Source organism: Mustela nivalis (assembly GCF_964662115.1).
Source record: "Mustela nivalis genome assembly, chromosome: 3".
Classification (NCBI taxonomy): Eukaryota; Metazoa; Chordata; class Mammalia; order Carnivora; family Mustelidae; genus Mustela; species Mustela nivalis.
In genome coordinates, this window is record NC_139022.1 from 144,603,163 (window position 1) to 144,747,341 (window position 144,179).

General features: G+C 38.1%; 2 protein-coding genes and 1 pseudogene across 4 annotated transcripts; 1 reads left to right on the top strand and 2 right to left on the bottom strand.

The window, feature by feature from the left end:
• Positions 1 to 1,740: 1,740 nt before the first annotated feature.
• Positions 1,741 to 29,612, bottom strand: LOC309860794 (uncharacterized protein; the record flags this gene model as incomplete). Its single annotated transcript, XM_082723252.1, has 3 exons — positions 1,741 to 2,003; positions 7,216 to 7,303; positions 29,440 to 29,612. 3 exons carry the CDS (start codon positions 29,610 to 29,612, stop codon positions 1,848 to 1,850), a joined length of 417 nt encoding a protein of 138 aa, XP_082579378.1. The 3' UTR covers positions 1,741 to 1,847.
• LOC309861939 (rhomboid domain-containing protein 3 pseudogene) lies at positions 17,869 to 18,570 on the bottom strand (annotated as a pseudogene). Its single transcript has one exon. The product of its transcript is annotated as a rhomboid domain-containing protein 3 pseudogene (transcript).
• EMB (embigin) lies at positions 29,604 to 76,209 on the top strand. 2 transcript variants are annotated; one of them, XM_082723246.1, is made up of 11 exons: positions 29,604 to 29,948; positions 41,345 to 41,434; positions 43,271 to 43,360; positions 45,043 to 45,132; positions 58,608 to 58,791; positions 59,024 to 59,112; positions 67,266 to 67,393; positions 69,686 to 69,965; positions 70,730 to 70,763; positions 74,944 to 74,998; positions 75,812 to 76,209. In XM_082723246.1, exons 1-11 carry the CDS (start codon positions 29,828 to 29,830, stop codon positions 75,827 to 75,829), a joined length of 1,179 nt encoding a protein of 392 aa, XP_082579372.1. In that variant the 5' UTR covers positions 29,604 to 29,827; the 3' UTR covers positions 75,830 to 76,209. The 2 variants fall into 2 exon arrangements, with proteins under 2 accessions (XP_082579372.1, XP_082579373.1); XM_082723247.1 differs by lacking the exon at positions 41,345 to 41,434 and having other exon boundaries at positions 29,688 to 29,948.
• The last annotated feature ends 67,970 nt before the right edge of the window (positions 76,210 to 144,179 follow it).

A 144,179-nucleotide genomic window follows, 5' to 3' on the forward strand; every position in this document is an offset into this window, starting at 1 on the left:
AGGCGTCATGAGTTCAAGCCCCACCTTGGGCAAATAACTGAGATAACTTAAAAAGAATAATAAACCTTGAATATAATATAGATTTACACACAGCTATATTAGCTTATACTGATTATACCTGTAGAGTTTGGAACTGAGAGCATGTTGATATGAACTGGCACCAAGGCATTGATTTCTAACACTGATGCTATTTATTGCCCCAGAATAGTTATTTATGAACCAGGTTTATAATTATTCCTGAAAAGTCATTGTTGGCCACTTCTAGAGTGAGTCTCCTAGCTTTCTTCTGAAGCGAGCAGTCAGGCTCTCCCTTTATTCTGCTCTAATCTTTCTCAGTCTATGGGTACAATTATGATCTTACATCTTACATTTCTGACATCAGAAGGACATGCCTTCATCATTTCACTAACTTAGAAATTAAGGTAATAAAACTTTTTTTATGGTAAGCATTTTTCCACTCCAAGCTCAGAGAAAGAAGTTTTAGGGAGCATGAAATAAATGTTATCAGTCAAACTGAACAGACTTGTTAAGCCAGGAGTTTCTTTCCTTCTCTTATATTTATGGTCTTATCCTGATCAAGGACAAAATAATGCATAGACAAATTAAGCAGTTCAAGATCATTTTTGGAATATTTGATCCACTTACTAAATCAGTAACTTACAGCTCTTCAATTCTCCTTTCTAACTCCATTTCTTGGTTTATAAACAAAAATATAAGGTCTTTCAGGTAACTCAATTAATTTCTTACAGTTTAATATATCCCTTTTTATGATATGTCTAGTTGCTAAAACTGTATGGTCCAAGGTGATATTTTAAAATTCAATATAAAGAGCTATGTTGTAAAAACACCAAAGTTCTGTTCTTAAAAATGCCAGTTGGGGGGACAAAGGATATATGAGAAATCTCTATACCTCCTTCTCAGTTAACCCCACACTGCCCTAAAAGTTTTTTTTTTTTAAAGAAAAAGAAGAATGCCAGTTAGGCTTTTGCTACTTCTTATATTCTGATACTGGGAGAAAGGGGAAATGTGGAGATGTTGGTCAGTGGGTTCAAACTTCCAGTTATAGGATGAGTAAGATCTTGGGACCTAATGTCTAGCTCAATGACGACAGTAGTAAGACTGTACTGTATACCTGAAAGTTACTAAGAGAGTAGATCTTAAATGTTCTCACCACACATACAAAAATAGTAATTGTGCGAGATGATAAAGATAACTAACTCTAGTATGGTAATCATTTCACAATATATATGTATATCAAATCACCACATATATACATCTTAAACTTTCACCTAGTTATCTGTCCAATTATATTTCAGTAAAGCAGGTGTGAGGGGAGGAGTGATCTGCTTTATCTCTAAATTCACATTGACAGTAGGGATATTGGAAAGGAGGTTGTGTTAAAAGGAAGAAAGTGACGGATTTTTCAAGGCAACAAATAGCTTCAAGTAAGTATTTTTATCATCCTCTGATTAAATATTTCGATAGCTTATGGATGCTGCCATTCTATATTTGGAGCATTGTTATTTTTGGAGGTAGATGTTTCCTTTTCAGGCAGCAGGGAAAGTAATACCTTTAATGTAAAAATGTACAGGGCATCAAGTGGGTGGGATCTCACAGGTAAGATCAGGTAACGAAGAGGCCTTGTTTCTAGAGAAAGGGATTGCTTTTGGAGAGCTTGCTTAGAAAGATGACTATAAATAGTCATTGAAAAGAAAATTCTTTTTGAAAAGAAGTCCCAAATTATTTCTTATCAAATTCATTTTAAAAATTGGTTTACAAATTGCATGCAATCATACATATATAAGACTGCACTTAAAAGAACTTTGGCTTAGGGACGCCTGGGTGGCTCAGTTGGTTATACATCTCAGTTGGTTATACATCAGGTCATGATTCCGGAGTCTGAGACTGATGTCCGCATCCAGCTCCTTCCTTAGTGGGAAGTCTTCTTCTCTCTCCGCTGGCTGCTCCCCCTGCTTGTACTTGCTTGCGTTCTCTCTCTCTCTCTAACAAATAAATAAAATATTTTTTAAAATTGGGCTTAATAAGACTAGGGCAACAAAGTGGGTTTACATATGCAAGAACAAGAATTTCCTTTAAAATCAAACAAAGAAGTCATATTTGAAATTACCACTAGAGGGCACTAAATGGGGAAAGGGAAAATAATAAGAGTGGATTTCTAGAATCAGAATTTTCAAGCTTTTGGAACCTCTGAAAACAACTATGATAATAATAAGTGTTGATATTTATCCAGTGCCTGCTATGTGCAGCCCAAATTTAAAGACTTCCATCTTGTAAATGGGGAAATAGGTTAAATGATTTGTTCAAGGTCATACAGTAAGTGAAAGGTAGCACTGGATTTAATCCGGGCAATATGACCTCAAAGTCTTTACATGGAATCACAACCTCTTTCCATGGATGACAGTCTCTTTCATTTGAATGTATTCTATTAAAAAGAAAATTGTGTACAATCATCCTCTGAACTGTGAAAGAAAGCAAGATAAATCTTCTAACTTGCTTTTGCTGTGTTACCTGACAAACTAGGAATTTTGTGGGTGTTCTTATACACACATGTTGGAAAACAAAAGTCTAAAAATGTGTTTTATTAATGCTGCAAAACGCCAACACTTTGAAGTTTTCTTAGTCATCTAAACAAACAAACAGGACCTGGATGGTATCATTATTAACAGTATAAAGGGGAGGTTGAGCCCACAATGAAAGAGAAGTTGCATTAGTTCAACAGAAGATCAGAGGTCCCAGCTCATCCTTCAGTCACATTTGTGCCACGAGGAGGAGGGGTGTAAATTAAAATAGAATAGGTAAATCTTGATTGTTAAGACAGAGGATCTCTAAAAATAAAAAAGGACACAAGCTCTCTGCACTCCCTCCCGTTTCTAAACTCACTGGCTGAGCATAAGTTAGGATCTGAATTTAACCACCTGCCTCGACACATATAACTATTTAAGATAGCTGATACTCTAATATCAGCGCACAGGGAAAAATCAGGAGACTGTCATCTCAGTGCTATCAAAGAAAGGCAGTAAACTGAATCCCAAAGTTAGCAGGATTAATGGACCAGACAGAATAAGGGACTAAAATAATCATGGTTAATATTTTCAAGGAGATGCTATCTTATTTTCAGTCAAAATTCAATCAGACATTTTTGGAAGAATTTAGTGATTGTTATTCAGAAACATATACAGAACAATAAAGACTCATGAATATTTTAGGCATTTTTATTTTTAGGAAAGAAAAGAATGAAAGTACATCTGGCTAGGTATGACATAGTACAAAGCCATGTTAATAATAATAATAATTGTGATAGTTATCACAAATAGATTATAGAGCATAATGGAGAGCTCAGGAATATATATATATGCATACACAGTTATAAACTCATATATAAATGTATTGTATGATATGGCTGAACTATAAGTGAGTGCAGAAAAGTTGGATTGTTTGACAGATAGCACTGGGAAAGTGGTATAAATCCAAAAAATTACACTGGGCCCATAACTTATACCGTAAATAAGATTCTCCAGAAACAGTAAACATGATAATAAAAAGCAAAATTACAGAAAGAAAAAAATTCAGGAGAATATACGTGTTACCTTGGAGTAATGGAAAATCATATTGATTAAAACTTTAGGAGGACAAACCACAAAGGAAAGAAAAAAAGAGAGAGACAAAGAGAGAGAGAGAGGGAAAGAGAGAGAGAGAAACAGAGAATAAAGATTTAATTACATTAAATTAAATAGTTCCTTTAATGAAAAAAACTTGTCAAAGCTAATAAATAGTTGATAAGCTGGGAGAAGATATTTGCGATGTGTAAAATAAACAAGGGGTTGGCATCTAGAATATGCAAGGAATTCCTAAAAATCAAGATGGAAAAGATAGGAAATCCAGTTTTAAAAAAGAGGCAAGGAAGAATAATACACAATTTTTATCCAGAGAAAACTGCGTGGCTAAGAACTCTGGGGAGAGTTGCTCAGTTTCCCTTCTAAGCAATGACAGGCAAATGAAATTAACCATGAGATAGGACTTTACTCCCATTAGTTTGGCAACATGTTGAGAGCAGGACAGCCCCAAGTATTGGTAAAGCAGTGGGACAGGGGGTATAAATGTGTAACCACTGCAGAGCAAGATGACTTTATAGAGTAGAATTACTGTGTACAACTTGTATGTCAATTGTATGTTAATAAAAAAAAAGTTAACAAATCAACAAACCCTAAAACCATGTATAATTTATGCCCTAGTGATTTCACACCTGGGTGTTTCCCAGAGAACCTTCTATACAGATCCAAAAGGTGACATATGTAAAGTCATGTGTCCATTACTGCATTGTTTTGGAAGCAAGAAATAAATTAAACCTCGCTGTTCTTACCAAGAGGATGATGAAAAACGTGGTACAGCAGACTAGGAATGCTAGTGTCGCAGATAGAAGCATTGAGCTAGATGAGTTTGAAGAACATGGAGAGATTTTTAAAATTAAGATTGACTGAAAAAAGTAAAAAACAACCAGACTGAGAGAATAACAATTGTTTAGTTAAATTCAAGACATCTGTGCTCCCAAAAGACAATTTGCAGAGTATAAGTATCCGTTGTTTTGTGGTGCTTTGCAGATACTGAAATTGAAGGTTTGTGAAAACCTTGTGTCAAGCAAGTGTATCGAACAGATCCAACAGCATATGCTCACTTCATGTCTCTGTGTCACATTTTGGTGATTCTCATAATATTTCACTTTTTCATTATTATAATAAAAATTTTGAAAAAGAAATTGAAAAATTTGTTATGGTGATCCATGATTACTGATTATGACTCCCTGAAAACTCAGATGATAGTTAGCTTTTTTTTTTTTTTTTTTTTTTTTTTTAGCAAGAGTATTTTTAAATTAAGGTATATACATTTTTTAAGACAGAATGCTACTGCACAGTTAATAGATACACTTAATAGATACAGGCTAGTGTAAACATAATTTTATTTACCTTGAGAAAGCCAAAAAAAAAAAAAATTATTTACCTGCCTTATCATGGTAGTCTGCAAAGGAACCTGTGATATGTCCCCGATGTGCCTGCATAGAGAGGAAAGACTGTTTTCCCCCTCCCCCTCTTAGTTTCATTGACTGGGGCCCTAAACATTAGACTAACAAAAGACAGACTAGGGGCACCTGGGTGGCTCAGCGGGTTAAGCCTCTCTGCCTTTGGCTCAGGTCGTGGTCTCAGGGTCCTGAGATCGAGCCCTGCATCGGGCTCTCTGCTCAGCAAGGAGCTTCCTCCTCTCTCTCTGCCTGCTTCTCTGCCTACTTGTGATCTCTGCCTGTCAAATAAATAAATAAAATCTTTAAAAAAAAAAAAAAAAAGACTAACAAGAAGAAAGTAGACAGAGGTTTAGTAACCTGTGCACTGCGCATAATTACAGGAACTCCCAAGATGAGCGACTTGAAAGAGGTGGTTAGAAGTTGAATTACATCACCTCTTAACAAAAAAGCCAGTACATTGTTGAAGAAGCAACAAGACAGAAGAAAAGGACCATGAGTTTCTGAGGCACCAAATGCGGGAAGGCTAATTTTGGGGGAAACTAACAGTAAGTAAGACCTGGTTATGGCAAGATTTGTGATGAAGATTCCTCTGGTTCTTTCTTCAGGCTAATAAGGCTTTGGAGTTGTCCTCTGTGATTAACATCTTTTCTTCCTGGTAGAGAGGGCGAAGGGACACCTTTATAAATTGATGTCCAGTTTTTAGGCAAAGAGAGGGAAAGTGGAGAACTTTTCTTACATCTGCTTCTTCTCAACTTACCTTCAGCTCAAATAATCCTTATGTTAAAGTGGCATATTTAGGAGTGGCATGTTCTGCTACCCTTCAAGAGATTATGTACGTATTTAGGAACAGATATCCCGCAAAGTGTCTAGGCAGTGAGGTGGGAAATATGGTGGAGGCAGGACCCAGGGATAAAAGGTATAAGTAAATACAAATCCAGAGAAGGTCTTGTGTGTAGTGTATGTTTCAGAGTAAAATTTACTCAATTTCTGACAACTTAAGTTATAAAGATAATAAGAAAAACACAACAGTTTGAAAAGAGGGATATGGAAAGTTCTAGAAGGAGAACTTTGTTTTTTTTTTAATCCATAAATATTTTAATATGTAAGAGAACTTTTCTTTAATGTGCATTAAATTCACACTTATATGAATGTTCATAAATATATAGAATATTAATAATTTACTTTGGAAATTACTGTTGAGGAAATACTTTGAAGAGGAGTTTTGGTCACGTGTTTTCATTAAAAAATTTATGTTTGAGGTACTGGGCAGAAGAACCCTTGGATTTTGAGCCAAGAGCAAGGTAGTTTGTATGGCTATGGAAAGCCAGAGAGCATGGTAGACATTCAGTGGAGATGTCCTTTCTACAGTGCAATTTCTAAGTCAATATACTAACATCTGAATTACAAAATTAACAACATAAAACTGTAGGGGCCCAAGGTAGACTGTCCCCAAATGTGTCACAACAACATATTGATTATTTTGAAAACAAACTACTTGGGAAATAGCCAGTGCAAGGACATTCAGGCCCTCCTCTGCCCCTCAGAAATCAGGAAATGAATCTCTCATATGAAAGGCACCCTTCATGTATTAAGCAGAAAATGACCTCTTTATCACCAAAGGTAGGGAATTAAGAGCAGAGAAAGCTGTAGAAGCAAACTTTGTTATTTTTTACTAAGCTACTACCTCAGTCCAAATTCCACTTGGAATTTCTTACTAGGGAGAACTCCCACACTGTTTCCTTTATTCTGTCAAGTCCTCCCAAATTCATAGTCTCTTTGTCTAAAATGTTTAAAAACTGCCTGCCTTGGTTATTTCTTTGGGTGTCAGTTTCGTCATGGTACCTCTGTGTATACATAGTAAAACTTTTTCTCCTGCTAACCTGTCTCAGGTCAATTTAATTACTAAACCAGTGGAAAGAATGTTGAAGGGCAAAAGGAATGTTCCCCCTACCCTACAAAACCAAAAGTAGGAAAAAAAAAAAAAAAAAAAAAAAAAAAGGAAAGGGACTAATTCATAAAACAATGCAAAACATTTTGAAATCCTTGAGTTTTAAAGAAAAAGGATTGGTATTCTTATTGCGTCTATAGGTCCCTGTGAAGGACACAGGCTTCCTGTGATGGAAACATTGGTGAATAGATATACATGCATATAGATAGATAGATAGATGCCAGTTACCTACACGTAAAACCATAAACATCCCCAAGTGATCACCATTCTGTCTCCTCGGTGTTTTTATCTGTGAGGTAGAATTGGTAACTTCCAAGTCACTGAAAGTAAATGAAAAACGAAATCACATTTTCGTCTCTTATTGCATGTGGAACTAACAGACCTTCTTACCAGAGAAAATGGAAACCTTATTTACCTTCCACCTAGTTTTATAATTCAGTAGGCACATTCGAGCTGCCCATGGAAGTATACAATATTTTTAGTCATTGCGCTATTTTTATGATTTTACTACACTGTAGTTTCTCCAAGATCTGAGATTTCATGACTCTTAGGGAGATTGCTTATGTTTTTAAACTTTCCTGTTATCTGATTTGTACAACCTTGAAAGAACGTATGCTTATGAAGAGATGGTGTGTTTACTCTGCTGTGATAAAATGGAATTATGTAATATGTGCATAGTCTATTTCACAGTTAGCTAGTTCTATTTTATTTGTTAGAAAACTGTCCCAGTTGTCCGTTAATTAATTGGCTAATCCAAGAAACATTTTTTATCACTTCATACATATTCAAATACATACTGAGCATTGGAAATTGAAAGCACACACACACACAATTTCCTGCCTTTGTAGAGCTTGCGGTCTAAAGGGATTTTTAGCTTTTTAATGGAAGCAAAAGTCTACCTTTCTGTGACATCTTAATTGCTGATTCTCTATAGCATTACCAAAAAAGATTTATTACCTCTTCAACATGAGAGGTCCTTAAAAATCTTAAGAATCAGGGTGCCGGGGTGGCTTGCTTGGTTAAGCTTTCAGCTCAGGTACTGATCCCAGAGCCCTAGGATTGAGTCCCACATGCAGCTCCTCATTCAGCAGGGAATCTGCGTCTCTCTCTGATACCTCCCCACTCATGTTCTCTCTCTCACTCTCTGTCCCTCAAATAAATAAATAAATAAATAAATAAATAAACAAACACTTTAAGAATCATCAGAACCTTCCTTATGTAGATATTATGAGTAAATCTTCAGATCACATTTCATTTTCTCCAAGACCCTCTTAAAATGGAATGCTCAGAACTGAACGTCCGCCAAATACAGTAAAACGGATGATAGGTGTTCTTTTTTTTTTTTTTAAGATTTTATTTATTTATTTGACAGAGAGAGATCACAGTAGACAGAGAGGCAGGCAGAGAGGCAGGCAGAGAGAGAGAGAGGGAAGCAGGTTCCTGCTGAGCAGAGAGCCCGATGTGGGGCTTGAGCCTAGGACCCTGAGATCATGACCTGAGCTGAAGGCAGCGGCTTAACTCACTGAGCCACCCAGGTGCCCCGATAGGTGTTCTTTTACAACAGCCTGGTATGTCAACAGTTTGTCATTACTGTTTTGGCTATGCGGAACTACGTTTTCCATTCTCTTTTTCTATGCTAGGGTGGACCACAGCAGAGACACTTAGGAGACTGGAAAGGCCGAGGGGAAGTAACCCCTCTATCATAGCTCACGCACATTGTTTCCAATCTGCTAAATCCCCTTCTTGGGGTGAAGGAGCATCGGGATCTGCAACTGTTCTGGTTTGCCCTGGATCCAAGTTCAACTCCTTTTACTCCAGAGTGAGGTGCATTTGTTAACTCTGGGACGGAGGACCCTGGAGATTTTGCAGGACACCCTTGTCAACAATATCCAAGGCAAAAACTGGAGTGTGGTTTCAGCCTGTCCTCTCTGGGTTCCGGCTTGGGCTTATGGGTTCCAACTGTGCCTTGGTCTCCTCCACTTTACATCCATCTTCCCTTCCTGACTGCCTGCCTCGTGCACTCCATGCTTCAGCGTTAGAAGCAGCCACAATCACCTTGCTGGAGGTGCGTAACTGGCTCCCACGGCTGCCCGATTCTCTGTAGCAAATGATATATATTTGCCTCCTAGGGAGTCTGCTTTTCTAGCTGAATGGCTACAATTGCTATACAAATAAGTTGTTATTATTTTCTTTTCAAAATTGTTTGTTTGTTTACTTATTTATTTATAGAGATTGGGGAGGGGCAGAGGGAGAGAGAGAATCTTCAAGCAGACTCCCCACGGAGTGTGCTGCTTAATGCAGGGCTCGAGCTCACAACCCTGAGATCATGACCTGAGCCAAAACCAAGAGTTGGATGCTTAACCAACAGAGCCACCTAGGCACCCCAAAGTTTTTATTATATTCAAATTTAATTTTGAAATAATTCACACACAGACACATGCACGCACTGACATACGATGTATGAAGTAAGATGTTACCAATCCACTTGACGCTGGTGCCCTTTTGCTCCCAAAGATGCTGTATTTGCATTGCTCCACATGCCCCCTCTCTTTCAGGTAAACCCTAATCTGAATTTTATGCTTATCATTCCTTTGCTTTTCTTAACATCCTAATGTATACGTTATTTACTTTTGTACATTTTTGAACTTTAAATAAACGGTATCATATTAGATAACCATATGACCATGATGACGTATAAAAATTATTTTCTTAAAGCTGTGTATCTTTTGTTAAAAAGTATTATCTAGGTAGGTGTCTTCCATCCCATACTGTATGTTTCCCTTGTTCGATTTGATTACATTGATTTTAGACCATCAATGTAGACTGTTGACATTCGTTTGGATCTTGGTTTAGCTCTCTAGCGTATTAGATCTCTCACCTGCTGTGTTGCTTTCCCTCAAGTCCTCAAGGGAATATTTCCTATGTTTCCATTCAAATGATAAAAGTATTAAGAGCAGGGGCACCTGGGTGGCTCAGTGTGTTAAACCTCTGACTTCAGCTTAGGTCATGATCCCAGAGTCCTGGGATCAAGCCCCGCATCAGGCTCTCAGCTCAGCAGGGAGCCTGCTTCCCCCTCTCTCTCTGCCTGCCTCTCTACATACTTGTGATCTCTGTCAAACAAATAAATAAAATCTTTAAAAAAATATATTAAGAGGAGAGGTTCAAAAACAGATTGCAGACGCACATTACTATTAGTTTCACCTTAGTACGGCCTTCTAGTTATATGTTGCTTGCTGTATTAGCAAAGTGTTCTTTTTTTTTTTTAAGATTTTATTTATCCACTGGACAGACAGTAGTAGTAGACACAAGTAGGCAGAGAGGCAGGCAGAGAGAGAGGAAGGGAAGCAGACTCCCCACTGAGCAGAGACCCGACACGGGGCTCGATCCCAGGACCCCAGGATCATGACCTGAGCTACTTTAACCCACTGAGCCATCCAGGCACCCCTTAGCAAAGTGTTCTTAGCATCATTCTTATCATAGTCGCTGTAATTGTTTATTTACTTATCATTCTCAACAGCTAAACAGTAATATCTTTGATGAAGGGACAAAGCCTAATTCCATTTGTATTTTCTGTGCAAATCACAATTCTTGGTACTAAATAGTCTCTCGGTAATTAAATTATCTGCTGAATGAACCAGTTTCATTTAGAAGGATAAATAGGAATTCAAGAAATGAATAAGGTCAGAAAGGATGTTTTAGGCAATGGAAGCAATTAAGGGAGGGGTAAATTGAACAAAGTTAGGGACAAACTTGGTACCGTTAAATTTCCTTTGGGAATTCATATTACAGAAACATAAATAGGCAGATAAGCCAATGATCTGACTGGGCCTTCAGCTGAAGCATCTCCAAGAGTTTCAATAACATATTACAGGAAAATGAAAGTGAGGACCACTGAATCTTGAAAGAAATGTCTTTATTTAAAAAAGAATAAAATGGGGGCTGCCTCTTCTGGTCTTACATTTGGTTTTGAATAGTTTCGTATAACTTTTAAATGAGTTGGATAAACTGTCATTTTTTTCACTTGAGAAAGAAACTCAGAGCTATTTGATTATTTGCTTTTATTCACTTAAGCAAGGATTTTTTTTGACACTGATTTCTTCTTTTTTATTATTTCTTTGTTTCTCTCTTCTATCTGGCACCAATGGATTTTTTCCCTCTAATATGCCTAAGGGAAGGAAAGGAAGAGAGGAAGGAAAGAAGGTGTGTGTGTGGGGGAGGGGGGGAAAGGGAGAGAGGGATGGGCAGAAGGAAAAGATGTATAGGTTTTCCTCCCAAAGATTCTGATTCGGTGGACTGAACTGGATGGTACTAAAAAACTGAATTTGGAGACATTTCCAGAATTAATGGTGATGTGCAACTAGGTTTGAGAGCCATCATCTAAGGGATGAGGTCATTGTTGACAAACAAATGAACACATAACCACAAAAAACAATCTATGAGTCTAGTGTAAGCCAGTGATCTACTATTAGGATATTAGTGATGCCTACCGTTGGAACTGCATCAGCAAATGTCTGTTCTCGTTCTGTCTCTGGATCACATTTTACTGCTCTTCCCTTGCTTCACCTGTAAATCAAACATCAGTAAATTTTTTGAGTTGACCCATGTCCATTTCCCCGAACAGATGTTGACATCTTGATTTCAGAGTTCCTCAATGGTGTTATTTGAAATTAGAACAATTTTGAGGCAGTAAGACCTTCCAAATTATATTTCTATTGATTACATTTCTCTTCTATATTAATTAGATTATAGGCTTACAAATTCAATGGCATATATGAAAGAAGTATATTAACAAGGGTTGCTTGTAAGAAAAAATGAATTGTGGAGACTGGAAAATTATGGGTAGTAATAGCAGAAAGAATTTCTCCAAGGTTGGGGAGGAACCCTGAAAATTGGAAGCTTGTGTCCATGAAGTTTATTCTCACAAAAATCACCTGGACTGTCTCAAAGCATTCCATCACAAAAGTTTAAAGATAGAAAAAGCCTAAGAAAAATAACTACATAAAATCTGAAGTCATAAAAAATTTCAAAGTCAATGCTGACTTGAATCCAATCTGGAAGTATTAGAGTAGAACACGGTATACCTAGAGTCTTGATTCTTAAATCAAACTAACCATAGTTGGTGACACTTAAAATTGTACCTTCCTGCACTGGCTATATTTTGAGACACCTTTATTTTCAGTTGTTTAAAAATATTTTCCAGTAAATCTTTCTACCAATCAACCACTGCTTCATTAACATGCAGATTTCAAACTATAGTGCATTTTTTTGGCTTTTTTTTTTTTTTTTTTTTTTTTTTTTGTAAATAGTTTGGTTTGAGATGAGAGGGATTGAAATAAGCTCAGGTTCTACCTTAGACTGGGAAAATTAGAGTTAAATGGAACAGCCATTTTACAGGATTATGTTGCTATTTTAACAACACTAGTCAGTTCACAGCCTAAAAAGTTCTGTTAACTTTTAAGTTCTATATATAGCTTCATATTTTAAAGAGTAATACACCTTACATTTTGCTTTGAATGAAGAATTTGTACTTTCAGTAAAATATTTCTGACTTTTCCAATCACACTCTTGGGGATACTTAAACTGAAAATCTTGTCATATATATGAGTTTGAAATAATATATATATGAATATATATGTTATATACATACCTATATAAGTGTGTATATATCTTTAGATATCTACTTTTCGTTATATAGATGTGTGTGTGTGTGTGTGTGTGTGTGTGTGTGTGTGTGTGAGAGAGAGAGAGAGAGAGAGAGATTTAAAATGAAGCTATGTTAAGAGCATGTCATGTCCTTCCATTACAAGAGGGCACTACTGTTTTGCTAACTAAGAATCTCTGAATATTTTCCAGCAAGCAAAAAAGGCAAAATATTTTAAAAGTGTTTTATATGATTAATTATAACTCAGACCAATAGAAGATGTTATATAGAAAACAAGAAGTAATACTAAAAGCTGTGTTCCAATAGCATGAAATCACTGTAAAATAGTATAATGTTGATGAAATTCAAATTTTAGAAAAACATTTGGCTCTTGGTGTCAAGGACATAGTAGCCGTGAGCGCAGAGATGCTAACCAGGCTAGTACTCCTTTCTGGAAATGTGTACATAGTTAGTGGAAGAGCTGAAATCATGGAGGAAACCAAATTCCACCTAGGACATTCTTTAGTAATAAACTCCCCGAGGGTTTATCTTATCTTCCACTCCTCTCTTCCTTTGTGTGTAGATGCTACCCTCTCTTCCTTTTTACAAACTTGAGTGGATTACAGAGAAGTGAAACTGAAGGGCAGGTGTCTAGAATTTCAGTTCCTTGAGGAGCAGTATCTGATCTCACATACTCCACTTCAAAGACAAACGCTTTGTTGAAATAGGAAACAGGTAGGGTCACTAGTGGGCATAATCAGTTATTTGAAAGCACTCCAAAAACTTCCAAAGATTATCGCTTTTAAAGTGGGCTGGGGCTGGGGTGCCTGGCTGGCTCAACTGGTGAAGCATGCAACTCTGGATCTTGGGGTTTTGTGTTCGAGCCCCGTGTTGGGTATATATATTCATAGAGCAATTCCTGATAATGTTTATAAGTAAAGTGTTTTCTTAACTTTAAATATGTTATCTTTATAGTTTCTAAAGTTTTATTATGTTATATAATCTTTAGTGAAAACAAAATATTTTGTAAAGAAATGACAGTATTTTTTATAGATAGTACGCATAATAATTGTAAACTGAAGATAAATTTTTGCCCTACCAGCCTAGAGGAATTTAGTCTTTCACAATGCATTCATTTTCAGTTTGGAGGAAAAGTTGAATAAATACATGAGAGAGAGAGAGAGAGAGTGTGTGTGTGTGTGTGTGTGTGTGCATGCGCAAGTGTGGGTATGCACAATTGCATATGTATATGTGTGCATGTGCCCGCAAAGTTCTACATGTGTATCCAAAATATCTGTGTTTTTTTAGTACTCACTTTCACATATGTGGCATGAATCATTCATCAGTATATTTAACTCAATTTATGAGTAACTCTTAAGGGTAACTTAATATGTTTCTTTAATATCTCTTGACTCAGGTATTCAGGAAAACAAATACTGAGATATAATATGTATTTATTATATGTACATTGTAATCTCTTAAATTTGGTAGATTACTATCAAATAATCTCCATTAATAAATGCTAGATGAAAGAATGCATCACCTTTGGAATCAATACATGTAAACTATCTGTCCTTATTGGCACTTACACTGAAAATGACATAAAGGAAGAAAGGGTAACCCTTAGGTCTTTTCCCTTTCATTTCTTCTTTGCTCATCAGTAAGTTGAAGGTAGGGTGTTGGTGGAATGTGCATGTGCCAAGAAGCAAAATAAAAACAGCAGAATTACTTTTATGTCACATTTTCACTCACTTTGTAAGAACCAAAAACATGTAGGTATGAACTATGGCATATGAATTGTGTAATTTCAGTGACTCTGCATGTGAATTATACATTCTTATATTTGCATCTAATCTGGTATTGAACAATATAAAGCTGAATGGTAAAATTCTTTCTAGTACTTAACTTTTTTTTTTTCTACTTAGAACATTACAGAACAAATAAAAATGGTAGGAGAAGTCCAGAGCGAGACCACAGAAGAAAGGTAAAAAGCTTTATAGTTTAGTACTTAGAATGTAACTTCTTCCTGCTTTTTTTTTTTTTAAGATTTTATTTATTTATTTGACAGAGAGAGATCACAAGTAGGCAGAGAGAGGAAGCAGGCTCCCTGCTGAGCAGAGAGCCCGATGCGGGGCTCGATCCCAGGACCCTGAGATCATGACCTGAGCCGAAGGCAGCGGCTTAACCCACTGAGCCACCCAGGTGCCCCACTTCTTCCTGCTTTTTGAACAGGGACTTCACACTTCCATTCTGCACTGGGTCCTGCAAATTACGGAGCTATCTCTGCCGCTGGAGAGGATAGCACCATGGCATAGAGATCAGCAACACTGTCTTCCAGGTGTTGCAGCCAGTATTTTGGCCATCCTACCTGATTCCACGATGGTGGCAAAACTTTCCAGATCCTCTTTGCCAGCCTGCTGGGGCACATTCGCTCAGACTCACGCCCTTGCCCTGGCCTGCCCTGTTTCTTTGCTTCAACGACAAAGGGACCAGCACTTCTAAAATATTTTTTCAAAGCATCCCAAGACAACAGAGCTCTTCTCTTTTGGCTAAGAAGCCTGGCTGGGCTACAAACAGATGGAGAATGTAATTTGTCCCCTCAAAGGTCTGGAAGATGCTGAGACTCTGAAGAGCTTGTTGTACACTTGGGTTCTCCAAGGGTGCCCTGATCTGAATGAGCTTGCTTTTCAGGCTGCGACTGTGCCATTGACTTTGCTGATGGCTCCATCTGTCCTTTTTATTTCTGATCCTTGCAGAAATTCATTGCAGAAGCTATGAACTGAGATCTTTGTTATTTGGGTACTCACAAAGAAAGCTGAGAAAGTGCAATGAACTCTTTCTTACCCAGATCTTTAAGACTAATCTTAATCCACTTATATATTGCCCCAAATGTATCCCATGCCACTTTATTTTAAAGTGGAGTCCTCATCATTTGTACTGATGATTTTATACTCTGTTCATGTCTTCTGCCCATTTCTTGATTGGATTATTTATTCTGTGGGTGTTGAGTTTGATAAGCTCTTTATAGATTTTAGATATTAACTCTTTATCTGATATGTCACTTGCAAATATTTTCTCCCAGTCTGTCCGTTGTCTTTTGGCTTTGTCGACTGCTTCCTTGGCTGTGCAAAAGCCTTTTATCTTGATGAAGTCCCAATAGTACATTTTTGCCTTTGTTTCCCTTGTCTTTGTAGACATGTCTAGCAAGAAATTGCTATGGCCAAGGTCACAGAGGTTGCTGCCTGTGTTCTCTAGGATTTTGATTGATTCCTGTCTCATATTTAGGTCTTTTATCTATTTTGAGTCTATTTTCGTGTATCATGTAAGGAAATGGTCCTGGTTCATTGTTCTGCATGTGGCTGTCCAATTTTCCCAACATATTGGTGTTCTTTTAATATTAGGGATATTAACTCTTTATAGATGACACACTGTACATATTTTCTCCTAATCTGTATTTTGTTTTTTATCTTGTGGTGTCTTTCATCATGTATAAATTTTCTTCAAATTTTTATGTAGTCAAAAATATCAGTCTTTTTCTGTATTTCTAATGTCCTTTTCTATCACTAAGATAATCTGTGTATCCTATAGCTTTTACACAATTTTATAGTTTTATCTTTAGAACTCTCATGAATTTGGAATTTATCAGTTCATATGATGTGTGTGATAAGAACCTAAATATATCTATCAAAGTGGATAACACATTAGCCTCTAATTTATTGGATATCTTTCTATTCCTCACTATTCTGAAACATTGTGTATATTCTCACGTACAGGAGTGTCTCCTTTTGTCTCTCTATTCTTCACTGAATTGTTTCTCTTTTCCTCCACTAATATCATACTTATTTTCCAAATATGGCTCTCCAGTTTTCCTTGAGCTATTTTTACTGTTTTGTTTTGCCAAAATTTACCAGAATCTGGTTTATTCTATTGTTTCAAATTAAGTACCATGATTATTACATGAAAATGTGGGGCCAAATGTGATAAAACAAGCACTTAAATAAGAGAAATAAATATCGAAAGGGAGAAACAAAAAAAAGTCACCATTAGTTACAATTTGTGTGATTTTCTACATAGAAAATCCTGGAAAGTCAATTAAAAAACTATTAAAAGGAACAAAATAATTTAGTAAGGTGACTATTTAGAAGATAATATATATGATAATACTTGTTCTGGGTGGGGGGGGGAAGCAAACTGGTATTTATTCTAGGCAGTGCCAGGGTGGGGTGCGGGGTGGATGGGGGGCTCTCCTATATCACACTGTGACTCTCTGCAGACAGAACGGGGGCTTGGGTAGACTACCTAGTATGCCCCAATAATGGGTCCATGATTAAAGGAGCAAGACTGATACAAAGCAAAGGTCAAGCAAAGCTTTATTTCACGCCAAGCTTCAAGAATCTAACCAAACGTTGGGGGCCACACCTCTTACAAGAGAGGGCAACCCTTCTCTGTTTCACAGACTAGCTTTTAAGGGCAAAAGCCATGCAGTCGGGCCTGGCCATGCCCAGGTGGCCAATGAGATTGTAACACACACAGGAAACTCCATAGTGATGCTAAGGGACCAACTGAGTTACAATTTACCCTAGTAGACATTTGACCCAGCCTATTACAGCTTGATTAGGAGTGGCGCCAAAAGGGTTCCAAAGGGTGGGGGCTCCCTTACTCCTTGGTAGCTAGGGAGACCGTATGCAACCCCCTACTGATCGGATGTCTCCACCTGGCCTGACCCACCCTTATGTCTGGGCTTTTGTTACCTGGGACTTGTTTCCAAGTAAATCCCCTAGAGGAAGGGGAGCAGGGATAGTTTCTAAATAGGTCCTTACACTACCCACTCACAGGCCAAGGCTGTGGTCACCTGAGGGTCTGCCTGTGCTGCAGAGGACCAGGGCCCTTGGGGGTGGGCAGACAACCCCTCCCCTGAGTCACCAGGACTTCAGTGCCCACCTTGCCCCCCACGCCCCCAGCCAGCAGTGACTCACGGCACCCTCCATGCGGCCCGTGGCTGTCGATGCCACCACTGCCAGCTCTGTGGGGAACCCATGTGCTCCAGCTGCTGCAGCCACAGAGGAGACTGGACTTAGGCAGCCATCATGGGCTCTGAGGACACTGTGCGGGCCCCTCACGAGTGAGGCCTGGATCCCCTCCTGCAGCATCTCTTCCTCTCGGGCTGCCCACAGTGGAGTCCCTGAGGAGAAGCTGGGCTAAGCCCAGGCTGGGCTCCCCTCTCCGTAGCCCTACCCAGATCTGCTACCCAGGCCCCAGGCCTGGCAGGAGCTGGGCTGAGCCTTCACTTTGGGATGGGAGGCCATGTAAGGAAGTCCAGGGGCAAGAGACCTCACTCCAATTGGATGGGGACCAGGTGGGCAGCTCAGGCAGGCCATGTGGGGTGGGAAGGCATCGGAGTGGCCTGTGCCCTGCCAGGGCCCTGCACAAGAGGCCCTCCTGCAGCGCTCATGGCTTCAGCTGGGAGAGTTCCAGGCACTGCAAGGTCCCAGCTGCATAAGCCAGGCCCCACATAGGCTGCAGAACAGCTACAGGAAGGGTGGTTCAGAGCTGAGCAGCGGTGCAAGGCCAGCAGCAGCCATAGCAGCAGCCACAGGGATAGGAACCCCTGGGGAGGTCGAAGGGGTAACTTTGCTCAGCCAGCATGGCCAGCTGGACAGGCATGGAGGTGTAGCCAACAGCAGCACTGGACACCCCGAGACCTGTCAGCAACACACCTATTAGCCCAGCAGCCAAGGGGAGCAGGGCAGGGGCATGCAGGAGCTGCCATGTGCCCAGGTTGCCCTCTTGGCACTGACATGGCGTGGGCAGGAGCAGCGGACGCGGGAGCAGGCCAGGATGGGCCATGTAGCCCCGGGTGTGCGTCAGCAGCCAGGGAGCCTGCCAGGGGCCTAGCAACAGCTCTGGGGCCAGGGTGAGGCTGGAGCCAGACCCCACCAGCCTCATGTTGCTCAACAGCGGCAGCATAAAGGAGGAGACAAGAGGCCATGCTGGGGACAGTAAGACTGCATGGAAGGGGGGATGCTCTGGCACGCACAGAGTGGCTGAAGGTGTCAAGGGTGGTCTTGGGGTTCTGTGCTTGCTTACTGAGAAAGCTGGAGGACAGAATGAGAACACAAGGACGGGGAATGATAGAGAGTGGGGAGCCCACTTTTTTTTTTTTAAATTTATAGAAATAACAAAATACAGGCATTTATTTTAAAATACATTTTTTAAAGATTTTATTTATTTATTTACTTGACACAGGGGGAGAGAGAGACAGTGATATCATAAGTAGGCAGAGAGGCAGGCAGAGGGTAAGGGGGAAGCAGGCTCCCTGCAGAGGAGAGAGCCCAATGTGGGGTTCAATGCCAGGACCCCAAGATCACGACCTGAGCTGAAGGCAGAGGCTTAACCCACTGAACTGCCCAGGAACCCCCTATTTTAAAATAGTTTTAACAAAAACAAAAACAAAATGTTATGAATTATATACTCATGAATATATTTTAATGATTTATTTATTCATTTGAGAGAGACAGAGATAGTGTGAGCTGGGGGAGGGGCAGAGGGAGAGGGAGCGCATCCTCAAACAGAATCCCCACTGAGCATGGCACCTGGAGCTCGGGGCTCCATCCCAGGATCATGACCAGAGCTAAAATCAAAAGTTGGTCGTTTGACCGAGCCACCCACGTACCCCTTTGTGAGTAGATTTACCTAAAATCATGTAAAACTTACAAGAAGGAAAATTTAAAATTTCTCAAGACTCAATAAAATGGTGATAACAAAACAGAGAGGACTCAGCATTACAAAGATGTCAATCCTCCCCAAATTAATCTATAAATTGATGCAATTTCTATTTAAATTTTACTTTTAAAGGTAATTGATCAGGAGCGATTGAGTCAAAAGAATCTGTTAAGTACAAAAACATTTGGTAAACTAGAAATAAAACAACCTTCCTTTGTATAATTATGTGTGTCTACCAAAAATTATATGTTCAGGAGTATACGACCAGCCCAAGGGTCCCCAAAAACATTTAAGATAATCTTCAAGTGGGGGTGCCTGGCTAGCTCAGTCAGTGGAGTGTGTGACTCTTAATCTTGTGTTGTAGGTTGGAGCCTCATGTTGGGTGTAAAAATTGCTTAAAAATAAAATCTTAAAAAAAAACACTTCTCAAAGGAAGTTGAAAGTCAGGAAAGTCCCATGTTATATGTTCGGAGTGATTAAAATAAACTTTTCATTCCCACAATCTTGAACAAGAATAAACAGGTAAAGATCACCCGACACCCAAGGAAAAGATTTCATATAGAAAGAGCAACCAACAAAAATTATATTTAATAAAAGAATACTGTAGGATTTCTAATTAACATAAAGTATTAATCATACTTTCCTCACTACTCTTCAGTGTTTTGATGAGTCTGAGATATTTTTTGTAATTGTTTCTCATCCTAGGATCTTCCTTCCTGTTCCCATATTTCCCCCTTTAATTAGACTTACTCTCTTGATTTTGAGGAGGACTTTCTTCAGTAGCTTGCTGAAAACAAGTATGGATGGGAGATAAATTTTTTGAGATAGTTCATACTTTAACATGTTTTTATTTTGTACTCACATTTAGTTGACATTTCAACAGGGCCTATAACTCTAGGTTGGAAACATTTCTCTGCAGAATTTTGGAGGTGTTTCTCTTCTATTAAGAATATCAAAACTGGGGCGCCTGGGTGGCTCAGTGGGTTAAGCCGCTGCCTTCGGCTCAGGTCATGATCTCAGGGTCCTGGGATCGAGTTCCGCATCAGGCTCTCTGCTCAGCAGGGAGCCTGCTTCCCTCTCTCTCTCTGCCTGCCTCTCCATCTACTTGTGATTTCTCTCTGTCAAATAAATAAATAAAATCTTTAAAAAAAAAAAAGAATATCAAAACTACTCTTTTTTTTTTTTTTTTTACCATATCCCCTTCTAGTGAACCAGTATGATTTCTCCTTATCCACAGTGTTCTGAAATTTCACAGTAATGTCCTTGATATGAGTCTATTTTCATTCAACTGGGAATTTGGTGGAAACATTCAGCCTGCATTTCCTTCAGATTTAGTTAATTTTTGAATTATTTCATTATTGATTTCCTCAATTTTCTTTGTTCTATCTTTCTATTATTTGGATATTGGGCCTCCTGGACTAATTATACAATATTACCTTTTTTCTCTTCCTACAGCCATCTCTCTGTCCTTCTGTTTTATTTTCTGTGAGGTTTTCCTCAACTTTATTTTCCCAAACCTTTTCATTTCTTTCATCATGTTTTAAAATCTAATTTCCCCCCAAAATGTTCTTTCTCATAATAGCTTGTTCCTTTTTTCATAGATGGAATATCATTTATTAATCTGAGGATTTTTATGATAATTTTCTACTGAAATTTCTTGTCTGTATATAATTTTTACTAATAAGTTAAGTTTCTTCTGTTTTGGTTTCTGTTTCCATATTAAATCTTTTCCTTGGGTGTTTGGTGATCTTTTTTATCTATTCTTGTTCAAGACTGTAGGGATTAAAAGTTTTATTTTAATCATTCAGAACAAATATATGGGACTCTTCTGACTTTGAGATTCATTTGAAGATCATATTAAATACTTTGGGGACCCTTAGGCTGGTCACATACACCTGAAAGTCTTCTTTTAATCTCCTATCTGGAGAGTAAAGGTAATAGTCAATTAGTAAAAGATACAGGCTTCCAGTTATGGATTGAATAAGTCATGGAAATGAAAGTTACAGCATAAGGAATATAGTCAATGTGTTATATAATCGTCTTATGGTGACTGATGGTAGCTCTCTTGTTGTAAATATAACATAATACATAGAGTTGTGAAATCAACATGTTGCACGCCTAAAACTAATGTAACATTGTGTGTCAGGTATAGTTAAATTTAAAAAAAAAAGGAAAGAGAAAAAAAGGTTTTTAGCATCTAGCATTCAGTGTGTTTGAGGACACTGATTTTCCTATTTTCAGTGAAGTACCCATGCAACAGCTCTACAGAGACAGAACAAACTTGTACAGTCACACTGAGTCCTATCCTAATCAGGGCTGGATACATGGTTTAATTCTCTATGGAGTCATCGTAACATTAGTAATTTTTGAACAACGGGTATGCATTTTAGTTTTGCTCTGAACCCCACAAATTAGGTGTCCAGTCCTGAGTACTCACACCTTCAAGTCTGCAGATCCAAGTCTAAAGACCCTTAGATTCCTCTCTTCCATTTTCTCTGAGGGTAGGAAAAGAGCCTTTGCCCAACAACATACAATTCAGGTGGGGGTTCAGGGATCTGTTTCTAAATTAAACTTCACACAATTCTCCTTATTCTAACACTGCTTTTTACCCTTCCTTCCCCTCCCTCCAAAAGTAACTGTGCCTAAATCTAGCTTTGCATGGGCACCAAGGTCACAGTGTGTTGGAAGCTGATATTTCTCCACCATTTCTGAATGTCTTGGCTACAAAATCTATCAAAGTGGCTCCTCTTTATGCACAGTGGGATAGGGTCCTTCCCCTGAATGTTAAACTTGCATTGTATGTCCAGTAGAATACTCTGGTGTTAGCCTGAATCTTCATGGTATTGTGGGATATAAGGGGAGGTATTGGCCAACTTCTGCCTTTCTTTCTGGTGATCACATCCATTATATGTTTTGCCAATAAAATCTGTTCCTTACAGACTTGGTAGCGTTTATTCCAAGCTCCAGTGCACAAGGCACAGCTCCAAATTGGATGCCTTTTGCACAAAATTACCTCAAGAAAAAAAAGTACCACTATTGTGCAATCTATAACAATAGTGGTAATAACAACAAAATCATTACAACAAACATCCACATATTTTGTTTTATAGTTTGCAATAGTGCCAAAACATTTTTTCTTTACAACATTGGCAGTTATGTACTATTTCCTTGTTTTATAGGAAAGGAAACCGAACTTTGGAGTGGTGACTATTTCTAAATTCATAAAAAGATGAAATGGTAGTGCTGTGACTCAAAACCACTGCCTTCAAATAAATATTCTTTTAACCAGTATAAATCAACAAGCCTGTCTCATCCACACACAGAGGTTTTTCTTTTTCATATACTATCTCCATTTTTATGAATTTTCCTTTTTAAAAAAATATTTTATTTATTTATTTGACAGAGACAGAGATCACAAGAAGGCAGAGAGGCAGGCACAGAGAGAGAGAGGGGGAAGCAGGCTCCCCACAGAGCAGAGAGCTGGATGCAGGGCTCAATCCCAAGACCCTGAGATCATGACCTGAGCCGAATGCAGAGGCTTAACCCACTGAGCCACCCAGGCACCCATTTTAGCTAAATTTTCTACACTGAGAAGAACTAAATCTTCTGCCTTTCCCTTTTGGTCAAAAGTTTCTTAACAAACAAAAACCTATATTTATTAACTCTCCTGAGCAACCATTAATCTTCCAGAATGCATATAAAGCTACTTTGTATCAGAAGCCAAACCCAGAGTTACTGCTTATCTATTTCACCCATCTTCAAAAAGACATTTATAGAACACCTAACATGCTGCTGATCCTAAAATAGAGTACGCCTTCTCGGCAACAGTTTAAGAAAAAACATGATCACCACAAATGGCCAAATACCTAGTCATAGAGATGAATTAGTTTTATCTAACTTAATTTTAATTTTTTAAAAAAATAACAAAACAATTAAAAGGTTATGGGAAATAATATGCTAGTTCTATTCTGAGATAAAACTCCATACATTAAGTCAAATATTCGGATATAAATTGAAACTTTAGTCATTTATAATGAAAAATGTTCTCTCTCACCACCTGCCCCCCCAACATTGGAAATGTTGAGGTAAAATTTTAGGGATCAGTGTTTTGACATCTTGATTTTGCCTTCTATAAATTCCTTCAACTCCAAAATGTGAACATGAGCTGCAGCTCTTAAGATACAGTCCAGCATGAAATCTTTACTTTCATCAGGCAAATATTCAGATAATTGGACATATACAGATTATTTAATATCCCTTCTTATTCACATGTTTGGTTAGCCACTCCTCCCCATAATCTTAACTAAACATCATCACTTCTCTGACATAACTTGAAATATGAGAAATAGTCAGCAAAATTAAACGAATAATAAATGAAGTATTTATTTATTTATTTAATTTTTCAAAGATTTTATTTATTTATTTGACAGACAGAGATCTCAAGTAGGCAGAGAGGCAGGCAGAGAGAGAGAGAGGAGGAGGAAGCAGGCTCCCTGCTGAGCACAGAACTTGACGTGGGGCTCTATCCTAGGACCCTGGGATCATGACCTGAGCTGAAGGCAGAGGCTTTAACCCACTGAGCCACCCAGGCGCCCATGAACAGTTTATTTAAATGACTGGTTAGTTTATTGCCAAAAATCAAACATGACATAAAATTCTAAAATAAAAGATGGCTGAAGATGACAGGAAGATAAGTCATAATTATTACCATAAATTTACATAGTAAATTTACATTTTTAAAGATTAGCATTTATATTAACATGAATTGCAAACATAAAAAAGAGAACGCAAAAAAGAATGGAAGAAAACTTAGGATGACTTTATTTTTTTCTTTAAACAATGAAGGCTTTTCTAGGTATGACAAAAACATGGACCATTTTTTAAAAATACTGGTTAGTTTGACTACATAACAAATAATTTTTGGTGATAAAGTCACAAGACAAAAAGCATACTAGGAAAAGTTATTACCAAAAATTAAGTAGATAGTGACAAATTATGGAAGTAGGTTTGGATTCTCCTGAGGCCTCTTTCCTTGGCCTGCACATGGCTGCCATCAGTTTATGTCCTCACACAACCTTTTTTTGTGTGTGTATGTGTGTCCTGACTATGGTGTCTTTCCTTTTTTTTTTTTTTTTTTTAGCATAAGGTCCATGCCCAGGGTGGATTCCAACATGGGGTTTAAACTCATGACCTTGAGATCAAAACCTGAGCTGAGTTCAAGTGTTGGATACTTAACCAACTGAAAGGCCCAGGTGCCCTCTTTTTCTTATAAGGGTGCAATACTGGATTAGGTCCATTAGATCCCATGCCTACCCATATGACTTCATTTAATCTTAATTACCTCTTTACGGGTTTATCTCCAAACACAGTTACAATCTAAGCTACTGAGGGTTAGAGCTTCAATATATGAATTGGGTGGGTACGGGGGATATAATTCAGTCCATTACACCTTTGATCTGGCAATGGGATCCTTCTCCCTCTCTACCGACTTACTTCTGGTGCCAAGTGACCATACAGAGTGTATCGGGATCTGGTCTCTGATTCTTCACCTTTAAGTTGGGATGCCCAGAGAGCCGATTCAGTCATAGGGCTGGTTGGGTTACACAGCAAAAGTTCTGTAATGCTTTTTAAGCCACTTCTGATTGGGCGACCAGCAATAACTTACTGCTTATACCAAAGGGACTACAAAATGCAAAACTATATTATAATAATCCCTATGAAATATGTTCTTAACTAAACTTCCTCTTAGCAGGATCCCCAAAACATTCAGAGGATGCCATCTGACATGTGGGAAAGTCAATTGCAAGAGCAGCTGGAGTAGAAATACATGGTCATATTATTTAATATTATTTTTATTATTTAATAAATATTATTTGATAATTATTTTTAATATTTGATATTGTTATTAATAAATATTATTATTTAATATTATTTAATAAATATTTAATAATTCCAGTTAAAGTGTTTACTTTAGCACATTTTACAAAAACGTATGTGAAATGAATATACTACTAGTTCCCATCCCAGAACCTTGGACCAGACATCTGTCCAAGTCAGGGATCCAGCGTCCCCTTCTAATGAGACAGGCTTCTTTCTGGGTTGAATGGGGTGTCCGCATTCGAAGTGAGTACCTCATGTATTAAGTTGGGGAGCGTCTGCTTTTGTTTCAAAGAACAAGTATGAAGCAATGTTGCCTGTCCTAGTGCGGAGGACTGGAGTGGATATTCAGGGCATCTTGTCCTATTTTGAAAACATTTCTATATTTGGGGAGATTTTCATGTTAGGAATCCTGCCTTCTCCCATTGAGGTCAGAGCTCAAACACTCAGCCTGTCTTGAAGCTAGCATGCACTCTGGCCTTGGGCACTCCTAGGGGAGGGAGACTGATTCCAAGAGGAGCAGAGGAGCGCAGCAGCACTCCCATTTGGCTGGTGAAGGTAGCAGTGGGCATTGCATGGGCCAGTTGCTGCCCTGCAGTGGCCTCAGGGGTAGAAGCAGTAGGGTATGGAGTCCCCAGCATCTCCTGTTTGATGGCGGACACATCCATGGTATCGATATTTGGTGAGTCTACTGCATGTATCCCGGTGCTTCTGGAAGTTTATCCTCGAGTCTGTTTTTTTCAACAATCCCAAGTAGTACCTAATAAACTTTAAGTGCTTATTTTTCTGCTGAAACTAGCCAGACTGGATTTTGTTGTTTGCAACAACATTTGGACATGATATTTTCACATCTTAAAAAAGCTCACCCCAACTTACAATAAAACAAATAGAAGTTAAACTGTAAATTCATGCTGTTTGTCAACTGTCAGATTGACAAAGATAGACATTTTGACTTGTTGGCATTGATATAGTGAAACACGTCCTTTCACCTATTACTGTTTGATGTAATGTTTTCTTCAATAATAATTTAAAAAAATTAAATATTGCCTTCCATAAGAGGTAACCCACATCCACATTCCCCTTCTCATTTTCACACCTTTCTAGTACCCTGTCACACATTTTTTCACTCAACAACAGCTTATATCCTAAAAGAAAATAAAAATAAGAATTTTTTAGCATTATTCCACAAACACAAGTTTTAGGGGGGAAAAAAAGAAAAAATGTATTTCTTAACTGATTCTCTAATAAGTAAAAAAGAGAGCACACAAGGAGTACTATTTATTTTAAGATAGTGCAGGTAATACAAAGACTTGTGGAACTATTTTGAAGTACTGAAAAGAGTTGCAATGGAATTGGGAAAGAAGATATAATTATATAATGAGCTGAATACTAATAAAATATTTAAATGTAACTTGAAGCCAATAATGAAGATCAAGTCACAAGACTATAAATTATTAGTTGTCAGATTAACTGTAGGGACAGTATGCGTTCAGAGGACAGTGTTTGGATCATTTAGTGTGGTGACACAAGTTACCCTAAAATTTAGTGGTTTAAAACAACAGTGTTATCTCCCAATTGTGTGGGCCAGGAGTTTAGGCAGGGCTCAGCTGGGCATTTCTCCTTCAAAAAGTATCAAGAAGTATCAACTGGGATGACTGTGTGGTACTCAGCTGGGGGCTGGCCTTGCCTGAGGCTCTGAGACACACAGATCTAGCACCTTGCTGCCCTTTGGCCTCTCCAGGTATCATCTCATTGTTGTCTCTGTGTGGTTTGGGCTTCTCACAGCATGTTGCTCTCAACTCAGTCATACTTCTTTCCTGGCAGCTGTCTTGTAAGAACAGGGAGGAAGTAAGTGGATGCTCTTGTGGCTTGGTTCAGGAAACTCTCACAATGTTACTGTTGCAATATTCGATAGGTCAGGGAGGTCAGGGAGACCACCCAGCTTGAAGAAAGGAACCACAGGACCCTTTTACCCCCTCATGATGAGGATAGTGTCAATGTATTTGTGGCCATATTTAACTCATCATGCAAAGAACGGTTGATTTGGATTAGAAAGGTCAGAAAAAGCCATACAAGGAAGGTATCATATAAGCTGGTTTTAAAGAATAAAGAACATTTGAAAAAAATGAAGTGAAGTTGGGATAAGAATAAAAACATTAACTCTCTAAAAATAAAGCAGTTAACAATGGGGAAAAGATGTCCAAAATGCTTAGCAAACCAAGCATTATATTTCTTTCTCAATTTATTTTGCGGTAACAACAAAAGTGACTGTAGAATTAGTCTTAGCTTGGGCAAGTCACTTTTCCCTAATTCATGAACACATTGGTTCAACTGAGAAGATGGTCTTTCTTTGAAGGAGATCAACTCATTTGAAGTAAAGTGAATTTGAGCTAATCAGACCAACTGGGGAAGGTCAGTCAATGTTCAGCTTGTTTGGAGAAGAGCTCACCGTTAAAACTCCAAAGGTCTAGACAAATGATTGTAGTCAATCCTGAGACAGGATGCAGGACAGAAAGACAGGGGTGTGATTTAGCAACCATCAGGCAATGTGAGTGTAGCAAGTCTGGTCAAGGTCCTAAAAGAGTCATGATGGAAAATGTTAGTCCTACAGGGTTTCTTATAAGGCTTTGTTCAGAAAGGGTTAATCATCATAACCATAATTTGCTCACTGAGAAGAGGTTTTCCTGAGATTTGTAGTTCATAGATTAATAGTTCTGTAGGTGTGTGTGTGCACGCATGTGCATACTTCTTGCAGTATGTGCAACCTCTTCTGAACCCAGTGCCTGACATTTGGCAGATATTTAATATTAATTAGGTATTACTATGCTTAATGGACTTTATTACTCAGATTCTATTAACACCAATTTAAATAATCTATATGCCTCTCAAATTTTCCCTGTATAATATTAAACTGGAAACAGGCATATTTTAGTGATACCTACCAATTAAAAATGAACCATTCCTCTGTGAAGCAAGCATAGCTCTTGTTTAGCACTTCAGTTTTCAAAGTTTGTGTCTGACATAATCTTTCAATCTTTTTTTTTTCTTTTTAAGATTTTATTTATTTAAAAAAGAGGGGAAGAGCAAGAGGACAAGCGGGGGTGGGAGGGGAGAGAGGGAGAGGGAGAAGTGGACTCCCTTGCTAAGCAGAGAACCTGATGCAGGGCTCTATCCCAGGACCGCCTGATCACGATCTGAGCAGAAGGCAGCTGCTTAACAAGATGAGCCACTCTGGCGTCCCTCAATCTATTTTTTTTTTTTTTTGACACTGATATGTAATGAATATATGAATGTCAAACCTGGCATTCTAAAACAAAGTAAGAGGGAAGAAGACTTATGAGAACGGCTTAAAAAAAAAATCTTTTAATGTTTTTTTAACAACCTGGAGAATCATCAGATCTTAACTGTTCTTTTACGTTTAGAATGTAGATTTCTCCTCCCCTCTCTGATAGTTTTTAGTTTTATTTGGTCGGGAGCATAGAAAATTCCAAGCTACAGCCTTGCTACAGCCTTGCTGAGTAGGAGATAGCTTTTTTTTTTTTTTTTTTAAGACTATTCATTTGACAGAGATCACAAGTAGGCAGAGAGGCAGGCAGAGAGGGAGAGAGAGAGAGGAAGGGAAGCAGACTCCCCGCTGAGCAGGGAGCCCCATGCGGGACTCCCCAGGACCCGAGATCATGACCTGAGCCCAAGGCAGAGGCTTAACCCACGGAGCCACCCAGGAGCCCCTAGGAGACAGCATTATCTTAAACAATGCTCCAGTCTGACGAAGGTCAACAGGCTTGCGCTGTTTACACAGTATCTACTTTCGGTAGTTTTTGTTTCTTGACCTCTAGGTGGCTCCTTAAAAGCTGTTAGGCTAAGCAAACAATAGGAAAAGAAAAACAGACACTGTGGGGCCTTGGGACTCCGAAACCTTAATCTAGGGAGAACCGGCTAAGTCTTCAGAGACTGGTGGGGAAGGTGTGAGCGTTTGGTAGGGAGAGAGAGAAAGACTCGTCCAGGAGGCAGGGCAGCTGGATAGCGCCTTCCACCTGCGCAAGCATTAATCTTCTTAATAACCCAGGGATGTCCGGGGCGGGGGGGGGGCGTGCGGGGGGAGCAGAAAAGTGTTGTCCCTCCTCTCATCTGTCCCATCAAAGTAAATAAGTGCACCTCGCCTCAGACGAAGTAACTGTAAAGGATACTCTGTAGATTGTATATGTACTTACACACCCATTAGGAGTTGCAAGCTGTCCTGCAGGAGACGAGCTAGACATCACCTGCCGCGTCCTCAGCAAGCTCCCGCGCAGACCTGCGGGAGCCGGGAGGGAGGAGGCGGGAGAGGATGCGGCGCGGAGGTGGCTCCGGCACATCCGGACACGCCCGCTGCGGCCGCCGAGCTGCATAATTGATGGGGGACGGGGCGCAGTCCGGGGTCGGCTTCGGACGCAGTGAGAGCGTCTCAGGGGAGGAGGGCTGGGCGGCCGGGCCCCTCCCACTCTGCCTTTTGTCGCGTGTCCCGCCCCCGGGACCGGCAGCAGGCACCGGGCGACCGGCGAGTGTGCGCAAACTTTGGCCACCGACGGCGGTGCGCGAGGACCGCGGCTGACCTGCCGGCGCCATGCGCGCCCTGCCCGGCCTGCGGGGGCTCCGGGGGCCGCCGCCCGCGCTGCGGCTGCCGCTGCTCCTCCTGTGCCTCCTCGCCGGCGAGCGCCGGAGCTGGGCGGACGGCAACACTACAGGTGCGAAGGCTGCGGGGCCGGGGTGCGGGAAAGGGTGCGCAGGAAGGGACGCGCGAGGCCGCGCGCGCCGGTGAGGCTGAGGGTTTGGCCGAGGCGCCGGGGCAGGGGTGGTGGGGAGCGGCGCGGGGATGCTGGCGACCGCGGGTGGCGAGCGGCGGCCGCCTCCTCCCGTGGGCCGGGCTTGGGTTGTCTAAGCCGGACGAGGAGACTGCAGCGGACGGGGCGCCTCCGCGCCAGGGACGGAGTCTGGAAAAAAGAGCGCCCCGCGAGTCGGGGGCGTTCGTAGTAGGGCAGTGTCTGGGTGTTCCCGGGACGAGGGCGGCTGGGTGTGCGGGTGCGGGCGGGAGCAAGGTAGCGCCTGGGTTTCTGCAGAAGCGGCAGGACTTCTAAAAGCCACGTTCCCCGAGGCCACCTCCCTTCGCTGGAATCGGTAGTAGATTTAAATATCACCTCCCTGCCTGGCAGGTGGGTTGGCTTTGAGGATGTGCAAAACATTACGAAAACCAACACCAAGTTTGCCATTTTAGTTTCACCTGTTTATAATGGCTTCTTGTGTTGAAAGTATTTCATCCAACCTACCTTCTAATGCAGGTTTGTGTGTGTGTGTGTGTGTGTGTGTGTGTGTAACATTTTCAACGTGTTAGCAGCTAATTAGGAGAGTCGACTGCCAATCAGGTTAGCAAAGAGTGCGTATCGGCAACTACAACTAAGATACTCTACACGAGATTTTCTAACTTTCATAGGAATTCACTTTTATGGATTTACAGCATGTAGACTTTTTGTAAAATAAAGATGGTAAGATAATCAAGGATAAGATTATTCAATTTTTACAACTGTCCTAGTTGTAAAAGGCCTAGTTGTTAACAACTTGTTAAAACATTTTGGGTTGCTTCAGTTCCTAAACTTCCTTGACACCCTTTCTAGGGGACATACCTCTAGGTATGTCCTAGGAAGGAAGGGGGAAAGAAGGGGACATACCTCTTTTTCATTCATGGGACTTACAAAAGAATGGTCAAGGACTTTTCCGCTTGGAGCTATTCCTAGATTCGCTCCTCTTTCACTTAAGACTGTTGCCCTTTCTGAGGACCATTGCATTCTGGGTCAGTTCTAGAACTGGGGTTCTCCACGTAGCTCTATGTTGGAATTAACTGGGAGCTTTAACAACTGATAGCTGGATCCTGCCCTCAAAGTTTTTGAATCAGTTGGCCTGGGATTTAGCCTGGACATGAGGTATTTTGAAGGTTCTCTTGTGATTTTAATCACGTGATCCTAAGCAGGTTAAATACCATGCTATAAAGTTATAATGGCCTAGAGTGTGCACTATTGGGTGAATACTTATACTGTTGGTAGGTTCAAACTGACATTCAGAGCAGACTTCTAAAGGCAAAAAAGTAGGAAACAAATGGAAGTGGAATAAATTAACAAAGTTGTAAATAAATGGGATGATGTATGTAGGTATGGTGAGTGTGTGTGTATAGTTTCAGTGTGACCTTTTAGCTCCACTTGAGTTAAAATTGTAGAATGATATGCCGTATGAAAGGTATTAAGTTAGCCTCTATTGTAAGGCAGAATTAAAAATTGTAGAGAAGAAAAAAAAAGAGAAAGAAATAAATAAAATAAAAAAAGTTGTGAAGCAACCTTATCTCATTTTATAGACTCTCTTTGGATCTCTGTGAGATTCTGTTTCCTCTTTGCTAATGGCTGTTATGAAGTTTACTGGGTATTTTTTATCTGCGTGCATTGAACTAACTTAGAAATAGGTTTTCTGTAAACCTAAGACTTGGGGTCAAAATTTAATAATAAAAATGGTCATAATTAGTCATATTTACTATATAACAACTATGTGCCAGGCATTGCACAGTGCAGTGTATAACCCTATGAATTAGTTTTTATTGTCCCTGACTTTCGGATGAGGACACTGGAATTTAGGGAGATTAAATGATTGCCCAAGTGTATATAACTATTTAAGTAGTAGAGCAGGAAACTTAGCCTTGTTCATTCTGACTCCCAACACCTGTTTTCTTTCTTTCTTTAGTTTTTTATGTTTTTAGGTAAGCTCTGAACGCAATACGGGGCTTGAACTCATGACCCTGAGATAAAGGGTTGTTTGCTCTGCTGACTGAGACAGCCAGGCACCTCCTCCAATGCCTGTTTTCTTAAACACAATACTCAGTTGTCTCTGTGAGATAACTGGGTATGTCTATGAAAGTTTGGAACCACTGACAGGGAATGGTGTATGGATCTAAATGCTTGACTGGAGCCGAAGGACATGCTAACATACTTGGAGTTCTAGAATAAAGTTTGGCACAGGGACTCACGTTAATTCTTTTTAAGCTGTTTCAAATAAATAAGAAAGGTAAAGTAGCTTTATAAAAGCAAATATTAGATAAAATTGGCTATTTAATCATCTTTATTATTACTTTTAAGTAGAAAATTGAGGGAAGGGGTCATTTATCTTTTGAAAAATGTGTCTGCAGGGGAGTCATTTGAAACGATCGTATGTAGCTTCTGGAGGGCATTGCTTATATACTCTCTTGATCAACCACCTTCCTTTCTAGAGACACTCCCCAACCCACATAAATACGTACACAGCAACTGCCTAGCAATAAATATTTTGAGAACAAATGTTATTCAAGCACCTACATGCTCTTGACATTGTGTTAGTCTGTGTCTAATAGAAATCTTCAGCAGTGTTTTAGCAGTTTCAAGTGATTTAAATTGTTTAAAGGAACAGATTAACTATAACCATATCTTACCTTATCTTTAATGGAGTTGTATCTGATGCATCAAAATTGCGACCTTAAATTATCATCACATTTAAAATTATATAAACATTTGTTAAGAATTAGTTCAACTGCCTTTTCTTCTTCCTGTTCTTTTTTTTCTGACCTTTTGTCCCCATCTCTGTCTCTTTTTTATGGGAATGGGTTCTATACGCATTAGGCTGGGGAATGCTAGGCGGCAACCTCCCTTGCTGGAGGAAGCCAGAGGGTCCCAGGTTAGGGAATTAGAGGCTGAGCCAAGTCTGGAGGGCATCCAGGTAGGGGCGTGGCTCCATGTACAGTCCTAGAGCCTGAGCACAGGGAGGTGGGTCCTTCTGCAGAGAGAGGTCCTAGATGGGCCTCAGAGCTGAGCAGAGTGCCAGGGGTTTCTGCGCAGAAGCAACCTGACATTGTGGTGTCTGATCCTGATCCTGGGGTGTAGGTTAAGCATGCAGAGGGCAAGTAGTGGAGGATGTAGGAGCTGAGTGGTGTGGAAGACATTTCTTTGGAGTTAAGAATGGCAGTGGCAATGAGAGATTAGTTGCATACAGGGAGACTGAGCAAGTAAGTAAAGCTAGTGAGGGTAATAGGATCTGGGTTTTTCTCTAGAGAAGAAGGAAATAAAGAAAGGGGGAAAACCAGAGTGAAGCTTGTGGTGTTGGATTGCATCTGACGGCATTGGCATAAATTCATGACTTCAGATCTGTCATGCTCTATCTTTCATTTCTGTATCTATATAACAGATACATAGACATAAATGTGTATATGTGTAAATATATGTATAATGCATATATATCACATATCTTTATATATATATGTGTATGTGTGAATATACAGGTAGGTATTACTCTGCCCACTGAAGTGGAGAAATGATTTCGCAATAGTAGTGAGTCACATCTTGATCTACATACCATTCTTTACTAGTGGAATGAGGACTTCTTGGAGAAATGGCTGATTTTATGAATAGGGAGGAGAAAGGATAAGACAAGCCCAGAACCTCTTGTGCCAGAGAGCAGTAAAGTGCTCAAAGAATGATGGGTCATGTCAGAAGGATATAAGAGCCAGAGGGCTCCCACTGGACAGATGTGGGACAAATTGAGCATCAACATAAATAATAAGATTAATGGACTTGTATCCATTAGTAGCCACTGAATAATGCCCACTGAATAATACAGATATTATACCGATATAAATTAATTAAATGAATCAATTGAAAGTTCGATGAGGCACAAGATACTACATAGTTTTAAAGTAAGTTCCCACAAAATGCATAAAGTAGTATTCATGAAAAGAGAAAAAGAAAAGGAAAAAGAGAAAAAGAAAAAAAAATTCGTCTTTATTGTGGAGCAGCCTGGCAGACACTGCTGTAAACAAATGATCAAAGTAAAAGCCATCAGCAAAGAGAGGAAGAGAAATGGGCCATCTGATAGGATGCAATGAGAGAGCACAGCATCCCCTCTGTGATGTATTTGCCAAAGGTCGACTCCAAATCTAGTTACATTACAACATAACCATACTGGAGCTCTACTGGTTGTAAGAGTCAAGAATGGCTAAAGCTGAGAGAGAGTGACGGAGAATAGAGGGGACACAGCAGCTGAGAGCAGCATGTAGTTCTGAACTACAACCTTTGGCTGAAGAATACATCTACGGGACTTTTGATGAAACCTCGATGAGGTGCGGGATGAGATGGTAATGCATCAGTGTCAATTTCCCAACTCTGATGGCCATGTGGGGATGAACTGGAGTGGGGGTAGGTCCTTTCTGGGAATGCACAGTCTTGTTCTAGAGGGGGATGAGTCATCAGGTCAGCAGCAGGTTCTCAGGTGGTTGGGGGAAGAATTCCTTATTCTGTATTCAAGCTTTTTGTCTGAGATCTTTTGAAAAGAAGCAAAAAGAATTTCACCTCTTTCTGAGAAAGCTTTCCTTAGCATAGACATTAGGCCATAATGAGAGTTGAGAAACTGTCATCAGTTTATGTATTTAAGTACCATTTTCCAAAGGAGCAGTTGTCCTCAAACAGATTTTAAATGTGGAGGCTGTTTGTCCTGGACTGTCCTCTTTTTTTTTTTTTTTTTAAGATTTTATTTGTCAGAGAGAGCAAGCGAGAGCGAGCACAGGCACACAGAGTGGAAGGCAGAGTCAGACGGAGAAGCAGGCTCCCTGCGGAGCAAGGAGCCCGATATGGGACTCGATCCCAGGACGCTGGGATCATGACCTGAGCCGAAGGCAGCTGCTTAACCAACTGAGCCACCCAGGCGTCCCAGGACTGTCCTCTTTTGAAATTGCTTTCGTATCATTGGTCTCCATGTTTCATAATATAATGTGAATTGTAGAAATAAACAACTGAGACACACAATGACGTAGAAGGAAAAAAACCTGGGTGGCTCAGTCAGTGGAGCCTATGACACTTGATCTCGAGGTTGTGAGTTCACAACCCATGTTGGGTGTAGAGATTACTTAAAATAAAATCTTGAAAAGAAAAGAAAGAAAAAAACTTCAAAACGTTTTATTAAAAATAAAGCCCCCTCCTCCTAATAAAACATAGTCACTCTTCACACATAATAAACTATCTCAAATAATATGTAGAAATAATGTGTAGAAATAATGGATGTTATCTTTGAAACTGGTGTTATTCTTTTAATCGAAAATAAAATTTTTCTGTAAGTTTTAAAGTTGTGATTATATCATTACTAATGTATCTCTACTCCCAAGATAGAATCATTTTTATAGCCTTATAATGACATAGATCTGAGATCCTGAAAGGGAATTTAGATATCTCATTTGATTGATCTTGAAGCCCAAAGTGCTTTCAGGATGTAGCCAAGAGTCTGGAGATAGCTAATAGCTTCAACAGATTTCCTGGTTTGCATTTTAAAACTCCATGTAGCACTTAGTGCCTCTCCATAAAAGGTCCTCAAAATAGGCTTCTGGCAAGAATGGGGTAGGCCAAAAAGGGTGGTAAGAAATGTTCTTGCTTTAAAATATCTACGCGTAAAATACATCAAAAGGACCTCAGGGCCAAAGGGCCATTTGAAGATTATTAAAAAACATCCCTTTGAAGAATCAGAGTTGAGGATATTCCTGCTGTGAAATCAGGGTTTCTCAGCCTTGGCATTATTGACTTTGGGACTGGATAATTCTCTGTTGTGGGGCATTGTCATTGCAGAGTGCTTAGCAGCAGCTCTGGCCTCTCCTATGTAGTGGGTGAGTTGTGTCTCCAAAAAAGTCGTGTTCAAGTCCTGACTGTTTGTACCCACGAAACATCATTTGAGAGTAACGTCTTTGCAGATGTAATCAAGTTAGCATGAGGTCATACTAGATTAGGGTAAACCTTTAACCCAATGACTGTGGTCTTTATGAAAGAAACCAGAGGGAGATTTGGATAGGGAGACAGACATACTCAGAGGGAAGATGGCTGTGAGATGGAGCCAGAGATGGGAGTGAGGCTGGTAAGAGTCAAGGAATGCCAAAGATTGCTGGCCACTCCCAAAAGGTAGGAAGAGGCAGGGAGGTTTTCTTCTTTTAGAGCCTCCAGAAGGGGCAAAGCCCTGCACCTTGATTTCAGGCTTCCAGTCTCCAGAACTATGAGAGAATAAACTTCTGGTGTTTTAAGCTGCTTTGTTTGTGGCAACTTTTTCTGGCAGCCCTAGGAAACTACTGTAACCTATTAGATACAAGTAGTAACCTCCTCCAAGTTGTGGCATCCACATGTCTCCAGACATTGCTACATGTCCCTCGGAGGGCAAAAGTCAGCTCCAGTTGAGAACCACTGAACAGAATCTAGGTCTTATCAAAGAAAAATCTAGTGGGTGAAACATTGGAAAAACCCACAGTCGTTAGAAAGAACAGGAGTGCTAGTCAGACTTCTGGTGTTTTATTTCTTAAGAGTTTTATTTGGTCCAAAATTCACTGTTAACATATTTTAATGACTGTTTAGAGGTAGTCTGAAACAAGAGTTCTTAACGCTGCCTTTTGGCATGGCTTTTATTGCAATAATCTGTTTTCAAAGGAAAGATCAATTTGTTTATTTTCAATATGACCAAGGTTTAAAACCAGTTTTACAAGGCTTTGGAAAAGTGCACACTGTTCTTGCTTTTAGGCTTTTTAATTGTTCTTCAATTGTTGTTAGTCTAAAAATGGCCCTTTTTTTTTTTTTTTTTAAAGAGGGAGAGAGTGTGTGTGTGAATGTGTGCAAGTGGAGTGGGGGAGGGGCTGAGGGAGAAGGAGAATGTGAAGCAGCCTCAATGCCCAGCGCAGAGCCCAGTGCAGGGCTCGCTCTCACAGCCCTGAGATCATAACCTGAGCTGGAATCAAGAGATGCTTAACCGACTGAGCCACCCAGGCGTCCCTAAAAATGGCTGTTTTGCCCAGTGGTTCTTATTCTATGTAGAAAAAATATGGGCTTCCTGTTTGTTTTTTTAACTGTCCCTGATTTAGAAGTCTGACTTATAAATGTCCCCATCAGGAATTTATTTTCTTGACAAATGTCTTCTTGACAAACTGTGGATTATCGTGTCTGGGAATCAATATAGCCTTATTCTCCTCTTCTCTTCTTTCTACTATTGCCATTACAGACGGGATAGGAATACTGTATTCCTAGCTTCCAGAAGTAGAACTCTAAAAGCACTATTTATTAGAAATGTTGGTAATTAGATATTTTAATGCTACAGTTTAGCCATATCATGGCTTAAATGGCCTTTACAATTTGGCATGGGATCTTGGAGTTATATATAGCACCGCTTGCATGAGGAAATACATTCTGAATTTCAAAATTTTATTTTATAAATAGTATGTATTATCCATTCCTAGGTTATAGTGTTTTTAAAATTGGGCTATACATTTATAATACAGTGTATAAGAATGCTAAAATTAAGATTTATTAAAAATATTGTTAATTATGCATATTGATAGCAATCAGTACATTATATGGAGGAGAGCGAGAAAGAGAGAGGATATTTATCCTAATAATAGTTTTTACTTACACCTTTCTGTACATGAAGTCTAGACCCATCCAGGATCATAAAATATAATAAAGTTGTTTGGGGGGGAATTTAGAGAAAACGTTTATTTATTTATTTATTTATTTATTTTTTAAAGACTATGTTTATTTATTTGACAGAGAGAGATAGCGAGAGAGGGAACACAAGCAGGGAGTGTTCGAGAGGGAGAGACAGACTTCCCACCGAGCAGGGACCCCAATGTGGGACTCAATCCCAGAACCCTGGAATCATGGCCCGAGCCTAAGGCAGATGCTCAACCAACTGAACCACCCAGGCGCCCCAAAAATGCTTATTCTTAAACAGAGGTGTGATGGAAATTTTCTGATCTAGAGGAAAGCAAATGTGAAAACCCAGTGCAGTGTTCTAGTGTTACTTATCCTTTTTTTTCTTCCCAAATTACTTCCATTAAAATGGAGCTCAGAATTAAATATGTAAAAATGTTACCTTAATATTGTAAGTAGAAATTATAATATGTTTATCTCTTAAAAATATTAATAGCATATACTATAAGCCCATCTAGCAATGTCTATTTTAAAATGTAATATGTGACAGATATTTAAGTAGAGACCATTTTGCTATTTTACAGAAACTAACAATAGGTGAAAATTAGGTCTTTACTCAGCTCTTTGATGCAACACTGGCATGCCCCTTGCCCCTGCAGAGGGAGAAAAATCTTTAATCTTTAGAAAAACTATTAGATGTTACTTCTTAGTTTGGCATTTTTGCCACTAACTGTAAAAGAAGGCCGGGTGGAAAGTTTTCCGCCATGATTAAGAGAGGGGTGAACGTGACAACTTGAGGAATGTATGCTGTGATCTTGGTGCCATCACGCAATGTTAGACTCTTCTGATCCTCCCTCTTTTTTCCATGAAACGAAACCCCGAGAAACAAGTCAGAGGCAGGACTTGGATTAGGATCCAAATTCCTGCCTCTCCATTTTGTGTTTCTTTTTGTGACTCAGCCTAATCCTTTAGGGGAAGTATTCAAACCACATCTGCCTGACTTTCCTGCCAATTTCCTTTAAACACCAATCTCTGCCTCCTGCCAGTTGTCCTCCTACGGAAAGCAATAAAGTTTACGTTCCCACTTCTTTGATTTGAAAAAAAAAATCTTGGCTAAGCAAAGAACTTCTCACTTTACTATTCCAGCACCTTCTGTGGAAGGCCCTGCTTTTTCCACTCTAGACGTTTGTGTACATTGTCTTTTGAGGGACTTTCCTTGAGGGGAAAAAAAAAAACCCCACAAGAATTACACATATTCTTTTGCACTTCAGGCTTGTTCAGTGGAATCTGAAGCCTGATCAAGAAAAATGCTTTAGAGGGGACACGAAGTTAGGGTACAGGTGGTGGCTGGTGTATGGATGTCTGTATTTTTAATCTACGGACAGGCAGTGGGAAGTGGTCGTAACAGCTCGTATCTTCTGGAGCTACCCAAACTTCTCTATTCTTGAAGCATGGCTTTTTGTCCCCCTCCCATTCCATCAGCTCCTGTGAGCTTAGATTTTGCCCAAGCCACATCTAGACCTCTCTTCTCTTGTGCCAATACAGGTAGGCTCTCCCATCCAGGCCCGATACTGAGAAGTGGCAAAATAACCCCAGCCTCTGAGCTTATCTCTGTGGCATCATCTCCACCTCTGTTCTACCTCCAGAGTCTCTCAAAGATGTAAATCAGACTTCATCTTCCGCTGCTCCCTGGCCAAGTTGGAAAACACATGGGCTAGTAGTTATAATCATACTATGAATGGGTGGCACTCTGAAATTTTAATGACTCTCAATTACAAATTGGGGGCCTAAATCGCTGTTATTATCATCCGTGTGGTCCTGTACGGACCGAGTTTGCTCAGCTTCCTACTCCTTACCAGCATCAAGCACGGATCAAGTACTCCTTATATTCACTTCCTAAATAAAATAGGAAGGATAAAACACATTTTTTCAGCTTATGTCACTTTCTTATTGCTACTGATAGTGTGACTAATACTACTAATAATATGAATAAATAATATTAGACTATCTCAAAGGATTATGGTCCTGTTTTAGGGGTAAAGAGTGTGATGAGAAACCTCACAATTACATTCAGCTCTGGAGTAGGCTAGGCCAAGAAAGGAGACTCCCTAGCAAGGAAGCAAAGATATCAAAGCTTATGTTTTGCACGTTTCACTGAACAGATGATCTAGAACAGCTCATTCCTTCCCAACCGCACCCTCCTGGCTTCCTATCTGTAAGTCAATAGCATCTACTTTCATCATCCTGAGATATTTCCTCTTAAATACAACCTCTAAGTGAGCTATGCCCTAAGAATGGAAAAACAATTTTTTTCATCAGAAAAAGAATGCTGATAGGAGCCTTTTGGGCTGTGTGTGCATGTGTGTGTGTGAGAGAGAGAGAGAGAGACAGAGAGACAGAGACAGAGATGTGGAGACAGAAAGAATACGAATGAATGAATATTAAATGTGAGTGAAAGAAATGTTTTCTATTCTTGATAACCCAGTCAGACACTCAGGACATATTTTCTTGGACAATCACTGTCAGGGGGTGGTATGATTAACATATTAAATTTGTTAAAAGGATGACTTTATGAGAAAGTGCCCTCCACCTTCCAAAGCTCCTTTAGAAGTGATCCAGCCTTTGGAACACAGCTTACTGGAGAGTGAGGTTCTGCTAGGTAGATTTGTTTATTAGGCAATGTTGTCAAACCTGTGCATAAGCTGAGGCAACAAAGGTGATCACCAGCTTTGATAATATTTTTCATACACATAAGAAAAGAACTGGAATCTAATCTTGCACTAGGAGTAAGTTTCTGCTCAGAGTATTAGGAAAGTGAAATTAAAAAAAAAAAGGCTCAGGTTTAATTTAAACTGAATGAGAAGTTTTAAGAATGCAGCCAAGACTACAGTCATAAGTCTTTTTCCCTTTCCTGACTTATTTGATGGAATTGGGGTCGTTTTTGTGGGAGATAAGTTCTGATGCCCCACAAAGAACAGTAGCCACGGTACCAAAATAAATAAATAAATAAATAAATAAATAAATAAAAAGGAAGTTTTGAGGAGAGTGGAAGGGAGGGAAGGGAGGAAATGGAAACTTTTTTTTTTTTTCAGTAAAGATTTTGAAAAGGGGAGAGAAGTGGCAGAGGAGAACCCAAAGTCAGTTTGGGAGAGCTGATCTGTAACTGTAGCTGGGAAACCAAACAACAGAAACTCTCGCTGTGTATCCATTTTCTCTTCTCTGTCCTCATTTTATGCCCTTTATTATGGTCTCTCTGTCTTTCTTTGTTCACTCACCTTCTTGCTGCCTCTTTGTGTCTGTCTTTTTCCGGCAGTCTTGTCTCATTCTTCAGTATCTTCATGTATGTCTCATAAAGAAACTACAAATGGTTTTTTTTTAAAACTACTTGATGTAAATCAGTAGGGATTTTTCAGTAAAGAAAAGAGCATAGAAAAATTTGGAAATCTGGTCACATTTGATAGCCCAATATATTTCTGAATATCTGCGAATGGATGAGCTCTAGTTCCTTGGAGCTTCCTGAAAACGTTATTTTTCACGAAGAGTATACAATATAGAATATTGGCTGTTACAAAATAGCTTGCAGTCATTTCATCTTGATAATAATATGCGATCGCATTTTCTTTTTCTTACAGCTTCACCTCTTACAAGTCTACCCATCCCGGAAGTAATGATGGCAAAATACTCTAACCTTTCCTTGAAGAGTCATAACATCTCGCTGACTGGTAAATGTATTGCCTTTCAAATAATACAGTGCCACACTCTGGTTTCTCTTCAGATCGCATAAATCTTTCGCCTTTTACAAATAATACAGTGCCCCCCAAAGTTTTTATTTTTAAGTAAGCCATTGCATTTTGCCTCATCAATTATTAATCCTTGCTTACGGTCTGGTGGGAGACACACACCAGTACCTCATACAATGAGAACACAGTATGTGGGAGTCTACCACAATGAGGGCAGGGTACTCTGTGTGCTGGGAGGGGGCGGCTGGTCAGAGTGGGAAGCCCGAGAAGGACTCTCTAGAAGAGGGACACGAGGGAAGAAGGGAGGGTTCATTTTGATTGGCAGATACTCTTAAGTTTTCATCTGTTCTTGCGGTGCCTCCATTCAGATCTCTCTGCATTGAAGAGGGAATTTGTGTGTCCCCCGGAAGAGCTGTAGGCAGGGAAATTAAAAATACTGTCGAGTGAGTCAATGACAGTGCCAGGGAGAAGTAAGGAAGGCATTCTGCACTGAAACTCAGCTTGGCTTTCTTTTTCACAGTTTTAGATTCCAGTAGTTCAAAAGGAATCATAGATTTCTTTTTTAAAGAAGTAAGAGTAATTGTCTATTTTAGGAACAATGTTACAGGTGTAATTAGAATTTAAATATTGTAAATGCTTTTACAGAGTCAGGAACATGTTTTCTCTAGTTATCTGTTCAGTCTTTAACTGTCCTTTAGTCTTTTTTTTTTTTTTTCAAGATTTTATTTATTTATTTGACAGTGATCACAAGTAGGCAGAGAGGTAGGCAGAGAGAGAGAGGGGGAAGCAGGCTCCCCCCTAAAGCAGAGAGCCTGATGCGGGGCTCGATTCCAGGACGCTGAGATAATAACCTGAGCTGAAGGCAGAGGCTTAACCCACTGAGCCACCCAGGTGCCTTGTCCTTTACTCTTAAGAACTGTTTCTCTCTTTCTCATATGAAAGAAAGCTATGCTTCCCTCATCTCCCATCTGATACCAAAGGAATGTTTGTGCTGCCCTTTTTGGGTAGAAATTTTTTTTTTTTATCTTGTACAACTCCTGTTTGTTCTCAGTCTCTATTTCAATATTTGGAGTTTATTCTAGATTGTAAAAAGTAATTACAGAGGGCACCTGGATGGCTCAGTGGGTTAAAGCCTCTGCCTTCGGCTCAGGTCATGATCCCAGGGTCCTGGGATCGAGCCCCACATCCGGCTCTCTGCTCAGCAGAGATCCTGCTTCCTCCTCACTCTGCCTGCTTCTCTGCTTACTTGTGACCTCTGTCAAATAAATAAATAAAATCTTAAAAAAAAAAAAAAGTAATTAAAGGGCACCTGGGTTGCTCATCTGCCTTCAGCTCAGGTCGTGATCCTGGGGTCCTGAGATCAAGCCCCACGTAGGGCTCCCTACTTAGCAGGGAGTCTGCATCCCACTCTCCCTCTGCTCCTCCCTTTTGCTAATGCTCTCTCTGTCCAAGAAATAAAACCTTTTTTAAAAAAGCACTTACAGGGGCACATGGGTTAAAGCCTCTGCCTCTGGCTCAGGGTCCTGGGATAGAGCCCCACATCAGCCTCTTGGCTCAGCAGGGAGCCTGCTTTTCCCCCCACACAACCCCCCCACCCCCGCCGCCTGCCTCTCTGCTTACTTGTGATCTCTGTCTGTCAAATAAATAAATAAAATCTTTAAAAAAGAAAAAAAAAAACACTTACAACACTTCTATGTTATTTTTAAAATTAATTTTATTTTTCATTAATCATGTACAATCTAGCATTTTAGCTGTTACAAACTAGCTTATAGTCATTTCATCTTGATAATAATATGTGATCGCATTTTCTTCTTACAGCTTCACCTCTTACAAGTCTACCCATCCCAGAAGTAATGATGACAAAATACTCTAACCTTTCCTTGGAAAGTCATAACTTCTCGCTGACTGGTAAATGTGTTGCCTTTCAAATAATACAGTGCCCCCCAAAGTTTTTATTTTTAAGTAAGCCATTGCATTTTGCCTCATCAATTATTAATCCTTGCTTACGGTCTGGTGGGAGACACACACCAGTACCTCATACAATGAGAACACAGTATGTGGGAGTCTACCACAATGAGGGCAGGGTACTCTGTGTGCTGGGAGGGGGCGGCTGGTCGGAGTGGGAAGCCCGAGAAGGACTCTCTAGAAGAGGGACACGAGGGAAGAAGGGAGGGTTCATTTTGATTGGCAGATACTCTTAAGTTTTCATCTGTTCTTGCAGTGCCTCCATTCAGATCTCTCTGCATTGAAGAGGGAATTTGTGTGTCCCCCGGAAGAGCTGTAGGCAGGGAAATTAAAAATACTGTCGAGTGAGTCAATGACAGTGCCAGGGAGAAGTAAGGAAGGCATTCTGCACTGAAACTCAGCTTGGCTTTCTTTTTCACAGTTTTAGATTCCAGTCGTTCAAAAGGAATCACAGATTTTTTTTTTTTAAAGAAGTAAGAGTAATTGTCTATTTTAGGAACAATGTTGCAGGTGTAATTAGAATTTAAATATTGTAAATGCTTTTACAGAGTCAGGAACATGTTTTCTCTAGTTATCTGTTCAGTCTTTAACTGTCCTTTAGTCTTAAGAACTGTTTCTCTCTTCTCATATGAATGAAAGCTATGTTTCCCTCATCTCCTATCTGATACCAAAAGAATGTTTGCATTGCTTTTTTGGGGTAGACAACTTTTTTTAAATTTTTTTATTTTTTATGAACATATATTTTTATCCCCAGGGGTACAGGTCTGTGAATCACCAGGTTTACACACTTCACAGCACTCACCAAAGCACATACCCTCCCCAATGTCCATAACCCCACCCCCCTTCTCCCAACCCCCCTCCCCCCAGCAACCCTCAGTTTGTTTTGTGAGATTAAGAGTCACTTATGGTTTGTCTCCCTCCCAATCCCATCTTGTTTCATTGATTCTTCTCCTACCCACTTAAGCCCCCATGTTGCATCACCACTTCCTCATATCAGGGAGATCATATGATAGTTGTCTTTTTTTATTACTTTGTACAACTCCTGTTTGTTCTCAGTCTCTATTCCAATATTTGGAGTTTATTCTAGATTGTAAAAAGTACTTACAGGGCACCTGGGTGGCTCATCTGCCTTCAGCTCAGGTCGTGATCCTGGGGTCCTGGGATCAAGCCCCACGTAGGGCTCCCTAATTAGCAGAGTCTGCATCCCCCTCTCCCTCTGACTTCCCTTTGGTCATGCTCTCTCTGTTAAATAAATAAAACGTTTTTTAAAAAAGCACTTACAGGGGTGCCTGGGTGGCTCAGTGGGTTAAAGCCTCTGCCTCTGGCTCAGGTCGTGATCTCAGGGTCCTGGGATCAAGTCCCGCATCAGGCTTTCTGCTCCACAGGGAGCCTGCTTCCCTCTTTCTCTCTCTGCCTGCCTGTCTACTGTGATCTCTCTCTGTCAAATAAATAAATAAAGTTTTTAACAACAACAACAACAAAAGCACTGACAATCTTATGTTATTTTTAAAATTAATTTTATTTTTCATTAATCATGTACAATATAACATTTTAGCTGTTACAAACTAGCTTATAGTCATTTCATCTTGATAATAATATGTGATCCCATTTTCTTCTTCTTACAGCTTCACCTCTTACAAGTCTACCCATCCCAGAAGTAATGATGACAAAATACTCCAACCTTTTCTTGGAAAGTCATAACATCTCACTGACTGGTAAATGTGTTGCCTTTCAAATAATTTTTGAAACCCTGTTTTCATGTTCTAGTTATTGGTTTCCTCTGTCAGATGAAGTTTTGCTTTAAGAGAGATCCATATGAGAACACAAGTTTGCAAATCCTTTGAGTATCCAGGTTATGTTGGCAGCAGCACACCCCTTCCCTACCCAGTAAGGACCCTGCAGAAAAAGGGTTAGGGTTCAAGAAGAGAGGAAAAAATGGACATTTTAGTTGATGTGGGGTTGGTTATTTACCTAACCTGTTTGGAAGGTTAAACTCCTGACTACTCTTTTATTGTAATACTATCATTAAAACCAGTATTCTTGCTGCTATGAAGAGACCAGTAGTCCATAGTTGTCAAGAGACCAGTGGTTCGTAGTTGTCTGTTACCAATTAGTTACCTTCTGCCTTAGCTTGATCAAACCTTAGATAAGCTTCCTCCCTGGCCCCTGAACTTTAGTTTGCCCCAAGTCTGAGCAGCACTAATGCTTGACTACAGTGTGATCATGCTTCCTGCATCCCCCACTAGTTTGTCCCATTTCCTCTCAAAAGTTCCTGCTAGTCTGCTTACCCCTCCCTAGAAAAGAAAGTCATTTTCTGTTTGACTTTGAGATGCTTGCAGATGGATCCAAAGTTTGGTGCATCTTCCGTATTGCAATAGACTTTTTGAATAAAATCTCTGTTTACATAGATCTGGATTTGTTTTTATTTGACAAAAGAAAAGATTTGACATTCGTTTTGAAAGACTGGATTTCCAACCTGTGGCCTATATGGTTGCATTTTCCTGTAGGTTATTGTTCTGGTTGCCTTTGCATCAAAAAATTTGGTCTTAGGAACAGCCTTCCTGAATTATAGAAGTTAAATCTGAAGATATGTTATGCTTACTAGGAACCATAGGCTTTCTTCCTACTGCTATCTCTAGGATTTTTAACCTCCCTGATGAATGGAATGTTTTCATGTGGTCATACTTATGTTTACTTGAATTGCACATTTTTTTTTAATTTTATTTTTTCAGTGTTCCAAGATTCATTGTTTATGCACCACACCCAGTGCTCCATGCAATATGTGCCTTCCTTAATACCCACCACCCGGCTCACCCAACCTCCAACCCCCCTGCATATATTTCTGTGTTGTCCTTACTCTTTTCTCTTTCCCTCAGGCCCGTTTAGAAACTAGATGAAATGTTTCTCGTAGAGAGATTCAAATATAATACATTAGTTGCACATTGGACCAGCATGACATTGGCCCAGCTCTTAGCAGCTTACTTACCAAAGATGCTAGAGGGGCACCTGGGTGGCTCAGTTGGTTAGGCAGCTGCTTTTGGCTCAGGTCATGATCTCAGGGTCCTGGGATGGAGCCCCACATCAGGTTCTCTGCTCAGCAGGGAGCCTGCTTTACCCTCTCCCACTGCCTGCCTTTCCCTTTGCTTGTGCTCTCTTAATCTCTGTCAAATAAATAAATAAAATCTTCAATAAAACAACAACAAAGATGCTAGAGACTGGGGGAACACAAGGTCCTGTGCCGGGGAAAGTGGAAATATGACCTTTGATTCATGGAATCCTGGTTGTTTACTTATTTTGTGTTTTTAAAATGTTGTTAGTTATTTACTTAACAGACACACGGGACTGACTTCATACAATGTTTATATTTCTAAATGTAACTTAATTTAGCCCTCATAATAACCCTGTGCAGTAGGTACTACTACTGTTTGCAATTTGCAAATGAAGAAAAGGCGGCACAAAAAACTTAATTGAACTGACCAAGGCCCAGGTGATAAGTCAGAGCTTGGTTCTGAATCCAGGCGGTGTGGCGCCACGATATTCATTATATATGCTGTCTTTCTTAATGCCCAATTAGTCATTTCCTTCAACAGCATTATTAAAACAATTATTTCTATTTTAAGGGAACTTACATTATTTTTGAAACCGTGTAAAAACTTTCGGAAACAATGAAAAACAAAAGTGTTTTAATTGCCTTATTTTTAAATATGTGCAAATCGTATTTGCAGAGATAATGAATATATTGGTGATAGTATAATTGACGAGTAAGAATAAAAGGTTTCTTTTTTTTTTTTGCTTTTGTTTTTGCTTTTCCTTTCTGATATCTCTGGGTTTTAAAGCTTCTTTTTTGATAATGGACTTTTTTTTTTTTTTTTTTTTACATCACTGAACTAAGTTTCCCATTGTCAGCATTTGAAATTCATTGTTTGCATTACAGCAATTAGAACATTTCTTTATTGTTACTTTTATTTTTCTTTCTTTGCCTCTGCATATTACAGTGATTGGTATCTCAATCAGTGTGTTATAGTTTAACCAAAGAGGTTAAAATCAAAACACCACTGACTTGACCACTTGACTATCCTGGTAATGTTGGGGTAGGTTCTCCCAATAACATATTTCATTTACCAGGCTGAAATGTGAGCAGCTGGCCTGATGAGGTCTTGGTGAGACAAGGAGTTAGACAAAGCAGTCACTCAGGGAAGAGATACTCAGATTAGGGTATCGAGTGAAATTTGGGAGGACTAGTTAAAGTCAGGAAAGGTAGCCATGTTCCCTACAGCCTGCCAGGCAAGAGGTCAGTGTTAAGACCTTTCAGACTCCAAGGCCAGGTACCTGTTCCATTACATTGAGAAGAGGGTGTTCGGGAAGAGAGAACAAGAAGTGGGTTTTTTTGTTTTTTGTTTTCTTTGTTTTTTAGCTGAAAAAGAAAAAGAATAGTGAGTCCCTTATATTTCGCTGCTCAGACACTTTGTGGCAGAGAAGACCCTAGAATGACTTCAAGGAGGTTCAAATGTGTATGATGTTTCTCAGTCATCACACCTGTTGTAAAGACGGCTGAGGTACATGCCTGTGAACCGAAGTCCTGTTAGTCTTCCTTGTGTTTGTCGACAGGGCATTTGAGTTCTAAGAGTCACAGATCTAAGAATGAGGGCTTGGATCTAGGCAAGGAGAGGAGCAGGCACTGAAAATCCCCAGAAAGCCGATCTTTGCAGAAAACTGGAACTGAAGACCCACAGAAGGCTATAAACGTGATGAAAAATATTTGACCTGGGAGGTGGGGAGGGGTGGGGAACCAGAGTGGATCTGCACAAGGCCACGCATGCACGATAAGTGGGCTTCCTGGTTTTAGCTTTGTTCTGAATCAAAAACAAAGACTTCCCTGAGTACTCAAAGTCAAAGGCCTGCCCTCAGTGGCATTGAGAATGCAAATTTACGTTCCCTGCGTGACACACGAGCCTTGCAAGCTGAGAAATAACACAAACATGACCCTGGTTCTGCCGGAAAGCAAATGGAAGAAAACATTTATGGCAGGACACTTTGCCTGCTCTGGCTATGGATCTGGGCTGAGGACTTGCTCACAGATAAAAATGCACTGAAGTGGACCCCAAGACTGAGAGTCAACTAAAGAACAGTAGGATTAGATTGTCCAGAATTTAAGATGACAGAAATAGTAGGTAGAGTTATAAAAGAAGAAATATTGTAAAACAGGGGAAAACAATATTGTTATCAAAAAAAAAAAAAAAAGAAAGAAAGAAAGAAAGAAAGATAAAGCATGTTTGAAAAATAGCCAAATAGAATTTCAAGGGATAAAATCTCAGCTTGTCAGAGGATGTCAAAGCCCTTTTGACACCCTCTGCTTCTGTCTTAGCTGAGCTCTTTCCAGGGGTAACCTCTGTTCCATGTATGTACGTATGTGTGTATTCAAAGAAACTGTAGAGTCCTATGGGACATGGTGTTGTACTCTTTAATATTAGTGATTTAAATCCATATGTACTGTCCTGAATTTTTGTTGTTGATCAGTGTTAGTTCTTGAGATCTAGCCATTTTGCATGGACATACCTTATTTCTTTTACTTGTATGCACAGTATATAAACATACCAGTTTTCTTAAACATTTTCCTCTAAATGGACCCTAGTTTGCTTAAATTGTTTTCAGTTGTAAACCATTCAATAATGAACACTTCTTTCTACATCTCTCTCTCTCTGGGCATGACTGTGTGTGTTCCTTTGGGATAAATGCTACAGAGTAGAATTGCTGAATTAGGAATTGTGTGCATTTTAATTTTAATACATACTTACAAATTGCCCTCCAAAGTAGCAGTTTACCTTTTCCCTCACTCCCATATTTGACTGTAATCCTCCTTAGTTCCTGACTAGCACCACTCGATATTATTAAATTCTTTCATCTTTGCCAGCAGGAGTGCTAAAAGCTGTTTTAATTTGCGTTTTGGAGTTGGACATACTTATGTATATGTGGTGTGTTTATGTTAATACCCTGTATCTATTTTCCTGTTGGGTTTATATACTTTTTAATTGGTGCGAGACAGCTATACACTTTAAATTCTAATTTGCACTTTTTATTGAAATTGCAAATATTGTCTCCCAGTTGTCTTTAAACATTTACAAGGTGTTTTTTATTGTGAAGAAGTTTCATTGTTTTTGTTTTCTTCTATCATTTTTATGGAAGTATTTTCATAGGAGTTTTTTACCCTTCAGTTTTTAATCCTTTTGAAATATAGATTTATGTACTGTGTGTACATTAAATTATTATTTTTATATAGATAGCCAAGGTCTCAACATCCTGTACTGAATAGTTCTTTTTCCTAGGCTTTGAAATATCATCTTAATCATATTCCAAATTCCTTTGTGCTATTCTGTTCCTTTATTGTTTCAATATTTTTCAAACATTTTAGAGAGTTGGGCAAAGTAAGAAGTAAATTTACCTTGTAACCTGATTTACCACCCATGCACACACATGGGCAAACACACACATGATACAAAGTATGCATTAAGCAACACGCACACCTCACAGGTGTGTTGCACTGATAAGTTTCTCTTCTCTTTCAATCCATTAAAAAACAAATTTGGTGATTAACTTGACTTCCTGACCATTAAGTTTCCAACTTGCAATCCAGAAAATTCTACCTATTTATTCCATTAATTTCTTGGTATTTTCCAGCATCATTAACACATTAATCTTTTTTTGAAACATTATGATACATCTTTATATCTTTGTTCTTTTTTTTTTTTAACATAGGTTTTCCAATGTCCGACATTTTCACTCTTTCATGTAGATTTTTTTTTGGAATCAGGTTCCACAGCAAATACTTACTGGATTTTGGCTGATTGTTCACTAAATTTATAGAATAATTTGGAGAATTAATGATTTTATTATATTGTATTACTACCTATAATTTAGATCTCATTTGACTTAAGATTTCTGTTACAGTTTTTTTTTTTCTTTTTAAAAAGTATTAAAAATGGGGCGCCGGGGTGGCTCAGTGGGTTAAGCCCTCTGCCTTCAGCTCAGGTCATGATTCCAGGGTCCTGGGATTGAGCCCCACATCGGGTTCTCTGCTCAGCAGGGAGCCTGCTTCCTTCTCTCTCTCTGCCTGCCTCTCTGCCTACTTGTGATCTCTGTCTGTCAAATAAATAAATAAAATCTTAAAAAAAAATAAAAAGTATTAAAAATAATAATTATATATACTTAAGGTGTACAACATGATAGTTTTATATATAAATATATATAGTGAAATGTTGCTACAGTCAACTAATTAACCTGTCATCTTACAAAGTAATTTTTTTCTATGATGAGTTTACCTGAAATCTGTTATCTTAGCATATTTCTAGTGTTCAATACAACATTATTTTTTTAAGACTTTATTTATTTATTTGAAAGACAGAGAGAGAGAGAGAGAGACAGAGCGAGAGAACATGAGAGGGGAGGTGAGAGTGAGAAGCAGACTCCCCATGGAGCTGGGAGTCTGATGTGGGACTCAGTCCCAGGACTCAGGGATCATGATGTAACCATCCCTTTACTCTCTGTTTCAGTAAGTTCAACTTTTTTCTTCTTTTTTTAGAGTCTACCTATAAATGAAAAAAAAATAATATTTGTCTTTCCCTGTCTGGCTTATTTCACTTAGCATAATGTCTTCCAGATTCATCCTTGTTACTATAAAAGGCAGACTTTCCTTCTTTCTCATGTCTGAGTAAGTCCATCTTCTTTACCCATCCTTCCTTCTGCAGGCACTTGGGTTGTTTCCACATCTTGGCTCATGAACAGTGCTGCAGTGTTCATGGCAGTACAAATATCTCTTTGGGATCCCGATTTTCTTTCCTTTAGGTATATACCCAGAAATAGGATTGCTGGGTCATATGGCAGTTCTACTTTTTAGTTTTTTGAGGAAGCCCCAGACTGCTTTCCATTATGGCTGTACCAATTTACGATCCCACCAACACTGTATACGAGTTCTCTTTTCTCATATATCATTTGTTGATCATTTGTATCTCTTCTTTAGAAAAATGTTTATTCAGGTCCTTTGCCCATTTTTAAATTGAGTTATTTGTTTTCTGGCTTTTGAGTTAGTAGTGTTGCTTATATATTTGGGATATTAGCCCCTTATCAGATTAGGTTGGCAAATATTTTCCTCCATTCTGTAAGTTGTCTCTTTACTGTGTCTTTGCTCTGTTGATTACCTATTGTGCAGAAATTTTAGTTTGATTAATTCTACACATTTATTTTTGCTTTTGTTGCTTATGCTTTTGGGCTCATAGCCATGAAATCATTGCCCAGACCAATGTCAAGAAGCTTTTCCCCTATGTTTTCTGTTTCCCTAGTTTTATGATTAGGATGGAAACCGAATTCTAGAGTATGTCAAAGACTTAAAGGAGGAAAGACAGCAAGAAACCTTGACGTCGTCTGGTTAAGATATTGTTGCTAATACTGTACTTTTGATATTAGTGCTCAGGGTAAAGACACATAGTAGATATTTAGTACAATCATGAATGGTTGGGTGAGTGAAAGTCATGTAGCAGGTGTTCAGAAAATAAGTGTTGAATGAAAGGGTAAATGAAGAAATGATGTTTTATCATTGCTAGACATTTGCCATTGCTGTTGTGATTAATTTCTCGATTCTGCCTGGATCCTTAGGTCATTCCCTCTAACTTTAAAGTCCTAGGTGGGGGGATAGGATTAGTCAAATGGCATTGCCCTTAGCATCAGAGAGTTAGAAGGAATATTTTTGGCTTACACAATAACTGAGCAAAGCCTTTGCTTCTTATTAAAACTTACACAGAAGGGAAGGGTGTTCAGATTCTGGTTATCCAAAAATATAATAGTCTACTACCACAGTGCTGGATTAACTCTCTCTAGCTGATGTGAAAAGTTGGTGTAATACTGTCCTATCCCTTATGTTGTAGAAAAATGTATTTGACTGATAGATTATTACTCAGGGTAATCCCCTCAAATTAAATACCACATTGTTGAAAACAAGAAGTAATGTGTCTTTTCTAAAATTCAGTGGAGCCATGTCCCTTTGGAATTTCTCTTTGAAATATTTTTAAATCAGTTTAGAAAGTAGAAATAACCATTATACCTGATACTAATGGAAAGGGAGGAAAACGGTGACCAACAGGAACTTTGATAATGAAATTCAGCCAGCATCTTTTCTTGGCTAATTTGAGAATATTTTCCATAATATTGTAGAGACTTTGAATTATGTTTGGTAAACCTGGATTCACTTGTGTAGAAGCCATCCACATTTTCTAGTATTCCTCTTTCTTTTGATGCTGCTTGCATAAAATTCCCAAAAGCTTGAGAATAAGCTGTGCTTATATAACGCCAGACACATAGTTCTTAGGTCTTGAGGGATTCCCAAGGGAGGACTTGGGGAGTGTGTGTGTGTATCTGTGTGTTTGTATACAGACACACATAGACATACAGACCCGTATGCTCTTTGATCCTCAAGTTAGGCTTTCCTCCTTTGAGGTATCCTGTGCATATTGGCGATTTTCCTTCCTAAGCTATGAATTTGGGAGCGCAGGTATTTTAGACTATCACATCAGTACTGCACTGATGAGGGAGCATGTACATAACTTGATAGATTCAGAGAAAAAAAAATGATCATGAATGAAATTTAATTCAGGAGGAGTTGAAGATTTTAAGAATCAAGGAGCAATTTTCTTTTGTTATTGTACATGTTTTGAATATGAAGTTTAAGAGACTGTATTTTATTCTTATTCAGAGGAGTTATTTTATAAACTTACCATATGGTCAGGAGCATCATATAAATGGAGCCAACAACGTGTTAAAAATAGGATCGTTTCACTTTTATATAGGGGTGTTGGCCTCATGTTAGAGTGGCCATCCACATTATTTCTGTAAGGGTTCTTCGTGTTCCATCTATATTTTAGGATGTAACATGGGACCTCATTGACTTCTACAGTAAAATAAAGGAGAGCTCCGTATTTCCTCTCTGTCTTAGCCAGAATTGTCCCATTTTACCAGTTTTTTATGTTGTGGTGCATTTCACTCTTATAAATAAAAGTTTTTGCTTCTCAAGCGTGTTTGGAAACACTGTCCTATGCAAGAAATTTTAACTTGCTTTTTTTCACTTTTCTCTTTTTTTTAATAAAGGAACAAAATAGACTTTTATATCAAGTGATAAGATTCTTAAATGGGCCCATTAAAGTCTAACTGTTATCATTTCTTTGAAGATTTGTGAAGACACAAATTGCTTAAGTGTCCATATACTTTAAAATTTTTAATTATGAAAATAAGAGACAAATATAAATTATTGTATGACTTTAAGGGTAGTCTTTTAAAATATAGCTCAGAAACCAGACAAATAGGTGTAGTCTCAGAAATGCCGATATCGTGGATGTTTTTGCAATACTCTAAAATAGCAGAAATGCATTGCCGTTGTGGTTTCCATTGAGTTCAATGGAAATATTAGTTTGTTGGCTGATTGCAAAATATTTTAAAGTTAGAGGTGAAACTTTTTACATATTTTTGATTTTCTGATAGGAAAGCAAGCTACAGAAGCCTCTGAGAAGTGTTCCAAGAAACAGGGAGGTAATAATTAGGACTTGGAGCCTGGCAAGAGTTACGGAGAGGCTACCGTGCGGTTTTAATAGAATTATTTAGTTGAAAGTGTGAATTTTTTTAAAGATTTTATTTCTTTATGTGACAGAGAGAGAGATCACAAGTAGGCAGAGAGGCAGGCAAAGAGAGAGGGGGAAGCAGGCTTCCTATTGAGCAGAGGGCCTGATGGGGAGCTCAATCCCGGGACCCTGAGATCATGACCTGAGCCGAAGGCAAAGGCTTAACCTCCTGAGCGACCCAGACACCCCAAAAGTATAAATGTTTGAAATATGTTGATCTTACCATTTGTCTATTATCACTTTGCTGTATTGCTGCATTATAAGTTATTTCATCTTCTATTATTTTCTTTCATTTAAAATCTCAATTCAGGGGCGCCTGTGTGGCTCAGTGGTTAAGCCGCTGCCTTCGGCTCAGGTCATGATCCCAGGACCCTGGGATCGAGCCCCGCATCGGGCTCTCTGCTCAGCAGGGAGCCTGCTTAAAAAAATAAAAAACAAAACAAAAAAATAAATAAATAAAATCTCAATTCAGTGGTGTCTAGGTAGCTTGGTGGGTTAGGTATATGACTCTTGATTTCAGCTCAGGTCATGATCCCGGGGTCATGAGATCGAGCCCCACCTCAGGCTTCATGCTCAGTCCAGAGTCTACTTGTCACTTTCTCTTTGCTCCTCCCCCTACTCTGGGTGTGCAGGTTCTTGCATGTGCTCTCTCTCTCAAATAAATAAATAAATAAATAAATAAATAAATAAATAATAAACTCTTTTAAAAAGGTAAAATCTCAGTTCCGTAGTTTGAAAGTGATGAGGAAGTGAATTCTATTGTCATGAGAATTTCATATATTTGAGAGTCGGTACACGTAGTTGGTTATGAGACTCTGGACTCAGTCCTATCCAAATTTGTATTCACATCTGTCATTATCAGGATGCATGATCTAGGGAAAGATAGTTAACCTTATCTAGTTAACCCTGAGTTAAGCCTCAGTTCCTCCTCTGTGGAGTTGGAGTGATAGTAAAGATACTCATCTCATAGAAAGGCTGTAAAGATTAAATGATAGGAGCAATACAGAACTTCAGGCAATACATGATAGCTTTTGTTACATTCCCCAGTATTGAGGAGGAAGAAAATGGAGAAACAGCTAAGTGGGAAATTAGTTGGCAGTTACTGTATCACTAAAATTTTCCTTATAACTCATTTAATCCTTTCTGTGGTCTCACGAAATAGGGCTTGTGCCATTTTACAAATGAGGAAACTGAGATGTCCACCATAAAGATGCTCACTGTTGCCCTGTGAGTCACCTCTGGCAAGGAACCTGACATGGGGCCCCCTCCCTTATGACATGGAGGTCATCATTCATATTTTAACTTCCTGATATTTTAGGAGGCTCCAAGGAGCTGTACCACTGAAAAGAGCGTGGTGTCCTGGAGTCCCCTTCTGGAACAGAAATACCTCTGTACTGACTTGTGCTAGGAGTGATAAGGCTGCCGTGTCTTCTTGCCAGTCCTCCAGTAAGAAAGATGGTCTGTATTCAACCCCATAAGGTGCCCAAGAAATAATGCAAGAGTCAAAATAGCCTTCTCTGGTGCTCTGGCCTCCAGAACCTCTGGGATCGCTGTGGCCTACTGCAAGGCCTGGGTCTCCGCAATTCTGAGCAGGGTGGCTTTGCCGGCATAAACCCAGGCTGGGCAGAAGCCAGCAGTAACGAGTGACACTCAGCATAGACTTGGGGAAAAGACTCAAGAAATCTTCAGAAGCTTTGTCCTTGAGCATCAACTTAGCAGAGTTTAGCAGGATGTGAAAGAATTTTCTGTAGACTTTGGTAGATGGTCTGTGTCCCACAAGGAAGGAAAAGAGGTAGTCGGGTTAAACATTTTTAACATATGGTAAAGCACTTTCTGGAACTTGGTAAGATACCAGAATATGCTATATTGGGGTGAAGACAGAGAGTGTATGGAGAACTCCTTCATGAAATTGATGAATGAAGTAAATTTCTTTGACAGAGAGACGGGACTAGGTTTTCAGGGGACCCCAGAGCTTAAGCTGAAGGAGGAAAATTTACAGAAAACAGAAGCTTAGGACCAAATAGGACAAATCTTTTTTTTTTTTTTAAAGGTTTTACTTATTTATTTGAAAGAGAGAGAATGAGGGAAAGGGATCTTGAGAGGGGAGAGGTCCTCAGGAGAAGCAGACTCCCTGCTGAGCAGGGAGCCCGATGCGGGATTTGATTCTGGGACTCCAGGATCATGACCTGAGCGGAAGGCAGTTGCTCAACCAATTGAGGCACCCAGGCGCCCCGAATATGATGGATCTTGAGATATTTTCTCCTGTTACTAGCATCTCCTATAAATTCTGGTATGCAGTAGATGCTCAGCAAATGCACCAAAAGATGCAGTTTGACCCACTCAGTTTTTTCTCTGTATAACTGAATCTTGTTAGGATCTGTCTATACCTAGGGCTTTTGTTTTGTTTTGTTTTTTGTTTTACCTTTCTTTTTGCCATAAAATTCAGCTCAGCACTTCTGCAATTCCCGAGCTGTTATTTCAGGCATATGCTCACAAAGCACTTCACACTAGCTGAACTTCACTGTTTGCAAACTTTGCACCTGGTCATTGCTTAAGGAAGCATTTTTATAAAGTTTTCAGTGTAATTAAAAGTGACGTTATGCTATTTGGGTTCTGTTTGTTTTTTCTTTTGTTTTTTTCTCTCTCTACATTTTGGCCCTGCATTCTGCTTTTACTGACACCACGTTACTGGGCAGGAAATTGAGAAATGTGTTTATATACTGCAGGGCCCTCTCCCAAACACAACGCCCCATTTCTCTTTAAGAGTAACCACCACCGTTCTGGTTTTCATAGAGTCATGTTCTTGCTTTTTAAAAAATTGTTTCATCACACAAGAGTACCTCCCTAATATTATAGTTAAATTTTTTTTTTATTTTTAAAGATTTTATTTATTTATTTGACAGAGAGAGAGAGAGCACAAGTAGGCAGAGAGGCAGGCAGAGAGAGAGGGGGAAGCAGGCTCCTGCTGAGCAGAGAGTCTGATTCGGGGCTCCATCCCAGGACTCTGAGATCATGACCCGAGCCAAAGGCAGAGGATTTAACCCACTAAGCCACCCAGGTGCCCCTATTATAGTTTAGTTTTACTTTGTTGTTGTTTTTTTTTTTAAAGGCGTGTTTCTAAGGTATGTTTTCATTTTTGGGTTTCTTTCTTTCCCTTTTCTAATTTATCTGTTGAAAACACCAGATTGTTTGTCTTGTCGAGTTTTCTCACACTCTATATTTGGTCGATCACTTTCATGGGGTGCTGTTCAAGATGTTTTTCCATCCTCCATATTTCCTGGAAACTGGTAGTTGAATCTAGAGACTTAGGACCCTGTCCCCTTTACTCCTCGCCCCCCACCTTGGACAAAAGGACTGCCTAGGTAGTGGGGTGTCCTCCTTGGGAGACACACAGTTCCGTGACTGAGAGGGTTGCTGCAGCTGATGGAAAATGCCGAGATTCATGATTCACCAGGAGTTACAGCATCATTCTGTCAGATTTCTAGAGTTTCTTCACTTACTGGCTAGAACTGTATAAAAAGAAAGTTTTCCTCTTCTATTATCTGGTTGCCTTTAGTGGCACATTTAGTATAGGAAGAGCAGTGTACCTTTTTGTTATTTTCCCTTTACTTACTATTGCTCAAAAAAAAAAAAGTTGGCTCTAATGTATCCACCATAAGTGGGATATAGATATCTACATATATTTATATATAGCTAGTGACCTCATGGTTTGTTTGTTTGTTTTTTTTAAGATTTTATTTATTTATTTGACAGAGATCACAAGTAGGCAGAGAGAGAGAGAGAGAGAGAGAGGAAGAGGAAGAGGAAGCAGGCTCCCTGCTGAGCAGAGAGCCCAATGTGGGGCTCAATCCCAGGACCCTGAGATCATGACCCGACTCGAAGGCAGAGGCTTAACCCACTGAGCCACCCAGGTGCCCCTGACCTCGTGGCTTTGTACCGGAATTGCAAATTCAGTGAAAATGCAGAAGTACAGGTTGAGTATTTTAATTCTGCCATTCATCTGTATGTTTGTCCAGTCCCCACAAGAGTTTAAGGACTAAGAAGACTAGAATGACAGAATTAGTATAACACACAAACCCATATTTTACACAGAACGTTCTTGTAATAATTACGAATAGCACGATTACTTAAAGGAGCCAAAACAGTTACTCCATTCTTTCTCTCCCTTAGGTTTTGTTTGTTTTTACAGTTGGGGTGTTTCTCTGGTTCGAGGGTAGGGACCTCCTTGATACCGTGCTCTTCCCCCATATCCTCATCAGCTGCAAATTTTAAGGAGATTAAGATTATAGCCTTAGGCTTTTGTTATTTTGGAAATGTAACAAACACTTTCTTCCTCTGTGACTATGAAAGAGAATAATAAAGGGAACCAAATCTGTGTCGACAGAAGAATAATTCTTCAAAGGAATATTACATTCAGAAACTGGTGATAGAGCATTATTATGGATGACTTAAAACTGCTTTGTCTATATTGGTTGTCCCCTAAATGTAACTTTTACAACATCTTTTGTCTGGTTTTCTTTTGTGGCTAACAGAACATTCCAGTGTGCCAGTGGAAAAAAATATCACTTTAGAACGACCTTCTGCTGTAGAACTCACATGTCAATTCACAACTTCTGGGGATGTGAATTCAGTAAATGTGACTTGGAAAAAAGGGGATGAACAACTTAAGAATTACCATGTCAGTGCCACAGGAGGCATCCTGTATACCCAGTACAAGTGAGTACGTAACATTTTAACCTGCCTGGCTCAAGGAAATTCATCAACTTCTAAACATTTTTGATGACTGGGCAGTTTTGCCTTTGCTGTCTCCTGAAGGTTATGCTAATAGTCTAATTTGCATATTTACGTCATTGTTTCTATTTTAGAATTTTGATTAAATGCTGAGTCTTTTTCATTTTTATCAAGAAGTGTTTTGAGAACTAAGCCTATATTAATGAATTCTCTTTAGGTTTCCCATCATTAATAGCGAGCAACTGGGAAGCTATTCTTGTTTCTTTGAAGAGGAAAAGGAACGAAGGGGCACATTTAATTTCAGAGGTTAGTACTAATAATTTATAGAGTAATAACTTCAGCATTATATTTTTAGAATTCTAAACCCCCCAATTTTTGAATTACCATTACAATACTAAACATAATGGGCTGAGGGAGAATCATATACTTTCCACTGAATCTTAAGTGGTGACCTTAAAAATGGAGTGTCCCAGTCTCTCTAAGTGGTAGCATTTGCATTCCCAATCCATTCCCTAGCTTAAAGTGAGACTTTAGTGTGAAAGATGGGGCTGCCAGGTTCCTTGTAACAATCTCTCGAATTTCTTTGCTTATTCATTTGTTTAGCCCACTAAACTCAGAGCTTTTATATACTGTCTCTTTAGGTGTCTGAGTTACTGTACCCCTAGACTGTGAGAATGTGCTTTGGTGTTCTATACCATTGGGTCTGGGACTTGGGGGTTTTAGGGAGCCATAAAATTTAAAAATAATACGGAGATGCACAAAGGTTGCCTGTTTTTGGTCTCTTCCAATGAGGACAAAACCCAGAATGCGATCCATAGCTCCTCCCTGTGGAACGAGAAAAAGTAAAATCAGAATATTTTACTCTTCCTCTCATTAGACCAGAACTGTAAAGGTCTCAGTCTCATAATAAAGACTAGTCACTGAGTTGGGCACTTATCTTCATAAAAAACCCCTCTTCTTGATAGATTAGTGAACCACAGTGTCGAGGCTGGTATCTGGGAAATGTGGTCTATTGCCACATTAACTATTCTGGGCTTTGCCTCACATTATGTGTATTTCCCAAGGTACATGAGAAATTGTTCTCTACTTTTCTGGAAAATTGTGAGGTCTGGCTAGCTGCCCTGACAAAATACGGGTATTGTCTCCAAGGCCCTATCAAGAGCAGAATAGCCTGCTTCAACAGGATCATGATTTAAGGTGGTTCGCTCCTATATGGCTCCCTGCCTTCCCTCGGTTCTCACAGACTCATTTCCTTTACTTGGCTCTGTCAATGTTCCTCCTTGGCAAATATAATAAATCCTTGTGTTTATGCAATTTGGTCTCTGCAAAGGCAGAAACTATTCCCATCCTTTGATCATTTTGATCATGTGCATCCTCTCTTAACCTCCTTTCTTCGCGTAATTTAATTTCGTGGAGGACAGATGCACCATACGTTTCCTAACCTTCTTCTCTTCCTTCCCTGGTCTTTTTCTTTCCTTCATTCCCTCCCACTCCTCCCCCCTCCTCCCTTCTTTCTTTCCTTCTTAATGAGCTAAAAAGATATTAAACACCTGCACAAATACATAATCCTCTATTAAGCATTTTATTGAGTGTCCTTTCAATAGGTAAAGAAGTTCTGTAGGTTTTGAGGGAATCTTCATCAAATCTTGAGGCTTAAAGTGATTCCAGAGATTCAGTTTTTAAAAATTGTCTTTTTCAGTTGGTTAAGCCTCTGCCTTTGGCTCAAGTCGTGATCCCAGGGTCCTGGGCTGGAGCCCTGAGTCCAGCTCTCTGCCCAGCGGGGAGCCTGCTTCTCCCTCTCTCTCCCTCCCTCTGTGTCAAATAAATAAAATCTCTAAAAAAAAAAAAAAAGGAAAATTGTTTTTTCCTGCCATCTAAATAGGACTGTTTTCTAGAAATAGGTACTAATTACATCTGTTCACAATTTAAATATTGAATATACTATGTGTTTTTCCTATTTGCTCTCTTATAATAAATTACTTAAATTATTATTTGGCACTGATCGGTCCTGCCTCTAATGTGAAGATTAACAGAAACATTTTACTTTTCAATATGCCAATACATTTCATGCCATGTGGACTTGGAGAAAGCCTCTTGACTCCATATCTATTTTGAGATGACCAGGCGGATTCTGGCTGGCGTCAGGAGCACCAGCACAAAGCTTGGGTTTGAAATCAAATGCTTGAGGATTGCAAATAGCCACTGAATATTTACTGGTTTTTTTTTTTTTTCCTTTTTATAGTTTTTTTAAAAAGTACTTTAGTTCAGTTTGTTTGTTTGTTTGTTTGTTTGACAGAGATCACAAGTAGGCAGAGAGGCAGGCAGAGAGAGAGGAGGAAGCAGACTCCCTACTGAGCAAAGAACCCGATGTGGGGGCTCGATCCCAGGACCCTGAGATCATGACCTGAGCCGAAGACAGAGGCTTTAACCCACTCTGCCACCCAGGCACCCCTGTTTATTACTTTTTAATCCCCACTTAACATTTGTATAACTTTTAAGTATGCATTATGTCTCAAAGACATTTATAAAATTAATAAGTTGGACCTTTCTAGATCTTTCAGAAAATCATAATTTTCTGTAACTCATCTAAATTGAATATTGCTTGGAGAAATAATTTCATTTGATTACAACTTAAAGGCATCTGCAGAAGAGTTCCTATTATAGTTATTATTTAATTAGATCTGTAAGGCTTATAGGATGGCATCTATTTTTATAAATATCCTATTATATCTCCATATGGCTTGCTTATGGGTTTTCCTAAAAAAAAGGCTTAGTTTTCCTTAGCAATCCTACAACTGAGTGTGGTAGAAAGCCTTTTTTATCCTCTATTTTAAGTTCAGCCAAGAATAACCCATTTTGCTATTGACTATATGAGTCAACTAGTGCATGAGCCTGAGTCCGTGGAATAATTCATCAGCAGAGCCCCTGCGTGTGCCTTTTTGGGAGCTGGTTGATTTATTACTAGAGATTGTAAAAGGGCCTCAGCATCACTGATTAGTACAATGCAAAAAAACCTGCTGACTTTGTGGGTTTGTCTGTTGATGTTGGGTCCCAGAGAGAGAGCGAAAGTCACACTGGAAACTGGCAGGTACTAAAATGTTGGTGATTACTTTTCATTCAAGAAAGATGAGTGGTGGGCCCCGTGTTTCTCAGTAGCTGGTCAACTCTTCTGACATGGTTGCTGAAAACTTCTATAACATTCATCAGTGTTAAAATCTCCTAGTAGAAAGATGCACAAATTTAGCTGGTGAAGGATGAGATTTTGATGGTATCAAGTTCTGTGAAATCTTTCTTGGCCTGGCTGTCTGTCTCCGTATCCAAGGAGGAGTATGGAATAGTACTATGTAGAATCGGTCGGAACTTCAGTTTTAAACCCCAGTGTTGATGTCTAGTTAGCTGTCTTTGACTATGTGGAAGAATCTTTTCCTAATTTGGTGATTCCTAAATGTCCTTGAGCCAAAAATGACCCAGGCTGATTTTTTTCCTAGTTCATGATATAAATCTCTAAGTTTACAACTCCATAGGGCTTTTACTATCACCAGGCAGATCCTGGGCCCCATCCGGACACTAGTGTGAATCAACAATTCAGCATCTTCAAACTTGGATTCTACCAATCCCAAGACTCTCAGGGGTCCTGCCTTATCCAAAGTTTCAAAAAGTCAACAGCACACATTAAAATACTGTATCGTTGTCCTTCTTTGCATAAATATTTCCAAACATTAAGTAGCAGCCCAGAACCAACTGTGACCTCTGGAAAAGTTCCAACAAACTAGAGTTTCCTGACCTTGGTGCATTTTATAGTTTAGATCCACAGTGCTATTATCAGCCGTATAAAGTGCAGCAGAGCAGTAGTTAATGTCCACCTTTTCACATGGAACTCAAGAAGTGTGGTTCTGCTTCAGCTGAGGTTTGGAAGGAACCTTGTGGCTTCAGAAAAGAATCCTTACTTTAGCCAAGCTTGAATCTCTGCTTAATGTGCATGTTTTCAGTGGAGTCCTCCCCTGAAGTAGGGTTGACCTTTCCGGGAGCTTCTGTGTTCTCATACTTCATTTACAATAAAGCCACACCAGGTGTTGCGCATATTGGAATGAAGTATGGCTACAGTGTGGTCTTGAACTGATAGACTCACAGTGTTCTGTCAGGAGGTCCTCGAAATAACTTCCTTCTCACTCTGTCCGATCATTCCTTTTCTCAACAAAATCTCAAGTAAAGAAACACACACCAAAAAAAGGACACTAAGGCGAAGTCACATTTTATTATTAACCAGCCTTGGCCACATATGTTGCTGAAATTCTTGGAAGGCTTTGCCATACAGAAGGCTTCTTTCTCCTCAGTGAGGTTGTACTAACCTTAAGCCAAAGCAGAGCCATGGGTTTCTTCACAGCCCAAGGTCAGTTAGGTCTTTACTCCACTGAACGCGAGGATAACACCCTCCTGAGCCGGGAAAAATATGCTGAACACGAGGCTGAGTTATTTATACCCCAGATTTCTATCCCTAGAAAACAGGGCCCAATCAGCGCCTGGGACCATGACTAATCCAGGATAATCCTCCTCTCTAAGACTGGAAAACCTTGAGGGCTGAATGAGAGGAGAGAATTTCTGGTGAGGTCACTGGGGACTTCATTCCACAGGCTGCTGCTCAGCCTCCCCTCCCCCCACCTCTAGTGTCTAGTGAGGAAAGAGGATCTATCGTACGAAAAAAACAGAATGGGGAGCCCCTGGGGGGCTTAGTCAGTTAAGTGTTTGCCTTCAGCTCAGATCATGATCTTGGGGTCCTTGAATTGAGTCCCGCATCTAGCTCCTTGCTCAGCGGGGAGCCTCTTTCTCCCTCTCCCTTTGCCTGCCACGCCCCTTGCTTGAGCTCTCTCTCTTTCTGTCAAATAAATATATAAAAATATATAATATTATAGTGATAAATAATATATAATATAATATAAAAATATATAATATTAATATAATAATGTAAATAAATGAAAAAAATTAAAAAAAAAGAAAAGGAAACAGAATGAAATGTACTATGGTTCAGCATAATTTAGGCCTACAACGTTCTGATGCTGAAATTTATTGTCTTGTTCCTCAAGAACTTAAAATGTAGTTACGTTAATATCAAGACAGATGGTCATCCTATTCTCTTGGATCCTAGAGTTGCTTCCAGTTTTCCTATATTGGTTATTTGCCTGCAGTAGACTGCTGTCTGGGTTCCCGGATGAGCCCAGAGGCCAGTAGTCACAGGCTAAAGAAACTGAACAAAAGTAGTTAGTTAATAGGGAGAACACGTACATGAGAGACACCATCTTTATTGTTATTTTAAAAATGCATGTGGATAGCAATTATTTTCTTATTTTAAAATTTCACTCATAGATTATGTCAAAGTACCAGTTGCTTTATTCTCCTTTTTCTTGTTAAAACCAGTATGTGGGGGTGCCTGGGTGGCTCAGTGGATTAAGCCGCTGCCTTCAGCTCAGGTCATGATCTTAGGGTCCTGGGATCGAGCCCCGCATCTGCTTCAGCATCCCTGCTGAGCAGAGAGCCTGCTTCCCCCTGCCTGACTTTCTGCCTACTTGTGATCTCTCTGTCAAAAAAAAAAAAAAAAAAAAAAACAAACCAAAACCAAAACCAAAAAACCAGTATGTGGTGAGCGGGCCCTTTTTATTCTTAGATTTTTATGTAATATGTAAAGTTATCATTCCACATGTTTCTTCTGCTCTATTTACATTAGTCTGAAAGCAAGATTTTCTTTTTAACTTTTTAACCATAAATTAATTTCTTGTTATGGTAAGGAGAAATAATGAGGTGCCCTGATTTAAATTGTTTTTAATTTATGCTGAAATTGTAATCCTTACACAAAAATCTTACTCAGCTGCTTTCACCAAGTACATGAAGGTGTGTTTCAAGCAGTAGAATTTGTTTCACAGCCTCACAAAATTCTTTAATTGATGTTATTAAAGGATCTCAAAGCTCCTCTGTTTTTTCATTCTTTGGGGCCTTGTCTCCTGTAAATTCATCCCCTTGAATTTTTCATCATTTTACTCTTTTGGTCTCCTTTCTCACATGGGCTGGGTGGTCTGTAAAGGATTCAGTGTGGAGCCTTTCCCACGTTTGGGGGGTTTTTATGTGTTTCTACAGTTCTGAGATGTATTCAGATGAATTTCCAGTTCTCTTTTTTTTTATTCTAAATCTTTTTTCCTCTCTGTTCCACATGACCAGCTGACCTAGAAATCATTCTCGCACATGATAATGATCTATCCTAGTAAGCTGGCTCATGACCACTAGGTAATAAGGCTGTGGGCATTACAAATTTCAAGGGAGGTCAGTTAAGAAAAGCTGTACCAGTACATGATCAAAACTTTGTGGTGTTTACTTTGCACCAAACACTTTATTTATTATGATCTCATACTTAATCCTTTACAACAACATGGTAGGATGGGTTATGACCTACTGAAGTCCTCAACGTTAGTAACACTGAAACTGTAATTTGAGTATATGTACTTCCTGGACCCAAATCAATTCTTGGTCATATCATGGCCACATTATGCTAACTTCCTTCCAACACTTAATGACCTGACACTTGAAATGGACACATATTAACCACATATTAACTAAATATCCCTCAGCCTGTTGGTGACCGATCAGAATGTGGGACACTGGTGGCCTCAGTCAAAAAGAATGCTCAGATTATCTTCTGGCTGAGATGTCTTAGATAAAGACAGTCACATGTATTCATTCTCTCCTCTCTCAGGAGTACCCTAGTGATAGCTGACTAGGTTTATGAAGTATTAGTTGGTGATTATAAATTTTGATTGGCAGTTCACAGCTTTAGTTGATTTAAAATTGTAGACCATTGAGTTCCATGGAAACATGTTTCCTTGGTTATGTAAAGTGTGAGAATCGATTTATAGATTGCTCTTTTATCTTTCGTATGAATTACTTGAATCACTAATGCTGACATGGGTGACATACCTTCCTCTTATTTGTGTCTCTTTTTATTAGCACTGCCTCATTCAATACCCAGCTGGTCAGCAGCCTTGATGAAGGAGAGGGTGATATGTGAAGTTGTATTTAGGCACACTTTATTTATTTTTAAAAGATTTTATTTATTTATTTGAGAGAGAGAGAGCATGCGTGCACAAGTAGGGGGTGTGGAGGGGCAGAGGAAGAGGGAGAAGCAGACTCCTCGCTGAGCAGGGAACCCAACCCTGGAGATCATGACCTGAGCTGAAGACAGATGCTGAATAGACTGTGGCTTCCCATTAGGCACATTTTAAACAATAAGGATAAAAGGAGACTGCCCACACCAATCATTGTAACCTTAATCACCTGAGGACAGAACTCATAAAGAAATCCTATTCTCCAACCTCTGTTAACACTTCCATGGTAGTTACACAAGTCAGGATTTCTTTTCTCATGATTACCAACTAATTCCCCTTTCCTCATCTTTATGATTCATCCAGCAAACGCCAATTATCTTTGGGTAGTACAAAGCCAAGATCACTTAGAAAATGTATTCAATCTAGAAACCTAACTTTAGTACTTCAAACCAATCTTTGTATTTCTACCCTGGCCAATCCCAAAACAAAATATAAATACAGGATAGCAAGGGAATATCAAGCAATATTTATAAAATTTGTCAATAGAGCATTAAAAATTCATACATGACTTTATACTTTCTCTCTGTTGCCAAATAAAAAAAGGAAAAACAAAACATAAAACCAAAAACTTGCTAAAATGAATAAAAGAAAGAAAGTAAAAATAACCTTCATTGGTCAGCCTACACCTCCAGTATAAGTGCACATTCAATAATATATCCTTTGAGGTCAGTGAGAAGAAACTGATTCCACGATGGAGTTTGGGTGGAATGCTTTCATTGCTTTGCTTATGTTCTGATGTTTTAATTTTCTTTACCAAGTTATTCATATCCTTATAACTTAATTTTTCTAAATTCAGTGGTCATTTTTATTCTGTTACTAATGGCACCTACCTCAAACTTTCTTAGGAAATTTATCATCCAAAACAAATAAACAAAAACAGGAGAAAAAGAGTCATAGAGACAACAAACCTGTGGTTGCCAGGGGGTGTGGTCTGGTGGGGGAAATGACAAAATGGGTAAAGGGCATTGGAGGTAGGGGACTCCAGTTACGGCATGGATAAGTCTGGGGATGAAAGCTACAGCATAGGGAATAAGGTCTATGATATTATAATAGTGTTTCATGGTGATAGATAGTAGGTACCTGTGTGGTGAGCTTAACATGTAGACCGCTATGTTGTACACCTGGAACTAATGCAATACTCTGTGCCAACTATACTCCCAATTAAAAAAATAGTTTCACATTATATGAAATTAAAATGATATAAGGAAAATCATGCTGATGAGAACATGGAAGGGGAATTTGTCTTCAACTTTAATACATGTCCCTATTCAAACTCTTACATTAACGTATATTTCTCTAAATGTTTCTTAGTCCCTGAAGTTCAAAGAAAAAACAAACCATTGATCACTTACGTGGGGGATTCCGTTGTCTTGGTGTGTAAATGCCAGCACTGTGCTCCTTTAAATTGGACCTGGTACAGTGGTAACAGGAGTGTACAGGTAAGCTCATATTTCTGTGATTTGAAGAAATAAATTTTATTTATAATTTTACATTTTAAATTTTATTTCATAAATAATATTAACAGACTCAGAATTCCTAGGACTATTTGTACTTCCGTTATCTTATTATTTAGTATGTCTTCATGAAGCAAGAACCGTGGAGTTGTCCTACCTTTCATGTTTTTAGCGTCTTACGTTACACATCAGAAGAGACTCTTAATGTGTTATTAACCAGTACTTTGTTTTTTAGATTTAGCAACTTACTTAAATTTTTTGAAAGGAAGTTATCATTCATTTTTAGTTGATGAGTTTACAAAATAACCCTAACAAAAACATCCTTTTTTCTTATCATTCCATGAAAGTATCTAGAAAAAAACAAAAGGTAGGTTTATTTTCCAACTTCTGACTCTGGAAACATTTGTGAAAGAATTTAATACAGTGATGACATTTGAGAAAAGAATAAAAATTTGGTAACTTAAACCTAGGTCTTGGGTTCTTTCAGTAAGTGTCATTGGCCTCTTTTGGCCTTCCAGAATCCAAAGGGAGGCCAAATACTTTACACTCCCACTAAAGAATTAATGGCTACTCAAAGAGCTAAGAATAATAAGAAATAATAAGAAGAAATAATAAGAAGAAATAATAAGAAAATCATGAGTATTCAGAAAATCATTCCTCACTTTCTTTCTTCCTCCCAAAGAGCTTCTAATAGCAGGGAAATTAAGGACATTGTCCTTCACGGGACACCTGTCTATTGCTCTGGTACTAATGAGCATTGAAATTAAAGTCCTGCAATGGCAAGCTATAATCCTAGGAGGGACAGACAGTATGAGACTGTGTAGATCTTACAAGGAAATAGTAGGTTCCTTAGGCAAAATTGATAATGCCATATCCCGTTGAAGGGACCAGAGGAAGAGACTTAAAAGGGGGAGTGACTGATCCTGTGGTAACGCTTGTTTGAGTGTTCAAAGAAATCTCCAAATCACTTAGGAACAGACCTAAATCATTAATATTTCTGCTTCATTTCTTATTGATGATTAGGAAAGGCAATCATTTTAAGTCGATAAATATTAACAAACATATATGTGAATTTATTATGATAAATATCATTTGTAGTGGCTTGAAATAAGCCCAATTTATTTCTTTATATGTGATACTGTGCAAAAAAAAAAAAAACCTAAATCTAATTGTATTAAACTCTTATAATGTGGTCTGTGTTTCTCTCCATTTGCTGTCATAATTTGCTCTCCATTTGGCCCTAAGCATGGGTCATATTGAGATGTGAGGAAAGTGTAGGGCTGTGAGAACAGGTTACAATGTCAAGTCAAGTGTTTTTTTCAAAATGGAGACTAACCATTTGGAGGTGATGCCTCCGAATCACCTGGGGTGCCTGTGAAACACGCATGGCTTTGAGGTATCAACTCCGAGTTAGAGAGGGTACACTTGAACAAGCATCTCAGACAGTGGCTGGGCACAGGGAGCCAGGTCGTTTTAATTTGTCGGCAGGGAAGGCAAATAATAAACTCACAGACTGTCCTTCATCCGAAAACTTCCAAGAATATTTGTACGCATATCAGCCTTTATTGAGCAGTGCTGCTGAGTGACAGCACAGTGAAGGCATCAAATAGCCTGAGAATAAGTTTTAATTTAAACGGATTAAATAACTCAGCTCCCAAAAGCTTAGTATGCCTCTGAAGAGGCTGGGGAAAATCCAGTGAATCTCAGGAGTCAGCTTACCTGAGAAAGAAAGAAACTCAGATACGAGAAGACAGGTGTGCAAAAGACCACAGATCCAGGCTCACAGTGGATTTCTACCATTCCCGCTCCACCAGCCTCACAGGCCTGCAGATTTCATTCTCATTTCCAGTCTGAGGAACTCCCCGTGCCAGGACGAGCCAGTGATCTTCCTTTGTAGGAATGAACACATCTAATAGCTTCATTCATTCATTAATTCAGGAGTTGATTTGATGTGTGCCTGCTCTTGTGAAGGAGGAAGTAGTTTGAACAGCTAGTCGGGATTAGATCGAGAAACCCAGAGGGCTGGGATTTTTCTGTATCTTTGATTTGAATATTTACCTGCGATGCTCTACACTATAGTTTCAAACAAGGAGTACTTAGCACTGAAAATATTCCTTCCCTTTGCTACCTTTAGGAGATGAAGCTCTTGGACTCTGTTACGTAAACTTCTCATAAACTTTACTATGCCTTACAGCTTTTGCTCAGAACTCGATCATTTAGGACGTGTGTCTTTTATGCAATATGATAGGAATGCATTTTGATGTTTTCTTGTATTAGGTTCCTCTTGATGTTCACATGAATGATAAATATGCGATCAATGGAACAAACGCGAATGAAACAAGGCTTAAGATAATGCAGCTTTCAGAAGACGATAAAGGATCTTATTGGTGCCATGCAATGTTCCAGTTGGGCGAGAGCCAAGAAAGTGTTGAACTGGTTGTGATAAGTTATTTGGTGCCCCTCAAACCATTTCTTGGAATAGTTGTTGAAGTTATTCTTTTAGTGGCTATTATTCTGTTTTGTGAAATGCACACCCAAAAGAAAAAGATGCATACAGGTAAGATTTTCTTTTTTAGATAATGTTCTTATGTTTAGATTTAATATATTATAATGGCTTTAGAGTTTGAGGGAAATATCTAACTTCTGTTATTTGGAGTGGTATTCATTTAACATTAATGGTGACAGTACTGTGAGCTTATATTGACGGTCTTTGTTTCAACTTCTTAAGAAATTTTAGTATGAAAATATACTTTTTCTCCTTTTGCTTTGGTGTTACTGGTACCTAAACACCAAATAGGTGATACATGCTTTGGTATTAGGATATTAGAAGATTCCCTGATAGCTTAACGTAAAAGATCTCAAAGACAAACAGTCTTTTCCTTAGATAACTCACTTAAAGATATTTTATCAAACATTCTGGAGTTCTCATAAGAGACACATTGTCTGGTCAGTTCTGTTTTTGTAGCATGTGCTTGATAGACTGCAGGTTGAGAAACCAATACTCCCCTAAGAAAATTTATCTTACATTCTGCATTCTTTTCTGATTTTGTACGAGATTTTTAGTAACAAAGAAATACAGGTCAATCAGTCTGATTTTGAAAATTGCAGGCACTAGACTATGCTCGATCAAAATTGCAGGTAAGGTCTGGAGAGCAGGGAAGGAGAACGTGATGGACGTGCGGCATCTCACGTTGTATGTCTCTCTCATTCCAAAGAGGGAAACCACACATTGCATTCTTAACATGGGGAAAGTTGAATTCAACATACATGCTCCATAAGAATAATGAACCAATCTTAATGAATTCCTATTTTGTTATACAGATGATGGGAAAGAATTTGAACAAGTTGAACAGTTGTAAGTATAACTTTTACAGATTAATTTTCACTTGAGTAAAATACAGATAAATATGGAATTGAATAAAAAGTTTGTGGTTAGACTAGGTATTTACTCCAAAGATACAGAGGCAATGATTGGAAGGGGCATCTGCCCTCCAGTGTTTATAGCAGCAATAGCCAAACTACCTCTGTCCATTGACAGAGGAATGGATGAAGAAGATGTGGTATATATAGTCAATGGAACATTACTCAGCCATCAGAGAGGGTGACATCTTACCATTTACATCACCATGGATTGAACTGGAGGGTATTATGCTGGGTGAAATAAGTCAATCAGAGAAAGACAATTATCATATGGTTTCATTCATATGTGGAATATAAGGACTAGCGCAGAGGATCATAGGGAAAAGGAGGGAAAACTGAATGGAAAGAAATCAGAAACGGAGACAAACCACAAAAGACTCTTTTTTTTTTTTTTAAGAGTTTATTTATTTATTCATGAGAGACAGAGAGAGAGGCAGAGGGAGAAGCAGGCTCCCCATTGAGCAGGGAGCCTCATTTAAGGACTCAGTCCCTGGACCCCAGGATTGTGACCTGAGCCGAAGGCAGATGCTTAACCATCTGAGCCACCCAGGCACCCCACCATGAGAGACTCTTAACTATAGGATACAAACCGAGGGTTGCCAGAACGGGAGAGGGGTGGGAGGAGGGGTAACTGGGGGATGGGCATTAAGGAGGGCATGTGATGTGATGAGCACGGGGTGTTCTATGGAACTGATGAGTTCTTGAAGTCTATATCTAAAACAAATGATGTCCTATATGTTGGCCAGCTGAATTTATTTATTTATTTTAAGATTTTGCATATTTATTTGAGAAAGAGAAGACAGAGAGAGAGAATCAAGGGGTGGCGAGAGAACCAAGGTGGTGACCAAGGTGGTGACCCTAGGATCATGACCTGAGCCCGAAGGCAGACGCTTAACTGACTGGAGCTACCCAGGCGCCCTGGCTAATTAAATTTAAATTAAAAAAAAAAAAGTTTGCTATTAGGACAAAACCACAAGAGTATATTATGTGTGTGTTATTTTTTGTATACCTCCATGTTGAGGAGAGGCATGTGGAGTTTGCCTGTCTACATTAGGATCCCCCCTCTACCATTCATTCACTTTTTACGTCTCTGTGCTTCAATTTTGCCTTCAACAAAATGACTTTAATTATAGTATTTGTTTTATAAGGCTTTTGGATTAAATGATATTCTGTATGTAAAAATGCTTAGCATAGGCTTTGATGCACAGGTGTGTTCAATAACCATAAGGAAGTATTATTTGTATAAGTCAGTAATTCTTAACCCTGGCTATATTTTTGGTCACTTAGGATGTTCCTTAAAAATACAGTTACTCAGAATTTATTGGATCTCCTGGATCAGAACCTCTGGGATTGGTGCCTGGACATCTGGATTTCTTTAAAATGTCTGTCCCTGATTCTAAGTCTCTCTCATATGGACAATCACTAGTCTAGAATTTTTTTGGTCACTGTTTTTGAAAGAACACATATTGGTCCCAGGTTCACTTAACAGCCACTTTGTTCAGAGTGGAACATGAGGAGGGCTGAGAAGAAAATTATCTGGGACATAATTCAGTTTGGTGAAGGTGGGAGTGACTAGTTCCTCTCGGCAGAGGATTGAGCGTGGAATCCAGTGATGGAGCTGCGTGAGACTGGGATTCAAGTCTGAGTAACGTAGCCGAGGGCTGGACCAAGAAAAGGAGATCAGGATAAAGCAGCTAGAAGAAACGTAGGAAACGGAAAGTCCGAGCCAATATAACCAACACAGAATGGCACCTACCTGGAGTTTATCTTCAAACGGCCAGCACAGGTTCTGAGTGTGGTCTCTAGCCATGGGCAAAGAGCAGGAGTGGGGTGGCCAGCTGTGATTTAGAGATTTGTAGACATTAGTCACATAGTTATTTTTATTCAGTTCACATATGGCAGGTAAAATAAATCAACAAAATATGAGCTTCAACAGTAAGGTCATCTCTCAGGAGTTCTGTAACCTCGGATAGGAGAAACAAACAATGTTGTCTTGGCATCAACTCTTAGAGTTGGAAGGAAGCTGCACCTCTTTCTGGTGAACTTGGACATTCAGTTTATGGTGCTTTGAATGTTTCATCTTTTTGATTCCCAGGTACTGATTCCCATTCTTAAACTTGGAGTCATGTAAAAAATAAGACAGTCATTCAGATATTTCAAACAGTTACAGCCTTGCTCAAATGCTGTTTTTCCAGCTCAGCTATCCCAATGTTTCTGGCCACTCATTTCCTTGCAGTCACATCTGGAGGCTGCTCCTGTCTCGGTGGATTCTGGTTTGTCTAAGACACATCCTGAAAGGGTAGCACCAGAACACTATGGAGTAGACTTACCAAATCTTAACTTAATTTTCATTTATGTAGCTTATCCTAATTTAAAAATATTTTTAAAGTATTTTTTTCTAGAATTCCTTAGGAGGAACGCCAAACTGATTCAATCTACAGTAGAAATGATTTACTTTCTTTTCTTTTATTGATAATTGGGATAGTGTACATAATATTCTCTACCCTGTATTGTTCCATAGACAGCACTGGCAGTGTTAAAGTTTTTAGTTTATTTCTTATTTCAATATCTTTAGACTTATTACAAGTATCAAGGGCACATGAACTCATATGCAACAACCTTTTTACCAGTGTTCTTTTAGAATTTTTAGTTAGCAATGCACTTTTTTTTCTTTAAAGTAATCCCTATACCCAACATGGGGTTCTAAAATTTTTAGTTAGGAGATAAATTTTTCTTGATAGAATATATAATATATATTAATATATATAATATAGTATAGTGTAATATAATAATATATAGTATATAATGTGATAGTATTATTAGTATGCTTTCTATTTTATACTATATTAATAGTATAAAGGGACACCTGGGTGGCTCAGTTGGTTAAGCATCTGCCTTCGACTCAGGTCATGATCCCAGGGTCCTGGGACCAAGTCCAATATCCAGCTCCCTGCTCAGCAGGAAGTCTGCTTCTCCCTCTCCCTCTCATGCTCCCCCTGCTTATGCTCTCTCTCTTTCTCTCTGACAAATAAATAAATAAATCTTTTAAAAATTATATAAAATAATAGAATATAATATAGTATAATAATACTATATATAAATATAAATATATATATATATATATTTATCATTACATTTTCTATATAATGCATATATGTTTAGATGTCAGGAAGAGTCATAGAGTTCCCTGATGAAAATAAATCTTAAAAGCAGTGCTAAATGTGTAACATCAAAACAACCTGTAACTTCAGATATTTCAATGAGGAGCTCATTCATTTATTTGATCCACTCATATATTTAATCCATATAATCTCACCCGCTGGCCTCTCCCCCAAATTTGAATTAGGTGGTTGAATTTACTTTCTGATGGTGATAGCTTAATGAGCTCAGGCCTGCCCGTAAAACCTAGAAGGGTATTCTGGGGCGCCTGGGTGGCTCAGTGGGTTAAAGCCGCTGCCTTCAGCTCAGGTCATGATCCCAGGGTCCTGGGATCGAGCCCCGCATCGGGCTCTCTGCTCAGCGGGGTGCCTGCTTCCTCCTCTCTCTCTGCCTACTTGTGATCTCTGTCTGTCAAGTAAATAAATAAAATCTTTAAAAAAAAAAACAAAAACCTAGAAGGGTATTCATTATGCACTCTTGTTACCCAGTTTAGTCATTTTTGTCTTAAGAATCTGAAGGTCACATTTGTAATCTTGCCCTGATGTGCACTGTATAGACAACCACATTTAACCTCTAATTCATTGTAATAAACATGTCAGATCACAGCACCAGTATCTCACATGCTGACAGAACTTCTGCTTGGCTGTTATCTTGCCGGCCTCAAAACCCCTCACAAGTTATGGCCATATACCTAAGTCTCATTCATGCTGGGGGAGAAGCCGTTTTCCCTCTGCATAAAATAAACAGGACTGGTCACTGTCCTCTGTGGCAACAGTTCTTCTCTAAAGCAATGCTAGAAAAACAATATCAACATTATGAATAAAACATTTTTAGGAAAAATTAATTATCCCTATTGACTTTTATGTTTTAACCTGATGGCCATGATATAGATGATGTTTTGACTTGATTTAGTGCAGTGTAAATACTTCGTGATTTTCTTTTTGTTTTCCTTACAGGAAATCAGACGATAGCAACGGAATAGAAAATAATGCCCCCAGGCACAGAAAAAATGTAAGTTACTTCCAAGTGATATTCTTTTCTTTCTTTCTTTTTTTTTTTTAAAGATTTTATTTATTTATTTGAAAGACAGAGATCACAAGTAGGCAGAAAGGCAGGCAGAGAGAGAAAGGGAAGCAAGTTCCCTGCTGAGCAGAGCAGAGAGTCCGATGCGGGGCTCCATCCCAGGACCCTGAGATCATGACCTGAGCCGAAGGCCGAGGCTTTAACCCACTGAGCCACCCAGGCGCCCCTCCAAATGATATTCTAAATAAAAGGTAAAATTCCCTATACACAGACTATTATCCCAGCTACATTTTTTGGTTTCATATGAGATCTAGTCATTCACTAAGGGTTTGAATATAGTTGTTTAGAATATTATGGGAGAAAATATATAGTTATACAAACATAAATGACACCTTTTTTCTATCAGAGAACATGTAGCAACCAATCTAAAAATATATCTTCTGTACCACCTATATATACGTATATATATTTGTCACCAAGGGCTAGTTCCTTCTACTTTTCATAGTCCCCCCCCCCCCCACCTTAGGTTTTCTGGATTCTCCTTTCTTTAAATTCTCATATACTCCCATATATTTGGGAATATGAACAAATCCACAGTAGCTTATTTTCTTTACTGATTAGAATAAAAATATTCAGAGTTGATCAACATTTTACCCCCAAGTATTTAGAAAACAGATACTGTTAGTTTCAGCAGTGATTTGGATCACTCCTTCCTAGCACTTTTTGCTTTGCTAAAGTGATGAAAGTTATAGAATAATCAGGACATACTAATTATGTTTCCTTGTGCTTTATTTAACTCAGGAAGCTGTGAGCCAGTGAAAGCAAAACATCGTGTCAAGAGTAATGGGAAGATGTATAGTTTCTACTTCAGCTTTGTTTATGTTTCCTGTGAAGAACATCTGAGTTTTTATTTTTACAAGGATGAAAAGTTTATGCGATATGCTCAGCAGTAGTTTTGCAATAATACATGCTATCTCAGATCCAAAGATATATTTTCCTTCTGTGATTATTTTACATTAAAGCAAGGTAAATCATATTAAATATGTTCTATGAGCTATAACCCAGGATAACTAATTTCATCTTGGTCATCAAGGGATGCACAGAAGAGATACCAGCAAAACCAGTTAGTAGTACATGAACTAATGTCATTCAAGACCTGTGTATAACCAAAGAATTCATTAAAGAGAAAACTTTTGCCATTTGCCTTGTTTTTTTTTTTCCAATTATGCTTACTATGTATAGAAATATTTGTAATAATTTTCATGTAATGTTCACCCTCTGTCATATTGGATAAAAACATCTTTATTAGGAAATGAATACGTTCTGCCTTTGCTAATGATTTGTAATCTGCAGAAGAAAAACATACATTTCCTCCACAAATATTGGTTTAAGGCAGGGAAATATAACCATATACTTGCCCCAAATCGCCTATCATACAAAAATACGTTTCCCAATCTTTGTCCTACTCATTTCCATTACTTATACACACTAGGGAAAAGTGACTTTTAGCCTTTATGTAGAGCATTTTTTAAACGCCATGGGTTTCAGATTTCTTAAGTTCCACCAGGCATTAACGCTGTGGGTACAGGTCTCTGTAGTCATAATATTGCCCTGCTACAGGGATGCCTCTATGGTTCATGGTTTCCTGGTATCTTTGACTGGTATCTGGTGTCCTGATACCCATGGATGGCTAAAAACCTAAAAATGCATTATTAGTGCTTTATAGTGATGATTTCTTTGTTCAAAATCCAGAAGTACTAAATAATTCTTCTCTGTTGTTGCAAAGGCCCTAGACTTTTCTTCAAAATTAAGATAGTTTCTAAATATTATATATTTCTATTCTATATATAACTGTAATACTTTATCAAATCCCTGAAACCAAATCAAATGAAACATGAATAGACACGAAACACTGTCAGTGGCTTTGCGTGGACTATGAAAATCATACTAGATTGGGTTGAAGACAATGATACGACGCATGCTGGGTGTCCTTAGTGCTGGTGGGTCGTGTCCCGCAGAGGTCAGAACAATCAGAAGCCAAAGAGGAAGAGTTTGGGATGGTGGCAAGGAGCCCACAAGTTTTGGTGACTAGGAGTTCAACATTTGAGAAGAGGTGTTCAATAATTTGGGGAAAAAATACCTTCTAGAAATGTTCACTATGTACTGGCTGAGAAAATAATAAAATTGTGGTGGTGAAAATGATAATTTATATGGCACCTTAACTAATGTTAAAAAATATTACTAATAGGAATAATACACATAAAGTGGCGACTTGGAATCTGCCCATTATTTGGTTGCAGCACTGTTCTGTGTAAAGCGCGTTAACTATATTTGCACATTTTATTGAACTAGAATATATCCCTGAAGTAATGGCAGATTTCATTTTATTCTTAGTCTTAGAGCCATGAGCCATACATTGTTTTGGTTTAATACATTATTTTTAAATGATTTTATTTATTCATTAGAGAGAGAGAGAGAGCATGAGCAGGAGGAGGGGCAGAGGGAGAAGCAGACTCCCTGCTGAGCAGGGAGCCCAATGCAGGACTCAATCCCAGGATCCCGGGGTCATGACCTGAGCCCAAGCAGATGCTTAGCCAACCGAGCCACCTAGGTGCCCAGTTTAATTCATTATTTGATAACATCCTCTTGGATGGTATCTATATGATGGCAGATACCCAGTCAGTTCATTTAATTAATATAAACAATTTGAAGTAAGTGAAAAATTAATCAGAACTATTATTTGACTAATTCAATTCAAGATGGTGTATTTATGATTGGATTTTTTAAAACCAAAAATAATTTGTATCTCATATGCGGTATGATTCTGTCCATTTTGCCATACTATTTAGGCTAAGATATTTTTCAAGCAAGAGAAATTGCTGCCCCATGGTAAAATAATCTGAAATAGTTGTATAGTAAATTGAATTTTTAAGTGTCAATGCTTGCTGTTTTTTCCTAGAAAAGGCAATTCATTTCAGTAAGTTTAAGGAGAAAAAGTACTCAGGAAATTAAAGTTGAGTTTTGGCTTTTTAGATTTTCTTTGGAAGAACTTCTGGAAAATTATTTCAGACTCTTAGATGAACAACATAATGCTTCTGTTAACTAACCTCATGTGGAAGATAAATGGATTAAGTCATAATAACCAATTTTAAATTGGCTGAAAATCTGAAAAGCTGAAGTAGGAAATCTGTCCCACGTTATATATTAGCTACTCTGGGAAATTCTATTCATCTTTCCAGCCACCAGGATCTTGCAGAATAAGTAGACCTAATGATGTTTTAAAATTCTCAGATACTTTCATATTCAGTTTATGCTTTAGTGTAAATCTTCTCCAATTATATCTTTCTCTTTTTCCTCAGCGATCTGGTCACTCAGGTCCAAACCCAGAATTTATTGCGGTATTTTCTTCCCCTCTATTAACTGAGACTCATTAGTTCTGAATCTTTTTGCTTCTTTGACCTTCTTATTGCCCATCAATCCACCCCCTGTCTTCCCCACCCCACACTCAAAACAGCAACAGCATCAGTTTTGATTTTCCTACCTCAGTCTCATCTTCCTATGAATCCATTTTTTGTATAGCTGCCCGAGTTATCTTTTTAAATACAAATCTTGCTTTGCTAACTTAATATGGAAGCCTCCAGGCCAAACCTCTGCAGGCTTACCTTTGCCATTTCCTAATACCACAGTTTTCCAAAGGGCTGACCTCTCTCTGTTGTCTTGACTTAGTCTTGACATACAGAGATTCCGTGCAGAATGCTACACTCCTGTGCCCCTCGCATTGACTAACCTGAGTTCAGTTTTCACTACTTTAATCTGACATTACTTCTGGGTGGATCTTTTGTACCCAGTGGGGTGTACACCATGTGATTTGCTCAAATAATTCCACATTTCTTTGTGTTTATTACCCTGTATTATAAATAGACATTTGTCTCTTTCCTAGATTGTGTACTTACCACAGAGAGGATACGTTAGGGATGTCATGAAATGTGTGTTGAATAGAGAAATGTGTTAGTAAAAATCAAATTTCATTAATTTAGAACAATCTAAATTGTGACATCAGAATTAAAATAATCGGGGTGCGTGGGTAGCTGAGTCGCTTGAGCGACAGACTTGGTTTTGGCTCAGGTCACGATCTCAGGGTTGTGAGATCAAGCCCGGCGTCGGGCTCTGCTCTCAGCTTGGAGTCTGCTTCGGGTTCTCTTTTCCTCTCCCTCTGCCCTTCCGCCCTATGCTGTCTCCCCCCCCCTCTAATAATAATTAAATCTTTTTAAAAATTTTTGAAGCATTAAAATATATTAACAGAGATAAACAAGGTTTTATGAGTCAATGTTTGCTTCTATTACTTTGAAAAGTACATAGTAATAGGATAAAATGTCCCATCAGATTTTAATAATATGTCAGTATCCAGTGAGCAAATAAGTTCTGATTCCTAATTTGTTATACAGGGTATACCCCTTTCAACTTATTTAAACTCCTACTGTTCTTTATTTTTCGTGGATAGTTCAAATCTTTACCTTATATTTATCCTTTATTTTAATAGTATAATCTACTGACTTTAAATATAAAGAGCTTTAGAACTGTATCCGTTTGCATAGTACTATAGAGTACTGATGCTTGTGTGCCCTTCACTAATTTCTCATTCCTCTTCCCTTAAGCAATACCTTATAGTATCTTATTAGAGTATCTCAGGATCCAACTCAGAACTTTATCTTAAAAGAAACGTTTTTTTAAAGAAAGCTTTTATTGTTCAGTTTTGATCACTGAAAGTTTATCTTTAATCAAATTCATCTAAAGGAAAAAAAGTGTCTGTTCTGCTCACTGATTCCCTAGGTCTTCATCTCCAAGGCATTTAAAATAGACTTACACAAAATGGTTTACTGAATACCTACTATACTACCTTATAGAAAATGAATTTTTCTAATTGAAAAAGGCTATGCAGTGAATTAGGGACTTACTCCCTATTACCATTGTTCATCTCCAGGTGGGAGTTAAGTTCAAGTATGTGTTCCAGCATTAATTAAGAGGCACAGTGACCTACTTAGAGTATGCTCTGAATTAATATTTACTAGATGAATGAAAAATAGATGAATGGCTCAATTATTATGGAATCTTAAATTATACATATTTACATAGTATCTACTTTGATCCTCATTAATTAACTGTGAATATATCCTTATCTAGAGAAAAAGAAAACTAGAACTGCCTGTTTTCAATTCGGTGATATTTAGGAATGTATTTGCACTAAATCTAGAAGGTCAGTTACGTGCTGAATTGAGTTCTTCATTGAGAATATATAATATTATTAAATAATGGGGCACCTGGGTGGCTCAGTGGGTTAAAGCCTCTACTTCAGCTCGGGTCGTGATCCCAGGGTCCTGGGATGGAGCCCCGCCTCGGGCTCTCTGCTTGGCAGGGAGCCTGCTTCCCTTCCTCTCTCTCTGCCTGCCTCTCTGCGCTTGTGATCTCTATTTGTCAAATAAATAAATAAAATCTCTAAAAAAAAAAATAATAACTGACATGGTCGAGTGCTTAGCATGTGACAGGCACTGTGCTAATTGCTTTGGCATGTGTCACCTCCTCGAATCCCCACATCACATCATCTTATGCTACAGAACTATTATCATCCGCTGTATTACAGAAAAGTGAAGCTTAGAGAGATGACTTCTCAGGAGTCTAGGTTTAACAGCTGTGTTTAACAGCTTAAGCCTCTACTTACCTGCATCTTAGAAAATGAGACTACTATCCATATCAAGCATCTTTTTAAAAAATAAATTTACTCTTTTAGATGGTCAGTTAAATAAGATCCAAGTCTTATCCTTAGGGCTTGCATGACCTATGCTATAGCATACTCGTGTCCCTGCAGTGGTGCTGGGGAATCGTGATACTTTTGTTCATGTGGAGAATCTTTCTTTCTTTGAGTTCCCCCTGCCCCACCACCATTTCACTTCTCAATAGCTAATGGGACTATTAACTTTATCATCCAAACACTAAGAACGAAAGAAGGTGCTATGTATCATTTCACCAGGACAACAGACAGAAAACGGACTGTGTGGTCACATTTTTAGTCTGGATCTATGTACTCTATGGACTATCTAGCCGAGCGCAGCAATAACGCCTGTAGCAAGTGTGAGTGATAAACAGAAATTCACTGTCAGAGAAAGTACTATCTTTAGAAAACGCCTGGTGAGTCCCACTATAGAGAAATGTGTAGAATGAGACAATTTAGTAAGCTTAGAGACTTATTACTTTCCAAAAGTAATATGATTAAAATTTATTATGATTCAAAAATATGATTCACAGTCATAAGAGAAGCTGGGAAAGAAAGTTGTTTTTTTGATAACCTGTGAAATGAACCGGATAGTTCTTTGGGCTTGCTTATCTTCATGTTTAATGTGTCATAGTAATACCCGTGTGATTCTCAGCTAATCAGGAATGCCAGATTATGATTTTACAATAAAAAAATATCTTACAAAATCAGAGAGGATCACTCATGAATACCCATGTCAAAATTACTTATAGTCACATGATTAACTTGTAACATCTATTATTTCTTACCCTCTCATTTTCCAAATGAGAAAATCCTAGGGGCAACTTGTTTAAGGTATTGGTTAAAATTTATATATTATTTTGGTGTGTTATCTGTTATGTTAAAGAACTTTTGTTCATAAAATTGGTTTTGCTATTTAATTTGTAATTTACTTCAAGAATAGAACAAATTCTTATTTTTCTGTTTTATTTGACAAATGAAAATACTAGACTTATCACATATGTAATTAACTGCTATTTAATACTATAAAAATAGCACAAAATATGATTATACTAACTGCTTTTGTATATCTTAAGATAAAAATTTGACCATAATTTTTTTTTTAAAGATTTTATTTGTTATTTGACAGAGACACAGTGAGAACAGGAACACAAGCCGGGGAAGTAGGAGAGGGGGAAGCAGGCTTCCTGTTGAACAGGGAGCTCAATGTGCGGCTGGATCCCAGGACCCTGGGATCATGACTTGAGCTCAAGGTAGACACTTAACGACTGAGCCACCCAGGCGCCCCAAACTTCACTTTTTTCTTAGAAAAAACTCAAGGAACATGAATTTGTTATGACATAATTTCTAATAATTTTAATATTTTTAAACATGTTTGTCTAAATGCTCCTTAATGCTTTTCTCTATCACATAAATAGCACAGAAAATATCTTTATAGGAATGTTTAAAAAAAAACCTTTTTGTTGCATATAACTCAAAGATTGTGTCTAATATGCAATTAAATTCAATAAAATGTCCTCAGAATTAAAGATTTAAGTGAGTATTAGAAAGTATATTTTGAATTTTATACTTTTAAGAACGGTTTAAAGTGAATTTAAAGGCAAAAAATAACAGAAAGAATGATGTTTTCCTTTGGTTATACTCACAGAAAAATTAAGGTTTTGTAAAACAATTCATCCTTCTCAAGAGAGCCCAACAAAAATGTGTTCCTGGAGTTAACCTCTGGTTGGGGGTGAGGGGTGGAAGTGGAGGCATGGACGGTCTTTAGTGGATACAGAGTTTCATTTCTGCAAGATGAAAAGTTGGAGATATGTTTTACATCAATGTGAATGTATTCAATGCTACTGAACTGTACAGTTAAAAATGATTAATATGGTAAATATTCTTTACTTATTATGGTAATTTTTATATAATTTTTGTTAAAACAAAAGAATGATAGTATTAAAAAAATACCTATAAATCCTTTAGCAGAAAAGTAAAATAAAATCTTTGGAACCTAAGCTTGGTAAAAGAATACAAAGACATGACATTAAAAAAAAAATCCATAAAAGAAAAATTGTACTTCTTCAAAATTTAAAAGTTTTACTCTGCAAAAGACTGTCTTAAAAGGATAAAAAAGCAAGTTATACACTGGGAGGAAATATTTGCACACACATATCTGACAAAGGTTTCATATTCAGAATAAATAAAGAACTCTCAAAATTCAATAGTGGAAACAAAATTAATCCAATCAGAAAATGAGCAAAAGACACAAAGATATTTCAGCAAAGAGGATATTTAGCAAATAAGCACATACAAAGATGTTCAACATCACCAGTCGTTAAGGAAATGTAAATTAACATCCCAATGAGCTATTACTACACATATATGAAAATAGCTAAAATAAAGAATATTGACAATATCAAATGCTGCAAGGATGCACAGAAATGAGATCTCACATACATTGCTTATGGAGATGTACAGACATTCTGAAAAGTGGTGTAGCAGTTTTTTAAAATAATATACACTTTCCATCTGACCCAGAAATCACATCCCATTTATCCTTGAGAAATGAAAACTTTGGTCTACACAAAAAAACTGTACATGACTGTACATAGCAGGTTTAATCATAATAGCCTTAAATGGCAAGCAACAAACATGTCTTTCAGTAGGTGGCTATTTAAACAAATTACACTACATTGAAACCATGGAATATTACTCAGCAATAAAAAGGAACAAACACTTGATACATGTACCCACTTAGGAAAAATTTCAAGGACATTATGCTAAGTGAAAAAAGCCTACCTCAAATGGTATGATTCCATTTATATGACGTTCTCAAAATTACAAGAGTATAGAGATGGAAAACAAATTAGTGTTTCTTAAGGGTTAGCAATGCTGGAAGAGGGTGTGAATATGCTTTAAAGAGAGCATTCAGGGGATCTTTGTGATGATACGTTAGTTTTATAGATTAATTTTGTTATCTTGGTGGCTTCATGAATCCACATATGTGAAAAAGACATTGAACTATACATACACATCATACCAATGCCAATTTCCTTTTTTTTTTTTTTTTTTGATAGTGTACTACATTTACTTAAGATATAACCATTGGGGGAAATGGAATTAAGGGTAAATAGGACTTCTCTGTACCATCTTCGCAATTTTCTATGAATCCATAATTTTTTCAGGATGTTTAAAAGATGTTTGAATTGGCTGAGTAGTCTAGGCATTAAACGATTAGAACCAGAATGGAATATGGTAGAAGTTTTTACTTTTTAATTATAGGTGAACCTATATGACGATAGAAAGTCAACCTAAAAGGTCAACTAAAACCAGTGAAAAAGTAAAGAACAGGAATGGTTACAAGTGCATGAGCTCAGATTATAATGTCTTATCAGATAGTCCTGGCCAGGAAAAAAGAAATCTGTGTCTTATTCTTATTTAAATGACAAATACATGTTGATAAGTTTCTTCTCATAATGGATTGGTTGACAACATTTTTGCACAAACTTGGGAAATCATCTGAGCATAAGGATCTTTATTCTGAACTACTGTATCTATGTAAGAGATGGAAATTATATTAAACCCCTCATTGTACCTAACTATAGCTGTAAGAGCAATTTAGCTTTATGTTAACCAAAAAAAAAAAAAAAAGAAAAGATTGCTTTATTTTGGAAATAAATCCATAATCAAGACTAAATAAAAATCTTTTACATTTACAAAATATTTCTGCACACACAAAATGCCAGAGTAAATATTCATATTCATGTCATCTCCCTATCATAACTACATTTACTCATATTTGTTTCTTCAAATAGGGTTGTGGAGCCATTATTATTGCTACCATGTGAAGCAGGAGATAAGGGTGATCAATCAGGGGTTACAATGATTTGCAGTGGCAGGAGACAGTTTGTGTCTAGAGGTAGCATTGGCAGCACGTGTTTATCAGTGAGACAGACATCTGCCTCTCATGATACCGGGAACCAGTCTGTTTGCTCTTCTATGGTAGATAGCTCAGGAAGCATTAAAATTGTATGCTTTCAGAAACATTCTATGTTTTCAAAACTTCTCCTGAAACTCATAATTGAATTACATTTTAATTTTGCTCCTAGTGAAGCCCTGAAGTTTCCTGAGTTGGAGCAAACAAAACGTTTAGTTAAATACAAAATAAATTATGGGAAGCCCTTGTAACAAACAAGCATCTTTCATCGAAACAGAAGCCAAAGTTTTGCATTTTTAAAAAATTTTGAAAGTACAAGAAGAGATGATAGAAATGATACAAATCTATTTATATGGGGGAAAACACGATTAAGAAAATGAATCCTTGGCCAGGAACATTAGTCTTCTCGTCTCACATTTACTAAGGAGTGTCTTGCTATTTTCTATGGTATATTTTAGAGCTTACCAATTCAAGGTGAAAGTACACTTTGAGTTCATGATCCAAAAGCTTGTCCAATAAAGTCAGTTGTAGAGAGAAATGGTGATGTTCCCTTGTGAAATGGTAACTGACATCATCTCATTTTGGGCTTTGGTCTGACTTTAAACCATGTGAAATGTGTCTGTCGTTCTTATTTTTCTGTTCTAATCATAGGAATTTGCCAAAGTACTAATTCCTTTGTATCTTTGTCGCCACCATTGTGCACACAGACTAAATGGGCTCCAATTACTGTAATAATATGTTTCAGAAAAGCAATCAGTATCCATAGGATTGAGCTTAGACTGGAAGCTTCCCAGCCCAAAAGAGAGCTATTAAAAGACAAGAGCTGAAATTTAGGCCTTGCACTGGGCTGACTTGAGAAAGAATGTTGCCAAAGGAATGAACTAAGACAGTTGATTTTTTGTAAAATCCTGGGAACTGTGGCAAAATGTTTTACTTTCATGAGCTTTGAACAACTGAGATCAAAAACAAGAACTCACATGTTCATTTCTGTCAATTTTCCCTTTACACCACACAGAATAGAATGTGGTGGAGTTTACGAAGTCTTATCTGGCAAAACTGTTGCTACCAAGTATCGAGTGAGGGACAAAATTGGGTATCAGCTAGCACTCTCCTTTGGTTTAGCCTCAGAAATCCAAGAAGTTACATTTGGGGAAGAAAGCTGATAGAGGATCACAATTTGAAGCTAGTTTATTTTCTCAGAATTATGTCACAGACTGAGGAAAGAATTCTTCTTTTTTTTTTTTTTAAGATTTATTTATTTATTTATTTATTTATATTTATTTATATGCATGAACAGGGGTGGGGATGGCAAGGGAGAGAGAATCTCAAGCAGAGAAAGAGAGGGAGAGAATCTCAAGCCGACTCCCCACTGAGCATGGAGCCCAATGAGGGTCTCGAACTCATGACCCTGAGATCATGACCTGAGCTGAAACCATTTCCTTTTTGTTTTTTTCCCATCAAATAATTAAAAAAAAAAAATCTTACCATCTAATCTCACTAAGCTTCTTCCTATTTCCTGTGTCAAATGAAACTGACAACATAATAATTTATGTGCAATTTTGCAGGCTCTTCAGGAGACCTTTAATAAACTCACCATCAAAATAAATGTCTAGTGTTGTATCAGCTTATGAGCCTAACTATCTGGGTATAACAGATAGAATATAGACTTCATGACAGTGTAAGAATCAGAGATAAACCCATTGATGTATAATCAGCTATTCATGTATACATTCAAGAAATAAGTGTTGTACAAGTGCACATAAAGAGGTTCTTGTCTGGGAGATGGAGCGGCAAGCAAGTGAGCTTCTGACCTCATGGAACTTACCTTCTGGTGGAGAAGACAGAAACAAAAAGGCAAATAAATATATATACTAACCAGGATTAATAAATGCCATAAAGAAAAAACAAAGCAGACAAAGAAATATTAACTTATGCTCTTTTTTTTTTTTTTTTAAACTACAGTAGTTAGAAGGGTTTTCTGGAAGAGGTCCAAGCAGAGACCAGACTAAAGTTTCACACATACCTGGGGAAAATACAACAGGCTGAGGGACAGAAAGTACACAAACCACGAGATAATAATGTGCTTGATGTGTCAAAGCAGCAGCAAGAAGTCCAGTATAGCTGAATGAGGACGAAGGGTAGGAAATGAGGGATAAAATTAGCCAAGGAACATGTAGGCCATGGAAAGGATTTTAATTTTATTCTCAGTCATGTGAAAAGTTAGAATTAGGTACAGCTGCAAGTGATGAAAAATTTATATTTAGAATAGCTTAAGAAAGATAGATGATTACTTCTCTTTCACATGAAGCCATTAAGATATAGGCATCCTATTCAGCTTCAAAAAACTGTCAGGGACATAGCTCTTTCCCTCCTTACTGTTCAATCATTCTCAGAATGTGGCTTTAGCCTCGGGGACTAAGATGGCTGAATGAGCTCCAGCCATCAGCTCTACATTTTAATCACCAGAAAGCAAATGCTTCTATTTATTATAAGGTTATATCCTGGAAAGTGTATCTGTGGCCATACCTCACTCCGCAAGAAAGTAGAAAATGTAGTTTCATTCTAGATACTGGCAAATATATTGGGGGTTAAGTTCTCAGAGAAAAATGGTAAATAGGTATTGGTGGAAAATGAGTTAGTTCTGATATAAGAAGCTATTCGATGGTGTTGAGCAGAAGCATGACACAATGTGATTTACATTATTAAAAAATTACTCTGCTGGGGCACATAGGTGGCTCAGTGGGTTAAATCCTCTGCCTTTGGCTCGGGTCATGATCTTAGGGTCTTGGGATCGAGCTCCACGTCGTGCTCTCTGCTCAGTGGGGAGCCTGTTTCAAACCAACCCTCTCTGCCTGCCTTTCTGCCTACTTGTGATCTCTCTCTCTGTTAAATAAATAAATAAAATCTTTAAAAAAAATTACTTTGCTGTGTGGAGAATGGAGGATGTAAGAGTTAAAACAAGAAGATCAGCTAAAATCTACAGTAGTAATCTAAACTTTATTATGGTCACCTTAGTGATCTTATTAGATCTTATTAGATTTGTAGTGATGGGGTTAACTTTGGAACAAGCCAAGTACCAGCTGTTGGTATTTTTATCTGTCTATTTTTATCTAATTTTATATGTCCTTGATTATTCACTTAATACTTGTCTCAAAAAATATAAGTCAATTGATGATATAGAACCTTTTTCTGTAACCCTATGTTTGTGTGAGGTGCACATCAAATCTCACTGATGGGAAATGCTATCTTTATACTATGTGTAAAAACTTGTGCAAAAATTATGACAAAACATGAGGTGCCTGGGTGGCTCAGTCATTAAGCCTCTGCTTTTGGCTCAGGTCATGGGGTCCTGGGATTGAGTCCTGCATCAGGCTCCCTGATCAGTGGGAAGCCTGTTTCTCCCTTTCCCACTCCCCCTGCATGTGTTCCCTCTCTTTCAAATAAATAAGTAAAATCTTAAAAAAAAAAAAAGATTAAAAGAAGGTTTAAAAAATTATGACACAAAAAATCAATGTGTGTTCGGTGAAACTTACATTAAGAGAAATAATTGAAATCAATGTTATTCGCTGTAGAGCATAATCTCAGAACAAAGCATTTTGCCATCATTTTCTTGACAGTCCAGATGGACCAGATTTTGAAATATAATTTCTATTTAGTATAAATCTCCTTTCAATGAGAAGCCAAACTGTAGTCAAAAGAGTGAAAGAAAGAGGAGAGAAAGAAGAAAAGGTAACAACCGTCCTTATGGAGGATCCTGACTGAAGGAAAGCGAGAAAGAGAATCTGGTAAAGTTACTTATAGTTTTGGGGCGCCTGGGTGGCTCAGTGGGTTAAAGCCTCTGCCTTCAGCTCAGGTCATGATCCCAGAGTCCTGGGATCGAGCCCCGCATTGGGCTCTCTGCTCTGCGGGGAGCCTGCTTCCCCCCCCTCTCTGCCTGCCTCTCTGCCTACTTGTGATCTCTGTCTGTCAAATAAATAAATAAAATCTTTAAAAAAAAATTACTTATAGTTTTTATTGTTTTCCTGTAATTTTTCATATTAACCATTCCTACCAAATATTTTTAATAATGTATGATTATTTTCACCAAGGAGAGAAACATAATGCTTTGTTTCTGAACAAACATATCCTCCAACTTGGCTATGGAAATGCAGTTTGTGTTGTGTATGCTTGAGAGCAAGGTAGAAAGAGAAAAATAGAAAAAGGAAAAGAAGCCGGGAAACAAGTCATTATTTTTTCATCAGCTAAAGAGCATTAAATCTGATTTCCTAAATGACTTGATATGTTTGGTCTCTTACTGTCAAGGCCCGCTCTCTGTGCTGTGGTCTGATTTGAGTAGCAGAAGAAAAATTCCACAAATACTTGCTCCACTCTTTCAGGGAAATAATTCATTTGGGAAAGCACTACCTTGAAAGGGGCACATAAAGAGGGAGACACCAAAAGTCAATTTTCTAAGGGGCACAATGGTATCTGCTAATATACAGAACAGGGAGAATAATGTTTCAATATTTTTATGCTTCGTTTTAGTATGCATTGGGGTTTAATAGAATTATTTCAAGAAGTTCCTCAATAAACATATGTGCCAAATCAGCAACAAACTTACACTATTAAGATGGATTTAAAGAGCCATGTAAATTGAATTTAACTGGACTAGACATTCCTACAATCTAAGAATGGTTATGGACTAAAATGCAGTAGTTTCAGATGTTTTTGACAGAGTCATCATAAACTGTTAGTGAATTAGACTTCCCCAGAATTTTATTGACTTCTTATTCTGCTGTAAATGTCTGGATATAACTCAGAGATCACCTGAGTTCATGACTCCAAATGAAGGTGGAGGTCAATCTCCACAGTTATAAATTGGAAAATATTGAAGTGTCTTCTTTTAGAAATGACTGACTTTTTAAAAAAAATTCCAAATGGGCACCCAAAGTCCTGTTTCATGTCTCATGTAATAGTTAATCAAGAATAGAAAATATTCAAGCTGTGAAAAAAAGAAAATCAGGACTTTCCTAATTTAAAACTTCTTTTATCTTTAAAATGTCTCTTTGGAAGAATATGAAATATTACAGAAACTAAAACTTGATAATCATAATGTTTATCAAGGAAAAGTTCACCCTATGTTATTAAAACTCTAAGTGGGAGTTCAATTTTAATGAATCATAGATGATTGATTTAGTTGAATTTATTCCTTCCATAATAATTATCTTTTGAAATAGAAAAATATTCTCTTGCTTCTATGTTTGCTTCTAGTCATCCCACCAAGTGGTTCCAGTCTCAAGAGTGGGAAAGGACTCCTGATTTGATTTATTTCCTTACAATCATAGAGTAAGTATTTAATTACAGCTGAAGAGAAAGGTAGAAACCCAATGGACAAATAATATTTTCAACTAGAGAGTAATTAATGGAGAGAATTTTTCAGGTTAAGGAGCACACATGCAAAGGCATAAAGATGGGAAATAAGGCAAAATAAATGAATTTGTTATATTTTAAAATGCTAAAAATTGTGTCACCATTTATTAAAATGGAGGATAGCTAAGAGCTAAGTGGGTTGATGAATCTGCAAAAGTAAATTGGATCTATATTGTTAAAAATTTTGAATTAAATCTTGAAAAGTTTTTATTTTCTTCTATACATAATTAAGAGCCTATAGATGGAACATAACAATCATTCTTACATGACATACATTGATTCTGGATAGCCAAAGTAATGGTGGCCACTTAAATTGAAATCTCCCAACATGTCCTCCAAAACTATACAGATCAACAACAGTAACAAAAAAGAAAACCACACAAATCACAACCCTTCACAAAAGTAGAAAACAGTGAACAATACAACTTCAAATTACTTGTTAAATAGACAAACATCATGTTTTTATGGAACTACTTCTTGAATTATAACCAAACCTTTGCAGAAAGTAGAGAGCAGACATCTTGAAAAACTATCTGGGAGACAAGAGGAGGAAACGGAGGGCCCACGATTGTACTAAATCACCACCAGAAAGAAGAAAGTCCATTCTAAGTGCTAAAATACTGAAAAAGGGACCTTATATATCAGAACACTGGTTATAGATACAGGACTTCAAAGTATGCCGTTTGGAAAGTTATTACTTCTAGAGAGAATAGGGTAAAAAAGAAGAGAGAAGTGTTCTCTGGATATTGTGCAGTGATGAGAACAAGGAGCTATTAGGGAGAAATTCGGAAAGAAAAAAGAAAAAAAAATTCTAGAACTCAACACACAAAACTATCCTCCAAGTGCCCCGATATAAAATTGCATTTTCCTATACTGACTAAGGGGAAAGGAGTCACTTTTCAATTAAGAATATTCTAAACCTCCGTACACCAGTAGTCCTTTTCATGAAATGCAAGATAAAAGACATTTTGACCTCCAGAAAGCCATTATAAGAAGAAAACCACAAATGAGAATAAAACTAGTTTAGCTAATGCAAGCTCCTAACACACACACACATGCACTCACACACACACACACACACACATGCCTGCACATATTCACGTGCGCACAACAGAAGGAATCTAATATTCTGAAATAAATGAAATTCTCAAACATTTGATGATATAAAAACATCTCAATAACCTTAAATTAAGACTTTAAAAGAGGAAAGAAACTACCAAAATCATTAAAAAAAAATGGTAGTGGATCTAACTTAGGAAAGAAATAAAAGAAAAAAAGAGAAAATCATATGGGTGAAGAGGAAATTACAAGATGCCTGAGAAACAAAAGCAGGAAAACACCAAAGAGAGAATGAAAATTGAGATAATGGAGTAAAATTGGTTAGAGAGGCAATAGTTGAAAAAGCCAAGCAAAGAAGATACATGTAAGTACAACTGAAGTTACTGAAGAAGAAACAATACTGGAATAATATTATTATTTATATTTATTAGGCAAAACCCTTTCCAGAAATAAAACACAGATCTATAGAGCTTCCTAATTATCTTTGAAAAGTGATCCAGAATAATCAAGACATAGACCAATTTTAGTGAAACTTTTCAACTTTAAATATAAAGAAAAAATTTATCAGGCGCTCCAGGCCTAAGCAAAGATATAAGTTTCATGAAAATTAGGCTGTTGGCAGTCTTCTCAAAAGCAATTGTAAAGCAAAAAAACAATGACCAACCTTCTCAGGATATTAAAGGAAGAAACAGACAGAAGAAAGGCATTTTTACCTAGGTAAACTGTCCTTCAAGTGTTAAAGCTATAGATGAAAGTTTGAAAACATGATATTAGGGGTCACTTTTTGAGCAAACTATGAGAGGACAAGCTTTGTTCCACCAAGAGGTGATTAACGAAAGTTTGGCAAAGGAACTGATGGTGACCACTTTATATGCTTAATTGACGATCTAAGACTAAAATAAACATGGGGAAGAGGGTTACAGAAAAGCATACAAATATATCTTTTCATGGTAGAAATAGTATACCTACAAATGGGAGAAGGGAGTGGGAGGTACATAACCTCATTCATTGTTGGATAAACAATAGGATTCTACTACAAATTGACTAACTAGACGTAAAAGGCCAAATAAGAAAACCAGAACAAAGGGGTACTTGGTATGTATAAAGACAATCATTATGACAAAAAAAAAAAAAAAATTACGTGTTTTTTAAAATAAATTAAGAAAGCACATTACATAGAGAAGGCAAATACAACAGACACAGACGCTGTAACATAAGTGCCTGGACAGAGTGAGACAAATGTTATCAGTCTTTTCAATAAATGTGTATTTGCTTAAGATCCTCAGTTTAACTCACAAAACAGAACTGAACTGTGTGATGTGTATCAGAGCACACGCAAACAAACAGATCCCAAAAGGTTAAAAACAAAGAGATAGACAAAGGCATGTCAGCAAAGGGGAAACAATAAGAAAGCATAGGTTGCAAGTTTGATATCAGACAAATAAAGTTTAATCACAGGTATTAAGCACAACAAAAAAGGGCTCATTGTAACTCAAAGCTACAACTCAAAATGAAAATATAATACTGTTAGGGTACGGAGTCGACCAGCCCTCAATTAGACGGAGAACACTCTCGATAATGCAAGTCACACAGCGAGGTTTATTTCCAGGTAGCTGGGGTCCAATTATCCGCCCGGCACAGCGGGTTTCAACAAGGACCCTGAGCACTCAAAGCCAAGGGTTTATATAGCATTTTCAAGGCACTTCTTCATAGCTACATACATATCATGCACCCCACTTTGACAGTTTTAACTTTGTTTAACCTTTTGTCACCCCGGTGTCACCCTGGTGCCATCCTGGCGGTACAGCGAGATTTAGGTTTAGAAGAAATTCAACTTTATTTACATTTCCTTCCACCTCAGCCTCCCTCAGTTTTATGGGGCGACCTTAGGCCTTGAGGAACTGAGCCACTGTCTCAGGAAACTGGGCCATTGAAGAGATAGCCCTATTTGTTGTAAATCTCCAGGACATTTGCAAACCAAGGGAGACTCCTGTCTTGCAGGATTGTGATCTCTGCAAGCTAACTATTTGTTTTTCTTTAACATTTGGTTCCTATGGCACTATCACCTAACCTCCCTGGTGGTATATGATTAAGTTGTTTTTTCAGGTTTTCGCTAATTTCTCTTATCTCAAGTTATGTGCGCCCTGTGGGCTGGTTAGGGACGCTTAGTAAAATGGCTTCCCGGGCCTTCAGGATGGCCATTCTCATGCTAACCCACTCTTACAGTCCAAGGTGCCGGCTTTTGCTTTGCCAGGATGGCTGTACTTATGTCAGGGCTAGACTCCAGGTGCGTACAGCCTTGTTTTTCTTGGCCTTCACACCTGGAGCTGGTTTCTGGGACTTGTTTTTAAATCCCCTGGGGGAAGGGGAGCAGGGACAGTAAAATAGGTCCTTACAATACTTATGAATATCTATGAACCAAATAACTAATTTTATATAGCAGACAGCAGAAGTAATGAAAGAAGACACTGAGAAGACACTTTTTAAAATAAGAGACTTTTTATATGCTTTGTTAAGATTAAAAGGACAAGAAATAAAAATAATAAATAGATAAATAAATAAATAAATAAAAATAAGTCAGTATATAGAAAATCTGAATAACAAAATCAACTAGGAAGACCTTACACAGTTAGATATTGATCTTTTAAACCCTGATAGAAGAGAAGACACTGATAACTTTTTTATAACAATGCAGGGGCGCCTGGGTGGCTGAATGGGTTAAGCCTTGCCTTCAGTTCAGGTCACGATCTCAGGGTCCTGGAATCAAGCCCCTTATCGGGCTCTCTGCTCACTGGGGAACCTGCTCTCCCCCGCCCCCCACCTCTGCCTGACTCTCTGCCTACTTGTGATTTCTGTCAAATAAAAAAAAAAAATAGGGGCGCCTGGGTGGCTCAGTGGGTTAAGCCTCTACCTTCGGCTCAGGTCATGATCCCGGGGGCCTGGGATCGAGTCCCGCATAGGGCTCTCTGCTCAGCAGGGAGCCTGCTTCTCCTCATCTCTCTCTCTGTCTGTCTCTCTGCCTATTTGTGATCTCTCTCTCTGTCAAATAAATAAATAAATAAAATTTAAAAAAAAATAAAATCTTTAAAAAACAACAACAACAATGCAGTAAAACTAGAAATAGGTTATCAGATAAAAACTGAAGGGTATTTCTACCAGGAATAAAAACCTTCTGTTAAATACCTCTTTATTTGGTAGCCTGGGTGGCTCAGTGGGTTAAGCTGCTGCCTTCGGCTCAGGTCATGATCTCAGGGTCCTCGGATCGAGTCCCGAATCGGGCTCTCTGCTCAGCGGGGAGCCTGCTTCCTCCTCTCTCTCTCTGCCTGCGTCTCTGCCTACTTGTGATCTCTCTCTGTCAAATAAATAAATTAAAAAATTAAAAAAAAATAAATACCTCTTTATTCAAAATATAGGTTTTATTATTCTTCAGGTATGGTAAGGCCTACAGATCAGAAGACAACTGACATTGAAAAGAAATCTGTTAAGCTTGCAGATCCTAAGAAACGGGGTCATGCCTTACAATGGGGACCACATAGGGAAGCACACTCTGTTGGCTTGCGCTGCTTTCTTAGAAACACCTGGTGGAGTCATTGCAGTTTCCACTTTTACAGTTATTTACTCAGCCACATTTGGTTGATAAACAGGCTTTATTTTCTACTATCTGCTATTCTATTACGAATTCCAGCAGTCAGACTGTATTGTCAAGTGTGTCAGCCAGAATGATGGAAGCTATCTACTTATAAAAAAAGAATCCAGTGAAGACACTGGAAGCATCGGAGGCAAATAGTGGCCAAGAGTGTGAGAACCTGAGAAAGGAGGTAGTTGGGAGCATAGGCTCTGGATTGGTTGGTTTGCATATAAAAGACATAGCCTCAGTAAATTGTTTGCTTTCTCTAGGAATTAGCTAGACTTGGGATGGGCAATCTCTCCAGAGTCAAGAGGACACCAAAATATGAAAACATCAAAAGTACAGAATAAAAAAGACATGATTTACATATTGGTGAAAGGGGAAATATAAACTAAAAATTGAAAAAAAAAAGTAATGACAAAAAACACTACAGCCAGTGCAAAGGTAAGAAAAATAACATAAATGTTTACAAGTAGAAAGGGAGAAATAAACATATTTCTATTTACAGATGATTTATAATTTCTCTAGGTATAAGTTTAGGTTTTGTTTTTGAGACTTTTCTTGCTTCTTGAGGAAGGCCTGTATTGCTATATCCTGTCCTCTTATGACGGTCTCTGCTGCATCCTAAAGATTTTGATTGTCATGTTTTTCTTTGCTTTTTTTATTCCATGTATATTTTTAAATTTCTTCTCTAATTTCCTGGTTAGCTCATTCATTCTTTTTTTTTTTATTTTTTATTTGTTTATTTGACAGACAGAGATCACAAGTAGGCAGGAAGGCAGGCAGAGAGATAGAGGGGGAAGCAGGGAAGCAAGCTCCCTGCCAAGGAGAGAGCCTAATTTGGGGCTTGATCCCAGGACACTGGGACCATGACCTGAGTCGAAGGCAGAGGTTTTAACCCACTGAGCCACCCAGGTGCCCCTCATTCATTCTTTAGTAGGATGTTCTTTAACCTCCATATATTTGTGTTCTTTCCAAATTTTTTCTTGTGGTTGACTTCAAGTTTTATACCATTGTGGTCTGAAAATATGCATGGTATGATCTCAATCTTTTTGTATTTGTTGAGGCCTGATTTGTGGCCCAGTATATGATCTATTCTGGAGAATGTTCCATGTGCACTGGAAAAGAATGTGTATCTGCTGCTTTAGATAAAATGTTCTGAATATGTCTGTGAAGTCCATCTGGTCCAGTGTGTCATGCAAAGCCACAGTTTCCGTGTTGATCTTCGGCTTAAATCATCTGTCCTTTGCTGTAAGTGGGGTGTTCAAGTCCCCTACTACTATTGTTTTACTATCAACAAGTTTCTTTGTTATTAATTGATTTATTTACTTGGGTGCTCCCAAGTTGGGGGCATAAATACTTACAGCTACTAGATCTTCTTGTTGGATACACTCCTTTATGATATAGTACCCTTCTTCATCTCTTATTACAGTCTTTGGTTTAAAATCTAGTTTGTCTGATGTAAGTATGGACAATCCAGCTTTCTTTTGATGTTCATTAACATGATAGTTGGTTCTCCATCCCCTCACACTCAATCTGGAGGTGTCTTTGGGTCTAAAATGAGTCTCTTATAAGTAGAATATCAATAGGTCATATATATATACATATATATATATACACACATTCATATACATACATACATATATATGATAATAGATCATATATATATAAATGTATATATGTGTATATATATATATATATATTTCTTTTAACACCCATTTTGATGCCCTGTGTCTTTTGCTTGCAGCATTTAATCCATTACATTCAGAGTAATTATTGATAGATATGAATATAGTACTATTGTACTACCTGTAAAGTCACTGTTCCTGTAGGTTGTCTCTGTTCCTTTCGAGCCTTGTTGCTTTCGGACTCTCTTTCCTGCTCAAAGGTTTCCCTTTGATAGTTCTTATAGAACTGGCTCAGTGGTCATAAACTACTTTAGATTTTGTTTGTCTTGGAAACTCCTTATCTCTCCTTCTATTCTGAATGATAGCCTTGCTGGATATAATATTTTTGGATGCATATTTTCCCCATTTAGCATGTTGACTATACATGCCACTTGCTTCTGGCCTGCCAAGTTTCCATGGGCAGATCTGCTGCTGACCTTACATGTATACCCTGACAGGTTAAGGACCTTTCATCCCTAACTTCTTTAAAATTCGTTATCTTTGAGTTTTTCAAGTTTCACTATGATATATCTTGGTGCTGACCTGTTTTTGTTGATTTATAAGGGAGTTCTCTGTGCTTCTTGGAGTTAAATACCTGTTTCTTTCCCCAGATGAGGGAAGTTCTCAGCTGTAATTTATTAAAATAAACTTTCCACCCCTTTTCCCCACTTTTCTTCTTCTGGGACTCCGGTGATATGGGTATTATTGTGATTTATGGAGTCACTGAGTTCCTTAATTCTACATTTGTGATCTAATAGTTTTCTTTTCCTCTTTTTACCTTCATTACTTTCCACAATTTAATCTTATGTATCACCTGTTCATTCCTCTGCTTCCATTTTCATTATGATTTTGTCTAGTCAGTTTTGCATCTCAATTATAGCATTTTTTTATTTCAGTATGACTAGTTTCTAGGTCTTTATTTATTTTTTTTTCCCTGCAGGAATTGTTTCTCTGGTGTCTTCTATGTTTCTTTCAGGCCCAGCTAGTATTTTTATGACTGTTGTTCTAAATTCTTGTTCAGATATATTACTTATATATGTTTTGAGTAAATCGCTGACTGTGATATCTTTTTGATCTTTATTTTAGGGAGAATTCATCCCTCTTGTCATTATGTCTAGATTCCTGTCTTTTGTGTGTTATGAAAGCTTGTTATGTTTCCTGCTCCTGAGAGTAATACTATATTAAGAGGGGGTCATACACTGTCCAGGGTCTGGAGCTTCAGGAGATGTTTCTGGTGTATGCTGTGTGCACTCTGCTGCTGTTTTGGTTGCTCTTTCCCACAAATCAGTCCTCTGAAGAGTTTTTCCTTGCTTGCAGTGGGGAGTATTTGAACACTAAGCTAAGTGTACTTTGATTTCTTTGTTAAAATAAATTTGGGGGGAGGGGAGGAGGAGAAAGAAAGAAAAGAAAGCCTGATCCCAAAAAATGGAGAAATAGAAAAGAAACAACAACACAAACCCAGAAACAAAAACTATAGGCCTGATTCCAAGGAAAATGAAAGAAAAATAAAAGAGAAACCTGATCCAGAAAAAGGAAAAAAGGAAAAACAAACAAACAAACAAACAAACAAACCAAAAAACCCCAGTAAGTCTGATGCCAAAGGAGGGATAAAAAGAATGCTTGGTCCTATTTCCACCAGAACTGAAGCTGACACTTTGGAGCACTCTATGATCAGTAGACTTGGTGCATGCAGGAGGCCAGTGCTGGTCTTCAGCAAGAAAGGCTCTCTATGCTCCCTCACAGTCAGACCTTCCCTTAGACTTGGAAGATAGGGGGAGCAGGGTTTGGTGTAAGGGGCCCAGCCTCCACTGGGGGCGCTGTTTTGCTCACTGAAGTTCGACCATGCTGACACGTTCCTTGTCTCTCTCTCTAGTTGTGTAAATTGTTCTCTTAATACTCAGATCGATTTCCTAGGTGTTGAAGATGATTTGATGTTAATCTAGCTGTGTTCGAGGGATGAGGCAAGCCCAGGGTCCCCCTACTTCTCTGCCATCTTAACTTCCTCTTATATTATTGCTTATGTAAAATATTGCAAAATCTACAAAAAGAAATTCCTAGAACTAACAAGTAATCTCAGGTTACAGGATATGAAGTTAACAAATAAAAATTGATTCATGTAGGGGCGCCTGGGTGGCTCAGTGGGTTAAGCCGTTGCCTTCGGCTCAGGTCATGATCTCAGGGTCCTGGGATCAGCCCCGCATCGGGCTCTCTGCTCAGCGGGGAGCCTGCTTCCTTCTCTCTTTCTCTGCCTGCTTCTCTGCCTGCTTGTGATCTCTCTCTGACAAATAAATAAATAAAATCTTTAAAAAATAAATAAATAAATAAATAAATAAATTGATTGATTGATGTACTAAGAACGAACTTTTACTGAGGAACAATGTCACAGTTGCTCCAAAGAAAATAAAATTTTTAGATATACATTACAAAATGAACAATATATGTAAGGTTAAAACTATAAAATGCTGATAAAAGAAATAAAAAAGATCCAAACGAATGAAGAAGCATACTGTGTTCATTGACTAGAGCCTTAATATAGAAAAATTTCAATTCTCAGGGTACCTGGGTGGCTCAGTCAGTTAAGTATTTGACCCTTCATTTCAGCTCTGGTCATAATCTCAGAGAGATTGAGCCCTGTGTCAGTCTCAGTGGAGAGTCTGATTGAGATTCTCTCTCTCCCTCTCCCTTTTCCCCCCTCCCCCTGCTTGTGTGAGCACGCACACACACACACATACACACACCCTCTCTCTAAATAAAATCTTTAAAAAAAGTCAATTATTCCCAAATCAATCTACGGGTATAATGTAATTCTTATTTAAAAAAAAAAAATCCTGGGGCACCTGGGTGGCTCAGTGGGTTAAGCCGCTGCCTTCGGCTCGGGTCATGATCTCAGGGTCCGCGGATCGAGTCCCGAATCGGGGGCTCTCTGCTCAGCGGGGAGCCTGCTTCCTTCTCTCTCTCTCTGCCTGCCTCTCTGCCTACTTGTGATTTCTGTCCGTCAAATAAATAAATAAAATCTTTAAAAAAAAAATCCCAGCAAGGGTTTTTTTGTAGACATAGATAAGCTATTGTAAAATTTACATGGAAAGTCACTGGACCTGGAATAGCCGAAATAATTTTGAAAAATCAAAGGGAATAAAGTGGAAGGCATTATTATAACTTCTATTGAGGCTTTCCAAATAGCTAAAGTAACCAAGACTATATGGTATTGTCAGAGGAATATACATATATATTTTTTAAAAAATTGACAAAGATGTGAAAGCAATTCAATGGAGGAAGGACAGACTCTTTCACAAATGGTGCTGGAGGAACTGAGCATCAATAAACAAAAATAAAATTGATTTAAATCTCACAACCTTATACAAAAGTTAACCAAGGTAGATGATGAACTTAAATGTAAAGTATAACACTGTAAAATTTTAGAAAAAAACATGGGAGAAAATATTCAGGACTTAGGGCTACATGAAAAGTTCTGGGACTTGACACCAAAAGCATGCTCCACAGAAGTAAAAATTGATAAAATGGATGTCATCAAGTTAAAAATCTTGACCATATAAAAACGTTTTGCTTTACAAAGCCTTTGTTGTATTATGCAAAGAGAATAGAACAAGCTACAGATTGGGAGAAAATATTTGCAATCCACATATTTGAAAAAGGACTTGTATTAAGAATATATAAAATAAAATTCTCAAACCAAACTCTAAAAAAAAACCCAAACCAAATCCTATTAGAAAATTAGCAAAAGACGGGGTGCCTGGGTGGCTCAGTGGGTTAAAGCCTCTGCCTTCGGCTCAGGTCATGATCTCAGTGTTCCTGGGATCAAGGCCTGCATTGGGCTCTCTGCTCAGCAGGGAGCCTGTTTCCTCCTCTTTCTCTGCCTGCTTTTCTGCCTACTTGTGATCTCTGTCTGTCAAATAAATAAGTAAAATCTTTAAAAAAAAGAAAATTAGCAAAAGACATGAATAGACATTTCACTAAAGAGGATATACAGATGGCAAATAAGCAATGAAAAGATGTTCAACATTGTCTGCCAGTAGGGAAATCCAAATTAAAACCATACTGAGATAGCCCCAAAGATGTATCAAAATAGATAAAATAAAAAAATAGTTATAGCACTGGGACGCCTGGGTGGCTCAGTTGGTTAAGCAGCTGCCTTCAGCTCAGGTCATGATCCGAGGGTTCTGGGATTGAGTCCTGCATCAGGCTCCCTGTTCAGCACGAAGCCTGCTTCTCCCTCTTCCTCTGCCCCTCGCCCCACTCATGCACTCTCTCTCTCTCTCCTCTTGCAAATAAATAAATAAGAACAAATCTTTAAAAAAAAAAGTATAGCAGTTTATTATAAAGCTAAATTTGTAATTAATGTACAACTCAGCAATTGAACTCTTGGCTATGCATCCAAGAGAAATGAATGCATATTCGTGTGAAGTCCTGGACATGAGTGTTCATAGGATACTTTATTCATAATAGCTAAAACCTGGAACCAATCCAGATGTTCTTCAATGAGCTGGAGGTTAAACACAGTGTGGTTTATCCATACCTTGGATACTAATTTGCAATAAAAAGGAATGAGCTGCTGATACACACTACAACTAGAATGGGTCTCAAGTATCAGGCTGAGAAAAAATGCCATTCTCAAAAGGCTATTATATATATATTATATATATATAATATTGTATATATTTATATTTATTAAAATATAAATCATATTGTATGATTCCATTTATATAGCATTCTTGAAATGACAAAATTCTAGAGATGGGGAACAGATTTATTTATTGCCGGGAGTTAAGGATGGGGAAGAGCGCTAGTTTGTTGTGCTATAGAAGGGAAGCATGAGGAATCTTTGTAATGGAACTGTTCTGAATCTGGATTGTGGTGGGGATCACACAAATCTACGTATGTGATAAAACTGTTAAGAAGTAAATACACACATACAAATAAATAAATGAAAACTGGTGAAATTTGAATAAGGCTAACCGATATGAAAATTATTACTATTGTGGGAAGCTAAATGAAAGATATACTGGATCTCCACATGATTTCTTTTTCTTTTTTCTTTTTTAAGATTTTTATTTATTTGACAGAGAGAGATGACAAGTAGAGAGAGAGAGAGAGAGGATGAAGCAGGCTCCCTGCCTAGCAGAGAGTCCGATGTGGGACTCGATCCTAGGACCCTGAGATCACGACCTGAGCCGAAAGCAGAGGCTTAACCCACTGAGCCACCCCCGGCAGCCCTCCATGTTATTTCTTAAAAGTGTATGTGATTCCACAATTGTTTCAAAATAAAATGTTAAAAATATCACATAAAATTCAGAATTTATGAAATTCATTTTAAGCACATCAGTGGAAAATGTATAACCTTAAACCTTGTATTAATGAAAATGAAAGAATAAAAATTAATATAATCCCCAACTGAAAACCTAGAAAAAAAGACCAAATAAAGCAATATTTAAACAGAGACACAAAAATCATAGATATAAAAATAGAAATTAAATGTAGAAAATTGAAATTGAAAACATTATATGTAATTAAATCAAAATCCTATTTTTGAAAAAAATAAAAAATAAAAAAATAAACAAATAAACAATAAAATATTTTTTTATTGTTTTTATAAACAATAGACTTAGAAAAATAAAAGAAAATACCAACATTCATTTAGCATGACAAGGGTGAAATCAATATTTAAAGAGAATAAATTAAAAACATATGAAACCACTGACATTTCCAACAAATAAATATGAAACCTTTGATTATGTAGATATTATTTCTAGAAGATACAGTAAGTTTTGTAAGAGAGAGAGAAAATTATCTAGGAAATACTCTACAAAAAAAGCACTAATGTCAAATATTTTCACAAAAAACTTCTACAAAACCTTGAAAAACAAGATGGTCCCAGTGCTATAGGAATTATTCCAAAATTAAAATAAAGGACAATTTCTTGATTCCTTTTTTAGAGAATGTAATAATGATATATAAATCTGATGAAGTCACTACAATAAAAGAAAATCACAGAGTAATGTCACTTATGAATATTATTATAAAAATACTAAATAAAACACTAGTGATTAGAATTTAACATTATTTAGAATTTAACAATAATTAACATAATTAACATTAATAAAATCATATATTATACACAAATGGGATTTATTCAAGGTGGGTTCAATATTTAAAAAAAACAACAACTATTAGCATAAAAGACCTAGCAATCCTGTTTCTAGGAGTTAACTCTGAATAGTTATAAAAATATAAAAATTCATATGCTTAAATTTGAATGGACATATTATTTGCATTGCAGAACATTAGGAACAATCTAAAATACTTTAATGTAGGTGATTAGTTGAATAAACTATAATATACCCACAAAGAATCACACAGTTGTATAAGGAACTGATATGGAGGAATTTCTAAAATACAGCCTTTTTTTTTTTTAAAGATTTATTTATTTGTTTGTTTGTTTGACCGAGAGAAACACAAGTAGGCAGAGAGGCAGGCAGAGAGAGAGGGGGAAGCAGGCTCCCCACTGAGCAGAGAGCCCGATGTGGGGCTCGATCCCGGACCCTGAATTCATGATCTGAGCTGAAGGCAGAGGCTTAATGCATTGAGCTACCCAGGCACCACTAAAATATAGTCTTAAGTTTAAAAAGTAAAGAGAAAAGTTTAATGGTAGTATGCTGCTTTTATGTAAGAAAAAATGAGTAATAAGGAAATATACATATATGTGTTTAATATTATAGAAAAGAAACACCAGAAGAAATGCCAAAAACTAGTGAGATTGGTTACTTACAGAGAGTGGGTGGGATCAGGATGGCAGAATTGAGGGTGTACAAATGGGGAAAAGGGGTGGGGAGAGGAGTGATAGTTCTCTGGGGATGTATTCTATATAGGCTTGACTTTTGGAACCATGTTAATGTTTTCCAATACAAAAAGAATGAATGAATGAAGTAATGAATAAAATCAATGGAGCTTAAAACATCTTAAAACGAAATAAAGAATCCAACAAGTCTCAAATGAATACCATAAGCAGTCTAAAAAGACCATAAGCAGGTTAAAAGGACAAAAAAAGAATGCATACTAGTAACCTTTGAACACAGTATTTTAAATATGTACCTTAAGATGAAAAAGATAGCTAAACTGGCTCTCTGCTCCTCCCTGTTCAACAGAGAGCCACATCTTCTGGTGCCATGCCAGCTGCATCCCTGAGACACGATGATGAAAGCGGGAGTACACGGATTTGGCTATATTGGGTGCCTGGACACCAGGGCTGCTTTTACCTCTGGCAAAGTGGATATTGTTGCCATTGGTGACCCCTTCATTGACTTCAACTACATGGTCTACACATTCCAGTTTGATTCCACCCACGGCAAATTCCACAGCACCGTCAAGATTGAGAATGGGAAATCTGTCATCAAAGGAAAGTCCATCTCCATCTTCCCGGAGCAAGACTCAGCCAACATCAAATGGAGTGATGTTGGTGTATGCTGCGGAGTTCACTGAGATCGTCCCTACTTTGTCATGTACCATCAATAAAGTATACCGTTCACCCCCAACCACCCCCCTCCCCAGCAAAAGAAAAAGATTGCTAAACCAATATTGAAATCTAGTTACTAATTTTCCTCCCCCAAACTCCTAATGGGATGGGTTGGTAATTTTGAAACAATTTTTGATGTATTCTAGCATTGAGCAAATAAGTAAATATACAGATAGTAATCTGATTCAGATATTTGTGTTGAAGACAGGGTCATAGTGAATACTGTGTTAATAGTAGTGAATACTGTGGTGAATACTATGTCCCGAATTCTATTTTAGGATTGCAGGAATTTTTTTCATGGCTGCTAGGAATGCTGCAAGCTGACCGTCCTCAGCTGTCAGCAACCGATAGGAATTACCCTTAGCTAAATAGAGTTGTCCCGTCTTTTACAGAGTGTATGATCCCCAAACACAGCTTACCACATCCTTTATAGAGCTTTTTGATTCTTAGTTTAAATAATATATGTGAACGGGGCACCTGGTTGGCTCAGTCGGAAAAGTATGTGCCTCTTGATCTTAGGGTAGTGAGTGTGAGCCCCACAGTGGGTGTAGAGATAAACTTGAAAAGTAAAAAAGGAAATTATTAAAATAATAATAATGCAGATGAAAAATAATGTTAACCAGGGATCTGAAATCTATGGTACATATGCCCAATTCAGACCACCACTGAATTCAGCGGCTGCTTCGCTCTATATCTGCAGACCTGAGTAGTTGCAACAGATACCATATGGCTCACAAAACCTAAAATATTTATTATCAGGATCTTTTCAGGGAGGAAGACCTTCTTCTCCCCTTTAAGGTCCTTATAGCTTGACTTAGAATCAAATTAACATGACACAGATTAACAGTAGGAAATAAAATTTATTATCTTACATATGAGGAGTCTAGTTAGGTTCTAACAGGAGGCTGGAGGCCAGCGAAGAGGAAGTCGTGGTTAACTATGGGGAAAGTTAGAGGCCTGTCCCAGCTGTACTCTTAAACAAAGTTGGACTAAACCAGACTGCCCCAAGATGGCGTGTGCCATGACAGAAAACCTTGACTAAATAAGGAAGAAAAAGTGTGAAACCCTGCTTCCAAGAAATCCCTTCTCCAAGTAATGAAAATTCCACCCCTTGTTAACAACCATCAGTAAAAGAGAAACTCAAACTCTGGTGTATGCAGCTCTTTCTCTCTTGAGCTTGCCTGCTCTCATACCTCCAGAGCGTTCTTTTGCTTTAATAAATGCTTGTACTGCTCATCCACTGTGCTGTGTCTGTACTTACATTTTTTCTTGTGATGAGACCAAGAGTTTTCAACGACATCTTTGGGATGGGCTGGGTTGAGGTCTCAAGGCCACAGGGCCCAAGGTCTCCTCTGGCAACAAGTCTGCTGGAAATTCTATAAGTAAGGTTCCAAGCCAACATCCCCAAGGGGCTCTGTTGGCTCCCTAAAGTCAACCTTAATTCATTCGATCTGTCTGGACATATCTGAGTCTATGTGTGTATCAAATATGACACTGCAGTCAAAGCCTTGATAATATAACCAATGTTTCCACTGGTGTTTTCTTACAAGGAGAACAGATTCTGATTGAACTTATGCAAATTAATATATTGCCATAAAATGTCAGAATAGTCACTGAGTTTTTTATTTCTGGAGGGTTCAGTGGGAAGAAAAGAAAAATTTTTCAATTCTACTTATAGTAGTATAAATTGTCAAACTGCTATGGGTCAGCTTAAGAGTAAAGATTTCCTTAGATCTGGAAAAACAGAACATTTAAAAAAGTTGGCAGGGCACCTGGGTGGCTCAGTCACGTAAGTGCCTGACTCTTGATTTTGTCTCAGGTCATGATTTCAGGGTCATGAGATTACCTGCTTAAGATTTTCTCTCACCGTCTCCCTCTCCCTTTGCTCCTCCCTCTGCTCACACACACACTCTCTCTCTTAAAAATAAAGAATAAAAATTATAAAAGTTGACAACATTTGAAACAAAAACTCATAAAAATTATCTTCCGGTTATTTCAGTCCATGTTACTAATTTTTGTTTCATTACAATCCAGTTTTTCCACTAGTTTTGGAAGTTCTTTTCTAATTCAGTTTTATGGTCTTAAGGTCATCAGAAACCTGTACTGAAGAGTTCTTTTTATGAGCCTCACTGAAAAGGAAACGGACTTACAACGTCAGTGTAAAACAGTAACTTAAGAATGGCCATGGTTAAAGATCTGATTAGATTTCGTTATGATGCAATGGATATTTGGTTATTTCTGTGACATACAACACCGTAAGGTAATAACATACTTTGACATCAGATTTCTAGGGGTTTTATACAATTTTTAGAACACTAATTTTTTTTTAAAGATTTTATTTATTTATTTGACAGAGATCACAAGTAGGCAGAGAGGCGGGGGAGGGAGGGAAGCAGGCTCCCCGCTGAGCAGAGAGCTCTATCCAGGACCCTGGGATCATGACCTGAGCCAAAAGCAGAGGCTTTATTTAACCTGCTGAACCACCCAGGTGCCCCTAGAACACTTATTTTAATTACAATCTACAAAAATATAATCTAACAATGTTTAGTATCACTTATTTGACAATGCTTTCCTTTCAATTTAACATACCAAATATGTCTATTTAGTTTGATTTCAAAATCTTTGAAATGTTCCAGAGAGCTGGAACATCTCAGATTGTAGTCAAAGGATTTCATTTTAGAATTTGACTTTAGGAAGTATGTCAGAAAATGTCAAAAGGTTTGAATATTTGATTAAGTGGGATCATAGATCATTATGAAACAATATTTAATTATCCACTTAACTGAAGATAATTTAAAAATTTGATAAAAATTTGATAAAAAATATCAAAGACAAATATGTAAGGTTACATACCTGTGAGCAAAATTTAGCTTCTTAGAAATAGACTTTAAGTAAATAAAAAACCTGATAAACATAAATTATTTTGGTAAACCACAGAATCTTTGCATTCTAGGAAGATAACTTTAAAGATAAAAACACTGACAATATCTTATTAATAGGAGATTAATAGTTTAGGAAAACTTTGATTTTTTTAACAAAAAGAAAACAAACATTTTAACTTTGTATTAGTGTATTTCTGATATTAAAGCTTATTTACTTAAATTTATTCCAGTCTTAGTCATTATTGACCATACACAAAATTCCCTTTTACAGATTCCCTCTCCATAGACCTTCTACAAGTTTACATTTTTTATAATACATTGTCCTAAGTCTTCCTTCTTTAATCCGTTTCATTTCAGGACAAAAGTGTATTTTGTCCTTTTCTTTCCTCTCAACAAAAATGTATTTCCATTCTTCATTTTTTTTTTCCTTCAAAAATTCAGATCTTAGTTTTCTTGCACACAGAGTTGTTTCCCTTATTTCTAGTAGTCTTAACTACATACATTCATTAGAATTCTTAACTCTTGGAAACCTTAACTTCTTGTGAAAACTAAGTAATAAGCAGTTGTGAACAGTTTTCTATACCAGAATGTTTTTAGATTAGCAAATTTATGAATATATTTTATAGTTCCTAGAAATGGGTTTTTAGCTTTTTTATTTTTTAAAAGACTATTTATTTGTCAGAGGAAGAAAGAGAGCAAGACCAGGGGGAGTGACAGGCAGAGGGAGAAGCAGGCTCCCCGCTGATCAAGGAGCCCAATGCAGGACTCAATCCCAGGACCCCGGGACCATGACCGGAGCTGAAGGCAGACACTTAACCAACTGAACCTCCCAGGAATCTCTCTTTTTCTTTTTCTTTTTCTTTTTCTTCTTCTTCTTCTTCCTCTCTCTCTCTCTCTTTTTTCTTTTTTAATATTTCATTTATTTATTTAAGAGTGAGAGAGAGATGAGACAGAGCACAAGCAGGGGGACTCGCAGAGGGAGTGGAGGAAGCAGGCAACTCACCAAGCAGGCACCCCAACAGGGGTCTGGATCCCAGGTCTTTGGGATCATGACCTGAGCTGAAGGCAGATACTTAACCAACTGAGGCACCAGGCACCTTGAAAACCACGTTTTTTTTTTCAGTGTACAATTTTTATTAAAACACAAATCAAGTTTACTAACAGACCCATACTTATTTTTAGCTTCTTGCAATAAGACAAAAGTAGACAAATGTATATTTAGTATTCAGTGTTTCATTATTTTGTTTTATCTGGAAATGATCTAGATATTAAACAAACTGAACTTCTCATCTAAATCAGGAAACTCCAAAATCAGGTTACCAAATATTTTGGGGCCACCCAATAGTTTACCCATAAACCTTTTAATCTTCTTTACATCTATTTCATCTTCTTATTCTTAACAATCATGTTTAGATTATCCACAAAACTTCATGAGGCATTAGGCAAAGTCAACCATCATTCTAATTTTTCTTTTTGTCAAGTTTGCAACAGAGACAATAAGAACCCATTCAACGTTCATTAAACACAGGTAAAATAAAAGTCTTACATTTAATGTATTAAATGTCTAAAGACAATTTTATTTTAATGAAACTAAACTTTAAATTAGCTATAGTACTGAATATTGTCCCAGATCATACAAATGTGAAAAACCATTTTGGTTGTTTCTATCTTTCAAGGTTTGGGAATTGCCCCCGCCAAAAAGTGCTTGCCTTCAAACCAACTGAATATGAGGAGGTCTTTTGCAAATGAATTTTAGCAATCCCATCCAGAGGTAGGCAAAATGTCTCACATTACAGCATATATAGACATATACAGAGGCAAGATACATGGAAACAAACACAGATGAGATGGAAACAGTAGTCCAACTTTTGTTTTATTTGTGGAAAGGGACTTAATGTCCCAATTTCCAAATACATCCCTCTCCTTTTTTCTCCTTTTGTGAAAAACTTTCCCCTAAAGTTCTCCTTCATTCTTATGTCCTTGAGAAGATGGGGGTTGAAAATTTACATCACAAAGGCACAGAAAGTAGTCACATTTTCTCCAAAGTGGAGATTTGGTGCCTGTTCTATTATGAAAGGTGCAAGAGTTTGGACACAAAAGTCATTTCAGCAGTTTGTATTTAAAAACAAACAAACAGGGGCGCCTGGGTGGCTCAGTGGGTTTTAAAGCCTCTCTGCCTTCGGCTCAGGTCATGATCCCAGGTCTGGGGATCGAGCCCCACATCAGGGCTCTCTGCTCAGCAGGGAGCCTGCTTCCTCCTCTCTTTCTCTGCCTGCCTCTCTGCCTACTTGTGATCTCTCTCTGTCAAATAAATAAATAAAATCTTAAAAAAAAAAAAGAGTTAAAAACAATCGTTTCCCCCTTGATTTCTGGGTTTGGGACAATTGTGGGCCGTGTTTACCTTTTAGACATACGGTTTACAATTTCAAGGGACAGAAAGAATGAATTTTTTTTGTTTGTTTGTTTCCAGAGTTTCAGGGTAATTGTGGTTTAAAATTTACCTCTTTTTTCTTAAGTACAGGACACTTGTTTTAAGAGCTTGATCTTAATGCTTGATATTACCCACAAACATTTTAAGAGGAATAGGTGAGGTCTGGGGTTTGGCAAAGATACCTGAGCTCTGACTTGTTCCTAGAGTTGCATTTCTGGTTTTGTAAAGATTTGTAAGATGAAGAGTTGTTTTTAATTCCTCAAAGAACTAAGTGACAGCCTGAATATCAAGTGGCTGGCCTGCCTTTTTCATTGTATTTGCTTTTTTATATTGGGGAGATTTTTAACTAAAATTGGAATCAAAGATTTTTTTTTTAGCTTTGTAAAATCTGTAGAAAGCATTTCATTTATTTATTTATTTTTAGTAAAACTTTTTTTATTAATTATTTTTATTAACATACAATGTATTATTAGCCCCAGGGGTACAGGTCTGTGAATCTTCAGGCTTACACATTTCACAGCACTCACCATAGCACATACCCTCACCAATGTCCCTATGTAGAAAGCATTTTTAACAAGAGTCTTCTTTCTGGGTGCATAATTCAAAGTTAGCTTCTACTAGGCCCTCAATATCGGCCTTTCACAGATCATTTGCAGGAGGGCCTAGGAGAAATTTTTGGTCCTGTTTCCGATGAAGGTGGTTTATAAATAGTCATTAATGTTTTTAATCTCTAAATTTGGTAGGATCTTCGCGATGTGTAAGTAAAAGGACTTTATAATTTAAAAGTTTTGGTGCTCTCTAAGAGACAGGAATTCTTTTGCAGGGGGCATCTAAGATACACCTGGAAAGGACACTGCATAGGGATGCCTATTGCTGGCAAAGTTGGATTATCAGTCTCTGGAAGGCAGAAGCAAAGCAAGCCTTATTGCCATTCTCAGGGACTTTTGTTAAATTTATTTCCTGGCTTTACCATTTGCATGAGCAACTTAAACACTTTGAACCTGGAGATTAGGCCTGAGTGCTCCCTATATATCTTACAGGGAAAGGTAAATTAAAAATAGGCAGATGAGGCTAGATATTAAGGGAAATTTACACTGGATATGGCCATTTTATTTCTAAATCTTAAGTCTATTTCTTCAATTTCATTTTGTCAAGGGAGTCCCTTAATTGTCAATTACTGTCAGTAAGATTACTGTCAATGAGATAGTTGAGAAGTTTCTGTATAGAATAATTTTCTTTTAAATATAGCCAATTTACAGGATCCTGCATCTGGCCATTGACAAGTAGGATCTAATAGCGACTCAACCCAACACGCCTCACGGGCCTAACCAAAGGTGCAAGATGTGCCCAGAGAGGGCCCAGGTGATACCGCCGCATGACACAGAAGTTTATTCCCAAAACAAGCCTAACAAAGGGAAGATCTTCACCCACAGGCAGTAAGGATGGTGCGGTGGAAACAGTGTCTCAAGTCTCTCATAAAAATTGTGAGATACCTTCATTCACAGACCCCCTAACCTGTGACAGCAGGTTGGCAATACTGGAATGGGACTTTCCAGCACTAACAAGCAACAAAGGTTGAGACAACAAAGGTTCCTATGGGCTCGAACTTCTCATGCCAAACATCCCTGAGAGCAGGGACAGAGAGAGAGAAAGACAGAGAGATAGAAAGTGAGTTAGAATCAGATCCCCAGTCTGTTTGGCCACCAAGGTGAACAACCCCAGTGAGTACATCCTCTGAACTGGGGAGACCAAAGACCAAAGAGAATGCTTTCACTGGTCACAGAGCCAAGCTCTTAGGACATAGAACAAGACAACAGGGAAGTATATGTACATCACTAGCCTTGGGTAAGCCCTGGGTTAGTTGGAGTCACACTAATACCTGAGAGGGATATGCTGTGGGGTTGAAGACCACGTGTTGGTTTACAGTGTACCTCATTGCACGGAAATGTTCTTGAGGTTGGCAGGTAACTGAGTGTCGATCTAACCTGTTCTGTGACCAACTTATCCATTACAGGTCTTGTTGAGGTGGCAAGCACTGTAATAGCTTTTAAGTGTTCAATCTGTGCCTACCAGTTTTGTGACTTTGACTTCTGAGATGTCCCTTAGCAACAGCGTTTACCTCATGTGCCTATCAACACTGATAAAAGAAAACGAAGACTGTCTCTGGGAGAAAACGGATCAGTATCCAAACAGTACTCTACTAAATGTAACCAAAGGGCTGCTAGGCCCAAGGAACTAGTTCCACAAATATTTTCTGTCACCACTCTTGCTCTATAGGCCTCCACTGGTAGAGATTCTGGGAGTCTGACCTGGTAATAAATCTCACTTTCTGTTGGCTGCCTGTCATGACCCCAAGGATCTCTCAGTCGCAGCAGAGCCTGGAAGGGCAGCGTCCAGCAAGTTAAAGTGTCCGTCGGCCATGCCAACTGTCAGGGAGAAAGACCTGCATCTCCCCTTCAAAGTCCTTCTACCTGGATTTAGAACAAAAATGGCATGAGACAGATTAACAGGAGAAAATCAAATTTAATAATGTATGTATGAGAAATCTCCACAGACATGAAATTCCAAAGACAATGAGGCAACATGAAGTTTATAGGAGCTAAGGAGGGGGCAGAATCTGAGGATATGAAAGGGAGGAAGCCATTAGCAAGGTGAAAGGACTTGTTTTGAAAAAACAAAGGGTGCCCTATAGTGCAAGCAGGTCTCTTAGGTTAAAGGGAGCCTCTGTTAATAGCTCTCTGTGGTACAGGCTTTTCTTTTCGATGTAAATTTAGATCAAGAGCATAACCAATGAATTTTGGAACACTGAAAAAAAATTAAGTTAAAGAAAAAAAAGAGCATGCGTCTCTTGATCTTGGAGTCATGAATTAGAGCCCCAAGGTGGGTGTAGAGATTACAAAAAAAAAATAAATAAATAAACAAACTTTTAAAAAGAATAAAAGAACTTGTAAAAGAACTCGTAAGACTTAAGTCAACTACATTTTATAATCTTCTTCTAATTTAACAATAAGAAGGAACCCATTCGATGGATATTTTATTGATTGGTGAAGTCAGTTTTTCAACCTGATTCTGTGGATATTAGGGTTTTTAAAAGATTTTATTTATTTATTTATTTATTTGACAGACAGAGATCACAAGTAGGCAGAAAGGCAGGCAGAGAGAGAGGGAAGCAAGCTCCCTGCTGAGCAGAGAGCCCCATGTGGGGCTCAATCCCAAGACCCTGAGATCATGACCTGAGCTGAAGACAGTGGCTTAACCCACTCAGCTACCCAGGTGCCCTGTGGATATTATTTTTTAAGTGGTTCTGCAGTTAAACACTTTTGAAACATGTTGCATACCATCTTTCTCCCTCAGAAGTCTCCATATTCATTGTCTTCAGTAGCCGGACTTCCTATTTTCTTTGTGTGTGGAATAAAACATGAGTGTATGAGTTGTGATTTAAAACAAACAAACAAACAAACACATAATAGTCTAAAAAGGAAAACACTTATAGCCTCTAACTTTAAGCACTAACAAGATGAATAACAATTAAAAACAACAGTATAAACTGTACATATACAAGGATAGAAAACCAAGCAGTATGAAAAGTTATAGGACTAAATAAATACCTCTCTCCTTCATTTTTCTTCATTTCACTTCTCAAAGATAATGATTACATTTTTTTCTGCATTTTTCCAATTATTTTTTGAAGTAGAAAAAAAAAGAAAATTCGGGTATGTCTACTTGTATCTTCTTTCTGTTGTTGTTTTTCAGGAAAGAGATCACATAATACACGGTATTTTGCATCTTGAAATTTACACAAACATGTACTTTAAGTATCAGAGTGTTAAGTATCAGAATTCACTTTTATTTTCTATGGTAGCTGTTTTTCTTGGTACATATCCAGAAACTTATTTAACCAGTCCCTGTAGATGAGAAGCTATTGAATTTGTTGTTTTGTTGTTGCCGCTGATTTTTGCACTTACAAAAATGCTGAAATGAAATCTTTATACATATATTTTGATACAATTTCTGTATCTATAGGGTAAAATTCTGGCAGTGGGATTTCTAGGTAAAAATTTTAAATATAATTAAATTGTCTTCTCTAAAAGTTGAACTGTTGTATGTACTCAACAATGAATGGAATGTTCTTTCTCCATAGTCCCTTGAGCAATAGAAATCCTTTTATTTGAAAAGTACTTTTAAATGTCTCATATTTAAAGGTAGATATTGAGGAAATACTATACTCTGTTATAACTGCTCTTCGTTTTATGAAATAAAGCATATAAAGAGTGATATGAATGACTACAGCATAAATGAAGAAATAAGTATATATTTTTTGTAAAAATATTATTTATCCTTTATCTGATATTTATAAAGTCAAAATTTATAAAATGTATCATCGAGTTTAATAAATTATAGCTGAGTAGCATTAAAGAAAGATGTTAACTGATTACCAAGTAACATTATCGTTATGTGATTACTAAATTCATCAGAAATAACTCCTAAGAATTCCCTTCCTAAAGTTAGATGTTCAGATACCACTGAAAAGATACTGGTGTCTTTTTTTGTTATTTTTATAGTTGCTTACATTTGTTTGCTAGTTTCAAATGGCCAGGGATTTGAAACATATCCAAATGACCTCCATCTGTTTTCCTGTTTGTCCTTATTGTTAGGTAATAATCCTGCTGGGTATTTTAGATTTCTCTCAGGGATATCATGTTTGCATTAAGCACAGGCTAACTTAATGTGATATTATAGCAATGAAAAGAATCAGGTGTAGGGTTAGGACTACAGTTGTTTCACAAAGAACCTCTCTTGGGTAGCTCTTCTGCAGCCTTAGGTCTGAGAGACAATTATTGCTCTCTTCCAAAATTAAGGCTTTTTGGAATCCAGGGTCAACTAAATGCACGTATAGGTGTACGATGCTGCATGTAGTGGCACAATAAAAATTTACATCAAAAGAAGAATGTGAAAGCTTGTCGGAGCCATTGAAAAGCTGGTTTCTTGTCTGATTTAGAAAGTTGACATATCAATGAAAGGAACCTGATACCTTTTTACTGTCCCTTTCCTTTCTGTGATTCTGTGATTTTGTGATACAATTGGTTTAACTGGCAATGGCTGCTTTTATTTTTCTAAACTATCACCTATTATTTCATAGACCCAGAATCAGGGGTTCACTGAAAATGCTGGAAAATTCTGAATTTCCCATTGTCAAAAGAGAAATAGCAAACGCCTTCTTTTTTCAATCACATTTGAAAAGAATGAGTGTTGGTTAGGCTGGTTTTCTCAGAGTCAGGGAAAAGGCTATGTTCATTCCTGAACTTTTGGCCCTCGGCTCCCTTCCCCAGTTGGAACACTTTCTTTTCTCCTGCTCCTTATTTTAAGGACATTCACATTTACACATTCCATTACATTTTTTCTCCTGGAAGTGTTTCTTATAAAGTCAGGGATTCTCTGCCAGATTCTCCTCTGAATTTATTTGTAAGCATCCTTTTTCTAAAACATTTCATTTCAACTGCTCCCACAAGTGAACATGAGATAGGCAACAATGTGATTAAAAAACCACATTCAAAAATCAGTTGTGAGGGAACATCCAAAAGATGGGTGGGTTCTAATAATTATTAAAGTGAATGGCAAGGAGAAGAGACTTGAGATGAGCGGTGCTTTTTGAAGAGTATCTTACCTGGAGGTGTTGGCAATGTTAGGCAATAAGATAAAATTGACTGAGACAGAAATCTAGAACTGAATGTAGGGAATGTTTGTGCTTTTGCTCCTTGATAGTCATTCCCCCTTTCTGCTGCCCAAACTACCTTTTCCTTTTCTCAGCTATGAGGTTTGGGTGGAATTAACTTCACCCAAATTGTGTAAGCTAAATTTGTACCGCCTCCATGATTAGTATAGTGTTGGGCAAATTAGAGTCAGTGAGATGTGAAGAGATGTTTAGTGGGACTATGGAGAATGGGAAATTCTCTTTCTTTCATAGAAAGTGAGGTCTGCAAAATGTGGTAATCCTTTTCCTAGCATAAGGAAGAACCCAGAAATTCCAGAGATAACTAACTCAAGTCTGAGGATCAAGACAGCACCTCAAAAGACAGGAGGAAGAAAATTTGTTATAGTTGAGCTGGATTAAGCCTTGCTTGAAGATAGCATTGCTCCTTTTTGCAAAATAGTAGATCTCCTTTTTGTTTAAACCACTCTGAGTGCTCTTTCTCTTTTATTACACACCCACACCCACAAGTCTGAAAGTCAAATGGGTGGCAGGTTTAACTAAGGTCATAAACAGGACATGTTTATCAAGTATTCCCAAACTGAGATTTGTAGATTATCTGCTTTTAGGAGGCAAGAGGTATGTACAAGAGGAACCACCAAAAGAGTTCTGGTGGTGGAAGAAAAAAATAAAAAAACATAGTTGAATAAAATAAAAGCAAAGAGGAGGCAACAGTCTCTACAAGAGCTGGATATCAATGCTAAGTCTGCAGTTTTTGAGCTCTGCGTCACTCAGGATGAGAATCTTCTGGAGCCTGACGATTTGAGATCTACTGTCATCCCAGTCAAATGAGAGAAGTTATCTGGCTATGATTCCAGTGCCTGCTGCCTTCTAAGACCTTTCTCCGTATACTGTGGTTTGTGGACTAGCACAGTCATCTCAGACATGTAGAACCTTGACTCTGATTCTCTACCTTCAGATTCAGAATTTGTATCTTTTTTTTTTCTCAGATTTTTATTTATTTGACAGAGAAAGAACAAGCACACAAATAGCAGGATCAGCAGGCAGAGGGAGAGGGAGAAGCAGGCTCCCCACTGAATGGGAGCCCAATGTGGGGCTCCCTCCCAGTACCCTGGGATCACGACCCAAGCCAAAGGCAGACACTCAACTGAATGAGCCACCCAGGTCAGAATTTGTATCTTAATGAGTTACCAAGTTGAATGAAAGTGGAGTTTAAATTTGTTTTTACTTATCCTATATCAGAGAGTGATAGAATTCCCCCAAACAATTATCCTTTGCTACCTGATTGTATTTGTAATGTTTTCTTCTCCTCTTTCTAAACCAGCCATCCCTCCAATATTGATTTCCCCATCTCTACCTCTTTATCGTTACTAAAAACCCTACTCACTCCTCCGGATCAATCATTTATTCCTATATGCTATACTGCATTTGTATAGATTGGTAAATTTCATTCATTCATATATTCATTGATATTCATGAATATGAATATTTATTCATATTCATGCCTGAATAAATTCATATTCCTTTATTCAGGCATGCATTCATTCATCCCTCCAGATTCAATGAAGAATCAAAACAGAGTACAACTCACCAACAGTGAGTATGTGTCCAGCAGCCACGTGTGCTATGCCTTGGTTTGGATAACTACTTTCTGATGTCACTGTGCTCTTTCTATTTCTCCATCTCTTCTCTTCCAATGTTCTCATTCAAAGAATATGGAAACGGAGGGGAGCAAAGATGCATCAGTGGAGGAAAGGAGAAAATGAAATAAAGAAACTATAGTCAGGCTGCATATTTATGGAATTGGTGTTGCTGCTTTCAACGACATCAGATATCTCGAGGATCAGCTTACAAAATAACACAATGCTACCTACATTTCCCCTCAGAGACCTCTTTTCATATATCCTGAATTCTTCAATGGCCACTTTGAGTTCTGTCCCTTTGATGATTTCCTCCCTCAGTCTGTGGGAAATTTAAGTGTCATCCACACACGAGCTTGAAATGATTCACACATCCCTGGGGTGTTAGGTTGAAAGACCCAGGGAGTGTCCTAGAGCATAGACTCCCAGACAACTGTGAGCAGACTGTGATCACTTAGTGATTTCTTGGAGAGAAAAACCTAGAAAAGTAAAGTCAATATACAGAGCTATTTAGAAAACTATATTTATAAAAACATTATTCTTTATTCTGATTTTAGGCCTTTCTTTTTTTGAAGATTTTATTTATTTATTTATTTATTTGAGAGAGAGTGAGAGAGAACATGGTTTGGGAGAAGGTCAGAGGGAGAAGCAGACTCCCCACAGAACTGGGAGCCCAATGTAGGACTTGATCCTAAGACTCCAGGATCATGACCTGAGCCAAAGACAGCTGCTTAACCAATGGAGCCACCTAGGCACCTGATTTTAAGCCTTTCTTACAGTTTCTTATTTCAATAGCTTTTATGAAATGATGGTTAGAAAAGGTCGTTGCTTTAAACAAATTTTCCTTGGCAAAATAAAAAGTTGGAAATCGTAAGTATGATTATATATATAGAAATTGGAGATTTGTTATGGTGCCGCAGGATGTGGGGAGCCCTTTCCCTTGTTCCTTGCCTGGAGAACTGTCAAGGTCCTGGTGTAATCTAAGAATCATCCTACAAGAGTGTAACTGACACAGCAAACATTTGGAGATAAAGACAGAGTCCAGCAGAGAAGGTGATGGTCAGTAGGTATTTTAGATGACAAGAAAATCTCCCAAATTACATATTTTGTAGAGGTAAGTAGATAAGATAAAAGGATAAGTAAGTCATAACAATACTGCTGATAGGATATAATGTTATATAGTTGCAAAAAAGGCCAGTATAGATCATTTTTTTCAAAAGGTCAACAAAGTTATATTGTTGCAAACTTGTCAGGGAGGTGTGCACTTGCAGGATTACAATTCAGGAAGGAAGGAAGGAAGGAAGGGAAAAACTTCTACAGTCTCTTCCTTACAACTTCCCAAGTATGTGTGCTTTTTTAATTCCTTGAAAAGGATGGATTAAAAGTTGACATAAAAACATTTAGGATGTGCCAGGAGGAAATTTGGGACCTCAGAATGCCCTGAAATTATCAATATGGACATTTATTATTATGGTAGTAACCTTGCCTAGCTGTAAAATATCATCTTTTACAGTTCCGCCTTTGGATAAGTGATTTATTGCAATAGATTCCCAGAACATTAGACTTTGAAAGGACTTGTAGAACTTACAGTTACTGTCCTCATCTCAAGAATAAGACAATTGACAGAAAACTTAAGAAATTTTCCTATGGTCAGCGGTCTAGGAAATGGCAAAACTGAGACCTGAATATAGGTCTTCTGACTGTAATATAATTTTTTTATTATACTACACCAGCTGTAGTACTTTTAAAATGAACATTCAATGATGAAAGACCATTTCAATCAAAATTATTAACAATGATTACAAAATTATTAATGGCAAATACTCTAGAAATTAAATTACCAATAAGTTGGGATTCTACTAGATTTGTCAACTAAACCATCACATTAACATGTGGCCTTCCTTTAAGTGTATAATACAGAATTTACCATTCATTCATTCAGTAAGTATTTATTAAGGGTTTATTAATTGCCAGGAAGACAAAGATACATCAAGTCACTTGTAGTATTAAAATCAATCCCAATCAGAAATAATACTTATTTTAAATATTATTTTTAAATTAAGATTTTAATTTGATCTTCATTTGTTTAATAATTAATTCTTTCAACAAATATTTTCTGATAATACACCATTCTAGGTATCCTTCTAGGTACTAGGTATACAACACTGAACAAAACAAAGTTTCCGGCTTTCCTATGGCTTATGTTCCAGTTGGGAAGACAGAAAAAAAGTCTTAATTGTATGGAAAGTCAGAAGATAATAAATGTTATGGAATCATATCTCTGGTATGAAAGGTGGTATGGAAATATGGGAGATTTGGAACTTTATATGGCATGATCACAGTAGGCATCACAGCAAGAGCGCTATTTGAGCAGAAGCTTGAAGGAGGTAAAGAGCAGTATAAAGATCTTTACAGGCATAGAAAACAGCACAATTTTCTGAGGTGGGAATATATTTGGAATATTCAGAAAACAGTGAACAAGCCAGTATGGTTACATAATAGTGAGCAAGAAGGAGAGAAGAAATGAGAGCTAAGAGGACACAGAATAAAATTAATAAAATTCACTAATAAAGAGAAAAATCTTAAAGGCTCTTCCCTTTTCCAGGGTTAGTTAAAGAAAAAGCTCAGGGGCACCTGGGTGGCTCAGTAGGTTAAGCCTTTGCATTCGACTCAGGTCATGATCTCAGGGTCCTGGGATTAAGCCCTGCATCAGGCTCTCTGCTCCATGGGGAGCCTGCTTCCCCCTCTCTCTGCCTGCCTCTCTGCCTACTTGTGATCTCTCTCTGTCAAATAAATAAAATCTTAAAAGAAAAAAAGAGAAAAACTTACATTGAACTTTCACATTTATTGAAGAAAAAGTTATGTTGAACTTTTATATCTATTGAAGAAATAGAAGTAAACATGGCAGCAGATTTCTTACAGGAAATAATACAAGTGAGAATATAAAATATTTCAGGAAGAAAAAAATGTCTACAGAAAATAGAAAAGGAGGGGATGTTTTCCAACTCATTTTATGAGGCCAACATCACCCTAATGCCCAAACTAGACAAGAATATCACAGTAAGAAGAAAACATACTATAGACCAATATCTCTCATAAATATACATACAAAAATTCTTAACAAAATATTAACAAATCTAATAATATGTTAAAAGAATAACAAACACATCATAACCAAACACAATTCACTCCAGGAATGCAATGTTTATTTAATATTAAAAAATCAATCAATATAATTTATCTTAGTAATAATTGTTTTAAAAAAGCATTATCTCATTAGGTGAAGGAAAAAGCATTAAAAAACCCCCAATGATTATTCCTAATTAAAATACTCTTTAAACTAAGAGTAGAAAGGAGCTTCTTCAACTTGATAAAGGGCATGATTAAAACCTACAACTAATGTCATACTTAATAGTGAGAAACAGAATACGTTCCCTCTAAAATCAGAGAGAGTCAATTATCATGTGGTTTCACTTACTTGTGGAGCATAAGGAATAACATGGAGGACATGGGGAAATGGAGAGGAGAAGTGAGTTGGGGGAAATCAGAGCGGGAGACAAACCATGAGAGACTGTGGACTCTGAGAAACAAACTGAGGGTTTTGGAGGGGAGGGAGTGAGGGTTGGGCGAGCCTCATGGTGGGTATTAAGGAGGGTACGTATTGCATGGAGCACTGGGTGTGGCACATAAACAGTGAATCCTGGAACACTGAAAAAAAAAATAAAATAAAATCAGGATCAAGGATTTCTATTCCCAGCACTCCTATTCAACATCTAATCATCAAAGAAATAAATAAAAGTCATCAAAGAAATAAAAGGTGCTTAGATTGAAAAGAAAAAAGGAAAACTATTTATAGACATTGACAGTCCATATGGTAATGGTATGCAATAGGCAAAAGCAAACAAACAGGAACCCAGAAAAATTAATTGGACAAGTTTTGCAAGTTTGAAGCATACAAGATTAACATATAAAAATTAGTTATATTCTATACCATCAAAGACTCCCAGTAACACACATGTAATTGAACACACTGGAAGAACATACACCATGCAGGATTTGAGTTTTAGTTAGGGGATCTGGGGAAGGATCCAAGTGAGCAGGGTTTCTAAATAGGGTGCTGCAAGAAACTAGGGGCATTATGATTGTGTATCTTCATTAATCCTAGCTAAAAAGAGGGCAGAATAGAGCAAGGCTAAAGTTATGATTTGTAAAGAAGTAGAAGATAAAATATATATAGTACAGTACTATAAAGAAGTAACATATTTAATATAGTCCTATTAATCCAGAGAGGAAGCAATTGGATACTTTGTTGTTTGCCTACTGACCTTGTTTTCTTCTCTGCTTAAACAAAATTACCAAGGGGTCTTGTTTTGTCACATAGTTTCATGGTTGCCCAGTAACCTTGTTATTCTGGGAAATTCTTCATTTCCAACAAAATAATAACATGGGCACCAGGACAGCTTCTAAAAACACTATGGCCTGGTTGTGTCAGGTTGGCTCTCAAATGTCAGGGACTGCTTTTTCCTTTCTAACCTATCTCCTTGAAGGAGGTCATGTTTCTGAGAGATGAAGCGAGTCGAGGAAGGGCTGGGAAAATCTGTCAGGTTCTCTCACAGATTCCCTCTCCTGCAATTGTAACTGCTTTGTATGTTGAACATCTTAGCAAAATTCCGTCCATTACTTAAAAATCTTGAAAGCCACATGGTGTGGCTTTATATATCAATATACCATGAACTGAGGCAGAGCTATGTAAGCTGTGGGTTGAATTGTCCTTGGATATGATCTTGCAAAGAATGGGTGAATCTGGAAAAATAACCAGATCTGCAGAAGCCCAGTCTTATCACTGTTCTTTCCACTACACTGTGCTGTGATTTTTTTTAATTAACAAGAATTTGTTCAGTAAATCCCAGATAATACTACTTCAATGTGTAGCATTACGACTTCATAAGTTTCTCATATTAATGAGCCAGATCATGAGCCAGCATGAAACATACCCAATATAAAAATTAAACTTTAAGATGTAGAAATGAAATAGGTGAAAGAAAAAAATGGAATTCATACCTCTACTTTTAATTTTATTTTTATTAATGAAGCTTTTCTTGAATATTCCTCTGGAAGCCTTATTTTTTTTTGACCTTTATCATTTGTTTGTCTACTCATCTCTAATGAGAACACCTCATAATGGTATTTTCCAGTGCAAGAATTCAGACAACTGTGTCTCATTTCTTCTTATGCTTAGGTCATTGGTTTACACAAACGAGGACCCAATGAATAGTGTCCTATTGCTAATATTTGGAGTCATAACATAGATCTCTGTCATATCTCATTTTGCTGTAGAATTTGAAAATATTTAATATTAGCTTTAAACATCCCAAAGAATATTCATCTTGGATACTATCTCAATTTTTGATGGGTAAGAATGTCTCATTTATTTTAATAAAGAAAAGTTTCTATACATAAAGATACTCATTTCAGTACAACTTCGATTTAAGTAAAATTGGAAACAGTGAGGACTTTAACAAAAAGTTTAACAAAAAGTGGATGATTAAGTAAATCAGAATATACTCAAAGTATCCATGAGAAATGAAGATGTTAATGATTATGTGGGAAAAAATCCTAAGTAGATAGTGTTAAGAGCAATGATCAAACTATTGACATACAGTCATTATGATTACAACTCTGGTAAGCTGAAAATGGCAGAAATTGGTTAAACATTCCTGAATGGGAATATAATTTGTATTTGGATGGTGGGGCAATATTTCTTTATTTTACTTAATGTTTTTAAAATATTCAATTTGGGGGATGCCTGGGTGGCTCAGTTGGTTAAGCATCTGACTTCAGCTGAGGTCATGATCCCAGGATCCTGGGATTGAATCCTACATGGGAGTCCTTGCTCAGCCAGGAGCCACCTCCTCCCTCTGCCTGCTTGCCTGCTGTTGTCCTGGTTTGTGCTCTCTTTCTCTGACAAATAAATAAAATCTTAAAAAAAAAAAATCAACTTCATACAGTTGTATTATTTTACAAGAAAATTACAAGAATATTTATACTTTAACGGTTTAAAATATTATCTATTGATAGTTTTTAAAGAAAATTTAAGGAATATTGAGATTTAAGTGAAAAAATGTTCATCATCACTAGTCATCAGGGAGATTCAAATCAAAACCATATTGAGATACCACCTTACACCAGTTAGAATGGCCAAAATTAACAAGACAGTAAAGAACATGTGTTGGAGAGGATGTGGCGAAAGGGGAACCCTCTTATACTGTTGGTGGGAATGCAAGTTGGGGCAACCACTTTGGAAAACAATGTGGCGATTCCTTAAGAAGTTAAAAATAGAACTTCCCTATGACCCTGCAATTGCACTACTGGGTATTTACCCCAAAGATACTGATGCAGTGAAAAGAAGGGCCATCTGTACCCCAGTGTTCATAGCAGCAATGGCCACAGTTGCCAAACTGTGGGAAGAACCAAGATGCCCTTCAACAGATGAATGGATAAGGAAGATGTGGTCCATATATACAATGGAGTATTATGCCTGCATCAGAAAGGATGAATACCCAACTTTTGTATCAACATGGATGGGACTGGAAGAGATTATGCTGAGGGAAGTAAGTCAAGCAGTCAATTATCATAGTTTCGCTTACTTGTGGAGCATAAGGAATAACACGGAGGACATGGGGAAATAGAGAGGAGAAGGGAGTTGGGAAAAATTGAAGGGGGAGACGAAACATGAGAGACTGTGGACTCTGAAAAACAATCTGAGGGTTTTGGAGGGGTCGGGGGTGGGAGGTTGGGGGAGCCTGGTGGTGGGTATTATGGAGGGCACGGATTGCATGGAGCACTGGGTGTGGTGAATAAACAATGAATTCTGGAATGCTGAAAAGAAATTTAAAAAATAAAAGTTAAAAAACTATTTAAAATATTTATCCATCATTTCAAGAGTAAAAAAACACAAAATGATAAATTTATTAGGAAAAGTGGAACTGAAAGCCTTACCAAAAAAAAAAAAAAAGAAAGAAAGAAAAGAAAAGAAAAACCACTAATGATTTTTATTTCACATGGGAACACTGAGTTTTGTAAACTGAAATCAAAATTTAACTCCAGTAGGTGACAATTGTGCAACTTTATAAATAGCCAGCAGATGTCAGACTCATACTATCTTATGCAGTACAGAACTTTGTATTGGTAAAGGAGTTAGAGTTTTGTGACTTTTTTGAGATACTCGATAAAGTAAATTGAATATAAGGGGGAGAATACACAATCCTACTTTACAAGTTGGGAGAACTTTTAAAATATGCTTCTAGATAAGAACTTAGTATTACTGCACTGATTTGAAATGGCAAGATCTGCATAGGGAGAGAGAGGGGAAAATGAAACAAGATGAAACCAGAGAGGGAGACAAACCATAAGAGACGCCTAATCTCAGGAAACAAACTGAGGGTTGCTGGAGTGGAAGGGTTGGGAGGGATGGGGTGGCTGGTGATGGACATTGGGGAGGTTATGTGCTATGGTGAATGCTGTGAATTGTGTAAGACTGATGAATCACAGACCTGTACCCCTGAAACAAATAATACATTCTATGTTAATAAAAAAAAATCTGAAATGGTTCAAGTATCTAAATGTCTCAAGTATCTAAAATACCTGTATTTTAGAATATACATAATGCTTTATTACCAACTATAGATACTACAAAGAAACATTTCTCTAAATTATCTCTGTTTAGCATGAACTCCTAATTCATTCTGGAGAGCCAATCTGATGACATGTATAATAGCAAAAGGAGACAGAGACCTTTTAAAAAGGAATGTAACTTTTCCTTTTTTAGGTTTTATAATGTCACTCTTTAGTAGTAACTAGTAACTTTTAATTTTGCTACAGTTTCACTGATCATCAAGAGGAATGTGCAGGCTTCCATTGTGTATCAAGGCCATAGTAACATCTCCCTTCCTGAAAATCAGTACTCCTGGACTCTGATAGCAGGATCTCACCTACCTTCCCCAGAGGGCTCACCCTCTGGGCTAATCTGGTTGGCAGTCCAGTGTGTGATAATGCAGACCAAGTATGGTCCTTGTAGCCAAATTAAGGAGCCAAAAATGAGTGTGCTGGTCTAGTCACTTCTTTGAATCTTGGTTTCCTTTACTGCAAAATATAGCTCTTAAAACAATACTTTTAATATTAAAAAGGAATATAGTTTTGTAGTTTCCCTCACCTTGCTGTTTAGCCTTTGTGTGATCCTTGAGTACAATGGCTCAGATTCTTCTTTTGTTATGTCACTTGTTTGCTTTATTTCTTGGCTCATTTATCAAATACTTAAGTGGTATAGATGTTAATTCATTAATCCCCATAACAACCTTATAAGGTAGGTGCTGTTTTTATTAAATTAGGAAACTGAGGCACAGAGCAGCTCATCATCTGAAATCAAGCAGTCTGATTCCATGTTCTAACGCTTTGGGTAAATCCAGAAATGCTGTATGATTTTAAAGAAATTGGTAACTATTCTGAAAATTAGCTAGATACAAATCTCAGTCAGCAAAAGTTAGATGTAAAGAAACATAACTTTATGTTGTTTCTGCCTTTAACACTACTTTAGATCTAGGGACTCCTGGGTGGCTTGGTCCAGTTAAGTGTCTGCCTTCTGCTCAGGTCACGATCCAAGAGTCCTGGCACGGAGTCCTGCATTGGACTCCTGCTCAGTGGAGAACCTGCTTCTTCCTCTGCCTGCCGCTCCCCCTTGATTGTGCTCTCTCTCTCTCATTCTCTCTCAGACAAGTAAATAAATAGATAAATCTTAAACAAAAACCCACTACTTTAGATCTAGAAGGTTTTCCTGCTGTTTCTATGTCCTTCTGAGTCTGCGAATTTCTCTACCGCCTCCATGGCCCACCAGCTGAGGGAGCTCTCGCCAAGGAATTCATTTACAGCCTGGTCTGTCCGTGCATAATAGATACCCTTTCTTTCCCTGGAGTCTTGCTGTTTTCTGCAGTATTACACTCCCGAGGCCGTGCAGAGAGTCACTATTCTCAGATCTCAGCAACTTATCTGCAGTGTTCATTCTTTCTCAGGCCTCCCTGGGCCACTGAGCATCTGTTCCCTCTCCCTCTGATCTTCTAATTACTATTATCAAACGTTTCCCTTTCTTGAAGAAATGGGGATTAGAAAGACCCTGAGTAGCTTGAACATGGCAAGAAGGCAAATGAAGGTACGGAAGAAAATGCCAGAAAGACATACTAATATTTCACACATATTTTCCAACACATCATGAAATATTAAAAGGAGAAAAGTAAACTTCCAAACTCTAAAACATACTTATTATATGGTGCAATTTTTATAGATTTTATATTACGTTGTGAACTCAGAGCTTTCTACAATTTCTAAAGTGCGTGGGAATAATTTTATTTGGTATAGGTGAAGGGTAGCCACAGGAAGATGATCATTTTTGAGTTTATCTTCTGTTTTTGTTTCACAAAGGAGAGAGACAGAGAGACAGAACCAATGACAGAACTGAGAGGAAAAGAAACTCCCTCTTACTCTAGGACAATCTTTTTCTGGCTGCTATTTCCCAGCTCTCCACTGTTTGGAGCCATTGCTTCATACTTCAGTGGGTTTCTTTACTGCGTTTTATATAATTTTTGTATCCTTTTTTTTACAGTATTTTCATCTTAGCAGTTTCTCATATAATGCCGTGTCTAGCTCCCATTAGCACGTGTCTTTTTGGTGGAATTACCATTTAGTGTACTGCCCCTTGTCTAAAAGGACAAACTCTGTCAGGTCCTGTGCATCGCTTTGTCTTACAGATAATGAGTTGCATAGGGCACTCACTACTGATACCACTTAAGCTTCCATCTGTGAAATATTAGGCATTCTGAAGCTTCTGTAATAGTTTTCAATTATCTGTTGAACTGAATTATTGTACTCTGTCTGGAAATCAACATACATATGTATAGTCAAGGTTTGGTTGATTGTTTTTGTTCATTTATTTGTTTGATTTTTAAATGAGCTGACCAGATATGGGCAGTGCACTCTTGAATGAAAAGTAGAGATGTTGTATGTTACTATAGATGTGCAAGACTATTGTGTCCACTTATTTTTTGCTAGAGTAGACCTTCACGTCTGTTATGAGGATATGTCTTTATGCATAGCACAGCATTCTAGAATAGATTTCCCAAACTTAATGTATGAAGAATGTTGACTTTGGAAATAATAAGACAGATTATTTTTTATAGGAGAAACTATGAGTAAAAGTATTGTCTATTTTTCATACCTTTCAAAAATGTTTGTCCAATGGAGGGTAATTTGCATATTTCCTAAAATAAAAATTCTGACAGAAACTATAATTGCTGCCATCAATGATTGAAAGGTTTTTAGAATTTTTTACCTTATTAATAAGGTTCTGTACAGAGCTGCCTATTTACCAAAAATGCTTTTTAAAAGTCTCTTACTTGTTGAGGTGCCTGGGTGGTTCAGTGGGTTAAGCCTCTGCCTTTGGATCAGGTTGTGATCTCAGGTCCTGGGATCAAGCTCCAAATTGGGCTCTTCTCAGCAGGGAGTCTGCTTCCCTCTCTTTCTCTGCCTGCCTCTCTAACTACTTGGGATCTCTCTGTCAAATAAATAAATAAAATCTCAAAAAAACCCAAAATTCTCTTACTTATAAAATCACATAAAAAAGCTTCTAATTGAATCTCTTCAGTTCTGAACACTAAAAACTACTAGGCTATCATGCAGCCATCCACTGTCAAGACATACAGTTTTTGGGGCGCCTGGGTGGCTCAGTGGGTTAAACCGCTGCCTTCGGCTCAGGTCATGATCTCAGGGTCCTGGGATCGAGTCCCACATCGGGCTCTCTGCTCAGCAGGGAGCCTGCTTCCCTCTCTCTCTCTCTCTGCCTGCCTCTCGGACTACTTGTGATTTCTCTCTGTCAAATAAATAAATAAAATCTTAAAAAAAAAAAAAAAAAGACATACAGTTTTTTAGTCTCCTGTGAACACATGGAATCCGTGCAACCTTTATGGAAATTCCATTAACTATCAGAAGTACATTTGAGTGCACTTTCCATTCTCTAACAAAATGGCTTTTTATTTTTTGTAAGCTTTCTTGCTTTTTATAAGGATTAAATTTTCCTTTTCTGGAATTTTAATCATGGACATGAACTAATTTGAAGATAACATGAAAGTATTCTGAACAACTTAATTATTCTGAACAACTTCATAAAATTTATCTAAAATAATTATAGTACCAATAATGCTTTATGAATTTTGTTACAACATATTTTGTCCAAGTGCTTCTGATTATAAATATTTCTACATGAAAAAGTTTTGGGATGCCTGGGTGGCTAAGTTGGTTAAGTGTCTGCCTTCAGCTCAGGTCATGATCCTGGGGTCCTGGGACTGAGTCCTACATTGGGCTCCTTGCTTAGCGGGGAGTCTGCTTCTCTCTCTGTTTGCTGCTCCTCCAACTTGTGCTCTCTCTGGCACATAAATAAATAATTAAATAAATAAAATCTTAAAAAAAAGAAAAGAAAGTTTTAATAAGGGTCAATAGTAAAAAGCAAAAACAAAACAAAATAAACAAAAACAAAAAAGACCCCCAAAACCCAAAAAATAAAAGAGAACAGAAACATATGTGCTAGGAGTTGGAAATCAGGTAGTAACGAAGGAAGAAACAAAAAGAGAGAGAGAATGGAAATATTCATTTTATGAAGGCTGAATCAGCTTGTTGAGGAAATGTTTCAAGCTTCTTATGAAATAAGACTGAGAAAATGAACTTTTGGGTGCTCTTTGAAAAATGCACGTGGAATTTTGATAGGGATGGCATTGAAAGAATAGATTGCTCTAGGCAGTATAGATATTTTGACAATGTTTATTCATCCCATCCATGAGCATGGAATGGTTTTCCATCTTTTTGTGTCTTCTTCCATTTCTTTCATGCGTGTTCTGTAGTTCTTCGAGTACAGATCCTTTACCTCTTCGGTTAGGTTTATTCCCAGGTATCTTATGGTTCTTGGTGCTATAGTAAATGGAATTCATTCTCTCATTTCCCTTTCCATATTTTCATTGCTAATGTATAAGAAAGCAGCTGATTTCTGTACACTGACTTTGTATCCTGCCACATTACTGAATTAGTGTATGAGTTCTAGTAGTTTGGGGGTGGAGTCTTTTGGGTTTTTCATATGAAGTATCTTGTCATCTGCAAAGAGAGAGAGTTTGACTTCTTCATTGCCAATTTGAAATACCTTTTATTTCTTTTTGTTGTCTGATTGCTTTGCTAGGACTTCTAGTACTATGTTGAACAACAGTGGTGAGAGTGGGCATGCTTGCCGTGTTCCTGATCTCCAAGGGAAGGCTGTCAGCTTTTCCCCATTGAGGATGATACCCACTGTGGATTTTCCATAGATAGATTTTATGAAGTTGAGGAATGTTCCCTCTATCCCTACACTTTGAAGTGTTTTAATCAGAAACGAATGCTGTATTTTGTCAAATGCCATTTCTGCATCCATTGAGAGGACCATGTGGTTCTTCTCTCTTCTCTTGATTTGCTCTAATACATTGATTGATTTGCAAATGTTGAACCACACTTGCATCCCATGGATAAGTCCTGCCTGGTCTTGGTCGATAAACTTTTTAATGTACTGTTGGAGCCTATTAGCTAGGATCTTGTTGAGAATCTTGGCATCCATATTCATCAGGGATATTCGTCTGAAATTCTCCTTCCTGATGGGGTCTTTGCCTGGTTTGGGGATCAGGGTAATGCTGGCTTCACAAAAGAATCTGGAAGTTTTCCTTCTGTTTCTATTTTTTGAAATAGTTTTGGGAGAATAGGTACTATTTCTTCTTTGAATGTTTGGTAGAATTCTCCAGGGAATCCGTCAGGTCCTGGGCTCTTGCTTTCTGGGAGGTTTTTGATCACTGCTTCAATCCCGTTACTAGATATTGGTCTACTCAGATTGTCGATTTCTTCCTGACTCAGTTTTGGAAGTTTGTAGGTTTCCAGGAAAGCATCCATGTCGTCTAGGTTGCTTAACTTCTTGGCATATAACTGCTGATAATAATTTCTGATGATTGTTTCTCTTTCCTTGGTGTTACTCGTGATCTCTCCCTTTTCATTCATAATTTTATTAATTTGGGTCCTCTCTCTTTTCTTCTGGATTAGTTTGGCCAGTGGTTTATCGATCTTGCTGATTCTTTAAAAAAAAAAACCCAGCTTCTAGTTTTGTTGATGTGTTCTACTATATCTCTAGTTTCTATCTCATTGATCTCTGCTCTAATCTTGATTCTTTCCCTTCTTGTGTGTGGGATTGGCTTAATTTGTTGTTGATTCTCCAGTTCCTTAAGGTGTAAAGAGAGCTGGTGTATTCTGGATTTTTCAATTTTTTTGAGGGAGGCTTGAATGTTTATCTATTTCTCACTTAGGATCACCTGTGCCGTATCCCACAGGTTTTGTTCCGATGTGTCTTCATTCTCATTGGTTTCCATGAATTGTTTAAGTTCTTCTTTGATTTCCTAGTTGATACAAACATTCTTAAGCAGGGTGATCTTTAGCTTCCAAGTGTTTGAATTCTTTCTATACTTTTTCTTGTGGTTGATTTCCAGTTGCAAAGCACTGTGGTCTGAGAATATGCAGAGAATAATCTCAGTCTTTCGGCATCAGTTGAGCCCTGATTTGTGACCCACTATGTGATCTGTTCTGGAGAAAGTTCTGTATGCACTCAAGAAGAATGAGTACTCTGTTGTTTTAGGGTGGAATGTTCTGCATATATCTATGAGGTCCATCTGGGCCAATGTGTCATCCAATGCTTTTGTTTCTTTAGTGATTTTCTGCTTCGATAATCTGTTTGTTACTGAGAGTGGCATGTTGTGATCCCCTACTATTAACGTATTCATATCAATATAACTCTTTATCTTAATTAACTGTTGTCTTACGTATTTGGCTGCTCCTGTACTGGGGGCATTTAATAATTACAATTGTTAGATCTTCTTGGTGGATTGACCCTTTTAGAATGATTTAATGTCCTTCTTTATCTCTGACTACAGTCTTTGGTTTAAAAGCTAATTTATCTGATATGAGAATCACTACCCCAGCTTTATTTGGCATGAAAGATGCTTGTACATCCCTTTACTCTAGTCTGGATGTATCTTTAGGTTCCAAATGGGTCTCTTGTAGACAGCATATGGACAGGTCCTGTCATTTTATCCTATCTGCAACCCTGTGTAATTTCATGGGAAGATTTAGGTCATTCATGTTGAGAGTATTTTTTTTTTTTTAGATTTTTTTTTTTTGGACAGAGAGAGATCACAAGTAGACAGAGAGGCAGGCAGAGAAAGAGAGAGAGAGAGAGGGAAGCAGGCTCCCCGCTGAGCAGAGAGCCCGATGCAGGCCTCGATCCCAGGACCCTGAGATCATGACCTGAGCCGAAGGCAGCGGCTTAACCCACTGAGCCACCCAGGCGCCCCATGTTGAGAGTAAGTATTGAAAGATATGTTTTTATTGGCATTATGTTACTTGTGAAGTCCTTGTTTCTATAGATTGTCTCTGTAAATTTCTGTTCTAAGTTACTCTTGGGTTCTTTTCTTCTTTTATAGAACCCCTCTCAATATTTCTTGTAGTGCTGGGTTGGTGGTTACATATTCTTTTAAACCTCACTGGTCTTGGAAGCTCTTTATCTCGCCATAGATTTTGAATGTCAGCCTTGCTGGATAAAGTATTCTTGGCTGCATGTTCTTCTCATTTAGTGCCCTGAATATGTCTTGCCAGCACTTCTCAGGTTTCTGTTGACAGGTTTGACATTATTCTGATGGACCTCCCTCTGTATGTAAGACATCTTCCCCCTAGGGGCCTTCAGGAGCTCTTGTCTAAAACTATGATTCATCAGTCTCACAATCAAGTGTCTCTAGGTTTTTCTAGATTTGTTGATGTTGGGGGGGGGGGTGATCCTTCTGCCTCTCGGGCATGAGTGCCGGTTACATTCCCCAGATTGGGCAAATTTTCATTGAAAATTTGTTCAACTATATCTTCTAGTCTTCTTTCTTTTTCCTCCCCCTCAGGGATCCCAATAATTCTGACGTTGAATGTTTCATGGTGTCTTTTATTTCCCTAATTCTGTTTTCATGGGTTCTAAGCTGTTTCTTCCAGGCCTCTTCCTGATCATTTTTCTCTATCAGTTTGTCCTCTAGATCACTAATTCTATCTTGTCCCTCAGTTACCCTAGCTGTTAGAGTATTTAGATTAGACTGGATCTCAATAGCCCATTTTTGAAATGTTGCCTAGACTTCAGTCTCATGAACAAATTGTCTTAACTACTTGATGAGGTCCTTTTCCCCAAGGACTATGAATCTGGAGCCCAATTTTGCCTTTTGTTCTTTGTACTCTCTGACTTCCTGCAACAGAACTACCATGCTTCATACTGTCATTACCCTCTATTGTTGTGAACTGAATGTTGGCTTATAAAAGCAGTACCTGTTGAGATGAGTAACCTTTCATTTATCCACAAAAAATGATTCATCCACAGATTAGTATCCGGAAATGGTAATACATTTTTATTCCTTTCTGCATTCTTTCTTCCATTTCTATGATTTTCCTCACATTTAGTTTGGGCAGATAGAATCAGGGGCATGATCAGCAGAACATCCTCTTTGATTGCCAATGCTAGCCCTATCTAAGCACTGATTTGTCCTTAGATTGTGACTCAGGCCTAGCCAGTACTAAGCACTTAATAAATGGTTGAATGAATAACTACATATAACTTCTGGAGGAGGAACAAAAGAAGCTAATTGGCCCATGAGGGAATTGAACTTATAATCTTAGCTTCATCAGTGTAAGTCTCTATAGCCAAATGTAATTATGTGGATCTTTATATTTCATAAAGAAGCTTTAGGCAGCAATAGTTTAGATGGGATATTCCCCAAATATCCCTTTTCTTTCCTTCTTTTTTCCTTTTTTACCACTTAGTTAATCAAAAATGTGGAAACATTTTAAAATAAAAACTGAGCTCAGACAAGAGAAATAACCAGGCTTGTCAGGTTGTTGAGTCAAGTCTGTGCATGAAATCTGACAGGGTGTGTGCTCTCTTGGGCCTTAAGGTTGTTGAAGTACATGAATTGTAGCTTAAGCATACAGGCCTCTAGGGAGAAAGCCAGCTACAAATAGTGTCGCACTATGCTGGGACATCCCTTGTCACTGAGGGAGGTATCAGAGTGAGCTCAATTGCTGAAAACCTCTGTTTATTTCCTCCTAATTTTAAGCCAAATATTACAATCTACTTGTCTATATTGCTCTATCTTTACCTCACTACCTGTGGAAGTCCCCTCTTCCACAACAACACAAACAGTGAAAAACCCTTATTTAGACATAAAACATTCCTACCACCTAAATTTACCATGTTATTTAAGGAAAAAAAAAAAAAGCCCAAATATAGAACTGCTTATCTTATTACAGATAAATTTCAAACTTTCTTAATAACTCCTCCTCTCTAGGAAAGCAGTAATGCTGACAAAAGGTGACATTGGATGCTACTATCTTATTCATTATTCATGGCACCTAGAAAGAATACATTACTATATGCATTCAATATTTTTTGAGTAAGTGCAAAGTTTTCTTCCAGTTCTCATGTTTTGTGATTCTAAGAATAAAGAATATTCTTTAATGGCTGAAATAATAAGAGTCATCAATGTTTACTGAGCATTTTCTATGTGCTAGACACTGTTAAGTAATTGCCTTACTGCATTTCATTCTCAGAAAATGTCTACAAGAAAGGCAATGCTATTACACCGCATTGACAAGGTGAGGAAATGAGCATTAATGAGGTTGAGACTTGCCTAAGTTTCCAGGGAAGAAAATGTAGAACAGAGCTGTGAATCCAGGCAGTTTGATGCAGTTTGACTCAAGGGCCCAAGTTTTAGGTATTCTATACAACAACCAAAACAGTGAAAGCTTTGGTTTGCTAGTACAAGATTTACCTATATAGTTTTACTCACCAAGTACATAGAGTTAATAGAAATTCTAAAGATAGTATCCCTGAGCTAAGAGGAAAGATAGTAACTTCTTTATAGACTCCACTCTCCCTGTCCAATCAGCAAAAAAACGTGAAGAAAACTAACAATAAATTTGCCAACACCATATAGGGTAACTAGAGTAGTTTAATTCAAAATCCAGAGCAAGAAAACAAGCAGAAACCAAAACCCTATGCAAAATATAAAACATTCATTTCTGGGGCACCTGGGTGGTTTAGTCAGTTAAGTGTCTGCCTTTGGTTCAGGTCATGATCCTGGGGTCCTGAGATGGAGTCCTGCACTGGGTTCCCTGCTCAGTGGGGGCCTGCTTTCCCTCTGCCTCTGCCACTACCCCCTACTTGTGTTATTTTTCTTTCTGTGTCAAATAAATAAATAAATGAAATCATAAAAGCAAAATCAAAAACAAAAAAACACACTTTTCTGAAAAGCACAGCCTGGTATGGTCCTCATGCTAACCTCAAGTCCAGAAACCCTCTAAGTGAGGGGAGAAGTTTTCCTAATACCTCCAAACCTGGAAGAAAAGAGAATGTTGGTCCCCTTTCCCCCTAACTTCTGAAGAAGCACAGTGGAAATCCCTGCTGGTAAAGGTGAAGTGAAAGTAATAGGAATTAAAATTCTTTGGAATTAAAATTCTAGCACTACATTCTGAGTTGGGGAAATGATTCAAAGTCCAATCATATGTCTCCTCCAGGAATGGTCCACTCCTCTTCTCTAGTCCCACTCCAAACTTGATACAGTATTGGTTGCCAGATAACATGTTTATAATAATTATTTATTGTTTATCTGGAATTAAAACTTAACTGAGTATCTGATATTTTTATTTGCTACAGGATGTGTTAGTTAAATTTTGAATTTCAGGTAATCAATGAATATTATTTTAGAATAAGTATACACAAAATATCGCATGGGGCATACTTATACTAATAAAAAATACTGCTTATCTGAGTCTGTTTTTCTTCATTTCAACCTAGATGACATTCTTTAGGAAATAATATTTCCTGTAGTGAAGAAATATTCAAGGTTTAAATTTTGTTAGTTTATTCTTTCCTTATTATGTAAAAATAAATGAAATGTTTTAAATTAAAAAAAAAAAAACCTCTTTATTCTTATTGTTCTATCCCCTATCTTTTTGTTTATGTACCTACCAGTCTCCCTTATGCATTTATACTTTCCTATCTCTGTGTATTCCAAAAAGTTAGGATAGTATTTACCTAAAGGTAATGGTGATCATTTTCCAGTAGTTGTTTCAGGGTAAGTTTCAAGGGTTTTTTGTACTTTCTGCATTATATGATTCTTATTGAGTATATATAATGCTCATAGAAATAAAAGAGGGAATAAAAAAGACAACTGAAATCCAAAAGGATAAGATGTTAGTAATGGATAAATCTGGCTAATAACAATCAGGAGTAATTATTATTTCCTCTTAAATAGTGTTCTGTTTTTAAAAATAAATTCTAAGTGCATATATATATATATATATATATATATATATATATATAATCTTGTATCATTTAGAAGTAAAAACCTTAAAAAATGGGAAGTCTTATAAAATAGAATTTCCAACCCCCAAGAAATGAATCTGCCTGTTTGTAAGAAAAATGTAATATACATACTAGACACAGGGAAAACGGGCAACAAGAGGGAATAAAAAAGGCAATGTAATTGAGGAGATTAAAAAATACCTTCTGTTGAAAGCTAATTTTAGACATCTTATAGAAAGCCAGTCTTGCATTATAAAATTATTTCATGGCACAATTCTCATTTACTATCTTGCATGCAGACTGGTTTTTACCCCATATGAAGACTGTTAAATTTCCATTTGCTTGTCTTCTACTCATAGAATATACTTGTTGATTACAGCGAAGCAGGAAGATTTAGAGCTTTCTCATCCCAATTTTCCACTTTGCTTAACACATGATGACTGTTCTACTTGAGTAAGAAACCAAAGACTTGTGCCCAGGACTAAAGAGTGATGATTGATGAATCCAGAATTACCCACTTCTCCACTTTCAGGATATTTCTCTTAACTACCTTTCCCAGATCTTGAACTAAGCTCAAATATCTCATTCTGAAGTATTGGTTCTAATCACCCCAGATGTAATTAATCTAAAATGGCTAACTAGAGTATTAATTAAATTTAGATAAACCAGGGGATTTTTTTAAATAGAAAAACTTTATAGGGGCATTTTGTTGCTGTTGCTACAAATATGAAACCTCAAGAAATAATAGTAATAATAAAAAGATAATAATAAAATGATGAATTATGAAATTATAATTGTTTACATATTTGTTTACTTTTTACATAGATGTATAATTTATGAGTCTGTTTTATATTATCTAATTTACATGTATGAACATACTTATAATAATCACAAAGTAACTGTTATTTTGGCCATGAACCTCAGCCTCTCCTCCATAGCATTCGAATAATGATTCTCATCACATCAGATGCTTACCTTTGCCCACTTGTGTCATCTTGAAACAGGTTCCACCACCCTCCCTCCCTTGCTCACATCTGATCAATCAGGAAACTGTATCAAAATTATTTTGCCACAACCACATTAAGAAGACAATCTCTCTGGCCTGGCATCTCCAAGCAAGAAGCTGAGTATGGGCCAAGCTAACTACAGCGCGGTCGACCAGGCTTTTCAGCAGCTCTGCCCAGACTCGTCTCTCTTGAGTGGGGCTCACACCACCCATCAAGCAACCCTGAGTCCTCCGAAACCTCCTCGGAAACTATGGTCAGAGTCACACTAAGACCGCGACGATTTTTTCCAGGGGCCTGGAAAGGCATGAAGGAGTGGGTTCCGTCGCAACAGAGGTGCGAGGGACAGAGGGACCAATGAGGCCAGGTTTGGGGAGGGAACTGCACAAGCAACCAGCAGGAGTCTATCACATTCTAGAATGCCGGCCCTGCGGCGCCAGACCCAGACTGCAGGAACTACGTCTTTCAAGGTCAAAAAGTCGGAACACCCCCAACTCACGGTTCCATTATTCTTGTGGTCAGCTGTGCCTCCCGGTAGCCGCGAGGTGTCTAGAATTTGTGCCAGGAGTCCACGGCTACTGCTCTTCCCCCGAAGAACAGCCTCGCGGCTTTCATCTCTCTTTCCGACCCAGCCGGACTGCCAGCACCCAGCACTGGGGACCTGAGCCCCTTAGCCAGGCTCCTCTGTAACAAAGTGTTTACCTCGTTTGAACACTATGGGGGAAGCCAGAGGGCGAGGGCCAGGAACTGGTGGTGGGGTGGAACGTGGGGCGCCCCAGGAAGGTAAACAGGAGCCCACAGATGGAGCTCGCAGGGTGCACGACGTGGCTTCAGGTGGCAGGAATAAGCGTAGGTCCTGATGGGAGGGCAGGGAGAGAAAGGGCTGCGAAGCGCTCAGCATCAGGCCAAGATCCCAGAAAGCCCAACCAGGGCGTGAGGTGCTGCTGCTACAGCCACTCCTCCAGGAAGAAGCCTGATTTCTCTCGAGATCTTGGAGATCTGCGGGTGCCGGCAGGGGAGTCGGGAAACAACGGGCGACCCCGGCGCTGGAGGCTCTGCTCCCAGACTCATTAGGCTACTATCAACCAAACTCCAGTACTCCTGGATGCTTTGAGCCTGCCGTTCCCCACGCCCCTAAAGACAGGGATGCTGGCGCTTTGCTCCGGGGGCCAGGCCGGCTGTGGGGAGAATGGGCTCTGGGCCCAATGTTATGTGTGCAACAGAGGAACTGGAGGCCTCACGGGGGAGATGAACTGCGCAGGCGCGGGCCGAAAAGCTACGGCCATCTAGAGGACCGAAGGCCTGGCGGTGGTGGGGTGCAGAGCCGGATACTGGTGCCCAGGCCCTGAGGTGCAGTTCCAATTCAGCCAGGGTTCCAGGGCTCATGGCCTTGACGCACTGTTCCGTTATCCTCAGGGCACTTGTTCTTCCCGCAGCTCCGAGATGTCTAGCTCATTCCAGGAGATCAGCTACAGGTAAATTAAAAGAATACTTAAATAAGTTTTTTTCCCCCCCTTAAGATTTTATTCATTTATTTGACAGACAGATCACAAGTGGGCAGAGAGGCAGGCAGAGAGAGAGGGAGAAGCAGGCTTCCTGCTGAGCAGAGAGCCCGATGCAGGGCTCGATCCCAGGACCCTGAGATCATGACCCGAGCCAAAGGCAGAGGCTTAACCCACTGAGCCACCCAGGCGCCCCAGATAAGTTGTTTTTTTAATGATAAGTGTACCATTGCTTCCAGAATAGCGGGAGATTGATATGGGTGTGAGCTAGAGATGTATTTTGCAGAGCCTCTTCTTTTCATAATACTATACAAGACCTCCTAATATTTTAAATATTACTAACGACTGTTATTTGTAGACTACTAAGTATTTGGATATTATTCTTTAAAAAATTTTGTGTAGATATTTGTCATACAAATGGAATGAAAAAGGTCTTTCCTCTTGAATAATGTCAATGGAGGGCAAGTATTGTATATTGTGATTTATATTTCCTGTGATTGGTATAGAATATTATAGCACCTAGGAAAGTGGAAAGCATAGTCAGAATAGAGCAGTTTTCTGGAAAGCACAAGTAGGATTTTGTTCTTAGGTTGCTGCTAACTAGCTTTAGGACTCAGAATAAGTTCTATCAACACACTTTCTGAGCAAGATTCAGTTTCAGATAGAGAGATAACCCAAATTTTATTGGCCACACTCAGGTCATCTGTCCACACATTGGTCAGAGGAGACTTGTGTCCCTTGATTTACAGTCTTTTTAAAATTTTATTTATTTATTTATTTATTTATTTATTTATTTATTTATTTACAGTCAGTCTTACCAAGGCCATGCCCAACAGGGAAAGGTTATTTTGTTAAAACAAAACTGATATATTTCTACCAGAAGGGGGACTAGATTCTGGGAAGACAATAAAATGGACTTTCACTTAAGATAGGTTGTCATTAGTGTCCTAACAGCTTTAGTTTCCTAACATTCTATAATTGTTTTTTTCTATTTGCTGGTACGTATATGCTGCTGTTCTTCATTTAGAAGTTGCTAGAAACTGTGACATAGTATATTGCATTTGTGATGCACATTTTTTTACCTTCTGGCAAAAGATAAATCAAGTCATGTTAAGATTTTCAAGAAACAAACATTGATTTGAATCAGGCAGCACCAAATCAAAAGTGGTTAGGAGCACTTTGCTGACAGGACATAGGGTAAAAGGCTTTTTTATAACAGATGTGAAAGCAAAGCAAGAAAATTAATTGATTAGGTATACCATAAGCAGTTGCCTTATTTGGGAAAGTGTAGTTGGCTTTTTGTGATTGGTTGTGCTCAAATTTCATTTTCTCCTATATGAGTGTATTTACAGGCATAGACTCTGGTTTTAGATTTTGGTTTGCTCATGTAGGCTACTAATGCTTTGTAGCCTCCCCAGTCTAATGGCTTCTTTGTTTAATTAATTTAATACTTCTTAATATCATTAACCAAGAGAAGAAATAATGAGATGGAAAAGAAATAGAAGGATTTTTATGTAATTATATCCGGGAATACATTAAAACTATGCGGTACATTGGGAAGAGTAAGAGATGTTAGATTACTATCAATTCACTTGGCTTCCATGCTACTTGAATTTTGACATACTGTAAAGAAAGAAGCCTCGTTTAAATGTCTGAGGGAACTCTTCTTCTCCCATGTTTTTTAGTCTGTCTATATGATGATTAATCCTACACCTATATCTAGAGCAGACTACTCTTTTTTAGCAGAGTGTGTTTGGCCTACTGTTTACTTGACACCCAGCCTAGACATCTTTCTTCTCAAACCTTCTCTTCTTCCAGAGCTCTAAATCTTAATGACTAAAGCTAGAAAACTTGCAGCCATCTGTGACTTTTCCCTTACCAAACATTAATTAATTGTTTGGAAATTGTCTGACTCTACCTCCTAAATCACTTTGTTCTCTGCCCAAATTTTGATCCACGTGTTTAATGCTTGCCATTAATTAATTAATATAGCATGCTGTCTTCTAATTGAGTAATTCACAGAAGTGGAGAAGATAGACACAACAAAATATGTATAAATGCTATTTTGGTGGTATGAATAAATTGGCTTACATATTCTTGGGTAGTGTGCAGTAGTGGGAAAGGGATGCTACAGAAAGACAGGCCTGGATTTGAATCTTGATTAGCTGGGATGACTTTGGGCAGCAACACTGTCTACAGACACACACACACACACCCCTTCACTCATGTCACTGTCAATAAAGTCAGCTCTACTCTCAATAGTCATTTGGAGGCCTAGGCTCCTTCCATCTTGTGAAACCACCATAGAGGAGAGAGAGATTAACACTGTATTTTTACAATGAAATACATCCTTTCCTCATCTATTAAATTGGAGATAAAATTATCTACCCTATTGGACTCATGCAAGCATTATATGAGATTATGTGTATGTATTATGTATATGTGTGTATGTGTGTGTGTATCTACCTATCTATATATAAAATGTGTGTGTATATTTACATATATATAAAACACGAGATTGTATATATTGTGTATATATATTATGTGAGATACATACATGTAATTTTATACATTTAACATGTATTTATTTCCAAGTACTATTTGTCAGGCACTGTTCAAATTTTTATATTGCTACTACCTAAGGAAATTTATAATCTAGAGTAAGAAAAAAACAACAAAAACCTAAGCCTAAATTAGAGGTGACTTACTGTGTGATAAGTGCTGTTTTAATACCCTATGGGTAATAATTCACTTAATTTGTAGGATAATTTTATGATGTAAGTGGTCTTAATATATTGACATTATAATAAAGACACAGAATTACAGATAATGATAACTAATTTGCTTAAGGTCATATCTCTAGTAAGTATGGACCCTGAGTTTCAATTCAGGGTGCCTGGGTGGCTCATTCATTTAGTGTCTGCCTTTGGCTCAGGTCATGGTCTCAGGGTCCTGGAATTGAGCCCCTCATGGGGAACCAGGGATGCCTCTTTCTCCCTCTCCGACTACCCCTGCTTGTGTTCCCTCTCTCGCTGTGTCTCTGTCAAATAAGTAAATAAAATCTTTAAAAAAAAAAATTTAGGGGCTTGTAGGTTGGTGTTTGGATTTACTTTCCAAAGGAGCTGACCTTTATATGAAATTATGATAACTTGTGCCTCTTTTCTTTATCCAATAGCCTCATGAGCTAGTATACTTACTCTCCACACCATTGCATTATTGACATATAAAGTGAGGAAATTCATTGTAAAAATACAGTGTTAATCTCTCTCTCCTCCATGGTGGTTTCACAAGATGGAAGGAGCCTAGGCCTCCAAATGACTATTGAGAGTAGAGCTGACTTTATTGACAGTGACATGAGTGAAGGGGTGTGTGTGTGTGTGTCTGTAGACAGTGTTGTTTATGATGCATAATCCAAGGAAAGGAAAGCATTTTTTCTTATGGCTGAATCACAGAATGCTCGCCATTTATTCCAGGAATTTGGGACTAAAAGAAATGGAAGGAAGACAGTAATAATGCCAAAAAATTTGTTTTGAGAAGGTATTTTGGTGGTGGGAGTTAGGATAAGAGGTTTAACAAAGAATTTCATATTGGTTGTATAAAAACAGTAACTAAAATCTCAGTTAAGACTGAGTATTATTAGAGGAGTACATTGTCTTGCAAATCAATAAAATCACGCCCCCCCCAAGACAAGTCTTTTTCTTTTTTAGATTTTGTTTATTTGAGAGAGAGAGAGACAGCACAGCAGGGTGGAGGGGTAGAGGGAGAGGGAGAAGCAGACTCCCTGCCAAGTGGGGAGCCCAAAGATGCAAGGCTTGATCCCAGGGCCCTGGAATCAAGATCTGATCCGAAGAGAGTTGCTCAACTGACTGAGCCACACAGGAACATGAGACAGAAATCTTGTAGGTAAAGTTTAGTGAGAACAGATGCAGGTAAAATAAAAAGTAATTGATTTATAGATGTTTATATATGATGATACTATTTTATTGATGAAGCAGTATTTATATGCATTTTTGAAGGGTAAAGGGAGGTCTTGGCAATTTTAACAATTTATCTTAGCATTTAGTGAATTACACATTCAAGTAAACTGTTGGACTTACATATCATAGAAACAGGTGAATAATTTTATAATCTAATACATGGTATAGGATTAAATTCCCTGCAATGACATTACCTAGATAAATCTATTCATTGAACATGTTTGCAAGCATCAATGCCTTTCTTTGGGTGCAAGCATATAAAGAATTATCTTTATTCTTTTAATAGAGTACCTCAACCAAATACCAGAAATTGAGCTGTGGGGAAGAGGATGGGATTTTAACTTTTTACCTTCTTGTATATGATGAATGAAATTTCACAACCAAGTCTATCTTACCTTTATAGTTTTCCATCCTTAAAGAAACTTGTTATCTCTCAGCACTGATGAGTTCATAGAAATTGCTCAGAGCAACTGCTTCCTTTTTTTTTTTTCCCTGAGGGGAAAGTAACTAGTAGGAGTCAGACACTCATCTGTCCTTTACAGCTGGTGCAGCAAGTAGTTTAGCAGTTTATATTTGATTTATCTGTATGCTGTTTAGTAAAGCTTAGCATTAAAAAAAAAAATGTGACATTAGGTTAGCAAGATCACTTATCAAAGTAGGTCTGAAGAAAGAGTCTGAATTTTCTTTGAATTTCCACCTGAGCTTTTTAAATGCTGACCCACTGGCAGGTGCTTACATGAACACTTGATATTGTTCTTTGACACCATCTTGGACAAAAATAAGCCTTTCTTTGGGTTTTGCATACTCCATGGGAAACCAGAAAATGTACGGAGGTGCCAGACGCAAAGATCAGCAAGACTATAAAAGGACAAACAACCCAAGGTACCAAATGTTTCTTCTCTGGTTGGAAATTTTACACAGAATATGAAAGATGAAAATGAGATCAGAAATGAGCAAGGGCTGCGCTGAAAAAAAAAATTGCAAACTTTTCAAATAAAAAGGAAATGTGAATTTTGTGAGAATGTATTCTCACATCTTTATTGCCTTCCTCCAGGTCCCCTCTAGGTTGACAATACTCTTAATATGCAGTCCTTAGGCAAATACCATCAAGCATTCCTGAAGAAAATACCCTTTCTTAAGGTGGTAGGAAAACTATATTGAAAAAAAATTTTTTTAAAAAAGTTTGGGTGTAGAATGAAAATATTTGGCTGTTAACATTTCTGACAGTTATTTGTATCAGTTTACTTTCTTCAAAGCACCAGTTCCTCTGGCTATCATTCATGCACACTTATTTTCCATGTGCCTTTTTTTGTTTGTTTGTTTTTGATGTGGAATAAAATTTTAAGCTTAACCAAAATTATTCTTTATAATACAGGTTAGATGTGTTAAAAAAAAACTTATGGTAAGATGGTGGAGAAGTAGGAGACGCTGTTTCAAACAGTTCCCTAAAGTGAGCTAATTATCTCACAGAACACTATGAACACTCATAAAATCAGCCTGAAATGTAGAATTATACATTTCTGGATCTCTAGTACGGCAGAAGACGCCCGTGGACAGGTAAAGCAGAGTGGGAACATCAGACTGCTATCGGCAGATCAACAAAAGGGGGAGGGAGCCACCAGAAGTGACCCATTGGAAAGTAATTCCCCAATATGAGAGTGTCCTGTGATTGGGGACTAGCATTAACTTGGAGTCTGGTTAAAAGTACTCAAAAAGAGTAAAAGATCTTAAGCGGCAACTGGTGGAATGAGGTGGTCATGGGCATGGGCCTAAGCCCATGGACCCAGGACGGCCACTGCTGGCGACCACCCGTGCCAGAGAGAGTGCAGCAAAGCCTCCAGGCTGTGGTCCCTGAGCCCCAGGCTTTCTGATGGTTGCACCAGCACTAGGCTCTGAGAACTTATGCCCGCATGCGTGAGGGAGTCTGGGTAGATGCCAGCCAGTGCTCTCTAGAACCACAGCCTTTTGCACTCTGCATGAGTACTGCACAACTGGGGACTGCTCCGCGGTACCCACCCGCACCTAAGAGAGCTCTGTGTGGGCGCTAGGACTGGCCTAGAGTCTGAACACTCCCATCCTGGGCTTGAAAACCTCAGTGCGCTATCTTTGGTTGGGATCTCTTGGGCGGTCTGCACCCCAGACAGCAGTCCTGGCAAATGCAGCCACTGGAAGGGGGCTCCCTGGACCAGTATTGCTAGTGGCATGGGGGTGCAGATACAAGCAGGTGCTTGGTGCACCCCTGAGATGGAGGCTGGTGGTGCACACTGCCTGTGGGAGGTTGCATGGTTCAGCAAAGTATACAGAGGGGGAGTCTGTGTGTTCTGGACCACCCAGAGAAGAGCAGACTGAGGCTTCTCTCAGACAGACGTCTGGGTGCAGTTTGCTTTCCGCTTAACCTCCAGAAAGCCACAAAAAGCCACCATGGAACAAAACCTCTAGAGAACAAAAGGCCGATGTCCACAGAGCCCAGCTTCATGGTGGGGAGCAGGAGGACTCAACCCAAGCAAGACTGACTGAAAAACAATGCGGCAGGCCCCTCCCCCAGAAAGCAAGCCA

What these genes read in the sequence shown, in the direction of transcription:
- EMB (XM_082723246.1), top strand. Translation starts at nt 29,828, where the DNA reads ATGCGCGCCCTGCCCGGCCTGCGGGGGCTCCGGGGGCCGCCGCCCGCG. An exon ending in TCATAACTTCTCGCTGACTG is followed by an intron (nt 43,361 to 45,042) that starts GTAAATGTGTTG and finishes TTCTTCTTACAG; the next exon opens with CTTCACCTCTTACAAGTCTA. An exon ending in TCATAACATCTCACTGACTG is followed by an intron (nt 45,133 to 58,607) that starts GTAAATGTGTTG and finishes TGTGGCTAACAG; the next exon opens with AACATTCCAGTGTGCCAGTG.